Source organism: Gambusia affinis, linkage group LG09 (assembly GCF_019740435.1).
Source record: "Gambusia affinis linkage group LG09, SWU_Gaff_1.0, whole genome shotgun sequence".
Classification (NCBI taxonomy): domain Eukaryota; kingdom Metazoa; phylum Chordata; class Actinopteri; order Cyprinodontiformes; family Poeciliidae; genus Gambusia; species Gambusia affinis.
In genome coordinates, this window is record NC_057876.1 from 23,300,683 (window position 1) to 23,416,319 (window position 115,637).

At 37.8% G+C, this 115,637-nt stretch overlaps 3 protein-coding genes and 1 long non-coding RNA gene across 5 annotated transcripts; all 4 read right to left on the bottom strand.

Moving 5' to 3' along the window:
- Positions 1-4,260: 4,260 nt before the first annotated feature.
- On the bottom strand, positions 4,261-65,022 carry LOC122837355. 2 transcript variants are annotated; one of them, XR_006371761.1, is made up of 5 exons: positions 64,774-65,022; positions 53,824-53,926; positions 49,508-49,602; positions 36,037-36,183; positions 4,261-5,192 (listed from the first exon to the last, which is right to left on the bottom strand). It is a non-coding gene; the product is annotated as an uncharacterized LOC122837355 (long non-coding RNA). The 2 variants fall into 2 exon arrangements; XR_006371762.1 differs by lacking the exon at positions 64,774-65,022 and adding an exon at positions 64,613-64,757.
- On the bottom strand, positions 42,322-44,177 carry sox3 (SRY-box transcription factor 3). Its single transcript, XM_044127662.1, has one exon. The coding sequence runs from the start codon at positions 43,971-43,973 to the stop codon at positions 43,071-43,073; it is 903 nt and encodes a 300-aa protein (XP_043983597.1). The 5' UTR covers positions 43,974-44,177; the 3' UTR covers positions 42,322-43,070.
- A 4,934-nt stretch (positions 65,023-69,956) lies between the features above and the next one.
- On the bottom strand, positions 69,957-77,634 carry p2ry4 (pyrimidinergic receptor P2Y4). Its single transcript, XM_044127353.1, has 2 exons — positions 77,480-77,634; positions 69,957-73,205 (listed from the first exon to the last, which is right to left on the bottom strand). Exon 2 carries the CDS (start codon positions 73,179-73,181, stop codon positions 72,102-72,104), a length of 1,080 nt encoding a protein of 359 aa, XP_043983288.1. The 5' UTR covers positions 73,182-73,205; positions 77,480-77,634; the 3' UTR covers positions 69,957-72,101.
- Positions 77,635-86,330: 8,696 nt separating this feature from the next.
- inppl1b (inositol polyphosphate phosphatase-like 1b) lies at positions 86,331-113,896 on the bottom strand. The gene is made up of 27 exons (XM_044127198.1): positions 112,775-113,896; positions 109,619-109,682; positions 107,963-108,101; positions 107,138-107,258; positions 104,469-104,609; positions 103,722-103,809; positions 103,546-103,623; positions 103,210-103,344; positions 101,958-102,072; positions 101,579-101,679; positions 101,399-101,501; positions 101,115-101,311; positions 99,250-99,367; positions 99,061-99,157; positions 98,831-98,969; positions 97,413-97,512; positions 97,224-97,312; positions 96,321-96,402; positions 95,107-95,193; positions 94,891-95,004; positions 94,723-94,811; positions 94,541-94,628; positions 93,308-93,460; positions 92,809-92,890; positions 89,566-90,343; positions 89,377-89,492; positions 86,331-87,444 (listed from the first exon to the last, which is right to left on the bottom strand). The coding sequence occupies exons 1-27, from the start codon at positions 112,909-112,911 to the stop codon at positions 87,351-87,353; spliced, it is 3,645 nt and encodes a 1,214-aa protein (XP_043983133.1). The 5' UTR covers positions 112,912-113,896; the 3' UTR covers positions 86,331-87,350.
- Positions 113,897-115,637: the final 1,741 nt, after the last annotated feature.

The following is a 115,637-nucleotide window of genomic DNA, read 5'->3' on the forward strand; positions in this document are numbered from 1 at the left end:
AATATTTTTTACATTTTCTTGGCCCATGAGTACTTTTGACTCAATGATTTTGGCCCACATGTCAAAACGTCTGGACACCCCTCACTTAGGTAGATGAAAAGTCTTAATCTGAGAGCAAAGAAATTATTTAGTTTCTGGCAACTTTCATTTGAGTTTCTCCAAAAATGCTTACACCACTACACGCCCTCACACCTATCCACACACGCACATCTCCTGCGTGAAGGGAGGAAGCCCCAGAGCAAGCAGGTTAATATCAGGAGCACTTGACAACAATGGTGTGTTATGAGGTGCTGCAGTGGTAATAAGGTCTTTGTTGGGACTTTAAAGCACAGCCACATCACATCATTACTCATACTGGGCGACCAGTCGCTAGTAGGCATGGCAACCGGGACTTGGCTGAAACCAGAAGCAAGACCAGAATCTCAATGCAGACAGGGGAGCACTCACACAAACACACACAAGAATGTTCTGCTGGGAGGAAAAAGTTCAGAATCAGCCACACTGACCACAGACCAGAACTTTAAACATGGGAGAATTTATTAAGTGAAAATAACATGTATTTTGCAAATAAAACATCAGTTTGAAAGAGTTGCAGTTTAAATTTTACGACATTGGAATATTTTAAATGGTAGCATAAACTCAGACTTTGGCAGTAACAATCTACATTTACTCAATTACTCAATTACATTTGTGTAACATTTTGGAAAAAACATAATTTTGGGAGTTTTTTTTACTGTGCTGTACTTTTGACCTTTACTTGAGTAATTTTCCTATGAGGTATCGCTACTCTTACTTGAGTCAAATTACTGTATTCCCTACCCACTGTGAGGAACTTTTCTGAGTGAAAAACAAGCCTGTTTTAACCAAAAATTTACCAGACACAGACAAACACCAGCTTTTTGTTAAAGTTCACATAAATTATTTTCATTTTGGCCTTTAAAATACCACAAATTTATATTTGGTCCTTCTGATTATGTAACTTTTAAATATGTTTCTCCAAACTCAATATTTACAGAAACAAAACATTCATGCTGAAAACCATGATATAGTCATACATGCTAAATGTATGGCTAGCGCATTTAGCATGTATGGCTAAGTGCATGCTAACCATTTAGCATACACTTAGCTGAATGCACGAGTAACTTGAGTAGCCTTTTTATCAAATACATTTTCACTCTTACTTGGGTAATTTCTTGGATAACTATTGTTTACTTTTACTTGAGTAAAAGTATGTCGAAGTAGTGCTACTTTTACTTGAGTACAGTTTTCGGGTAGCCACTCTACCCGCCTCTGCTTCACTTCAGTTTGGATGAATCAGGCTGAAGGGACGGTCCAGTCGGACAGGAAATGGAATCAGCTATCCCACGCTGAGTGTGTGAATAGATAGATTAGGAGTGGACAGTGCGGAGCGCAGAGCAGAGGTATGCAGCGGTGTGAGCGCTTCCTCCTGCGGGTTGCCGGGAGTGTTGGGTCAGTGCGGAGCGGTCAGCAGCTGCTGCCTGGCCTAGGTCCCACAGTTCCCAGGCTGGGGGGATTGACAGGCCAGTAATAAAATCAGGCGCCCTGGTTGGGCTGTGTGCAGCCCATTGTTCCCCCAGCAAGGCCCACGGCTGCTGTTTACTTTCTCCCATATGCATTATTCAACGGCACAGGAGCTCCCGGAGAAAGGGGCCCTATTCAGGGATCCTCTTGCCCTTGTTTTGTTTTGCTAATTTTCAATTAAAATAAACCATCTCTTGCCAGTGCCATGGCTGAGTGGGGAAACAGAGTGGGACACTGTCCCTGCCATTTGGGCCGTCTGAGAAGATTAGACAGAACGTGCAAGCGGAAATAAAGTGGAATGTATCATTTATTTTGTCAGCGATATGTTTGCTATGGAAGGATTTAAATAGAGACAATGAATAAGGTTGCTGTTAGAGATTACAGCGTGTGCTTTCCCCTTATGTCGTTTTTTTATAACTTGCTGTCTGGTGTGACCTAATTTTCTGTGAAAGACAAACAAAACACAAACATTTTGATTTTCAAACAGTAAACTAGTGGACACGTCTGTGGGTTGAAGCAGGTGATAAATCTCATCGTTGAGGTGGCAACAGGAGGATTCCCATATGGTAAGAGAAAGTCTGAACTGATCACAAAGACAATGACTCTTCAATAATGACTCCCAGAGGTCATTAAATGAAGCCGGCCAGGGCAAGCTGGACTAATCAATAAGTCCAATGATAGCTCTCTCTTTAGCTGGCTTATTATTCTCACAGGAGGGGGCAGAGCCATCGTCGCGGAGAGCGGGGACAGATGCAGGGACAGTGGGGAGTTAAAGATTCACCACACATCTGTCACTTCATCCAGAGCGGCGGCTCAAAGGCGGCCTGCCTGCCTCATGCCAAGCCTACCTGTGGCTTAGGTCTGCCATATGTCTTCTCTGAGCTCTCTGCTGGCCTCAAATCCCCAAAGGTCCCACTAATATTTTGCCTTTACAGCATAAATAGTTTTCTAAATCTCCAACCATGCACTAAAACACAAACACCTGCCACAGTTTTCTGCAAAAGCATTCACAAATTCACTTTTTTTCATAATTTGCAACCGAAAACTTCAGTATTTATTTTGAGGGTTTTATGCAATAGACCGACATAAACTAGTCCAAGATATTGATATGTGGTTTTCTAATTTATTACATAAAAATCTGAACAATGTAAATAATTAATAATTGCTCCAAAGCCAGCTTAGTTTCCTCAGATAGAAGACTTTGACACAATAAACTGCACCTGACTGCTTTGTAAAGTAAACATTGAATCTTTCTTGACTGGATTGAACTGACTGTAAAATTCTGTACAGCTGGTAGAAACGGGACTGTCACTTCCAGATTTTCACATCTACACAATGAAATGTTTGCCTATGTTTTTATTTAAAAAAAGCTAACAATTTGAGTTTGGATTCAGAGCGTTTGTGGAGATTTATTTTCAAGACTTGTCTGTGATTTTTAAATAGATTATGTGGTTAGACTCTACGTTTTGCTGATGCAGATGTTATTCTATAGGATGCTTCCTTTATTTAGTGCCATTCAAGAGAGATACATAATTGAAATGTTAAGTTTGAATGGCAGGCAAGACACAGAATTTCTTAATTTTAATTTGTATGCCAACAAAGGAATTGCATAACACCCTTTTATGTTTATAGATCCCTGTTCCTGTGAAAATCAGACTAATTTGTTTGTGTCATTAAGATATTGGATGCTTATTTTATTGCTGAGTAGGTCACACAGACAATTATTCTTGTGTATTTAATGAAATAGTATATTTTTATGGCCCTGAATACTTGGATAATTGGATGATTTTGATCTTTGGGGCGCAGAGTTTAACCCCCACTGATCAGAATCTCTCTTTGGCATCTTGGATGTATGTTTGGAGTGGTGGTCCTGCATGTAACCCTCCACCTAGTCTCAGTTTTTGCAGACTGTTAACATGTCTTCTAGCTAGGTTTCAATGCCAACAATTATGCTCAGCTTCTCTGTCTCTGCAACAGACACGCATCCCCACATTATGATGATGACTCACAGCGTTTTTGAGGTTAGTGACAAAGTAGAATCAGATCCAAATGGAGACTCCAGACTAAATGAAAACAGGTGAGGCAATATGAGGGCAGGTAATCCGCATGGCAGAAAAGGGATCGGGTGAGGACCTAAGAGAACATTGATGCGTTTCCATTACAAATGTGTGCAAACCTTTGTCTGCGTTCTGCTAAAACACAATTTTGCAGTTGCAGTGTTTTTGGTAAATAAGAAATTATCTTAAAATCACATGTGGATAAGTTGTTCATGCAATAAGTCACAAAACATCATGACAGGAACAGATGAAGACAATGGCATTAGATATATCCATAATTCAGCCATGTGCTCAGCTCATTATCAATCAGCCATCAGAGGAGATGTCAGCGTCTTATTCAGGTGTTGGAACAACAAGCCCTTGTTCTTAGGAGCGGCTATGTATGCAAGCATTTTGGGAAAATTGTAGTTGTCAATTTTACAGAAGAACTAAGGATTCAACGCATTCGAATGACAGACACTATTTTATAAGTTGAGCGATGCTGTGAGATCTCAGGTGGAGCCAGCTGCACATTGTGTGAAAAAAAACACATCCTTCTGATACTTTTTGTCATCTTCTTTGTCGGTTTCGACAGTAGTAACATCCGGCTGTTGATCATGTGACTCCTGTGATGTGACAAAAATGTTTCCATTGCAGTTTTGCGAAACACATTTATTTTTGATACGGTTGAAAAAGCATCTCCTCCGAGTGCAAAAACTTTCTATTGAAAATATTAACTTTTTTCTAAATTGACATATTTCCATTAAGAAAATTTCATATTTATTTGGTTAATGGAAACACAGGACACAAGAAGAGCCACTGAAATAAAGACTAAAGACTAACACTAAAATAAAAATTCAAATCAATACACAACAAACAGAAAACAAGAAAAAAATGCAGGCTTCAAAATAAAAGTCTGCAATAGAAAAAAATATTTTCCTTCCACTTTCCAACTTTGTGCTTCCTTGTGTTGGCCTGGACACAAGATTTCAATCAAATATATTCTTTGAGGTCGCAATGTGATCAAATGTAAAATACTGCAGGGGTATAAGGACGTCAGTAAGCCAGTAACAAATCTTTCTATTTAAAATTCAATTCAGTACATACAAATCTGAAAAGCAGATCCAAGGGTCAGCTCCCTCATACTCACTTCTGTTTCCAATTAAATGTTGATAAATACCCAGTTAACAGCATTCTGTCACAGCCTGCTTTAGATATCGCAGAAGCCACGTTTGGTTGAACTAAACAGTGCATATGGTACATGTACTGTCATATTCAACACCATCAGCTGATGATTTGTTTCAGTCTATAATAAAGAGAAATAATTTCTCTTTGGCTTGCCATCTTAGCCCATTAGTGCCTGGTGAGTGGGGATGTGAATGTGGAGGGCCTCTTGGCATGGCTGGACTCACTATATTCCCCTGCTGGGTGCAGGTGAGCACTCAATGCAGTCCTCAGCACCTGCCCTCTTTGTTCCCCTTGTTGATGGCTTTACGGCGTGAAGGGGATCCGTCTGCCTGGCTCTCGTAAAGGCAGCAGCGCGAGGCCCAGTGAAAGCCATGCTGCTGCCATGGCATTGAGTGGGGGCTGCCTGGGACCCCACCAGTTCACTTCCTATGAAGAATTGAACAAACATTACAAAAAAATGCAGATACACAGATTTACACTTTGACATATGGACAAATGCAGGTTAAAAACCATACATAACAGATAACTGACTTTGAAAAATGTAATGAATGTAGACTTTTAAGATATTTCCCAATAGAAGCAGGTGAGTAGAAGCAGCATTCAGCTTCTATGCACCACAAATGAGGAACAAACTTCCTGATTTGTAAGTTTGTTCCCATTGTAAACCAGACAATTTTCTTTAAATCTAGACTAAAAACCCACCTGTTTAGAGTTACTTTAATACTATAATAAATTAAAAGACAGGAATAAGCTGTGCTACTCGTCAAGCACTAGAGCATTTTAAAAAAGTCAAATGATCTTCAACTTCAGTTTGTGTTTTGTGCAGAGAAAAAAAAGAAGAAAATCATTAAAGTGGCTCTTAAATGAAACCACTATTTTGTATTAATTGAGACAGATGAGACTGATAAATCATTTAAAAACTGTACAGTGAAATTTATCCTTGATTTTATGCATCTGTAGCAGCTACAGATACTGTAAAGTCAGCAGCAGCCCTGCTGAATTTCTGTGTCTAGTAATTATGTTTATTTTATATGATAATCAACTGGACTCAGCAGGGTAGGTGGTTAAATGTTCTGACTGGTCTGTGTTTGAATTGTCAGGATTTATTAACATTTATTAGCTTTACTACTGGAGGAGTACCTAACTGAGAAACAGGCCTACTCATGGAGCCGCCTGCTGCTGCATGTTTCCAAGACTCAATCGATACCAGAAAATGACGATGGATCGGCTCAAATTAGGATCTTTTAAAGACTGATTGTTGAAAAGCGTTTCAGCAGTTAATAAATATTTTTGAGAAGTCTTCCTACTTTTTCTTGTGTTGAGTTATCACAGAAGAATATGTTGAAAAGGTTTCAGTTTTTGGACCTACCTCCTGTTATAACAGGCTAGTGAAGACATGATAATCAGGCTTGGTCCATCGGACTGATCAATCAAAGAACCTTTCAACCATGTAGACAAGACGTCTTTCTTTGGACGTCTTCTCTTATTACCTTTCAACCCCAATCTCAGTACATCGAACAACAACAAACAATTTTATTTATTTTGGAAACTATACCACAACAAACATCAATAACAGAAGAATTCCTTTATATCTTTGGCCAAAACACACACAGCACCATATTTGGCATTCCCCAACATATAAATCTTACGTTCAACGCAGATTTTTTGCACATTTTCCATATCTGGTCTTCAACTTGTGGCCTCAAGCATCTTTAAATTAGGCCTTTCCTTGTTTGACTGCCAGTGTAAGACTACTGTTAAGATGTATACTCCAACCAGAAAGTCTCTGTGCTATCAGAAATTATATCTTTTAAACCCAAAATGATCATGCTGCTTATCCTGGAGACACACAGGACAATCAACCATAAACATGAACACAAACCTAAGATTAATGGTACAGTAACGAATTAGCATGTTTGGACTCAAACAGTCATGTTTGGACTGCGGGAGGAAGCTGGAGTACCAGGTGAGAACCCAAGGATGCACAGAGAGAGAACATGCAAACTCCAATCAGAAAGCGTCCAGAACTGGATTCAAATTGTTTTTTGCTACAACGCAATAAAGCTACCAACTGTGGCAGTCTTCCAAATTAAAATTTGCCCGTAATATTTTTCAGCCAACAGTGTGTAGAAATCAAGTAAATGTTTTTCAAAGCCTAGACCTAACTAGACAAATTAGGTGGATAAAATAAAGCAGTGATAACAGTTTTGAAAGGAAACTCTAATTACTATTTCTTTTGTTGCCTGCTCTTTAAATTTTCTTGCTGGAACATTTGTGTGTGATTACTTTGAGCCCTGAATTACTCAGAATTTTTTCTTTTTTGCAGATGCTCAAAATCCAGTTGAAAAATTCATAAAAACACTTTATGATAACATGTAACCAATTATGATTAGTTCACAGTTTTGCATTAAAGCCTTTACAAATACTGAGCGCCAAATCGGATAAAGTGGGTCAATGCATAGTGGAGGTCAATGATCGCACTGAAATAAGCCTGACATTAATGTTTAATTTATATGATTTTCCAGGATATGAAATCTTACTGATAAGCTAAAGCAAATTAAGTGGCTGAAAGGAGGGTCATGAGCAGCTTGGTATTTAAGATCCAGCCTTTGAGTGGGAGCATCTTAGAAACCAATTACCAGACAAGAAATAGATCATTATTTTTTCTTAGAGGGTTGTGGGGTGTGTGGGGTGGGGGCAAAGGTGGTTGCTAAAAGGAAAGGAGGGCTTTCTAGATTGAGGAGAGAAACCACAATAAAGACATAATCATCTACCCTCAACTTTTCCTATCCAACTTTCAGATTTTAATTTGCCGTCTGTGAAGTGGTACCTAATTTACTTTCGCCTCATCCCTTCAATGCACCATTGTTGCCGGCGCTGAGATTCAGAGCTTCCTCTCTTAGCTCACCTCAGCGTGAAATTGGTTTAATGAAGCTGAAAGGTATGGAGCTCTCACAACACTGTGGATTCCTGTGACACTGCTTGATCCACCCACCCCTCCTCTCCACGCCAGCCCCAGCTTCAACGTGGCTCTCCGCGCACTCGCTCATATTATGCTGCGATTCATAACACAGCCACAAAAGATCCCTATCTCGCGCATTACATCAGAGCATATTTCTGTCCCTCCGAGACTCCAGAAACTCTGGCAAATACTGATACGGAAAAAAACAGTGGCTTATGAGGCGTGTTTCAGGCACTTCTTGCATTCGAAATGAATCTTTCATGTGGAATAGTTTGTGTGTGTGTGTGTGTTAAAGTGAAAGAGAAAGAATAACTGAAATAAGACGCCAACAAATCAGAGAAACCAGAGATATTCGGCAGAATATAATCAGAGAGTAACCTCACCTGTTTTTCCCACCTCTTCCAATCTGACCCTGTGAAAGGTGCTCTCGTGTTACCTGTCATCCTGGGTGTGTCTTCTAATGGGAATGGGAAGGAAGTCCTGTGGGATTATGGTGTGTGTTAGTTACATTAATATGATCCCCTCAACTCATCTCGCTTACTTCTACTCGCCCTCCTTTAGGACAATTGAATGGAAATGCATCCGTAACCGAATATTCCAGCTTCTACCTCTTCTTTCTGAACTGAGACCCAGTTTGGAGCTGATTTCTACCCAAAAAAATGCATAAAGAGGGGGAGGGAGGGGAGGTCACATTCAAGTTTAAAGGGCATGAGGTAGATAGGATTTTAAAAGTGAACGTCAATGTAAGAGAAGGGGAAGGACAGAGCTCTCCAGTTACAAATGTGAGTTTTTCACATTTTGTCATGGTACAATCACAAACAGACTAACACAAAGTAGAACTTAATTATGAAGTGGAAGGAAAAAGATTCATCTCTCAGCCTTTATAAGAGACAAAAAGAAACGGAGATGTTTTGTTTGCAGTCTGATGCAAATCCCATGGAGGAGTAAAAACTAAGTGGAAGAAAGTTACCTGGCCAGAAGAGACAGAACTCTAACTGCATGCATCATTCCCACAGTGAAACATGGTGGTGGCAGCATCATACAGCAGGGAAAGTGGATCAGAATTAGTTGGGGCTAAATTTAGCTCAATTCTGGAAAAAAACCTGTTTCAGGTGACAAAAGACGAAACTATAGAGCAGAGTATTATATCAGAACAACAACCTGAAACAAACAGCCGGGGCTGCAATGTCACGCAAAATTTATTTATATGGTCCAGTCAAAGTTCAGGCCTAAATCTAGTAAAGAATCTGTAGCAAGATCAAACAGCTCATCAACTAATAAGATCCATCATCTAATCACCCATCAACTAATTCATATTTCCCAAAGAAAAATTAGCAAAAATGTCTCTGGATGTGTAAAACTGGTTTGGACAAAAAAAAAGTGAAACTGTAATTTAAGAAAAACATTTTATTGCTTCACAGCAATTGAAAACAAACACAAACCCCACTTATTATTGCTTGGAAAGATATTTGCAAAATACTTTTACTTATTCTTCCACTTTACAATTATCTGCCCCTGTGTGTGGATAAGGTAACAATGAGAAAGCATTCAGGGAGTATGGATACTTAAGGGAGGTGCAGTATTTTCTTGCAGAACAGGTTCAGCAGTTTTTAATTCTGTCCTACAAAAATAAACTACACTGGCTCTGAAATATTTTTAGAGGTTCTAATCATCTCCATGTTATCAAAGAGGAAATGAGTAAAATACCTTCCCAATATGATTGCTCCAGAATTTAGTACAAACATTTTCTTAACATGATAAAAAAGGAATTTCATTTCCTCAGCAGAACAACTGAAACCTGGGAATATATGTCCTCAACTGCAGTTTATGTCATTCATTTTGAGTGCAAATTGCACTGAAAGTAAGTTGGGATGATGAAATGCTCACTTTTAATAAATAACTGAACAGTTCATTTAATTTATTTATTTTTTTAAAAACAATTGAGACTGACTGTTTTACACATATCTAAATCTGCTTACAAACCAATTTTACATCTCATTTAATTGCATAACAATCTTAATATCTGAAATTATGCAAAACAAAGAAATCACCTAAATTGATTGAAAAATGCAGAGCAACACTTTTATAAGCAGCATTACACAAGTAATGTTAACATGTATAAAACATGTGTAACGTATGCTAACATTACACATATGTAACATTACACATGTTTAACATGCGTAATGTTGCATATGTGCATTACACATGTGCATTACATCTCCTTTCCTTACAAAGCGTTGAAAAGAAAGAAAGAGGATGAGCAGATTTAAAGACTTTAAGGAAAGGAGGACAGGGACAGATCTGCCACACAAAGGTCCCTTTACACTGTAATGACACGGCCATTAGGCTGAACTTTGGCCGGCGTATGTCAAAAAGAATGAGCACTTTCGCGTCTGTGGCACTCAGGCCAGCGGCACGCACTGCTCTGCTGTTTGTCTTTCAAATGCCATTGTGGGTGAAGCCTCTAGTGTACGCACAATGTGCCTGTTACAACTTTTCGTTCACCGTGAGATTCTGAAACCCACAAAGGAACGCCAAATTATCATCCTGCGATTTTGTGCAATTTTGAATGAGCAACCGTCATCTAGTCAGAGTTGGCAAATGATTTCTTCTGGACTCGTTCTTGTTTCCTGTGATTTCAGTGCCGGAAAGGCCCATTTAGAAACAACATGAAGGTGGTTATGCATAACAGCAGCCAAGTGAGAGATCTCTGCTCAGCTGTTGTGCTTTTTTTTTCTTTGTTCTGGAGTAAAATATCTGATCTGCAGGGGATTCAGATGAGAAAATGACAGCCACAGGGGTGCTATCTTTTACAGGTAATTACTCAATTATATGTAAACACTGTTGCAGGAGAAACAGTACAGAGGAGTGGGTCACACACACTGCTGAATGATCCACAAGAATCTGGACTCTCAAAGAAAAGAGGCATTTGAAAGTGGAAAAACTAAGATAAATAGAAAATTAAATAATGCACATCCTGTTATTTTTGAAAATGAAAGTACAAATTAATATTATTAAATCAAATCCGATCCCCTAACCTCACTATTTTTTTATGACAAACTGAGCACAGCCTCTTTAACCCACTCACATTAACAGTGACAGTACTGCTGTGCAACCACTAGTGGGCGCTATCAAACTGAAAGGGACCAAAGGATTCCCCTGCAGGCTCCAATCTGAAGGGGGAAAAAGTCTTGTTTGAACAGTGTTGGGAACCAACAGTGATTTTATAGGTTTGTTTAAAGACACAGGTTAAGCCTTTGGACAGCCAGGTAGTTAAACAGATGACTGTAAAGAGGCTGGGTGTTAGGTTACATTGATGCAGGCTAAAAGGATGAGTCTGTAAACATTTAGGCAGGCCTGACAGAGCAGATGAGATATAACACGTGTCCCGAAATACTGAGCTGTCACCCAACTGACTCAGGGAAGAAGAGGAGACAGATTAGAGGTTTTTAACCCCTCTGGTTTGAATTCTTTCTATTTTAGGTTTCTTCCTGCTTCTGCTGCCTCCTACCTGCAGCACGAAACCACACACTTAAACTCACACATAATCTGGGATGAAAGCTACATATGGTGAAGCACGCTCGTGGTCAGCGGCTCTCCCTGTGGTCCTGCTCTGACCACAGTTACACACACACCAAGTAAAACCCTTCTTCCCCACCGGAGCGGCCCCGCAGGTCTTCCAACCATCGCTTGAGACAACCTGCCATGAGGAATTAGAGGGAAGGAAGGAGGTTTCCTGAAGATTTACAGGCTTTAAGTTCCCGATACCGTCACCCTGAAAGAGCGGCAGGCCCTGCGGCTGTTAGTAACAACAGCAGCCGCCTCCAACCGAGATAACAACACAACGCCTCCCAACCGATGGAATACCTTTTAGAGTTTTTCACACCTGATAGTCTGGTAGACGCAATCCGTTTGCAACATTTGTTACAATTTCAGCTGATGCGGTTTGGTTTCACGCTGCACTGTGTCAAACAAACCAAACCCTAAGAAAAACGTGTTCCCTCCATCGCCTGTGGTGGTGCTGCTCCAAGAACCACTGAGGGAAAAAAACTTAAAAACCTCTAAAGAAGACATGAGAGCTTCTTGCCTCGTCATAAAATGTAAACAAAGATGGAGTAGCACCAGACTTTACTGGTTGTAGGAGTTCTTATTTAAGCCTTATATCCCGTTAGCTCTAGGTTCTTGCGTTTGTTTTGGTTGTATTTACCCAGAATGCCCGGAGCTGGAGTTTGGTTCCTGCTTTTGGTGCGGTCTCCAGTCCACTTGCATCCACATATTTACTTGAACTCTACCAGAGTTCACTTCAATCAAAACGAGAACAAGGTTTTTAGGTGGGCCAGAGTTAAAATCAGATTTCGATTGCACATTCACACCTTCCCAAACTAACCAGACTTTCTGGACAAACGGATAAGAACTTAAGCTGGGCTGTTGTGGATATGAAGAGCAAAAATCCAGCTTACAATCAAATGTTTTTTTTCAGTTTGTCATAGCCTTTCAGTTACTTCTATTTTTTCGGTCGACAGTCATTGTGTAACCTAACACGCCACTTAAAGGGGTGACCTTCTCCGACCTAATATACTTGTGTGCTGTAAAATGAATGTTGTCTGTACATTCCTTTCTAAACATTTGTCTGAATGTTCTTTGCATAGATTATGTACACACTGCTTGAAAATGACTTGAATGCTGCTTTGCTTTTGTATTCAGAAATTTCAAGTTTCAAACTGGAGAAAAACAATCGTAGACCAACTGAAGTTACAATTCCAATATGGGAAGTTAAAGACTCTCCTGCAACTTCGGTTCGGTATCCAATGTGCATTAAAACACCAAAATATTCTCTTATAATAAAGCAGCGGCCCACTATGTTCTTTAGCTGTCTGAGTTCATAGTGTGGAGAAATACCTTGCTATTGGCTGGTATCACTAACAGCCAATAGTGATACCAGCTTACAATCAAATGTTGATTTTCAGAAGAGCATCTGGTCACTTTCAACAAGAGCCAGAAAATCCTGTTGTCCTTATGTTAATAATACAAATCCCCTCCACAAATTAACTGTGAAGAGCCACACTTTCGGGTTCAAGGTGTAACCACTCCTGAACCCGGTCTGACCTGATGAATCGAGAACTCTCTCGAACACAACCTGTCTGACAACTTGAAGTAGTAGAGAGTTTCAAGGTTAAAACACAAAGGCCCATTTCATATTTGCCGATAAACATCTTGAAGATCTCTTGAGAAAGACTTTTGGGGAACTATTCTGTGACCTAATTACAAGGTTGGACCCTGCTACATTGAAGTTAACAAAGTATTTCCGAAAGCTACACACCACAGTGAAACATGGTGGTTGTTGTATGATGGTCTGGGGTTAAGTTGCTTCTTTGGTACCTGGATGACTTGTAAGTAGGAAAGGAACCAACAGAGTTAGACCATTAGTTTGTGATGTGGACCTCAAGCGCTCTTGGGTTATTCAACAAGACAACAATCTGAGACACGCCAAGTCGACCTCTGAGTCATTAAAAAAATAAAAATACAAGATTTGAAGAGGCCTATTCAAAGCCAAGATATAAATCTGATGGAAATTTCCAAGATTTGATGTTACAAAATTTCATTCGAAAGCCCTTCACAGTAAATAAAAATAATTATTGCCAGTTTTTGGCAAACACCTGAAAACAGTTGTTGCTGCCGAGAGTAGAAAGGCTATTTATTAGCTTCAGGTGGCAGTTCATGTGGTTGGGATAAATTCATAATTTAAAAAAGGTTTTAGTATTTACTCAAGTAATCTTTGAACATGTAAGTGTGACAAAGAAAAGTCAAAACAGGAAAAATCTGTGAGGGGCCAATACTCAATTTGTTGGTATTGACCATAATATTGTGATACCTGACAGGAGAAGTGAATAGCAGATTATATCTTTACCTGTTAGAAGGTGGAAAATTGGTAGCTAGTTACTAAGCAGTCCTCAAAGTTGATGGAAGGGAAAACTGGTTAAAGATATTTGTTTTAGCCTCTGTGAATGTTTCTATGTAACATAATTCCAAATTGTTCTTGAAAATTTGCCTATTTGTGGATTTTTTTCTAAAATATTTGAAAGAAAATGCAGCTTGGGAAGCTGAAATGCCTAGGAGCAATGGTACTTGACAAGCTACATGACGTTTGCATGATTGGCTGCACCCTCCAGTGCAGAGGTAAGGAACACTAATACAAGCTTGTGCGTTTTCCACAGTGTATTGCAGTATATTTGGGGTTTGAACTATTAAAACAGGCAGTTACAAGCATTTTTATCGGAGTCTTAGGTGTTTGTGGATGTCAACTATTTATGGGCAACTGTGGTCCCTTACCCCCCGCGAATACCAGGAATCCACCGTACCCTATAAAAGTGAAAGAAATTGTAGTGAACTGTTGACAGGGTCACTGGCAGTCTTCTTTGTTTTCTGAAAGCACCAAAAAGGACATCAGACTATCAGAACCGGACCATGGAGAAATCTGCAGAACTAAAAGGGTAATGTTATGTAAAATCCACTTTTTTGAGGTTTGCATCATGTTATAATGTTATTCCCTCATCAAAAACATACTTGGGGGGGCGTGCGCCGGTGACGTAGAGGGTAGCGGTACCGCGCCCTACGTTTGGAGGCCTTCAGTCCTCGACGCGGCCGTCGCGGGTTCGATTCCCGGACTCGATGACATTTGCCGCATGTCTTCCCCCCTCTCCTTCCCCCTTTCCTGTCAGCCTACTGTGGTATAAGGGACACTAGAACCCACAAAAAGGAACCCCTGGTGGGGGAAAAAAAAACATACTTGGAGTGTAGCCATGGTTCTGTCATGCATATTTGAGAAATCTTTTAATCTCCATAGCAATCATTCAGCTGTGCAAAACTCCTGGTTGGACCTTGCTCTGCTTTCTAGGCATTGCTCCTCCTCAGAGTTTCAGTTTCCAAACTTCTTAGCTTCCATCTCACAGATCACCTCACTCCCATGTCTACCCCAGTCAGCTCCTTCAGACTAGCCAGTAACAATTAGAAAACACCAAGTAGAACTGTACTGCTGATGATGATTATATGAGCTACGTCGCAGTCCAACGCTGGTAAAAACATTGTTAAAGGGGAGAAGTGATGTTGTGATGACTTCCTGAAGGTGGACTTTCAGAAAACCAGGAGATTTTAGAGGGACAATTTTAAGACGTTCAATTGCAAAGTCAAATTTCTTCTAAGTCATATTTGCATTTTTTTCGAACAATTGAAGGTCATATTTTTATTTGATTTACTATTACTATGTGCTGGAAAATACATAATATTGCCCTTTTAAGTTTCTTTAATGTCACTTAGAGAAGCACATGGTGCTTTGGGCAATGTTCCAGCACTGCGTTGTTGCAAACTATCTGCATCCTTTCATAACAACTGATCACTTTGACCTCTTTCAGGAGGAAAATTCACCCTATTACAAAACAAAAATGGTTTGAAGAGCAAAACATTGAGCCTGCTGTCTTGGCTTGGCTTTCCTCTGGATATGCTTAACAAATAGGTTTGATCAGTGGTTGCCCATTTAATAGCTTATGGGACTTTTGCAATCTGCTGCTAACATCTCACTTCTAGATACCAAAACACACTTTTAGGGCTGTAAATGCCTAAGAAAGTCAGGTGAAGTTTTGGCAGCAAAAATCAGGCCAACAAACTTTTAGGTCATAATGTCATGTCTAATGTCTCTGCCATGCTTGTTATTGTTTAATAAACAGCTTATGCAAACTTTTAAAACCTGAAAATGTTCCTGATTAAAAATGACAGAGATGCAAAAGCTCACACAGGTATGAGTACTTTTTGGTCAAAATCAATGCATTTACACAATGTTCTATCAGGTAAATTAAAGGGTTAGTGTTTGCAAAACGCAAACAATAACTTACTGCAGTGTGGCACATGGGAAAAAGGAAACAAACAAACATTTCTGCCGAGTACTTAAGTCATAATCTGCAGTGTATAGTATAATGGCTGAATTTTCCGTGTTCTGCATTTTTTTTTGACAGACCTTGTGTGACAACCTTCTGTGGCCACTCCTCATTCCAGTTAGCTTCTCCCCGGATCAGCCAGATAAATAGTAGGCGTCTTAATCTCCCTGTCAGCCTTAGTTTGCTTCCACTTTCTCCCACTGTTTTCCACTTTTTTTTAATATAAAGACTCAAAACAATGAAAGTAGGTGATATGACACAGCCGTGAGTGTTTTTGTGTGACATTTGGACTGCTTTCAGCTGCACTGAGCCTTGATAAAAAGCGTCATGGTCGGCCAAACACATGTACACAACCTGACTCATGCACATGTCATGAAAATAACTACAGGATTAAATTCTCCACTGAATTACATAGCAACTGACAGCTCAAAATTGTCAACACCTAACCTTTGATGGTCTGACTTTATTACTAAATGTTATTTTAAGCATTTAAGAACTAGTTTTTTTTTACATTTGGAGTTTTGATTTAAGAAAAAATAAACATCTGGATGTGAACTAACATCTGCTTCTATGGGACTCATTCACAGCAGAATGAAGCTGCATAAAAAGACCGTTGGATACAAAAAAAGCCAACTGCATCATTTTTACATATCTAGCAGAAGGGCCCCATGTTCAGTAGATGGGCTTACACCCTGAGCAGGTATGTGCTAGGCAATTACAAGACTAGCTCAGAGTGTGCAATTATCAGTCGGTGCTGTAGCATTAAGTGGGGGGGCAGCGGTGAAAACAACTTTAAAGAGAGGTGGCAAGTTTCAGGTGTCAAGATTTACCTCACCTGACTAATTTTTCTTTCTTATAATCTAGCCGAATGTCCTCAGCAATGAGGGCAGACCCATTGCGTGGCCTGGGTTGCAGTGGGTGTGACCGAGCATGGGAGAATGTGTGTAGGTGTGTTTACCGTTTTAAAAATAGGGGCATGCCTGACAGACAACCGACAAATCAAAAGTGTATGTTTATGTTGTCTTTCAAGAGGGACCGTGTGAATGTTGCTCTGATCGTGACTGAGTCTGCACATGTGGTATGAAACCTCGCGACAGCGTCGTCATCAGAGATAGACAGGGCGCAGAACTGATAAGCTCGTCAAAGACTGATTACATATTTCTGAGGAGGTGCAAGTGAGTTCAGTGCTTTTCCGGTGTGAAAAAACACCAATAGGAGATTCACGTTCATCCCAACTTGTATATATGAAAGTGTGTGAGTGTTTGCATATATGCGTGTGTGTACAGCCATGTCTGCAGGGTGAGGTGGAGGCCAAGGCTTTGGCAGCAGGTCTGGCACGTATTTCAGGCCCAAACCTGCATGGAAGAGAGGGGAAAAACTAAAGAGGGAGAAAGCAAATAAGTGTGAGACTATCTGCCTTCATGTGACAAGCTTCACTTATTCCTCACCATCATTATAAGCTCCTCACACTGTTGAAGCAGCTTAACACTGTCTCTGGATTTATTTTACAGTCACTACAGGAGCAAATCAGCAACGAACAAAACAAGTTTTAACTTCATGCAATCAGGACACACAAACTTTAATCTCCAGTTAAATCTTTGCACACCTTAATTTGTTGTTTGTATCTTGCTGGGTGGTCACGGTTTCCACTTGTTACACTTATATTATGTTCTCTCCCTCTTGTTTTGAGTTAAGATTTATATCTTTACATCTCCTCCACCATCTTTTAGGCAGCAAGCATGTGAGGCATACTTGTTTTTGCTTCACCATGTCAGCCAGGCGCATCGTGGCTGATGAATTCATTGTATTTCAGTAGTCACGCATTCCAGGAATGCGTTTAAAGTCTATTTGCGGTGCTCATATAGTTTGTGTCTCCTGCAGCTGTCCACACAGTTTGGATTTTTTATTTTGATTTCAGCTTCCTGAGGTTTGGTTAGTTTGGGAGTCACTTTATTAAACATAATTGGAATAGGAAGTACTTAGATCCTTTATTTAAGCAAAGGAAAGTTGCCTTTCTGCTGCAATTAAGAGAGAGCCAAAAAACTGTTTGTGTGAAATTAAGCAGAAGTCCTCAGTGCATAAAATTATATCCTGTGGCCTTAATATGTCAACATATTGCTCATGCGTTACAATGCTTTTGTAGTTGCACTATTGTTGTTGGGTTTTCACTGTAGCTAAACGATACTCTTACGTTATTCTTTTATTAGTCCCTAAAATCCTAAAAATCTGAAAACCTCTGTCAAAATATTTTGAAACAAATTAATTGCTAATTAATTTGTTTATAAAGTTTAATTTGTAAAGTTTACATACTCTCACCATGACCATAAATATATTAATAGTTCAGCAAATTAGTTCAATAAGTAAAATCTTACAGATTTAACATAAATAAGGTGCTATATTTCAAGTGTCAACAGTGATATTATTGTCTTTAAAGCAGCTACTAATACTTTTGAATGCATGAGCAGGTGTCAGCTGGAAACTGAAATGAGCATCTCAATAAAGCTTATCATTTTAAAATAGAGCTGAGTTAGAGTTGATTTTGATTAGAAGTAAATATTTCATCAACATCAAATATGTTGAACAAATTAAAATTGTGTTGATTTTACATGTTTGGCTAAACTTTAGAAGCTGATGGTTTTACTGGTTCAGTACATTTATGTTTGTGTTTTAGAAATGAAGCGTTTTAAGTCAATTCAGCACTGTTTTTCTGTGTTGGATCAGTATAGGCTGACACTAAACGTCAGATATCGGTATTAGAAGTGAAAAAAGTGGATCGGTGCATCCCTACTACAGATAAAAGCAAGGCCAAATTCAGGATACAAATTAAAATACTCTCTACCATATCTGGTCGACAAATATCCAACCAAAAATGATGCCAAAAGCTTGGTATTAAGTTTTTGATACCAAAAGCTTGATACCAAGAAAAAAGACAACTTTTTTCACAGAAAGTTGTCTCTGCAACTTTCTGTGGATATTTAAGGAAATGTTCCTGACGGTGCATGCATATTATTGGGACTACATGTATATTTCTGACCCTGTGCGTCTTCAGGAAATCTTTAAATAAAATTCAAACAATTTCATCCAATTCATGTTGCTTCATGTGGGATCTTTACAATCTGAACAAAAAGAAGATTTCAAATAATTTACACAGTTTTACATAAGGTAGACAGGTAAAGTATTTCAAGAAACAACATTTAAAAAAGAAGCAAATGCTTAAAGCAACCATTGCTTAAAGATAAATGTGGTGCAGGAAAACACCAGATTAATTAAGGAACCCGAGAAAAGAATAATAAAGACTGAATAAATGTATTCAGACTGACATGCCACCATCCTCACCAGCTGGATTGTGGCTCCTCAATTTGGTTTATTTACAACAACAGCCATTATGAGTTGCTTTTTAAATCTAGCTAAGAATCCACTGAGGATACTGGTAGATAAAAGGATTTCCTTTCTAATATCCAGCTAATGCCTACACCTACACGGAAACACTTCTAAAGAGAGGATGTGTCCCCCGAGGCAGAAAGTAAATCACTGTCCATTGTGACCACGGCATAAAAGTGGCATTACAGAGTGTATCAACTCCATAACCTCAAAGGAAATCTCTATTCAGCGGCTATAAAAGAACGCCTTTGCTCTCTATTGCTGTCGGGCCAGTTATGGAAAGAAAGAATGGATTAAGAGAGAAAACAGACAGAAGAAAAGTGGAGAGCACACAGGTGAAGTCCTATGGCAGTGGAGGTTTGCTCAGCTGTGCCGTATTCTTTTCTGTGCCCCACCCTGCAACCAAAGACTGGGATATCTTTCCATTTCACTCTCCCCCACCCTCTTTCGCTCGCTATGTCTTTCTCCCGCTTTCATATTTGCACAGGTGAGAGGACAGCCGTCCAATGAGTGTGGGTGGGAGACCTGAAAGTCAGGTTTTCCTGGCTGTCTGGTGGACAGAGTTTACCTTCAGACTGGTGCAAAGACGGAGATTTGATCACAGGGGCCCAGCCAGTCTTTTGTCTGAACAGCAAACATACAAACATGAAAAAATAAGTAATTCTGAGTTTATTAGTTGTGAAACACAGTGAAAGATTAGCATATAGCAGGTGAGCTGCATGATGTTAACATAAGATGCTGAAAAAAGAGGCAGGTGGAGTAACACCGACGTTATAATGGGTGGAGAGGTTTTGGCACCAGGGCCAAAAGTTCAGAGCAAGGGAAGGTAACTCAAGCCACCATGTGCCAGAGTCTCACGTGTTCCCATCCCTGTCCTACCAGCTCAGGTTTCTGGCTCGTCCAGGCCTCTTGGGAGATGAGGTCCCTACATGCAAACACCCTCCTACCCCCATCTTGATCGTCAACTTTTTGAGCCCTTTGCCCCGCCTTCCAATACTAAACACACACTATAGGCAAACACATACATAATGCATCAACTCCGTGAGTGAATTCAGCAAACACAGGAGTTAAGGCTTAATCCTGAGAAACTCCACGTTGCCTCACTATCGCAAGCAAACAAGGATTTACATGAGAGGATGAGCCGATTGCGCAAATCAGAGCGGTGCCTTTCTTTTATCACGCTACAGTCTTGAAGGTTTACTCCGGGCCTGTCAAACACAAATAGCCAATGTAATGTAGCCAACGCAGCCAGAGGAACAAGTTGTAAATCATCATAATTATCATTACGCCCTAGTCAAGAGAGTGTTGCTCAGATGCAAGAGGTGGGATTATCTGACATATGTACACCTGAGGGCATTCTCTCCTTTTCTCCCTCCTTCCTCCTCCTCTGCTTGTGAAATTCCACTGAGGGAAATTTATCTGATTCATATTTTCTTCAGTGAAACCTGAATCATTATTGAATAACAGAAAAAATAAATACAGTCAATGGGAGGATACCTGTAGATATATTTTAAGGCAACAACCCAAATGTTTCAAGGAAAGCAGAAAAAAAAAGTTTAAGTGTCTTTTTTTATGATTTATGCATCTTTTTTAGAAGCAGACCATTTTTTTTTACTCTTGGTTGTTTTTCTTTTCAAAATAATTGCTATTTTTATGTCACAAGTTCATGCTTTCCAGCAATCCTCTGAATAAAAAGCATCAAATAAAAGTTACGCAAATGATGCTCCTTTTGTGTTGTTGAATAAACACACCTGTGCTAGCGATGTTTCTGTGAGGGCAATTTGGTTTGACTAACTGTAAATGCTGAACATGCAAAGGCATTATATGTGCATTAAAAAGGTTTTAAAAGACAAAAAAAGGGTCTCAGATGTTTGGGGCTTGCATCAAGTGTCTGGAAGTAATCCAAAAGATTAAGCTAAGGAACATCATTATACTCAGAACAAAGAACAAAACAAAAAAAAGACTTTTTCATCCAGTTTGATGTGTTGCTGTCAGGCTAGACATTTAAATGACCAGTTTACTAAAGACCTTTTCATTCAGTCTGCTACCAAGATATCACTGATTAAACTTCTACCTACCCCAGAGTGGCTTTTTCTGTCATAAGTTTCTACCCTGACATGTTTTGGTTAAAGTGGTAATGATATGAGAACAAAGTCATAATTTTATAAGAATAAAGTTGCAATATTATGATTTTAGACTACATACTCACGTGACTTTATTCTCATAATTTTATATTCCTCCATAATTTCATGGTTGTATTTTTTCTTGTTTTTAATGTGAGATCAGACGACAGCATAAAAAGATAAAACAACTATAAGGCTTTTTACACATCTTCACTAGAGATGTCAATGTCCTAAATGCACGCTCTGTCCCTAGGTTATTATTGGACTGGGGGAAAAAAACAACAAAAGTATTTAAATAAACTACCTAAAAATACATTTGAAAGCAAATCTTTATTGTCTACACAGAATTGGACAGAGAAGTCTCACATGCTCTTCTTTCACATGGAAATGTGTTGAAAAGCTCTCCCATTGATATGTCTTTTATTTTTGTAATAACTATTATCAGACAATAAAAACCCAGTGTTACAAAAGTTAATATTTGCAGTTCCTATGCTTCTTTGCAAGTAAAAATCATCCACCAAGTCTCCTTTTACTCTGCATTTTTTGAGCCTCCCAGGAGCTTTGGATGTGGAGGTGTGAATGCTAAAGAGGTCCAATCTGTATGCCACATAAGAAAAAACAATTCATGCTAATCTGCCGCCACAGACAGGAGTCCAGTTAGGCCAATCAGGAGAAGAATCATCTGGAGTGGAGAGGTCTCACAGAAGCCCAGATCAGGACCCTGATTGCAGTGGGGTGAATTACATCTCGAGAACGATGATGGCTGCCTGGGTCAGCGCTGATGGAGAGATTCTAACTGCACCAGCACAGACAGCTTCAACTCACCTGATGCACTGATGTGCATAAATGCATGACTTTAGATCATAAATGGGGGCATATTCAACAACGCCGGCAAACCTAAAAAAACGTTGTATTAGTCAAAAATCTCAATCCTTGCCTAGGTTACTTGGTCTTCAAAGCCTGCCCTCAAGGCTGACATCTGACCCTTCACACAAGTAAATCAAAACAATTCAGCAAGCTACTTCCTATAAACTCAGCACAGATAAAACGGGAAACTATCTTTGCCCTGCAGCAATGCATGTAAATGTGTCAGGGGAAGGCTGATCTCTGCATGAATGAAGGGAGGCAGAGTGGAGGAGTCTTTACTAAGAGTTATATGTCTATGTGCCACAGAAACAAAAACCTTTACCAAAATTTAACCATGTGATCATCCTTTATTGTTCTTGTTCCCCACTAGCTGTGTTTAGGGCATATAAAAGAAAAACATGAATAAAGTGACATGAAAGAAAATAATAAAATACTCTGATTAGACTTCACATTGTTATTTGAAGGGAATAACACAAGTTATTTTCTCATCATTTGGTGAAAAACGGATCATTTGCACCCTGGTTCAGTGGTACTAATGGAAAAGATGAACTGGGGATGAACTGAGCATCTCCAGCCTTGGTTCTTAGTGAGGATGAACCAAACTTTGGTGATTCTAGAGGTATCAGGATTCTTTATCAAATTAAAAACACTACAGACAACCCTGTGAATCCACTTTATCAGACTGGAATACAACAGTAGAGCGTCTTTAGTCCTACTGTGACACTGACTGCTACAGGAGATCCTTCTAGCCCAGCATCACCAGCATCTACCACTAAGCCTGTCACAATAAGCAAATAATCACATTATAAATCATTGGAATAATTTGTCAAATTAGATAATAAAACGTTTACTACACATTTGGCAAAAATATGACTGTTTAACAAGCAGACCTGCACTCTTTATTAATGAAGATGAAGAAATTGTTTTATGATTTGTCAGTTGGCTTGTAGTTTGTTTTAATGAGATCTGAATAATAATGTAAACAATTATGTAATACTAATGTAATTACTAAGCTGGATTTTCACCAAGTCGTAATCTGTTAAGTCATATTTAATTATGTCAACCTTTCCAGGGACTGCAGGTGAAAATTTTTATTTTTGCTATAACCTGGTACCATGCACCTATTCTTTTAAAAAAGTAAAAAATGTTGTGCATTGTGGCTGTATAAATAAATAAGTATTATAAATCAAGATAAACTTAATAATTTCCATTCTGATGATAACTGTTTAAAGAGATATCATAATGGTTCATAATTGGTTGTGTGTTTTTAATTTTCATTTCACTTACTGTTTCTTGTTGTTGTGTTTTATTTTGGATATTTAAAATATCTTCCACTCAAGTGTTGTGTGTTCATCACAAAATTAAAGTGAATTAACTTAATAATTTTGGTGACAATTTATCATCCAGCAAACTTTGTTACTGTAACAGGCTCTAAAGTTAAAAACTCTTGGATGAAAAAAGTTACAACACAATTGTCCTTTGCGATTAATAATGTATTTTTGAATTTGATTAAACTGTATTGAATCTTGACCCTAAAGAATGTCAAAAGAACATATGAAGTCTGACCGATGTAGAGAGACTGAAGATAAAGCCTTTCATAAAATGGGGGATGAACAGGTGAGTTTGTGGGATAATTTAAAGAGTTAGGTATACACTTATACGCATTTAAGTTAATCAGACTGCCAGTCAAAGCACTGCAGCAGCAAATCATCAGATTAGATCTGCTTCTACTTGCAGTGGAATTAATAGTTAATTCAAGCTTAGTTTCCCTCATTTTAAGGTGACTGCCCTGTTGCCCCAGGTTGTTTATGGGAGCTGAGAGCCTCACAGTGATGTGCGATAGTACACAGGCGAGACTGCTCCCAGCTTCTGGAAAAGACAGGCGAGTACAAGCACACGCATGTGCCCCCTGTTCTGTCATGCTGACACGCTAGAAACATAGACACAAAGCCACATGGATGGTCCAGGTCATGTAACCGTGAAGGGATCTGTGCAAAACAAATGCTGGACATCACTGAGGAGAGATTTACTTGTTTAAAGGGAAAAGTTTGCAATGTTTTTCAGGACACATCACACAATCCTGGCAGTGACACATTTCAGGACAACCCTGACTAACGAGCGACTGGAAACCATGACTACGGTTTCCAAATGGATCCTGTTTTGGTTCTTCAGGGCATGACTCATAACACCTAACCCAACACTTAATAGTTTGAAGGTTTCATTGTCGGTGGTTCTCTTTGTTTTCACAGTACTAGGAACTTAAGAGCTGCTTCCAATAAGAGTGTGTACTGTACACCCAGGGGCTAATGGAGGCAATGGGGGAGGTGAGGGAAGACTTTTAGGGTGCCTAGAGTTTTGGGGGCAGAGTGGGTCTATTTAGCCCCCAGCAGATTGCCCCCTCTCTTCTTCCACCCCCTTCTCTCTCCCCTCCTTCCCTCTCCTCCCCCTAGCTTTGTGTGCCTTGAGCCCACTCCTCCCCCTTTTGTCACCCGGGCATTCCGCTTTGGTTAGCACACACAATGGGCGCTCAGTGCTCACCCTCCTGACACTGCATTCTGCCTGTGCACTAGGGAGTGGGCACGGGAGGGAGAGGAAAAGGGGTCCAGGGGGGAAGGTTAAAGGATGACAGCAACTCACCCCATGTGACCAAAATGCCATCAAGTACCAACCACCGCCCCCTGCTCTATGCCTCTTTCAAAGACCGGCGTCCAACTTCACCCATCCGTACAGATGGGCAGTAAAAGTAGAGCCAGTGGGCCTGTTGGCACGGCGAAAAACAAAAACGTCGACCTCACCAGCCAGACAAATGAACAGGTGTCTCTTATGGCTGACTGGCAATTCATTGGCTCGCTTTTCCTGCCTGAACAGCTACATGTGTGTTCCCTTCTTTTCGCTGCTGCTGGGCACACATCCTAAGAGGAATTTTAAGACCTGGCTTCAGATCATTTTTGTTTGAGAAATAATCCCCCCTACATCGTCAACGGTAAGAGTGGATCTGGCATACTTACAGAGCGAGGCATTGCTGCTTTGTTTACCAGAGATTAGGTACTCTTCCTAGCCTGCAGCAGTTTGCCCTGGCTTTATAATGACTCCTTTTATTTTGACATGTAATGGAATAAGGTATTTTGCAAACAGATGTATGGGCAAAACCTGAAAAAGGGAATCCTCTACATATCTGAAGTGATTGAAAGAGAAATGCCCAAAGCAAATAAGCAGTAATGCTGTGTGCCTGAAGCTGCAGAGCTTGTATGACTTTGCACAGACTTAAAATTTAATTCCAGTATAAGGAAGCAACTAGTTGTGTGTGTCTGTGTTGGTGTGAGTGCGTGAGGGTGTAGGGGTGTGTGTGCGTGTGTGTGCGTGGGCGTGTGCGTGTGTGTGTGTGTGTGTAGGTGTGGGTGTGTGTGTGTGTGTGTGTGTGTGTGTGTGTGTGTGGCAGAAGCTTAGAGGCAGGTGGGGGGTTAGTTTGGGTTTCAAAGACCCTGCTTGTTCGCCCATATTTCACACCACGGTGACATCTTAAAGCCTAGACAGGCCTGGTTGCTTCGCCCTCTCTTTCACTTTCTGAGAAATAAAAGGGGGGAATTGGGACGTGAGGGAGGGGGCACTGAAATATATGCAAATGGTTCCCCAGAGGGGATACGAATTTTATGGGTTTAGAATGTAGTTCAGCCAACCTGAATAATCAAATGTGGGAACAAAAAAACAAGCCCCCATCATCCCACCATCACAGCTCCATATACCTCCAGATTAAACACATACCACCTCCCTGCAACTTTAAGGCCTCATCTCCGTTCCCTCCTGCCAGGCCTTCACATAAGAAGAGCACAGCGCATCCAAACTCTTATTAGGATCTCCTCACGGGGCAAGGCTCAGGGAGGAAAAAATTACAAGGGGTTGGGGGTGAGGACGAAGAGTAAGAAGAAGAGGAGGAGGAAGAGGGGAGTGAGGAAACGAGAAGAGGGGCTAGTGTACCTGATCAGGCAGAACTGCCGGCTTCTGATTACGACACCATTTTCTCAGCGGGCTTCTCAGCCTCATCCTGCTTCTGTGAATATGGAGCGCAGGGCCAGCCAATCCCCACAGCGCTCGCTCTCGTCTAATAGCAGAATTAAGACCGTTTAGAGTGATTTCCTCTGCCTTCATGGCCGCTCCCTGAAAGAGCTGAATCTTTTTTCCCTTTGCGAACATTTACAATGTGGGGGGTCTGGCATGCAACTGGTGAGAGAAAAGTTCTACATGACTGAACATAACATTACAACAGGTGGGGAAATGAAAAGAAACTCTGCAAAACATTTTAACTATATCGACACATCCTTAAAAAACAACTAATTTACGTTTGCTTAATTTTTTTTTGTTTGTTTTCTAGCAGACTTAGTGGATTTTATAACTAGCACCATATAGAGTGCTTTGCAAAATTGTTTGCAACTCTTGAACCTTTCCATATTTTGTCCTGCTAGAATCTCCAACCTCGATGTGACACATAATTGAGAAGAGGAAAGAAAAAGATAGTGTTGCTTTTTTATGTGTAAGGATTAAATGGAATATATAGCAGCAACAATGTTTGCAATGTGGAGAATCAAAAATATTTGCCATCCTTCACTACAAAATGACTCAAGATGCCTCAGATTGGAGAAAATAATTACACACCCAAAACCTTTGATTTGGCTCTGGCTGCATGTTTAGTCGTTGTCCTGCTGGAAGGAGAAGCTCTGCCCCAGTTTCAACTCTTTGAAAACATCTACCAGGTTTTCTTCCTTGATGTTAGCTCCTTTCATCATTTTGATCAATCCTGACCAATAAAGTCAAAATTTAGAAAGCAATAATAAAGTTTTTCATTCAACAGATTCTTCCTGCTGACATGTGGATCTCTGCAGCTACTCCAGAGTTGCCACTTATCTGTGGTTTGCAGTTGTGCCAAACTGTTTCCTGGTTTGGATGATGAACTCAACTGCACTCTTAGAAATCTTCCAATTTTGGAAGATTGTTTGATAACCAAACTCTACTTTCTCTGGGAAAGGAGGTACCTACAAATCAAGGATGCAAATGTGAAGTTCCATTATTTTACATTGGTTTATCATGTAAAATCTCAATACATTAAAGTCTGCATTTAACTGCATTTAATACATTTAATGGGATATGAATATTTTACTAAGTAATGACAATATTGAATATTTTATCAATAGTTATCAACAGAAACTTTTAAATCTCTTGATTCACTCATCAATTTGATTTTCAGATTTTTAAAATAAATATTTGCTCCTCAGCACTTTCAGTTTTGTTTGGCGATGGGTGTAAAACATCCAAGGAAGCAAAGGAGAAACCAAAACCAAACCTAACTGGGAACAGTAAACAAAACACTTTAATAGTGGCAGAACCAGTCTACAACAGTTCCACAGAGGTTGCAGAAACATAAATGGTTTAAAACTAGACGCTTATTTGATTTTGAGGTCCATAAACATTTTCATTGTTTCCCCATTTTGAAGTGTTACTTAAATTTAAGAAAAAAATGTAGCAACTTGTGTTCTGCAAATTTGCAGAAATTGCATTTAATCAATTCTAAGTGAAAAGGTTAAAGGGGAGGTTTCACGTCAAATTTCTTCTGAGCACCCCTCCCCCACACCTTCTCCACTCAGCTCCTCCAGACTAGCTGCAGCAATTAGCAAACACCTGGTGGAACTCCGAGTCTGCTGAGCTTATCATACAAACTACTTCTCAGTGCAACGCCCCTAAGAACGTCTGTAAACGGCATAATGGATGAACATTGTGATGATGTGCTGAAGGAGGAGTATCGGAAGGAGCAGGAGCTTCTTAAAGAGACAAGTGCCAATTTCAAAGTGTTACATTGCAAAGTAAAATTTCTTTTAAGTTAAATTTGGCATGTAAAACATTTTTACAACAACTGAAGCTTACAGTTACTTCATTGTGCGATAAAATTGTACTTATGTGCCTGGGAAATACATAACACCATCCTTTAACATTTAGCAGACAAGAAGCCTTCACAGAACAGAATCAATTTGCTCATTTTACATATATGAGGTCCCTTTAGTAGTCTGAAAGCATGAGGCATTATTATCAGACTGATTCATTATGACACAACCCCAAACAAAGTGTAAATCTCCTTAAATTTGCTCTTACTATGTCAAACGGCATCACGTCAAGACCACCGCTCTGAATATTAAATGGCACCATAATAACAGCCACAGTTTGAACCTGTTGCTTTTGTGTTTCCCATGCTGTCTAATGATCCCCCCCCCTACTTTTCCTTCCAACCTCCAGTAGACAAATCCTTCAGCTTTATTGCCCAGACTCAAGGGCTGCAGGTGCACAGGCCACAAAAGGGAATACAGGGGAGCAGTGGAGGAGGAGGGCCTGGGAGGGGAAAAAGAATGGTCAGTCGGAAGATAAGAGGGAAAGGAACAGAGCCCCCTACCCTGGTTTAACCTCTACCACCATCCATCCTTCCCTCTGACCCCAACAAAGTCCTCTATTTCCCCTGTGACACCTCTGTTTTGCTCTACCAAATTTAAGACGAGAGCAAAGTGTGATTGGTGCTGCCTGGTGCTGCCAGGCCTGCAGGAGAGTGTGTGGCTGGAGACGGGAGAGGCAAGCTGGCCATGTGGCGGGAGCGGCACTTTTCTTCTGAGGCACCAGAGGAGCAGTAATGACTTAGCACTACAGCTGTGCCTACCGAGGCTTACCAAACCTTGCCCTAGAGTGGCCCCACATCCAAATCTGAACATGTTTGTCTTCTGTTCGCTGCTTCTGCTGAGGAAATAAGAAACCATGGGGGGACAAAGTTTTTACAAACTCTGAAACTTTCACAAAAAATAAATAAACTCCTAGTAAATGCTCAAACAGCAGGTATTTCTTTTAGGATCAAATGGGAATGAACATAAATTCCTTCTTTGTGTTTTGTATCTGAACAGTTTACTACGACATACCAAGGAGATTCACAGCAAAGTTATGAGTGTGTGATTTTGTTCACAAACATCACAAAGTGACTATGAAACCATTCAAGAGCTGAGCAGATGCATGGAAAAAAAATCAATATGTGGATGTGTCATAAATTTCTACATCTGAACAGAAACGAAAATGTGGTAATTATTTTGTACCTAAAGAGGAAGGATCAAGAGTCAGCACACAATTTAAGTCATTACAACTAAAAACTACCAATCAGGCCAGAAATCTGGGCGAAGTGATTTGAACTTTCAGAGACACACAAAGACGATAACAAAGTCAGCCTTCTATCACTTAAAGAACATTTTCAGGATTAAATGACTAATATCACTGCAACATCTAGAGAAACTCACTCATGCGTTTATCTTGCTTTAGTTGCATTGATTACTGCAACAGTGTCTTCACAGGTCTGCTTATAAAAATCAATCAGCTGCTTCAAAAATCAATCAGTTGCAGCTGATCCAGGATATTGCTGGATCAGCAATATCCTGATATATTCTCACTAAAACCAGGAAGATAGAGCACATCACCCCAGTTTTGAAGTCTGACTCGCTGTAGCTCATGGAATAAACTTTAAAATACTGTCCTTAGTTTATAAATTACAGAACGGCTTAGCACCAAAACACATTAAAGACCTGTTGTTGCTGTACCAACTTTTAAAACTTTTCAGGTCTTCTGAATTAGTCAAACCTCGGACATCAAAAACTGCAGTCTGTTTTATCAACTTGTCATCGTTTTCCTTTGCTTTGCCACTGCAGTGTAAAGTTTTTGTTTTATTTTCCTTGTTACTGAAAATGTGCTAACCAAATAAAATTGCCCTGCCTTACTTGTAGTTTTTAAATGTTACTGCAGGATTTTTAAAGAACTGTGTAAGTTAATGTGCTGGAGGTTTCTTTCTATTAAACGGGAGTTCTACTTTTTGATGTCACTATATGCATACTCATCATACAAGATATATGAAATAAACAATCCCTCCTCTGACTCATTTCATCATGCGCGTGTACACACTCCAGAGATACTTTCCATTCATTACATTGAGGTTTCAGAGAGAAGTGTATCCAAAGCAAATCAAAACAAGAGAGTGACACATGACAGGGCAATGTGGGACTGAATGTCAAACACAGGAACAGTTTGTTATTTCAGGAAGATAGAATCTGAAAGAGCAATTTAAACTCCTCAACAATCAAAGTTACCCTGACATTCAAGTAAATAATTGTTAGTTAGTGTTGCACTATGTTCATACTATGGACAGTGGTTGGGTTTGGATTCCACCTAATTGTAAACGTGAAAAAAACCAGCAAGAAATAAAATACAAGATAAAAGGGAATACAAAGGTCTATATTCTCTAATAAAATGCCATAATGTCTCTGCACAACCAATCAAAATCAACAAGTGATGTCATTAATAAGAAAATGTTTTGATCATTATGTATTATGAATAGTTAAGCGACATGAGTCTGGGTTCAACAAACCAATCAACATGTGTCTTCCAGCATTAAACTGCTTGTTCACAAATGTGTTTGCTATTTATGCATGATCTTGATTATGTTTGAGTTGATTAAGTATATCTTTAGTGTTGGTAATGTTTTGAAATGTTATATTTTGGTCTCAGAAAGGGTGTTTTCTAGGATGTGTTTTTTATGTTAATTTCAGTTTTCTCATTGTGGTTTTTAATACTTTTGTCTGACTTTTTATTTGTTATTGCTGTTTTTGCTTTTTGAAATATGAAGATACTTTGTACATGCTCCTTTCTATATTAAGTAATGTATAATTTGGTTGCAAATGATTTTGCACCTTTGCCATAGTAGACTATTCTGGGAAGAAAAAGGAGCTGTCTGTTATAATTTATAAACTTCTATAAAGAAAGAATTTTGTATTTTACTCCTGTCAATAATATCTAAAAATGAGACATGCCTTAAAGTTATTTTGGTTTCATAAAAGTCCATAATTTCTCATGCCACATGTTACAAAAGGCAAATAAAAACTGTTTCAATATATATTATAACTTTATTCTTGTGTTATTTCTACTTTATTCTCATAAGAGTTTACTCTCATGATATGACTTTATTATTGTAACATTATGACTTTTTTCTTCTCTAAGTTTATTCTTGTAACATTATTGCTTTATTCTCATAAATTTATTTTGTTTTATTTTTTTCTTAGTGAGACCCTAATACTCCATTGAAGATTTAGGTTAATCTAGTTTATATTTTTTTATTTTAGCAACAAAATCCTTCACACTGGAAGTAATATTTCCACTTTAGTGTGATGCAGTTAGTGTCCTGAGCTGTAAAGAGAATCTGTGAAGTGATTTAAATATTAGGGTGATGGCAAAGAGGCCTTCCAACATCACGAAGGTGGACATCATCACCAGACATAAATTCTCAGAATACCAGTGGAAATTCTTGGTCAGCACTTAAAAAGAAGTGAAGATGTTTCATTGATTACTGAGAAAAGAATAAATATTTTTAAATAGATGTCTATCCAAATAGATTTTTTTTTTATTTGCAAAATTGACACACCTTTGGATTGTTTTATTATCTTTGGAGAGTTGCCTATCTCATTTTTTATCAGAGACAGACATCTATGTTGAACAAAAATAATTTTTAATCTACACCTGCCGGTGGTATGAATCATCATGTGATTAACGTTAGAGCACAAAACGTGCTTGTTTGGACTTCCCACAGCTGCAGCGGTGCTGCTGACCTCTTGGCAGCCTCCCTGACTCAAGTCTATCTTGTCTTTTCAATAGTTTGGGGGAACCGTTGTCCCTTCTGTCCTACAGCTTCCTCAGTTTTTGATGGCAGTTTTCATTGTGCCAATGGAATATAAATAATGTGACCCTTCCGCCCTTAGATAACCTTTGCACAACTACATCCTTCTGATCCTTTGTTTTCTCTTTGCAAACTAAAACGTTAGCAGAAGAATGCAGATGGACAAATGTCAGAAAAGTCCAACTAGCATAATTAAGCTTCTTTTCAGAGCACAGAAAGTGTTTGTTGGGAATTCCCAATTTACTTAATGTTAGATGTGAGCTCAAAAAGACTGAAATGAAGGAACAGAAGGTTATTTAGCATTCTATTTTTGTAAGTTTGAGCAGAGTAGTAAGATTTTGCATCTTTGCGTATTTTAAATATTAATATTAGAATATATACCACTATATCAGAAGAAATCATCTATCATAGTCTTTTTTAATCCTAAAAAATCTTGTGTTTTCTGTACTGTTTCAGAGTCAACCCTTAATTCAACCAGAACTACTGAGCTGTCTTGCTCAGAACTATCTTGCTGACAGTAATATTTAGTGGAGTAGCTTACCGTATTTTTCAGACTATAAGCTGCTACTTATTTCCCACGGTTTGAACCATGCGGCTTATAGCCAGGTCGGCATTTCTGTGGATTTTTCTTCAACCGCCTGCTCTTTAGCAGGAAGTGAATCATTGGAAGTCAAAATTGGAAATTGGAAATCAAAGAAGAAAGTGCTAATTTTTATTTAGAACAAGCATATGCTAGCAGCAGGTACGACAAAGAAATGTTTTCAAACTCATATGATGCAGCTTTTTAAGTGGGTCAAAAACACCGGCACATTGCTATGCCTACATTTTGTTATATAATTTTTGACAGTATTTTTATCTTTCTAAGCTAGTAGGTGCATTTCCCACAGTATTTATTATGTTTTCGCTGTATTTTCAATCCTTGTTCCCTTTTTAGAAAATAAATAGCAATTTTATGATAAAACTTCTTCTGCTCTGATAAAATTAAGTTTGTTTTTGTCCACCTAAATCGGGACAATGGATCCTAAGAAAAAGAAATCTGCCTAAATAATTATTTGCCAAAAGTGATATTTAATTCATTTATTTATTTTTTTGCCTAAATCACTTTTGACAAGAAAAAAAACACTTGGGCCTTTAGCTTAGGACAGTGATGATATTGCATGGTACATCTTTGTGCATCTCAATTTTCCCATCACCTGTTGACTAAAAAAAAATCCCTCTCTTTGCATGAATAGTAGAGCAGAGCGCATCCAATCCAGCTGGTTCTCTGTCATACATACACAAACACGCAAACCTGCCTATGTTACTCGAGCTGCAGAGCTGGGAACACACCCTCCGGGACAGGAATAACAGGCCACTCAAGAGTATGAGGACATCTGAGACACAGTGGCACCATACTAACATGATGACTCTTTAACGTCTCCTTTATCTCCATCCTTAGACTCGTCCGACTCCCCAGCAGCTACTGTTTACACCAAGCACAAGTCAAGAGCGAAAGCAGAAAATAGACTTTCTTAATTCTGAGTGGCTGAAGTCCACTAGAAAGCCAGAGAGGAAGGTCTCTTGTGTGCTGCGAGCCTCATATTGAATAAGGATTGAAATTTACATGACAACTTAGGAAAAATGCTTTTTCATTACTCATTCATCCCTTAAATCAGTTTGCTCCCCCACTCTTTACCTCTGCCTGAGCTATTAAATCACCATCTTGACCCTGCGACCTGGAGCCGCAACCATAAAGAGCCCCCTGTGGGTCAGAGGCCTGATTGTAACATTTGAATATGAAATAAGACTTGGTTGGGCCTGGAAACAGCCCCATGCACTGAGGCACAGACTGACCCCCAAGAGGGAGAGGCCTTCCTCAGCAGCCTCAGGCCCGGAGGCTCCCTCTCTTCTCTCCGAGAAGATTTACTTGGACTTGAGAAGAAGAGCGAGGGAGAGAGAGAGAGGGGCTGAAGTTGGGAGAGGTGGAGGGGATGAGAGGCCGACAGAGAGGAGAAAAAGAGAGGGCAGACATTTGAATAAGACAAGAAGCGAGTAGTGTTTGCATGACAAAGGAGCCCGCCATCTCCCCTGATTGGTGTCACAGTGCGGCACTAAAGCCATGCAGGTCCCCCGGGGTGGGGTGATGTGTGGAGCGCAGGCATGTTTATGCACCCAAGGTGTGACATCGAGGAGGGATGGGGGGCGTCGTCAAGTTTCGGGCATAAGAAGTTTGTGCGCATATCCTTGTAAAGGAGGAGAAGGTTTAAAGAATTGTGAACTCTTCCAACTTTGATTTATTGTGAAGAAGTTATGCTATACTGTCATCGTATTGGGATATTTTGTTTAAGTATGAGGTAGATTGCAATAATTCTTACTCTATGTCTTAGGAATTAACCATTTCATCACACAATTTCATTGCTCTAAATTGCAGGAGAGTCTTTGTACCTGGAAATAGGTTTTGCTCTTTTGCATGCATTCAAAAACTTCATTTGGGATCGTTAACTGTTTGATAGAACTGTTTTTACATAACACAAAAGGTTGTCAAACTTCCCGTTGAAAGGTCCAAATCAGGTTTCTGGGTAAGATTAAAGGTTTAGAAAACATTAATGAGCAAATCTCTCATCACCCTTTAAAGCTCACAAAGCAAAAGAAATAAGACTTTACGCATACAGTCAATTCATTGTGACGATAACCATCTCTTTTATTGTTACACAAAAGCTTAATGAGGGCTAATTTTACAGGAATCGAAGCCAGCCAATTGAAAGTCTAATACAGGGAACAATACTCCAATAAAAACTTAATGACAAAACTGTTTAATTGATGATTTTAGCACAATAATAATCATCACCTGAATTTCTATTATATTTTGTATCCTAAGCATTGTCGTCTCTTCCCAACCAACACAGTATCGACTACATGCTTTTTAAAAAAAGACATGGCAGAAATTCTCTAAAAGATGCTCTGACCCACAAAAAATATCCACATAAGTTAAGTATCACAACTGAGAGAGATTTTCACTAGAAGTTTCTGCAGGGCATTTAATGTAATAATTTCTAGACAGAATAATGAGTGTTGCGTTTTGTTTCCTGTTACCATGTCAAGCAAATTAGTTTTTAGTTGATTAAAACTATTCCCTGAGGATGTGTGTGTGGCCAGAGGAAAAGCATAAGAGAAGATCCAACAGGTCTTCTAAGAAATCACAGACTTTCCTAAAGAACTATAGATGTCAGAATCAAACATGACACATTAGGTGTTAAAAAGTATCAACTCAATTAATGTGGTTTTTGTCTCACAAGAATAAGAAAGACAATAACATTGAAACAACTGAGGCACAAATTACTTTTGTACAGAGTAAACCGAGTGTAAAAATGCCCTCTCTGCCCTCAGTGAGATGCAGTTAATGCATAAAAGTTCAATAGGTATTTCTATGGTATCAATTTAATCTTTTTGTAAAGCATGTTTTTGTTGTTTTGCATTGGTTAAAAATGCCACATGTTACAAAAGGCAAATAAAAACTGTTTCGATGCCAGCTTTAGATTTTAACTATTAAATTAATGATGCATGGTCCTTAATAGTGAGGTTGTGTTCTACATAACTAGTTGAATAATTTTTATTTTTATTTTTATTTTGAAGGGGAAGAAGCTCTTGGAAAATCCTTCTCAATAAACAGCATCAGTTTTTTCCAGATGTGCTCAGACTCTCCCGCTTTGGTTTTAAGGCTAATTTTGAACAATCTGTTTTTGTTTAATTTCTGGTTATAAACATTTTGTTTGCCAAAATCATTGATTTGAAGAGATAGTGGTACTTTTTTTCTCTTAGTTTTTCTTGGATAAATCAAAGATATCAAACCTGAGGATTCTTGGCGACCTTGCAAATAAAAAATGCACTAGGTGTGGATCTAATTTAAAGAAAATGCTATTCTCCTTTGTCCTAAACAGAGAACTTATCAATTCATTTTAATTTGCATTAATGCAATGCTGTAATAACTAATGATGAGTCTTGTTGCAATAGCAGCGTTTGGGATCAGGATCAAAATCTGAACTTTGAGAATCAATGCTTAGTCACTCTTTCAATCTTTTTACCATCATTGAAGAAAGTGACGTTAGAATCGTTCTAATCTGTTGCCATTTCCATGGTTTTCCATTATAAATTAAGTGATTTTGACTTTAAAAATCTTAGCTGAAGTTATAAGAAATGATACAGGCATAGAAGGATTACAACTATCCATTACTAACACTATCTTACTTGGGCCTCCTTATCTTTGACAGTTCAATTTGTCTTCTAACTTGTTCTCTACCTGTTTTGTTTTCAATCTGAATGTTAGGTGTGAAGTTCAGCACCATCACTGTCTCCTCCTGCTGTGCAGTCAGTGTCGTAAGCTACTGCAGGTGGATGACTGGCTCCAAGACGTCCTCTCCCTCCATCTTCCTCTTCCTTCGTAAACCTTGGAAGGGAAAAGCACAAAAACAGGGATGACTGGGGATCACAGGAACAGGCAAATCCAGGGGATATGAGGTGGATTTCACAGCTCAATAAGTTTGGACAATTTATTTACAATCCTCTTTATTGCAGATCCCCTGGGAGTAGCTGTGTGTGTGTGTGTGTGTGTGAAAAAACAATTTTTCTCTCTGAGATTTTCCAACATGGAATAGTAGAGACGGGATGCAAAGTCAGTGTATCAATAAAAATATGAGGTCACAATATGGAAGAAGATGAAGGAACTGTGAATGAGAATTAGTGAGGGTTTATAACACACACACACACTGAACCCCCAGTGTACTAAGCCTCCACAGGCTCATCTGGAAACCGCCGCTGGCCCTTGGGGACACACCTCCAAGAGAGATGGCCCGACTAACTCTCCATGGCAACTAATCAATAAGTGACAGAGTCAGTCACGACTGACCCGTAGCCGAGCGTCTTCCACCTCCCCCCACGTTCCCAGGGATACGATCCCCAAAAACCACACACACACACCCACACACTCAGGCAAAAGTTCAAAAAAGTGCCCCAAACTTGGCCAAAAACATTAATCTTCTCTCAGATTCAAACACAGACTCAAACTGTTTTTTTCTCAAGTCACAAAGCGTATTTTCATCAAATTGCCATCAGATGTGGGTTTGTGTTGCAGAATGAACAGTGAGATGTGATCAGAGGGTCTCTGATGGACTACAGTCACCACATGGCCATTGTTTATCTGTCAATCCGTGTTCCCTTTCACTGTCCTCAGCGTACACTAATCAATATCTGTGGCCTAGATGAGAGGCCTAATCTTCTAAGTCTTTGCCCCCCTCAGCTCTGCATTGTCTAGCAGAGGTCCCATACACTCCACATAATGCCTGAAGAACAGCACATACACCAGCTCACATACACTTGGCCCAATTTTTACAGGAGACCCTGGAAGGGTAAAAAAAAATCTATATCTTAGCAAATTTCAAACAGCTCTCCATGCTCCAGTGTTCATAGACAAACATGTGGTGCAGAAAAAGACCATCTGCAGCAGATAGATGTTTCACACTAGAGTGAGTCAATAGGTTTCACATCAAAACCGAATGTTTCCATCTATTTGCCATCACGACTTACTCGCAAAGAAGTTGCTTAATCCTGCTGCGAACTACCAGTGTGTGCCCTTTTGTGGTTTTCTGCAACCACATTTACAAGCAAAAACAAGTTCAAGAAAAGCTTGATGATCTCTAACCGAAGAAAATGTCAGAGGAACCAGAGAAAGAAAGAAAAAATAAATCAGATTCGTCCCGTTTCAAGTCGTTCGTGCGATTTGTATTTGCTCTATTTGGGACAAAAGCCACGTTAATCCTGACTCATATTTGACAAGTCTCATATTCACACACACCTGCTGTGGCAAAGTAAACACACCGTCAGAGTCAAACACCTTAATGGATGACCTTTGCATTAAAAGCTGAGCCGGGATAAACCAGAAGGCCGGCACCGCTGACACGGTATGAAACAGAGACGTGGGCGTGATTGATGAGGAGAAGCCACATCATAGCTAAGTTGTGTACAGTATGTTCAATCTGTACATGGGTCGAACAATAAAATAGCCATCAGACTCCTCCATTAAACCAAATGTTACATCTTAAAAAAAATATTCTTTCATATTTCCCTGAAAGCGTTTAGTTTGTGCCATTGTTCGAGGGTTATTTTGAAGTTTCGATGAAATTGAAAATGTGGTCTCATAATTTTTCTAACCAGAGTGTAACATTTGATAGAAATCTGAAATAACTTCCAAAAGGTTTCATAACCATTAAACTTGACATTTTGTTATGCTACAACCGTGAACTTTAACCTGATTTATTTTGGATTTTATGAGCAACACAAATTATAACTTTAAAAGTTTTTCCCAAAAGAAATCTAAAAAGTGTGGAATATAAACGCATGCAACACTTTTTAGAATATGCTTTCCAATAAATCTCATTTGGTACTTTTAGTACTTGATACTGTGAAAGGACAACCTCTAAGCAGAAATTAAACATAGTTTTCATTAGGGCTATATTTTTGTATTGAAAATGTTTTCTAATAGTCTGATGTAATATTTTAATTTTAAATGTCATGTTTCCATTACCTGTAAGAGAAAAATCATCATAATATATTGAATGGTTATATAAATATCAGTACATAATCAGTTTATTAATTGCAAAAGGAAATTAAATGTTGCTGTAATGTATATAACACACGTCTACATTGCAACGAATCTGAAGGTTTTGACTGAAGACACTTTGTTGTTGTGTGGCTGTTACGTAGAGTAACGATATGAGACAGGAAAAAAACTGACTCAAATTATCTCTTTTAAAAAAAATACAGACATAAATGTTCTGAATTACAAGTTTATTTGATAATTCTGCACCAGTAGAGCAAACTTAAATACACCAACAGCTTCACAAGCTTGGTCAAATGTGTAAAAACTACTCAAATTTAGTTTGTTCAGTCAGTGCAGTTGTAAAAATAAACCGTAACAAACCTTTCAAATGTTAAAAAACTTCAATTAGGAATATAAAATACGTACAGCATGACATAGATCTGCCCTTATAGATTGTGTGTTGTAACTGATACTTGATGTGGATTTTTTTTATATTGGCACCAATATAGATATTAATATCAGATCTCTACTTCGTCATGATGGAAATACACATCAAAACATCTGGAAAAATATTTTTATTTTAGTAGTTGTTTAATACTTTAGCAAGTTATTTTACTAATAAACTGTTTTCAATCTAAGAAATTAAAAACTCTACTTCCGTTTATTAGATTTATCAAACATTATCCTTGAGAAACAGTTTTGTATTATATTAAAGCTCATCAAATATAAGTCCTACATGTTTGTGCCTTTCTGTTTGAGCCTTCAGTAGCTGTCCTCCTTGATCTTTGCCTGCTCAAGCCTGCTGGCTTCAGAGGGAATTGTGTGGCTCAGCCTGAAACCACCACTCCACATTGCTCCAGGTCAGCCTGCAGCTCTTCAGATGGTTTTTCTTGCTTTTGTTCAATCAGTTCCAACCAAAACGTTAAGGTCTAACTCAAGAGTTTGAATGTTTTGGTGACTTTTAAACTTTTTAGCATTTCAAAGTTTGAAAAAAATAACAAGTTTAAGAAATATTTTTGAGATTTTTGTGTCCCACATTCTTGCTTTCATTGTCAGTGTGGAAAAGTGAATCAATTGTTAACTAGAGCACTGAGTGTGAAGAGCCTGTTGCTTTATTTCAACAAATTATTTAAAAAAATCATTTAATTTTATTTGTCTTTCTGCACATGTTAACTTTAGTTTAGTCTTCAGCGCCTGCAAGGCTTTTATACAACTATTTCACTTTCTACAAAGACAAGAACAAGTAGCTTACAGCTGGGCGGATGCGTTTTCTTGAACAGCGGCATGCTTGTCTTTGAAGCATTTCCCACTCAGCATTCTTTGTGGTTGTGTCAGTGACTCTGATCCATCCACAGTTATCATTAATGAGACATTAACATCACGCAACAAGCCTCATTGGTGCCTACATAGGTTCAGGCAAGGACATGAATCTCAGATGTACTTCGAGCTACAAAGACTCTCAGATGTGATTTTTCTAGTGTCTCTACTGAGTGCTGCCAGTGAATGAAGAGCGATGGAGAGGACGGTGCAGTGAAGAGGGATGGCTCTCTGTGGGTCAGCCCAAAAGCCCTGACCCCAGGAGGATTTGATGCCATTTTCCCACGCAGGGAGTCGACCTGAGAGGAGCTCGTTAACAACATCTGCCCCATTTCAGGGAGATTAACCCCCGTCCCCAACCCCCCGCACCTCAACGGCCTCGTCCACTCACACACCACTCTGCTGTCAATCCAAGAACCTCAAACAGGTTATGGACAGGCCCTCCCATATTCAAGGATACCAGGCAAAAAAAAGACCAGCCCACTGCCTTCTGAATCTATCACAGGAATCCTGGTCCGCAGTGAGGCGTTCACCCATTACACCCAGACCATGCCAATTTCTCATTTGCGCATCAGGGGAGTTGCTAGATCGCAGACTGCGATTAAATCGAAGGTTTGAGGGTGGAAGGCGTGCTCCGCCTACAGAGTTGCCCAGCCGGTCGGTGCAGGTGAATTAGTGATGTCACAAACGTCGTCCTGTCAGCCAGATCTGTGTAATGAGTTTTTCCACTCATCACACTGACGTAAACAGGGACACTTGGCACACACTTCTTGTGCTTTTACCACTTTTTCCCCCCCCCCTGTGTACTCGCACAAGATGTGCAACTGGCGGGACATGTTCTGACATAATTTGAGGAGAGAGTGTGAAAAACAGGGCTGACTGATCAACGTGGCCCATGGTGAGAGCCCTCCTTGTGACAGGTAGACGCATAGTGGTGAAATCCGCTGGGAATCTCCTGAATCCGTGTACTACAGGGCTATAATTAGGTTAGTTTTTGGAGAGGGGGTTAAACAAACAGGGGCTGTGAGGTCATAGGCAGATGGAAGTGGGATATGCCTGCACTTGCTGAGTGGGCACAGAGCTCCACAGGACAGGGGAGAGAGGCCCTCTGGGCACTCAGCATGTGGGGGGATGAGGGATGGGGTGCTTTTAAGCCGAATTCAGAATATTCAAACACAATCCATACATATTCACACTTTACCCCTAAACATCGTCTTTAACTCCTAATCTAGTGTTGGAGGGAAACAAACAGGATTTCTCTGCACATTTCAAACAGAAACTTCAACTTTTTATCCTACATTTATCCCCAATATCTCAGTGTAGAGTGGATAGTTTGATAACTGACCACTAACCTTTGCTCTGTCCACACACTTCTGAGGAGCAGCGGCAGAAAAGCTGCTTAATTTCAACAACAAAAAAAGGGAGTTTGAGAGTGCGATTAGGTGACGGGTGGCTGCTGGCACGCTAGAGTGACTTAAACCCTGTCAGTGAATGCAGGGAGGTCTGGATAATCTTTCCCTCCACAAAGGTACGTGGGGTCTAATCCGGGCTGCTGCACTGAGCTATATGGATCCAGTTCTGCAGGGAGTGTGGGAAGGCCGGCAGGGCCATGCTGTTTCGGCCCTCTTTGTGATGGCAGATTATTTATCCTTAGGTACACTCCAACAGCAGGCTGGCCCATTCTTCCATGCACCTGTGTATAATAGTAACACAGCAGCAAAGAGTGTGGCTATAGTTATAGATGCTGTGCAAGCTTAGTGCACTCTGATAATTAAACTAAATTAAGCATAGATTACAGGATGTTACAGCCATACCTAGTTTTATGGGGTCTTTCTCTTATTCACATGTTAAACTTAAAATTAATAATTCTGTATGATAATTAACTTTTTAATCAAAATATTTTATGCTGTACAAATACCTAAAAGGTGTCTTCATTGTAGTGTAGCTGAGATAAAATGCAGAAACAGAACTTTTCAAAACTATTTCTACTTCAATGCTTTATATTTTAAGACTGAAGAGACTTGTTTTTATTTTTTATATCTGAAATGATTATATATGTATTTCTCTCAAAATGTTAAAATAAATTACTAATAGCTCCAGAGAGTCTACCTATGTAGAGTGCACAAAAAGAGCACTGTAAAGGTCAGCTGCATTTTGATTGCAAAACGGCTACATTTGAGGAGCAGCGAAGTTAAAAGCAGGAAAATCAAATTTTAATAAAGCTGAAGCATCTGAAGCTTGTAAATGAAGTATTGTGAATAAATAACTTTTTTCAGTTTTTAGAAGTAGAAAAAGAAAACAACAATAAAGAGTTAAATTAGTATTTTCCTTAAAAAATGTTATAAAACTTTCTCATTTTGGAAAACCAAATTATTTGTTCCAGTTTTAATGTTGAAATTGTAAAATCTTTACAGATGTTTAAAAACAAATTGTGTGAGATTACCTTAAAGTTGTTAAATAAAACACTGGTTTAGTTTATGTACACTTTAAAAGATATAATATTTAAAGAATATTTAAATACAGAGGTATATATATATATATATATATATATATATATATATATATATATATATATATATATATATATATATATATATATATATAAATATTTATATTATATAGTCAGTTAATTCAACTCTTCTTATTTTGCACACAAAACACTGAGTCACAAAATTACGTTTCGTAAAAATTTATTCAGCTTTTAAGAATAGAGGATGGTCTTAAAATATGTAGAAACGTCAGTTTAAATAAACCTTTTTTTCGTTCAGGATAAATGGGTAAACATGACACTGTCAAAAAAAACCATCACAGAACAAAACAAATTTACAAAAAACAAAAATAAAATAAAAAGTTCTTGAATAGTTTCACGGGTTGCACAAGCTAGAGAAGGAAAAACAGAAATCTTGCTATAAATAAAACTTGCGTTTGCGACCGGCACAGTCTTAACATTTCATTTAAACCTAGTTCATGTAGGGAAGGAAATAAAAATAAAAACAGAAAGGGACTACAAAGGTTGTGAACACAGTGGAGACGACTGACATTCTACAAATTAAGTGTAAACATTTATGAACAGACTGTCCATCCAGCTTTTTTTTTCTGAAATATGCCAGCCCCTACACGAGGCCACATGCCTTTTCAAAGAGAGAAAATATGGCATTTATTTAAAATATAGAAGTCCAATTCTTCTACACAGGTTGATTGCGTCTACTTGTGATGAAAAGCCTCGGCGGAGCTGGGCTCAGCGTTCAGTTTGGGTCCATTTAAAGTTCATCAAACGGACGAGTCAGGATTTTCAGATAAAACTGTTCTTGAACGATTCTGCTGAACGTTCTTTCTGCAGCAACCAAAAAAAGTTCAAGTATCCGAAGTACATTTTTTTATAGTCTTTCTTTATTATTATTATTATTATTACTATTTATTATTCAGATGTGGGTGAGAGGTAGCGTCCCGTTGACGCCAGTCCCTGCGGTCTGATAGTGTGGATGGACGCTGTGTAACCGGCTGCTCTGCAGGGAGGAATGCTCCGCGCTGTCCCCGCCGGGGGGCAGGTACATGCTGATCATGTCCCTCAGGTCCCCCAAGCACGCCCGCTGAGAGTGGGACGTGATGGCCGGCGGCGGCGAGCTCGGCTCCGTCTTACACACGGACGCCATGGAGCTCAGCCCCATGGCGCTGGTGGTCTGTTGCGTGTACGCCGGGGACATGCTGTAGGTGGACGCCGCGTTCATGTAGGTCTGCGCAGAGGACATCATCGGGTACTGAAGGCCGGCCATCTCGTACCGGTGCATCTGCTGGATCTGCGGGCTGTTCATGCTGTGATGTTGAGGGTAGGCCAGCTGGTCCTGCATCAGGGAGTACGCGCTGTTTGTCCAGCCGTTCATGTGCGCGTAACCGTCCATCCGCTGGCCCACCGACACCGAGTTGTTAACGGCGTTGGATCCCGGCGCCAGCAGTCCCCCGGGCAGAGAATACTTGTCTTTCTTGAGCAAGGTCTTGGTCTTCCTGCGGGGCCGGTATTTATAATCCGGGTGCTCCTTCATGTGCATCGCCCGTAGACGCTTGGCCTCGTCAATGAACGGCCTTTTTTCGGCGTCGGTCAGAAGTTTCCAGTCAGCACCGAGCCGCTTGCTAATTTCAGAGTTGTGCATTTTGGGGTTTTCTTGAGCCATCTTCCTCCGCTGGCCCCTGGACCAGACCATAAAGGCGTTCATCGGCCGCTTCACCCGCTCCTGGTCGCTGGCGCTGTTGTTCTTTGCGCCCGGCGCCGAGCCCGAGTTGGACTGCGGGAGAGGGGTCTTGATCTCGGTTTCCATCATGTTATACATTAAGGCGAATTTTAACGATCACTCACACGCACATGGGAAAAAATGAATTAAAAGTTCACAAACCCTCGCCAAAAAAAGTCAAAGAGAACGCCAAAAAGTTCTGCCTCAAGCGACGAATGTGTGTGCAGGTGCGTCTCTGGTTTGTGTCCGCTCAGAGCAGCTCCGTTCCTCTCCGCTCTCAAACACAAGTCTGTAAACTTGTTCGCCAAGCTCGTGTGTTAATAGGCCCATGAGGCCGGACCATGTGATGTGGCTTGACAGACTGACAATGAAAGGCAGCGGACCAATCAGCGCACAGCTCCAACCGGAGAGCGCATCCGTCCGTTTCGGGTTGGAGGAGGAGGGAAGGAGGAGAAGATTTAAAACTGGAGCGCACTTCAGCAACAAGAGCGCAGAAATTTCAGCATTTAGAAGCTGAGGATGGAGAATACTGAGGGGATTTGCTTGCGTATTCATTTTGATTTATTCTAGAGAAAATAGTTATGTGGAATTTTTTATTTAGGCCGGCTTTAGTAGTTCTACTATTATTAACTAGACTTTTTATTTCTGAAGATTAGTGTCATGAAAAAAATATAAATATAGTTTGGAATTGAAAAATTTGTTGAAGGTTTAAATTAATAATAAAATGATACAGAACGAGAAAATGATATTAAGTCTACAAACTGAATATAAATGAAAATTTTAAAATGTTTAATCCAACTTAAAATTACTTTCTGAAATTCAATCAGACCAATTATTTATTTATTTCAACGATATTTTCAGTAGATTCATCAATGTATTTATTTTTGTTTTAGACTCATTTAAACCGACTCGATTAATTTACTCATTCATTTTAGACACCATATTTGGATAATCTGGAATTTTTAGAATGAGCCTTTCAACGTTTTAGAACAGAGTTGTGCTATTTTTTTTATTTTATTTTTTTTTGTTATGGTTTTTGTTTATTTTGCAATGGATCAATTTTCTGTCAACATATTCAAGCTTTGTAAAGATAAAATTATCCAACTTTTTCTATCTTGATTTTTATACAGTTCCACTAGTTCAATAGATAATCCTTTCATGAAATATAGATTGAATGAATGTTAAATCGTATTAGAATGGTTGTGCTGCGTTCAGGGACCTTTTATTTGGAACTTTAATACATGAACGACCTCTTGTGGATGAGAAGGGCTCTTTCTTTTTTGGTCCCACGAGGAAAAGTTCAGTTGAGCACTTTTAAACCCTGTCAGCTGCTGTTTGCAGTCTTGTTTTCCCACACAACAATCAGCGTGGAGAGCCCTCCCTTTGCTTTTTCATTTGCATGTGTCGCCTTTACAAACGACCCTCAGCCACTGAAACCAAACCCAAGTGCGTATCATTTCACACATGCTAATGAACCCGACGCGAATCGACCATCGAGAATGAACTATTAACACCTGAGTATCTGCGGGAGCTCTTCTGTATGTTGCGTTTTAGGGCGAAATCGCCTCCTGGGGAGTTTTACAAGACAAAAATGCAGCTACTGTTGGGCCCTAAGCGGCCCGGTAGCACAAACCCACATAAGGCAAATTAAACGCACGTTTTCTTTTATTAGTTATTTTTTAAATTGTGATAAAAAAGAATAAAACCAAGCCACCTTCCTGATTCAAACTGAAATTGATTTATTTTTCTTTAACAAACAGAAACACGCAAAAGTTAATTTTCTGTCCTGCCAAAATTTTGAAGTTAAATCTCGTTGAACAATTTTGCAAAATCTACTGATAGCTGAAATCAGACAAACCTAAATCAGAATCATGCACGAATGGTTTTGCAAAAAAAGGGGGGAAATATTCTGTTGCCATTTTGTGGGGATATATCCCACTTTATTCGTCTTGAGCCATAGTCGTTGTAAATCCGCTCAAAAAGAGACATCACCGCACGGATTCCATTTTCCCGTTCAATGGGGCGTGACAAACAGCGCGGGAGCAATAAAACTAACGCCCAATTAGTAGTCATCTAATTCTCAGGGACCGGTTATTTGTTTATCTGCGCAAATCTCAATACTGATCCGCTTGTAATCTCCTTATGGAAATTGACCGGTAGCAGAGAGAGAAAGAGAGAGAGGGAGAGAAACCCAGTCAGGAGTAACCCGGAGTTTGATAATGAGGCCCTCTGTGCAGCTAATTTCCTAATTAAGGAACGGAGGGACCACCAGCACAGTCTGCTCCGATTCAGTCTCAACAAGCCCTGGCAGCCCTGAGGGGTCTCTCAGGTCGCTCTGCTGCTCAGTGTTGGGAAATATGTGGAAGTCTTGACTTCATCCTCACTCCTGATTAAAACTTGCATTTCCTCTTTTTTTCAAATTCAAAATCGAGCGCACAAAGCGTAAGATCGACGCTTTAGTCTAAAGTAAATGAGTCACAACTAAATATGTTTTTTAAGGTTAGTATGTTACTAAATACATGTTTAAGTACATATTTATTATCATTTATCAGTTATTTTTGACTTGTGTGCAACTTGACAACAAAGTTATTCATTATTTTAGACTTTTTATTCCCTTAAAAATACATTAAATATCTGTAATAGTTTGTTTTTGTTTATTTAGCGGTTTATGTTGCATGAATTTGGTCCGTTTTACAAGAAAAGAACCCCGCACACACTCTAAATATTAGCCAATTTCTCAAATCGACAATAATCACACTTTTCTACATTTTTTGTGTCTGGAATCAGTAACTTTTTTGTGTTTTGTTTTCAGCTCGGTGACCGGCGGACGGAGCCCCTTTGAGAAACAGTAATTAACAAAGAATGGCTTTTCAATTACAGTCACAATGGAGACTGTCTCATTAAGATTTGCATGATTTTTTTTTTGTGGTAGGGGTGGTGGGGTGGGGTGGGGGGGGGGGGGGTGGGCCGGGAATGCAAATGAAGATGCAATTTACGCACGGTCTGCTGTTCCCTTTGTGCAGCGTGAATGGCTGCGTCCTCCCAGTTCAGCTCAGGTAAAAATAATATTCACGGGTCATTTAAAGGAATAAAAGTGTTGGTCTTATCGCCTCTTTGTCGCACAAAGCTGCGCTGGTAGTCCTAATGATAATTGGACTAATCTGACCAGTAAGAGCTGCAGTTGGTCATATAAAAATGATGCACTTTAATGTTCATGATGTTTAATGCTATAATCTGTAACGCAGAATCACTGAACATTTTAACTCTGCTCCCTGCCCCGTGTAATGTCACCTCTATGAGTTTTGATTCCTGCAGCAGGTAGAATACCCGGATGTTGTTCTAGGAAATGAAGACGGAGTAAATTTTTGTATTTTATTTCATCAAAGCTTTAAAAGTCAAAGCATTTATCTACCAAAACCGTTTATGTCTTTAATTAGAGGATAATAATTATTCCATAAAGCTTTCATTTTTAATGTCTTAATCAAATGTGCTCCTTTTTGTATCATGTCATCCAGTTAAATATTAATGAATACAAAATATGGCTTCATTATATCTGGCCAAATATTTTTAAGATCTTCTAGGGAAATGGGTCCAAACATTGGGGTTGAGACCCCTTTGGGAGCCGTGAAGCGCCAGGTGAGGGGTATTCAGAACTTTATTTTAAATGTCACATCTGAAATCTGAGATTTAAAAAAAAAAAAATTATAATGGTTTGGGAGACTGCTTTTGTTCTAAAACTCTGGTCTGATCAGCTTTTTGTAGATTTTGTATGTCAAACACTGAAAGAAAAGTTACCTGTCAGGTTCACCCTGGATGAGTTTTCTATTGCTTGATCGTCTGTGCCAGTGGAGAATAGGCATTCCCTTGTGTTGTGTTGTGCTGAGTGCAAGCAGTGTAAGAAAATATACCAGTGCACTGTGGCTTTTTAATGATGCTGAAGAAAAAAGGCGTCTGATTCACAGCTATTGACTTTGTGCTAAATTAAAGATATATTTTCTTATTTTTAAGGGATCTTCTATGATCAACTTTAGTTCAAAATCTAAAATACTTAAACTAGTAGACCAGATGAAACCTAAACTGAATTATTTGTTTTTTACAAATTGAGATAAAAATTGTTTTAACATACATTTTGCATGCATAAATATTAAACTGGATTAGATTTTCTGAAATGCTGAAATTTGTAAACAGTGCTGCTATCTTTGCCGGGTCCCTCTTGAAAAATTGATTTTACATCTCAGTGAGGTTTTTTATCTGGTTAAATAAATGTTATTATTACAAAACATAATAACTATAATATTATCAATGCTTCAAAATGAATTGATACCACCTTAGATTGAAGTAAGTCTGTAAATCTGCAATGTTTAGACTAGTCAAAACGGAAATGAGTTCAATTCAGAGAGATAGTTTATTAAAGACACAGAGTTGTGGTCCAATAAAGAGATTTTATATATATAAACAAATATATATTCATATGTATAAATAAATACATATTAGATATGTAGAAAATTAGGGCACTTTCCAGTGTTTCATTATCTATGCAAGTGCTTAATAAATGAGTTTATTATAATGTTTAATTACAAGATAATAATAAATCAGAATACAATCAAAATAAAATTTACTTTAGTGACTTAATTCAAAAAAATAAAACATGTATTCTATACATTAATTATTCACAGTTACTTTTTCACCAATCACTTGTATTTCAAGCATTTATTTCTTTTATGGTGATTAAGTTATAGAAATTGTTCTTTTTGGCAATCAAGATATCAGACCAATAAAAAGGACATTTAATGACAAAATGTTGACCTACTGAAAAGTGTATCCAGTTAATGTAGAGTACAACCATTCCATACTTGGTTGTGGCTCCTTTTGCATGAATTAGTGCATTGATAGTTTACATCTGTCAGTGGTGGATATTACAGTTCTGATATTTGATCAAACTCTTTACTGGACATGCTTCACAATCCTCTGAAGCAAAAATGTCAAACTCCCTTCCTCAACAACCTTTAGATGTGTTCCTGCACTAATGCACCAAGGTACCTGAATCTGATGGCTTTACCTCCTCAGGGTCCAGCTGACAACCTCATTATTTTGACTCTGGTATGTTGAAGCAGAAAAGTTGCAAGACACTCGCTCTCATGGTCTGGAGTTTGAAACTTGTGCTCTAAATTCTGCGGTTATCTCTGCTGCTTAAGCACTTTATTTTAATCATTTTTTCCAACTCAACTTTTCTTCAATATGCTTTGACACATGAACGGCCAGTTTCTTTAAATATTACTATTTATAGCTTATTATCTATGTGTAGAGTTTCAATGACTTTCTGCTGGTCAACTGTCCTATCAGCATTATTGTCTATGCATAAGCCATAACAATAAATTCCTGTATATGAAAATATATGTTTTTATATTGGTCTCTTTTAATATTCAAATATTTGTTGTAAAAAATAGTTATAAATATATTATTCTGCATCTTATAATCTAAATAATAAAAGCTTGAATTATTTAAATAAAGGAACCTTTTGATGATGAAATCCTTACCTATGGATCAGAATCTGTACATTTTATGAAAAATATTTTTTCAATGTCTAACATGAAAAGCAAACTTATAAAGTTGATTAAAATGCATAAATTCACCTAATGCCTGGGAAAAGCAGGTCATTGTCTCCAACTGTTGGTCCATCTGAAGTACTGGCGGTTCAGTCATCAACAGAAGGAGCTATCACTCCAACCTTCAAACATAAAAGCAAAACACACTCTTAGAAGACAGATGCATTGATTTTTTTTAGATTAAGTGTAGTGTGCACATCTGCCTGGAGGACTAATGGAGCACACTGCATTCCTCCCTCAGCAGTAAAAGATTCATTTGTGCTTCGTTTGCGGCGCTGGCCCACAAGTGTCATCCCCCGCACTCAAACGCTCACCTTGTACCGCTATGAGGAATGCGAGCGTCTTACTTATCGACCTCTTCCCGTCTGAAACAACACACAAGAAAGCTGCTTTAAACTCCAGCTTCTTTTATTTTCCCTCCCTCAGCAGCCAAGCATGTCCTTCCTCATTATGTTCCTGTGTGTGAGGCCAAGGCCGCTGACACAGACCCAGTGTAATCTCTTTAACCCGCCACTGTCGCGAGCAGACAAGGCGTGACCACCCAGCGTCGTGCTCCATCTCACTCAGCCGAGAGGGGAACAGTTTTCTCACCTCATCACCTTTGGCTCATAGCTGCTTATCATTTTAGGGATGCACATTTCAAACACAGTCGATCACACACACACAGACCTGGGGTTAATCGCTGCGACAAGGCCACTTTAGATAATCATGTGCAGCTGGGTGAAAATCCATTCTTACTGACCCTCCAGTTCCCATAATTGCCAAAAAGCATTTTTTACCCCCCTGTGGTTATTGGCTAATGAAGCCAAATGAAATCATATCACAAGAGAGGAAATCAGTGGAGACATTTTTTGTCATAAAGATACAATGATTACTGACTCTTTGCTTTGCAGATTAGGGGAAACATATTCAAACATTTGGTATATGACGCGTTAAATGAAAACTAAAACATTAAATTACAGTAAATTATAAGACCCCGTCCATTAGAAGCTAATTTTAATTCACCTTAAATTAAGCAGAAAATTTCAGAAAATGTGTTTTTGCCTCAGAGCTGCTGGGTTAAGACACTTTTGAGCACCACATGACTTCCTTATTTGTCCCTCTGGTCAGAACTTGATGCTGTAATCTGGGCACTTTGTTTCCAAGATTTTTACAACAAGCTGCATTTTGTCAGAAAAAAAATTAGATTTAAAATATTCTGCTGTTTGTTATGTTTTAAACAAAAGGAAACAGATATTAAATTTTATTTTGTGGTCTATTTGATACATTTTAGGACTTTGTGGTTCTGTATTTATTATAGTTCCTCAAATAAAAAGCATGTTAATTGTATGTCTTAAATGACACACAGTAGAAATCCACTTGAAGACAGCTGACCCATATTTCACGTTTGTATTAAAATAGATACAAATACACACATTCTCCATAAACACTTTCATATTTATATGTTTTTTTATGACTCAGCTAAATGCGAATAAAAAAAAAAAGCCATCTGCAATACATTTTAGATTTTTTGCTTCCTTTAAGGTGAGTGTAGCCATCTTGGACTTTGACTTTGCACTAGAAGATGGGAGGAATGTGTATGATTTGATACATCAGGCTTTTAAAGAAAGTATCAAAAATGTTTTAGAGGTCTCAGAAATGTTTATCAAAAATTATATGTATGGAGTTGTGGGATTAAATCATGGAAGTCAACGCTACAATTTGCAGATGCTTCTTTATTCTGAGCATCAAAGTTCTGATACAATTTTTATATTATAATTACTTCATTTATTAAATAAATGACACTTGGAATGATAGTTTAATGTTAAAACATATTAGATTTGATTGCACTTTAAGCAAACAATTCAAGCAATTTATGAGTATGTTTGGGTTGTTTGAATGGACTCTTACATTCTTGAGTAAGGTTGACGAGAAAAGAATATAAAGTTAAAACATTGAGATTATTACTTAAAGTTTTGAAGAAGTTATTCATCAGAGAAGAAATGCAATTTTTAATTACAATATGTTGAAAATAATTTTGTTTTTAAATTCAAAATAAAACATATAACAAACTATATAATAGACAGGATTTTAACAAGATCAAACTCTTTTGATCACGTGTTGATTTATTTAAATTCAGCTTTAAGGTCCAGGAAATGTTTCGCAGCTTAGATACAAGCTGAAGAAATTATTAAATTGCTTTGAATTATGACAATTTTAACAGGTTTTCTTTATTTTCTACACAGCTAGTAAATTTGTCAACCTGTTTTGTGTTAGTTCAAGTTTCTCCTTTGAGTTGCGGGGAGCCGCAAAGATTGCTTACATGTTTGGCCAGCCCTGGTCTGGTGCCTGAAAAGTGAATGGCATTATCAACACCTCTCTTTGATGATCACTTTAGGTACAGTTATTCCCCCGGCCAGTTAATTACAGCGCTCATTATTCCCTCATGTATCGGCCGAATCGTTGCCATGTTCGGTGTTTTTACTAAAACAAAGGAAACTTTCTCAGTTTTTTGTTTTGGGGAAAGTGCTGAATTGTCATGTTTTGCTTTGCACCATGCCCGAGCAAGCGGCCCTCTTTTGTTTTAGCCATAATTGAGATCCCACTAATCTAGCTTCTTCTTCCCTTTTTTTTTTTAAATGAAACACTCCCTTTGTCAGGGTTTCATTAGTTTAAGATAATATTGTTAGAATCCACAATTAATTTGCAGTGTAACTGTAATTAATTAAATACACCCAATTTTGTAATATGATTAATGCCGCCAAGTTTGTTATCTGTATTCTCCTACAGAATGAAAATGTAACAGCACCACAGCTGCTGAGCATTAATGGCAAAGGCTGGGAGCTTTTGGGAAGCAAAATTATAGGAGGTAATTTATTAAACCCATAAATAAGAAACAAACAAGCATAAATTGATATATAAATCATGAATAACATAATGTGTAATCTAGTTCTGATTTGGGACAAAATGACTAATCTCTGCTGCATGCCAACCATTTGATGAAGTAGATAGTGGTCATAAATTCAGTCACAGTCAAGGTCTCATTAAAACCGGCTTAATTTAATTAAGAGTTAGCCATCGCCCTCTAAATATATTAATTACCTTGAGCATGACGAGATAAGTGTGGCGATTACTGCGCGTTTCATTAAATCAAGTCTTCTGGGAGGAGAGCAAACTAAGGTGGGAAGCTGGCTGTGTTGACAAGATAATGGATGGGCTGGACTGAGATGAATTTGGTCACCTTGCTTCTGGTTGAGCGCAAAGAGGTGAGGCAGAGGACAACACTGCATAAAAAATGATTTCATTCCCCAACTTATTATTATTATTATTATTATTATTATTATTATTATTATTATTATTATTATTATTATTATTATTATTAGTGGTGGTAGTTGATTGTTTTTTAATATTTTATCTGAAAATTAAATAAAAATCATATAAAACTCATCATGCTTTGCAAAGTAAGAGGAGAAAATTAAAAACAATTTTCCTGGAGAGAATGTTAAGAAAAAAGTCAGAATTTTCTTTGTATGCTAAGTCTTATTTTAATAACTTGGTTTGTTCTTATAATTATACTAAATTAAATAATTTTTTTCCCCTTCCTGTCAGAACACTTAAAACATAAGAAAAAAACAGAATTGGAAATCTCTAACAAAACATTTGTTCCTCTATTCTGTGCAGCCCTAAAACAGTCCGTTGTGTCAGATCCCTCTTACATCAAAATTTATTTCTCACCAACACCTAGGAACTAGATTGCCGTGCCGCCTGTTTGCGCTCGCACAAAGACGCCTCCGACAAATACGGAGCAGAAGTGTGCCGAGGGGTGCAGAAGCAACGGCTCATTGCCCCACAGACTGATATGTCAATGAAACATACAAGACGCTGCTGGTTGCAATAGGGAGATTTCCAGCCTCTGCTCCTCTCCTGGCTGACAGCAGGACAAAGAGCCTAAGCTACTATTATCTGGAAGCAAGCCTCTCATTCCTGCTTTCATCCTTTTCTTTAAGAGTACAAACATAGATATGGAGCTCTGCTTAAAGTCACTGATGCATCCAGCCTGGATGAGCCTTAAGCAGTGGAGTCAGGTTGGATATTGTTGAAATGTCAGAAAGCGAAGGGGCTTCCTTTAGGTTTAGTTGCACAGTTTCTGATCATAATAACATCAGGTCAAACAGGCCAAGCATGAAAAATACATTATTTCCACATGTGAAGAAATGCAACAACTTCACAAATTCAGTACATGAACTCAGAGAACACAAAGCTCCCCAACGCCGCCGTCTTCCTGAACGCCCCCTCCCTCTTCTCTCCTCTCCTTCCCACTAACCTCCTCCCACTCTGACCAGAAAAAAATCCAGGAAACTCACCGAGCTCTCACTGGTCCCAAGGCTGCTGCTGCTGCTTCTGTCTTTCAGTTCCTCTGCTGGTCCCACCTTCAATAGCCGGCTGTCAGCAGGCCCAGAAGCAAGACTATGGACAGAAAGATGGCAAGCTCAGAGTCGAGCCTCGGCCTTTCAAACGGTACAACCGAGGCGCAGAGAAGAAATATGAAACGTTGCGAGTGTTGGGCAGTCACTTCTTTGGGCCGTGCACACTGCAGCTGAGCTCTCCCTGCTCTGGGACCCATCTCTTTCAGCCAAGATTGCTTCATACAAAAGTTGACAATGCACCACTGAAAGCCATTGTTGATATTCAACATTTTTTAAATAGCTGAGCAGAATAGACAACATGGCAGGCTGCAAAACTTGGCAAGGAAACTGACCTGGAGCTGCCCGTTTGAAAGGGTTGCCTTGCTGGGTGAGAGAAGAGAGGGCTATTGTATAAAAAAAAAAAAAAAAACGAGATAGGAAGAACTGGTGTGAAAGAGTCGGAAAAAACAAAACATCTCCCATCCCTGAAGAGTGGAGCATTATGCTTTATGTGCAGCAGGAAGAAGACAATCACTTTTCACAGTCACAAGCATATATGCATTACCAAGAGGGAGCAGAACAATGAAATCAATGCAATCCAGTCAATTTTAAAGCAGGATATTACGTTTCTGGCTCTTCATAAATACATCTCAGCATGTAAGAGGTAAATCTTAGTGCCGGCACAACAGAGCCAGAAGTTCCAACATTTTTATTTTTTCACCCAGCTTTGCTCTGGCTTGGCTAAGATTCAGTGGAATGTCCTGCAGAGAGTCGTCTATCTCTCTAACATTGCATGGATGGGAATGATGCTGCCTGACGCAGGCGATGGTGTTCTGTTTCCATCATTGTTGAGCTGACAGCGCCGCAGATTGATATGGACATTTAAGGCGCCTTTAACTGCACATATGTCAGAGCATCACAGTCCCGCTCGTGCCTGGGGAGATATTAATACATCTGATGTAGGTGTGAATGGGTGTGTGTGCGGGTGTGTGTGTGTGTGTGTGTGTGTGGGCCTGAGGCAGGTCCCAGTGTTATGTTCTATCCACCCTTGTGTCTTGTAGTGAGAGCAGGATGGGAGGAACAGAGTGTGAGTGATTAATGTGTGAACAAACACATTGATCGCCTTTAACTGCACTGCAAAAACACAAAATCTTACCACATATTATTGTAGTTTCTAGTGCAAGTATCTTAGTACATTTGAAATTTTTTTAATAATAATGAAAAACTTACACTGGAAAATCAGTAAATTTTTAACAAGACATTTTTCCTTTGTTACAAGTGAAATAATCTGCCAATGTATTGGGTTCTTTTTGCAATTATTTACTTAAAACATCTCCCTACAGCTTGTTGAAAAGCTACTTATAAGTTAGTTTTGTCTTTTTTTCAGTGTTCTAAGATATTTGATTGTGAATATCTTCGAAAAGGTGACAGCATTTGCCACTCTCTGAAAATATATTCCAAAGGATTAAGATCATTGGATTCTCGAAAAAGCAGCTCAAAACTCCTGTTTTCAAATTTGCTTTTACTTAATTTCAGTTTATTTGATTTCTTCTTACATGTTTTATTTCATGTTTTATTATAAAGCACTCTATCTTCTTTTACTTACATCTAAAAAAAAATCTAAAATTACGTAAATCCCACAGTGATTCATAATGGGAACATTGTGCTCTTGTGCCGTTAGTTTTTCTCGTTGAAAGTAATTTTGTAATGAATGTTAAATGTTTAATTCTTGAAGTCTGGTCACTTTATAACTAAACTTTGAATTCAAACTTCCACACAACTTTATACTTAATGGTATTATATTTACTTAGTGATGTTTTCTAACAAACCTCTGAGTTTTTTACAGAACAGCTGCATTTATACTAAAATTAATCTACACACAAGTTGATTCTGTTAAGTAATTAAATCACTTCTTCAGTACTTTGATTCAGGTGTGTTGGACTTGTAAGACATCAAAACGATGCAGAACGCTGCCAAGTGAGAACCGGAGTTTGACACAAGCTCCAGTTCTCACTTGGATTCATTTCACCAACTCTATGGTTGGTGCAATGGTTTCAGAGTAAAGGAAACCCAGTGCAAAAGTTCTGATTTTTATTTCTGAAAATGGTTGTTATGAGTCAAAATTTGTTTATGAAGATCTGTAGATTCAATCATTCACAAAAAATTAAATTTTAATATTAAAATCATGTCAAAACCTGACTGTAAGACCTGTAAGAGTGATACAAAAAATGTGTTTACATTAATAAAACTTCGAGGTTTGTGGTTACAAATTGACAAATTCAAAATAATTGTTTTGTTCTTCTTTAGAAAAACTATCAGATACCTGTTCCCTCAAGAACTTTGTGGTCTGTGTACAAGTATAAAAAAGGATTACCTTTTGGAAAATGACAAATAGAAAATCAAATGCTTTTCATGATCATTTTGGATTCATATATTTATTAATAACATTGCTCATTCTCCCTACAGTACAGCAAAAGTATTTTTTCCCTATTCGAGTCAGGCAATAATCTTAACATTTTGAGAGTTTCAAAGAAAAACAAAATCACTAACAAGGAGAGCAGGCATGACATCAGAACTCAAATCTGGGCCGAGAAATAATGCCTAATGGTTAATATGCAGAACATCTGCATAACTTCTTTGTTTCTACTTGCAACTGGAACAAAGAGAGAGAAAAAAACATTCTAAGCTTTTCTCCTCTTGCATAAAACCCTGCAGTGTGTTTTTGCATGCATGAGTGTGTGTGAAGAGAGAGAAACTGGACCTCTCTGGCCCTTTGACAGGGGCAGGCTTGGAGTTGGAGCTGTGTAATTACACAGATCAGGGTGAAATCACAGCTCTGAGAGCGGAGGCAGGGCTAATCTTACAGGTGAGTCAGACGCAGCAAGGCAGAGGTACAGGGGAAACCTGTGGCGTCTGTACTGGAAGTCCACGTCAGCGCCTCCCATCACACACTATTAGCTGCCATCAAAGCTCTAATTTTACTCTAGCATTACACCCCTCTCTCTGCGTCCCCCTCCCTCCCCTGCTGGTCTGGATGGTGCAGCCTGGTGGGAAAACGACATTCAATCCGCTGTCCTCCCCATTCAGGCCAAATTGGCAAATGACAGCTCTCCGCCTCTCAGATTGCCGGAAAAGAAAAGGCGCCTTTACCGGCGCTCACCCTGAGCCTCGGAGGGGCCGTCAGGGTGGGCAGGGATTAGAGGAAGGGGCGAGCGGCGAGGAAGAGCGGGGTACCAGGGAGGCCGAGGAGTGGACCGAGGTGGGTTAACAGCTTCCCTTGTCCTCCTCGCTAGTGACAATGTGGGACAGAGAACGGAGAAAAGAAAGAGAAGAATGCCTACTCAGCAGATCAAAGAAACTTCCCGGTGACCGACAAGAAAAGTTGACCTGAATTCACTAACCGCCCAATTTTTAGCAAACCGGACACAGAAACCAGCGCTTGACCTCATGCGGGTCAACAGCGACAAGCAGACAGAGGTAAATCCTACAGAGGCGTTCAGACACTGGTGTGGATAAACCCGTTCTTCTTGGTTTATTCTACCTCAGGGGTGTCCAAACTACATAGGCCAAAATAGTCCAGTCAGAACTAATCACAAGCCAAGAAAATAAAAACATAAAATCAAGCAAATAAAGTAGTGGGATTTGTTGGTTTTTTGGGGAGGTTGTAGGTAAGGGATGTTATTTATTGTACATCCAAACTTAAAATTTAACCACAAAGACCTACTGGTTGAGCATAGCCATATTGTCTTTCTATCGTCACAAGGATTTTGCAGTAATTTCCTCCACAATATTGAATTTCAATATCTAAAAGATATATATATTTAGGCTGTATTAACGTTAGCTTCATTCTATGAATGAATTATGCTTTTTACTGAATGTATAATCAGAAGTGTTGTGTGCCACCAAACACCCTATAGAGTTGGTAAGTGTTTGAGAGTTAGCTGCTGATTTTACAGGTTTGCTGTATTAAAAAAAGACATCTAGTTTCCAAATTCTTTTGGGCTTGCCTGAACAAATTCAATCTACGTTACAAAAACAGGATTTGGGTCACTTTATTTCAAAATACTTCCCATATTTAGTCAAAAATGATAAATTAACAGTTGACTTTGGTGCAGTTATGTCAGCTTTTCAGTAAAAGACTCTGAAGGGACATGATTCTACTTAATCGTAAAAATATGACTGCTTTGTGTTGTGTGTAACATTTTCCAGTTGGTAAGTGGAATAATAATTCCACTTAATTTTGCCCTGATTAAAAATAAATTGAATTTAGATCCAAATTTGCATTATTCTTGAACTTCAGCTGGTGGCCACAAGGGCCCCCGCGCCGCACTTTGGACACCCATGTTCTAGATGTAATCAAGTAACAAGCAGTGCCATCTTTAAAAAAGAAAAAATAATCACATACAGCTGTAAAACTCGTACACAGACAAACAACAAGGGGCTTTCAGCAATATTTCAGCATGACTCAGAGGAAAAACACTAACTGGCTGCCCTGCTGAATGGTACTCTTACTGCTAATTAAGTGCTAATGGCAGTTCCCCCTGCAGAGAATACTAATTAATGCTCCATTCTTCTGCAGGCTGAGCGCGCACTCCACCGCGGCCTAATGAGGCGAGGCAGGTACGTCTTCTCCCAGGCCGGGCTAATAAGCACAACACAGTGGGCTCTCACTAGAGAGGGCCATACCAGGGGGGCCGCTTCCTGTTCCCTACTCTTAAGGGACCCCCCTAAAACATTTCACAATGAGCCATGGAAGTAATGAAAGGAAAGTAAGAAAATGGGCCAGCTTATGTCTGTCTGGTTTCAAAGTTTTACTCTGTACTTGGGTAGCTACGTTAACATGAAGCAAATTAATCTGAATATCAAGAGAAAATTGTGTTAAACTACTTATGTATTCCTCTAACAGGCATTTAGTAAAGATGTTTCCTTTATACACGACATAGAAATGCATATGGGTTGGAATATTGTGATTATTTTATGTATATCCAGCAAAAACTTTTCGAAAAACACAGTTTCAAGTATGTTTTTCAGAAACTGCTGATGCCAAGAAGAAAACAACTTCTTTTTTATATAGTTTCCCAACCTGCTGAGAGTTTGTGCCTCTTGCAGAATAAACACATTTCCTGTTTGGATGCAGAAAGCCCAGGGAATCAGATTCAAAGTGCTGAAGAATGAATGGATGTGCGAGTATGCGGGGGCTGCGTGCATGAGCGTAAACACAGATTGAGGGTGGTGTTGGAATTACCTGAGTGAGATAATGGTGGAGCATTAGATTAACTTTCAGCCCCTAAATGCAACACATTTAGGGCAATCTTGTCCCCCAAAAACATGTCAATGTCTGAAAGGCCTCCCCTCTCGCTATCAGGAGCCTCTGGTCCCCCACGCTGATGCAGCTGGCAAGGCGCTACCGTCGACTGTCAAAACGCAGCGCCAGATCTAGTTATAAAATAATTGAATTTTCATATCAGAGGGGACCAGAGTCCCAGCAGACAATAGGACTGCTGAGTCCTCTCTGATATTGGCTCGGGCCCTTTGCCATGCGCATGAAATCAGTATGTTAATGTTCCGGGGTTTTCTTTTTTTAAGAGCACTTGTGCTCTCGCAATGTACTACCGATGCGGTTTCAAAAAAAGGAAAAAAAAAAATACAAAATTGCAACTATTGATAAGTAGGCAGCCAGCAACCACCTCAACCCCTCCTCCCATCCAACAGGCCCCCTCTTACTCCCCCCATGTACTCACTGAGGCTCTAGACGTTCTCGCACCCCTATCCTCCCCCATTATTAAAATTGTAATTTATTTTTCTAAATCAGAATGACAGCTTGCTTTCTTTTCTCTGCAGCAGCCACTGAATCACCGAGCTTTAATTACTTTCGTAACTTCGCTGACCCTGTGAGCGCGCTACTCCGCCGGAGAAAATGGGACCGCCAACAAAGGCCCCTCCACAGCCTCAGCCGCCTTTGCCTCATTCAGAATGCGAAAATTTATCAAACTGTGGATTTTTTTAAAAAGATTTTTGTTAACATTTCACCTCCTATCTGTCTCGCAAAACATGCCGCCTCAGAGAAACAGCTCTGCAGTCCTAGTTTTTGTGACCCACCTCTTTGAGAAACTCACCGGATAACTAAACAACCTAATTCCAACTCTTCTCTCCCTCTGTCGAGAGTGTGCTTGTGTTGACTCAACAGGGTCTCTGGGGGTCGAAACAGCCGGAGGTCACGCTATTATCAGTGACCTCTTCACATCCAGGCCGTGGCCTCAGCAGCACTGCGACAGGCAGCACGCGGTCCGGAGGCCATAAAGCGTAGATCGGCGGTAAATCTGATCACTGCTGAGATATTTGGCCCCCAGACATCAGGGTCAGGCTGTTTTCAGGGCTGTTGAAAACAAAGCTGCTTTCCAACCACAGTACCTAATAGCCAGCAGAGGAGAAGCTGCAGTTTGAAAGCAGCAGACCTCTGAGATGTTTGATGTTTAAATTGAACAAAAAAAAGGTCAAAGATGATTCAGCCTCCGCCTCCCTTCTTTGCTTTGTTGACGCAAAGTTCAGGCATGTTCCATGTTTGTCAAGCGATCCCCGTTTACTTCACAGGGCTCCGTTCCTAACTTATTAAAGTAGCTAATATGTTGTAATCCCTGCTATCGCTCTCACCTTCTCACTGGCACATCTCTGTTTTGGGCCGTGCCTCTGTGTGAACCGGAGCCGTGCAGGCACGGTTGGTCTTTTGCTGACTGCCTGATAATTGAATGAGCGATTATCCCTCCCATTAATAGACAATGATACAGAAAGCGCTGCCATATGTAGGGAATATTAATGAGTGGCTGCAGCGGCCTAGATAAGGGAAGCTCCATGCAGTCGCAGTAATAGGGGTTAAGACAATTTGCCCCACCACCACCAGCACCCCCACACCCATCGTCACACACATCCAGCGCCCATGCCTTCCTCATCGCTAATCCTCCAACCTTTCACCAACTAGGCAAGCTGTGACCAATAAACACTCCGCACACACATAAACTGGAGTTCTGCTTGGTGTTAACCTCACTGCTACCAAGGCTGACCCGTTATTGTCCGAGAAGGCGAGCTAAGAAAATGGTATTCTGATCAGACATGGGAAAGACAATTCACTTGGGTTGGTGGGCAAATTTAAACTAATGTTCCACACAAGAACGTGTCTTAAAATATCCTCTATACATCCGGCTGAAACTAGATATTTTTATACACTGTATAAAGAAAACTTGGGTCTCTTATTCTCCCTTTTTGACTTTAAGTTAGACTAAACTCTTCCTGTTTCAGATCAGTTAGAAGTACAATAATTAGATCTGAGAATGATTCTGAAGTAGAGCTGCCTTTTTAATTGCATTTGTGGTTTCCATTTGCAATTTTGGCCCATTTCTCATGACAGAACCGGTGTAACTGAGTCAAGTTTGAAAGTTGTCTTGCTCACACACTTTTTTAACTCTGACCCCAAATTTTCTGTGGGACTGAGATCAGAGCTTTACAATGGACACTCTGAAACAGACTGTTTTTATCCTCAAGACACTCTGCAATTAATTTGGGTGCATGCTTAGGTCCATTGTCCATCAGGAAGACCATCTGTGCCAATATTTTAACTTCTTGACAGAAGTGTTTAAAGGTGACCTATTATACAAAATTACCATTTTGCACTTTTTTTTAACTTCCATTTGTTTCTCCACTGCTTCTAAAAACAGCCCAAGCATTTACAAACTATCAAGCCGTTTTCTGGCCATAAGTGAACGTTTTTTGGTATCTGGAAAATGAGCTGTTTCAAATGTAATGTCGCATATCAGCAAGCATTGACTGTCTCACCTAGTAACTCAAGGGAAGTTGCAGCACATGCTGTTATGTTGTCGATGTCCAGAAACCACTTCCTGCATTCTTGTTGGTTGTGCATGAGGCTCCACTCCTGCTTTTCAAAGACTTACGGTTGTATAGTAGCATTTCTGTTTGCAGCCATTTTCACATGAAAGCATAAACGTATAAACTATAAAGTTGGGGAATGTGGCCAGCAGGATTTAAAGTGACAAGAGGCCCTAAAACAGCTCACAATAGGCAGAACTAATCAGACTGAAATCTTATTATATAAGAATAATTTTGTGCAAAAAATATGAATGATTTTGTGTATTTGAAATGGCTTAATTTGAGTAAAAGAGCTAAAAATATGAATATTTTCAAAAAGTGCTGTCATATCCTTTATTTTGATTGTGTATGCTGAGTGTGTATTCAAATAAAGATTGTATAATTTATATAGTGATATTGGGTAAGTTGCATTTATCATGATGTCACAATGTTTTTCTTTAATGCCTAATGAAGAGCTGAAAGCTTTTACATTATTCACAGTCTATGAAAGCCCCTAGTTGATCAAACATTTAAATATCTGAATTATTCAGAAAACTGGTTTGTCGTTGGTGCAGACAGAGCATCTGCATGACAGCATGAGAATAGAAATATTTTTATTGAGTGATGACTGTAACATTTTGAGTGGCACAATTCTGCAGTAGCTGCTCCTGTAAGTTAAAAGTTTATGTCACAGATTTCTTATTTCATTTCTACAGTGTGACTTAGCTGGACATCTCATCATATATGTTGCAGGACCAAAGTTGTAGAAAAAGTAGGAATGGTGCATTGCCCCTTAAAAATCAAACAAATTCAAAAAACAATATATTTTAAGCTTTAAATGTCATTTGCACAATCATAAGAAAGGATTCCCAACTATCGGGGCGAGAAGTTGCAGGCCTTCACAATGGATCTAAGAGTCTGCAGACAGATACCCATGCTAACAGTGTTGGCTGTTATTTCATTGTGTTTTACTCTGTCTTGCTTTTCTATGTGATAGTTACTCAGATTGAAGGCACTTTATCGTCATGGTTTTTGTATGGGATCCAAATGCAAACAAGAGTTAGGGAAGATCCCGCTAAGTTGTGATATTTAAATGACTAAATAAAAGAAAGACTTACTGAACAATAGAGAATAACTGGTAACAAGAGGATGATGCATAACTGAGGGGAGAAACAAGTGGATCTGCAGTTTTTTGCTGAGGCAGTGATTACTGGATGCAGAACAGGTAAGACTAATAAACAACAAGTTGCAGCTGTGAAAAAGAAAGAGAACTATGGGAAACTACTGAACTGAATGACTGATGAAGACAAAATTAAATCAACAATCAACAGAAACTGACCATATATAAGCCTGAATAGAAACATAACCATAATTGCCACAAAACATTATGAAAAAATGTAAAACTAAGTAAATACACTGTACAAGAGGAAACAGACTGACAAAATAAAATAGGACTATGACTAAAAAAGTACAATAAAGACTGAAAAAATCCAAAATTCTAAAAGCAAATTCTTAAAACTAATGAAATGTACATGTTTCTTTGTCCATACATGTTTCACAGGGACAGGGCTGGCTTAATAAGTGAACAATACAACTGCTCTGAGCATCCTGTCTACAGGATGTAGACTTGAATAAAAGACATGTTGACAAATGTGCCAATTGTATACATACAAAGACGCAAATTAAGAGATCATTGCAAAATGTAATTATTTCATTTAATCTAATCCAGACAAAAAGAATTTATTTTTACTTATGTTTGTTTTAAGATCTTACACCCAGGAGCAATTCAAAATTCTGTTTATTTTTAAAAAATAAAAAGTAAAAAAACAGGACTTTTATATTCACACTTATGTAACTGTAAGCCATAATCATCAAACTATAATAAATAAATGTATACCGGTAATCTAATATTCCAATTTACTAGATTGAATCCATTTAGAGTTTTAATCTACATAAGTCTGCAGGGGTCCTTAAATAATCTCAAAGCTGTTTAATGTTTCTAGCAAGCCCTATCCTCAACAATGTCTTAAACTTTTTGCTTTCACTCAACTTTTTAAATATTCTTTCTTACAGCATTCTGTGAAAAGTCTGCTTCTCTTGCAATTGCCCTTTATGGGTGGTACAGATGGAAGGTTTTGCTTTCTGCTGGACAGTTAATCACCTTCGCTATGCTCATGTCGGCTATAAAGTATAATTTCTGTATTAAAATATTTTATTACAATCTACATGTTCTTCCAAATTTCTACGTAATTGAATTTTAGTATTTCACGTGCTGTAACAAAATCACTAGAATTTGCTCTACATACCTTCACATACCTTCACATTTTACCTTTTCAATTTGAGATGCACCAGTAAATAAAATTATCTTTTGACGCTACTTAGCCTTTGGGTTGCACTGCACACCAGGAGATACATACAATAACAAATATTTAACTTCTTTGCAGAAAAATACTTTTGGTGCTTGTCCAAATCAAGCTAGTCATTAGCTTTAGCCATCAAAAACAACTTATCTGGATTTAGGCTAAGTGAAGATGACAATTTTAGAGAGGGTATGTTATATTTTAGCTTAACTTCTGCTTTTAAAAAATGTCAAAACTATCCCTTTGGCTGGCTATTTCACTTTCCACCATCAGAGGTTTTCCCTTATGCTAATGATGCTAACGGCGGAAGTGGCTGGTGTTTAGCATTTGCGTTATGGGAACTTTTGTAGAAAGCAAATTGAGCCATTCAGAGATTTTCTGTGAAAATATATATTCCTGCTGCATTTTATTTTATTTATTAAAATATTTAAAACCTCCTGTCTTATCTTCATCTTGCTGTCAGCTCAAGTAAAGATGCAGCAGCAGCTAGAGATTAAGGAGCAACAACAAAGGCCCAACCTTAGCCTCACCTCCTTGGACTTTTCATCCTGAGGGTGCTGAAAGGTGAAACTGTTGGGGGCAGCCTTCTCTATAATTCAGCCTTCCAATCAATATCCAACATCTATCAGCATTAGGAGGCAATATTTCCCCTCTTTTCCTTGCAATAATCGTGCTTAAGGCTGTGAAGTACCTTATCATAGGTCTGGCGGCAAAAGAAAGGCCGGTTTCCCTGGCGACCGTGAAAGCCATTGGTTTCCTTTTCAGCGGAATAATGAACTTCTCTCCTCCGTGTGTCACTCTTCCACCCCACTCTCAGCCTCTTCGATTAAATTCAAGTCCACGTGTCCTTGAGATCCCTCGTGTCTGGGTTATAATTTGACAAACAACATTAAAACATGGGGGAGCGGGGAGGTGTTCAAGGCTCAACAAAACCATCGCTTTAGCCGAGGTACAGTCAATACAGGGCTCAGTGTTTCTTGTTAATTCAATAATTCTCTTTTCGTAAAAGGACGGGAAATATTTTCTCATGTTAATTTTGAAATGATTCATTTTTAACGTATTTCAAGGGAAACATTAATTATATTCAAGCACTTGCACCAATAGCTCAATATATTAGTTTTAAAAAAATAAACATAAAATTCTTGAAATATGATAATTTTCGAATTTAACTCTTCAAGTCTGTCATCAGAAAATATATATACCTCGAACGCTTTGCGTCTTTGCTGTAAGGAGATAATTGAAATCTTGTTTAGAGCAGCTTATGTCAAACTATAGGACTAACTACATAATGCTGGGTTGGAGATGAATAGAGGTGTAAAGGTTATTTTTTCCCCTCTATATCTGAATCTGAATGAGAGTAATAAAAACATGTTTTCTCCTGTCTTGAATCCGGTCTTTGATTGCTACAGTGTCCTTGAGCGCACAGGCATCCTCTGTAGCGAGGACATCAAGTGCTTCATTCAGCGGTGTTGACCGTGTGATGGTCGATTAAAGAGAAGAAAAGAGACCAGAAAGTAGACTTAAGGAAAACTTGGAGAACCAAGAGGCGCAGAGATGCGAATAAAACCACCAAATAATGAGGTCAAAAATAATAATAAGAAACGGTCAAACAGAGAATTCAGCGAGGGTTGAAAGAATTTTATGTGTTAGTGATTTTTTCTTATTATTTTATGATAGAAAAATTAATTTCCACTCTGCATTAACTAATCCTAGTTGTTTATGAATGACATTCAACTTTTAGTCATTTTAAAATTGGTAAATAATTTTAGAAATGAATTGGTACAGTGAGTTAAACGTCCACTATTTACTGTTCACTTTTATTTAATAAGCGCCCTGACGCATAGTACATATTAATGATTTTGGTATTTAAAATTGTTTAGATTTATTCTCCTTTTACGCAATGACGCGCTAATTATCAAAATCATCACATACCATAGTTTTGAGCTAAATGTCGTCATCATCCTGTTTTTCTGATGATTGAATATTTGAAATTATTTAAATCAATAACAGAGTGTACTTTAAAAAAAATACAGACAAATGTAAGACATGGAGATTGAAAAATGACTGCTTGGGGGACAGCGGACTTCGTGTGTTGACCACACTTTTCGTTCAGATAGTCATGCATTTTATTTAAACATGTTACGATCAAGAGTTTATGTGAAGAAAACAAGGTATTGCATTTCTAAAAATATATGAGCAAATCTAGTGAAAAATGGTTTTATTTGTATTTTTATATTATAGATTCAAAATAGATTCGATTTAAATCTGGATAAAATCTCCAGAGAGAAAAACAATTCCTAAAGGTAAGCTAAAATGTGAATTTTAAAATAAAGCATCATTGTGAATGTCCGTTTGATAGTTGTGCTTTTCAGTTGCGCGACTGAATTAAACCAGGAGGAGGCGCTGATGAGCCTTTCATACGAGGCTTACCAGCCTCGTAAAATATGTTCAGGTTTCAGCTGTTTCGTTTGTAAATATAATTTTTTTTTTTCATTTGATAAACAGTGGGGATAAATTATAAACCTGAAATAACTAGAATAGTATTTATAACAATGTAAAACTAATGACTTGCCCCAATCAAGATTCAGATTGGATTCATAGAAATGACACAAAACTGTGTAAAAACATGAGATGATACTAGTTAATGGTTGTTGCCACACAACAGATACATCTTAATTTAATCTGACATAGCATTTTGCTTAATAATTTAATCGGGCCAGAACAACAGATTTATTTCTCATATAATCATCATGCGCAACTACATTTTCTTCCTCCGTAAGGTATTTTACATGTACACAGATGGAAACTTGAGAATATCCCTGCAGTCATCGGGCAAGAAGTGTATGAAGAGTATAGAGTTCCTATCTGAGATTCATGTTTTCAGATTGTGAAATACCTGCAGAAAAACAGCACAACTACAAGATTAGGCCACACATGTTGGATTCCAACAAAACAAAAACAAGGGGCTATAGCACAAGTGCCACCTTTTTTTAAAAAAAGAGATAAATCTCCACTTGTACCTTCACTTTTACATTATTAGGCAGCTCTCCCATTCTCACATGTTTTCTTATCTTGATTTTATTTATTGTTTAATATATAGTGGATAAAGGAAGTGGACACACGTCTGTGGATAGATCAACACCAAAGGTTTCCCACCTCCAATTTGTAACAAATTTCTTAAAGTATTTAACTGATGTATAGACAAATGCAAATATCTCAGAGAGGAAACATAAAACATATAAGCAAAAAATACATAAATAAATAAATACACTGCATTAACCTGGTTTGTATACAAATAATTTGTTTATGCAACTTTTGATAGTAGTTGTATTGTATACAATCATCCTAAAAGATTATGGAAGATTGTGGCATTGCCTGTAAAATCATTTCTTATGCCACAATTCCCAAAAAATGTGTTTTGGACAATAATCACACTTATTTAAAAAATAAAATAAAATAAAAAAAAATGCTGGCTCAACAATGAAGGAAGCGTTGAACAAGGGAGGGAAACAGGGCATTACAGAGGAGTAAATAGAAGGAGTTCAAAGTGAAGAGATGGCAAAGAGGAGTACCGGAAGAGTCTGGAGAGCGAACTACAGAGGAACATTATCAGGGATGTGTGGTAGGGGATGAAGGAGATCACAGGCCTCAAGCACAGGAAGGATTGAACAGATGAAAGTCTGGACAGAGCCAATGGATGGAGCTCATTCTTCAATAGTTCTGAAACAAGTTTAGCATCCTCTTCTCCTGCCCCCAGCCAAACAGATATTCAATAGCTTTCCTGTCACACCTCAGTTTTATCTTATACCTCAGTCATGGACTCTTCTGCTTCTATGTTTGGCTTCAACCAAATCAGGAGCTGCTGCTGCTCCCTTGCCTCCCCATCCTTCTTATCTGTCTCAGGAAACAGCTGGATAGGCTGAACTGGAACAAAGGTTGCGGGTCCAGATGGTGTCAGCCCCAGAGTCCCAAAGCCCTGTGCAGAGCAGCTATTGGATTCTGCAACACCTCTTCAACCATAGCATGATCCAAGAAAGGGTTCGGATGTTGCAGGAGACATCCTGTCTGGTTCCGAGTCCAAAGAAAACTCATCCATTAGTCATTAACAACTACAGACTTGTTGACCTGACGTCCCACATCACGAAGGTCTGATGAGACTCCTTTTGGCCCATCTGAGTAAGCAAACAAGCACAAAACTACTGCAGTTTGCTTTTTGCAGAGTTTGAGTTGCTAAGCAGAAAGCACTATGAAGCCACACTCTTTGATTTTTCCAGTGCATTTACTTTGTCAGAAACTCCAACAGACACATGTGGAAGCCTTAACAATCGTCAGGATCAATTAATACTTGACAAACAGACCAGATTGTGAGACTGAAGAATCAGGCGGTCAGCAGCCTAGGAGCACCACAGGAAACTGTCCTCCCATTTCTTTTCTCTCTGCACAATTCTGATTTACATTTCTAAACAAAGTCCTGTCATCTACAAAAAAACCTCAAATGACTCTGTAGTCATCAGGTGAATCAGAGACGGACAAGAAGATGATCTCAGAGAACTGGTGGACCGCTTTGTGGCATGAGGAAACAATCACTTCATCTTGAATGTGAACAAAACAAGACTATTTTGTATATTTAAAAAGAAACAGGGTTAGATCAAACCTTATTTCCTTCGTGGAAGGAGAAGTGGAGGTGGTGGAGGAATGTAAATACCTCGATGTTCACCTGGACAACAGACTGGACTGCAAACTCAAAATGAAGTCATCGACAGGAAAAGAGAGAGCAGACTGTACTCTTGAGGAAACTTAGGCCCTTCTGTGTTTGCAGTAAGATGCAGCCTATATTTTATAAATCTGTTGTTAAGTGTCATCTCTTCTAACATCCTTATCTAGACTAAGCTTCAGCCTTTCCAGCTTTATTTTTGGACTAAGCATTAAGAAATGACATAAAAGTGAGAAGATAAAAGAACATTAATTGCCTTTTATAATAAATTTTGTTATAAAAAAGTTCTGTGCTTTTTATTTACATTTCCTCTTTAAAATGTTTCAGGTTTAAAGTTATACAAATGTTAACTCTGTCTGCATAGTTTCTGGTTGATTAAAAGTCAAACATGAACTATCATCCTTGGTCGTACACAATCAGCTCTCATATTCCAAACAAAATTTGTGTTGTGTCTACTTCTGTTGAACTGTTTCAGTTTCACTTTCTCTTAAAAAGTCGCTTTGCAAACCTGACAAAGACACAACATTTTGATTTTAGCTGCATTTTTCTCTAGCATGACATTCGCTTTCAGATTTATTCAGTTTATGACTGTCAGGTTGTGAAGCTTTACAAGTTACATTAAACTGTAATTACTACATTAATAGTGTCTACAGTTCATGTCATAGAAATACAGTGGGGCAGACAGCTTTATCTGTCTGCAAATGGAGTATTTGTAGCAGTGAGTTACCAAAGTCATAAAAGCTGCTTTAGTGAAACTATCCCATAGTTAAAAGACCTTGACATTCCTTTCATCATTCCCAGAGGTAAAGAAAGGGAAGGAAAGCCAACTCTCCTCCCTGCCGAGGTGTGGGAGATTTCTGAAAGCCAAAGTTCTTAACTTTTCTCTCAAAGTAAAGGGGGGAAAGTCGGCTGTGATTGTAGAAGGACAAAAACAGCTGTGTTGGAATCCGGCACAGGAGTTGTTGCAGCTGTTGTTTCCGAGCAACATGCAAACACTGCTTATAGACTGGGGAGGATTGTGTCACTGGCGTTTCATCTGTTAGACAGCATCCAGATTTCATTCCTGGTTTTACTAACACATAAACAGCATTTTAAAAAGACATATACCATAAGACAGGGTTGCAGAGACAGTAAAACTCTGTTTAATAAAAACTTTTAACTTGGTCAGGCAGCATTTTCTTAAACGTTACTCTGGACATTATTATAAATATTGTTAATTCACAGAAATGGAACTGTGCACTGATAGCATCAAACATGTTAACATACTCTAATGCTGAAATTAATATTTTAAATTCAAATAGAAGTCAAGTCTTTTATATAACAGTCAGCCTTGCAACAAATCTGAAGAAGTGTCTTCAGTCAGAGGCTTTTTAAGATTTGTTGCAAAACTGGCCGCTACTGGAGATTCTTCCAGTCCAAAGCATCAACGTCCACGACAACTTGTTGAAGATTCTTGGATGATATGAGTTGCAACAACTTTTAAATTCACTTTGGTATAAATAAAATATTTGTGAATTGAATTGGAAAAATGACAGAAATGAACACTCTTACACTAAACATTTATTATTCCCAAAGCCTTTAGTCATAAACATTTAACAGAGCATTCAATTCAACATGTAAATATTTTTTACATGTTTTTAGATAGCATCTAAGTTCATGTTAGTAATTTCAGTTTCAGTTTATTGCATCTTGCTGTACATGTAGTCGACGATGATGTGTGGACGGCATTTCTAGTATCACTCCTCATAACAACATAAAAATCCATTAATTAAAAAAATATATTTACGCATAAACCAACAGCAAGAGGTAATCCTGAATGCTTATTAATCTCACTTTTACTTCTATACAATGAGAAGATTATATTTCATTGTATATTTTTTAACCTGGACGTGATTGTTTCGTCTTCCTCAAATATTTTCACCAATCATTTTAGTTTGATCATTTAGTTAGTTGCTTTTAGTTTGATAAATTACTTTTCCATCCTGAAAACTCATTTATCAAACTATCCTTCCATGATTAGATGTATCTCTTCTCCAGTACATTAAATGAAATTACTGAATTCTTTCAAAAGCCATTAGTTTTTTAGCTTTACATTCAAAGACTTACAGAAATAAGTAAACTCTACCTATTGTCAAATTCCAGAATAAATATTACACAGATATATTTATATTTATGTTTTTGCCATGACTTACTGGTTATACTCTGTGTTCCAATTGTTCACTCCTTTAATACAGTTGAGCTCAAAATTATTTGGATTTTAAAATAATTTTTGATTATTTATTTAAAGTTTGATTCTGATATGGAATTACACAGACATTACTCAACAAGACAATGTAAAAAAAGTGCCAATTTTGAAAACGAAAAGTATCTGCTTTTATTTGCATTTCAATAAAAAATGCAAAGTCAAAAATAATTTACACACGCCCTTAAAAGAAACAGAAAAATCTTTTGGGGTTACTGCAATCAAACATTTCTTGCTATTCAGTTTAGATTTTTTGGCATGTTTCTTCTGGTTGTTTGATTGTTTATCTTTGGCGATGACCCCCCACCTCTCGCCCAATGCAACGACTGCTAGAGACAAGCACCAGCCCAAATCTTTGTCTGACTTTGGCTGGTGCACTCTAACCACTATTGCTCTAGAACTAAATCTAAGGTGGGTATGAATAATTATGAGCCTAATTGCATTTCGTGCATAACATCGAGCACTGACGGTTTTCCTTCTCTCACTAAACAAAAACAGATGAATTTGTAAGCTGCCATTAACTCGTTTTGCTGGCAAGTACTGTGCATAGCATTACCATGACAACCAGTCATCTGTATACAGTACAACACTCAACGGGACAATGTTATTCACTTACACAAATGAACTACACTTTCAGAGTTTCACCACTGATTTCGCCAACTGGAAGAAAGATGTGAGCAGGATTTGAACACCAGATCTTCAAGCAAAGTTTCAAGTCTTAGTAAAGTCAGGAAACTAATTGTTGTGTAACCAATGTGTTCCTCAAATCTGTGTTTCTATATCTAAATACTGCTGTGGTGGCAAATCGTACACAGAAAAAAGGAACCATGTCTTTGATTTTAAAAAAATGACCCTTGAACTTCATTTTGTTCATAGACGTATCACTACAGTAAGAACTGAAAAAGTCTTTAAACATATTAAAAATATTTTCACATAAATCAGTAAATAAAAACATACTTATAGAAAGTATGTTTGACAAAATAGTTATTGTACAATCTTTCAGGAGAAAAGTTTTACAGCAAGTAGAAATACATTACACATAGTTATTACTTTGTATTCTTCACTATCTCTCAGCCTCTTCACTGGCTTTAGGAGCTGAGCCCTTACACACCAGACCCAAACTGCTGTTCGGTAAACTTGGATTGTATTTCAAGTTTCTTCCTCTTTTAAGAATGAACATCAGTTTGGAGCGGTAGTGATCTCCGGCCAGGAAGTACAGGATCGGATCGATGCAGCTGTTGATGCTTGCCAGCGGCCTGGTGATTTTGTAGGTGAAGTTCACGATGTTGAGGAACTCACAGTTGAGATTCAGCACACGGGATGTGTAGTAGAGTGTCCGTGTGATGTGAAATGGGACAAAGCTGACTGCGAACACCACCAATACCACAATAATGAGCTTGATGGACTTCTGCCGCGACCTGGAGGTCTGCTGGCTGGAAGATAATCCTCGCCTGGGCTGACACAGGGTCCGTGCCATTAGATAGTAACACACCAAAATGACTATGAAGGGGATGCCAAACAGCAGCACCATGACTACAGAACAATAGTCAACATACTGTTCAAAGGCTCCCTGACTGGTTGTGTCATGGCACAACGTGTCATTGTCCCTCCTTGAGGTGGTGACGAATATGAGGTTGGGCACCAGGCACACCGTCACGACACACCACACTGAGCCACACACCAGGTGAGCGTGACGGGACTTTACCTTAGTTAGCACTTTGATAGGGTGGCAAATGCCAAGATACCGATGCACACTGATGCAGGTGAGGAAGAGGATGCTGCAGTAGAGATTGGCGTAGAAGAGGAAGCGGACTATTTTGCAGGCAGCCACGCCGAAGGGCCAGTCACTGCGGTTGGCGTAGTAGTAGATGAGAGTGGGCAGCGAGAGCACATACAAAAAGTCAGACAGGGCAAGGTGGAACATGTACACGGTACTCGGGTTCCACGGGCGCATCTTTATGAACATCCACAATGCCATGGCGTTGAGAATGAACCCAACAACAAAAACCAGGCCGTAGGACACAGGAAGGAGGATATATTTAAACTCCTCATTAAAGCGGCAGCTGGCATTAAAGACTGATGTGAAAACCTCTGACTGGTTGTGTGAACTAGAGTTCCTGATGACCAGCTCCATGTTAGGCATGTTAAAGACAGTAGTTGACAAAACCTAAAAAGAAAAGAAAGCATAGAGATATCAGGGTTTTTGTTGCAAGCACATGTCAAAACAAACATCCATCCTCTTCAGCTGCTTTTTTATGCAGGGTCAATGGGTTGCCGGTGCCTAACTTCAGCTGTCATTGGGCCAAAGGAGAGGGACACTCTGGGTAGGGCAACACAAAGACATACAGAGTGAATGAATACTCACATGTGCAAATCCAAGGGCAGCTTAGAGTACTCACTTAACCCCATATTTTTAGACTGTGGGAGGAAGTCAGAGAGAAACCCTGCATGCATGTAGAGAACATGCAAAAACCTCGGAAGGCTTTAAAGCTTTATAATCTTTCATGACCTCCACTTACGTTAAGGAATGACAATTAAAAAACCTAAATCACTAATCTTTCCACATCTAGAACCAAAATCCTAGACAGCAACAGACAGGACTTTATTGCTGCCCATGCTTGTTCTGAAAATAGATGCAGCACAAACAAATTAATTTCCATATATCTTTAAACATGTCTTAATGTGATGAACCCGAAAGTCTAATTGCATTCAGTAATGGAAAAAGTTATCCACTACAGAAGCCAAGAGGTTTGTCCGCTTATACTTATTCCCAATAATTTTCTTGAGATAACAAGTTAATTTCCTGATGGTTTCTTGAGATACAAATTAACCTCATGAAAAAGTTTGTTTTCTCAAGATCACGGAAAATCTAACTTAGTTTGATTCCATTCTTCAAATGCCTATTTTCTCTATATTAACTTGTTTTCTCGAAATAACATCGGCAAAGACGATATGCAAAAACCATCCACTCTCAGCTTTCAGAATCCACAGCAACCTGGGCTTTTATCAAATAGTAAACACTTCTTAAACCCAAATTAGCCACTTTTTGTCAGGAGTCAGCAGTAACTGGCAACGAGTATTTCACAATTCTAAGAATTACATGTTTTAATTCAGTTTTACTAGTGGCGTTTCCAACATGAAGTGCATTTTTGAGGTCAGACAACAGCATTTCAATCTGATTTGACTGCAGTTTGCAAGGCCACTGTAAGTCCTTTGCTTTGTTTTTATTTTTGTGTAGTTTTGAGATTGACGTGGTGGTGTGCTTTGGAGCAGGATTGCCTTTTAGAGAGTGGAATTAATGATTTTATCAATCACAGCAAGTCATCCAGGACCTGAAGCAACAAAACAGCCCCAGATATGCTTACCTGTAGATATAATGTTCTTTTTCCTGACACAATATGCTAGTTTTGCACCAGAGCTAGTGGAAAGCCTACCAGCAAAAAAGTTTCAATTTTGTCTTGTCCACCCACAGAATATTTTCTTGCAACTCTTGAGGACCACAAAGATACTTTTTGGCAAATGTGAGACAGGCCAATTGTGTTCTTTTTGAGCAACAGCAGATTTCCCCTTTGAATTTTCACATGAGTGCCAGAAGAAAAACAAATATAAAAAGTAATTTTTTCCCTGTATATTACAATCATACTAGTGTTGATCTAAAACTACAGTGATGTGATACTATCAAAGGCTTTAAAACTTAGTGAGTTTCTTGTCGACAAACAGTCACACAATAGGAAAGCTGTCACATAACATGGAAATTTAATTTGTTATTGAAGGATGATCCTATAAGACCAAACACTAGAATAGTTCATCTCAACTACTTTTCATATTTTTCTCTGATCAGTTACCACAAAATACTTTCTGACTTTGATTTGCAAAATACATTCAGAGTCTGATAGTTTAAACATTTGTGGTTTTCATACTAAAGAACTCCAGATGTTTGTTTTCTAGTTATCTCCATTAAACAAGTCTGCCCACTCTTACCTGCAGATCAAGAAAAACACCAAATGATTTTAAAAAAATGTGAAAATGAGTAGGGAAAAGTTTACTTTATTACTTTTTAAAGTTAAATTTATCTCAAAACTTTAAGGTTTGTGTCTCAAATTACCTTAAAGTAATGTTTTGATTTGATTTGAAGGAGAAAGCAACACTCACACTTTTCTCTTGATCAGATCTTCTTTATCTGTATCAAGAGAAAGAATATATTCTTACAACTGCCTAGGAGTTATAAAAGTATAACTCATGCCAAAGGCCTAACATCACATGGATGATACTCTTCTTCAGTAAAGGTAAATAAACAAAAACAAAACCAGGTTGCTCTTGTTTTTCTTTTTGCTTCTGGCAGCAGTTTGTCATTGGTATGTTGTTCACCTCATACCTTCATTTCTCAAGAGTAAGACCAACCTCTTCCTGGACGTTTCATGAAAATACTTTTCTCCAAGATGTGACATTTCTCTTTCTCATCAAATGCCCAGTTAAATCATAAATCCAGAACTATGTGCCAAAATTATCCATGTTTTACTTAAATTTACAAGACACTGTAAATTGGACACATTGAAGATCATACCAGTGTGCGCTTACTGTGCGCTGTAATAAATTACATGATAATAAAGGTTCATATTCTGTAAGGTACTGTTTTGTAAACAAAATTTACAACATAACCCACATTTCAGTCTGAATTTGTTCATTTAATGGGCAATAAATCCCACATTTAGAAAAAAATTAATTTTTTTGTTTGTTTGTTTTTTGTTTTTTTTAAGAAATCGCTGTTGCCACATTTACTGCCACTCCTAAGACGTCCAATGAAGATATGCTTTACTTACTCACTTTAGCAGGTTTTAATTAATCTACAACTTTCTGTTATAAATTACCTTCCATCTGCCTTCTTCAAAACAGAAAAAGACAAATTATATGCCATTCAACTAAAGAAGATATGCCTTGAATCCTTGCAAAGTCATGTCAATGGCTGCAAAAAAGCTACTCATTTTGCTGATCTACAGTCAGTAAAAACAACTGGAGGGTTGCACAAAAGAACTCTAAAATTTTTTTCCACCACTCACTGTGAGGGAAAGGTTGAGGAAGGAAACAAACAAAAACATCATTATTAGAGGAGAGATTATGCTCTAGCCGAACCAGGATTTTATTTGAAGTTGTTTTTCTTTACAGAGGTGCTATTAAATGTTGCAGGCGCTGTGATCACGTGTGCAATGTTCCACCATTTCACTGCTAAGCACAACATTCCAGTGTTTTTATGCCACCACACTACACATTCTTGTAACATATTCTAAGCAGAGCACAATCAAAACTACCAGTTTTAACGTTTAAAATTCTTGTTCTAGATGCAACTAGTTCTAGAACTTGTTCATAATGTAATTGAGGAATTGGTTTTTATGAACAATTACTCCTTCTGGCTTTCTGCAACAATGTTTACTGCTACCTTTTCACTTCGGGACTGTTGTTATTGTGCCAATACAGTGTTATTGTTTTCTTTACAACTGGGAGTAAGTGTTAGCATCTCAAAAGCTCATATGACACCTGAACCAGAGTTCAGGTATCATATAAAATCATTATATGAGGTATCATGGACACCAACCTCTCCGTTGGAACTATAGTTCAGGTATCATATGAGTTCACTCATCATATGAGTACAAAACCCTTTTGAGGAGGGTTTTGTACTCCTCAAAACCCAGAGGAGTACAAAAGGAGGCTTCATTGCTGCAGAGCACCAAGTTTCTCTGTCTGGTTTTCTATCCAACCCTGAAGCGAGACTTAAGGAGGGATGGCAAAAGCAAATGATGCAGATTAGCAATGCTTGCTAACAAGAGATGGTGCCATCCAGGACATGTTATTGTGAAATATTGTCCTTCTGTGTCCTGGATATTGAGCTGTTTGCATGTCATTAGAGTGTCATATGGCAACAGGGTCTTCAGTCAGAAGCTTCTTCAGATTCGTTGCAAGTCTGACCACTACAGGAGATCTTTCTTGCCCACCTCATCTCTACAACTACTCCATTTAGATACTTGGACAATGTGACTTATGAAAACATTTAAAGTGTTTTTAAATTAAACATTGTTATTATCACATTACATTAAGTTCTGCAAGTTGATCTCAGTATAAAAGAAGTACAAATAATTATCAGATCCTTTCATTAAATAATGTTTGTAAACAAACATGGACTACATATTTAGCTTTTTTTTAAACTAACTTTCTCTTTATTTCACTAACCTGTTCCGCTCTGTTGAGAGCTTCCACATGAAAGACGGAAAGGAATAAAGAAAAAAGACCGACATTGTTCGCTTTTATTATCCTCTATTACAGTTTTTATAGATTGCTCATAATTTTGTTCTCTTTCTATCCGAACTAAGCATCTGGTTTTCCGTATTTTGTGCTGTTCAGTCACGCCTTTGAAAACAAAGCTGCGTGAACACGACTGCCTGCACTCACCTAAGCAGAATCCTACCAGCCTTGCTGTCAGGAACTCTGATCCTCGGAAGTTGTTTATTTCCTGTCTTCACTTGTTTCTGATGCAAAAAATGCGCTTCGTTGGTGCCTCTCCGTTGGTGTCCAGAAGCGACTGTTCAGGCTTACGCTTGTTGCAATTTGTGGTAGGAAGCGGGGGGGTTGGAGCCCATGGCTGCGCAGCCAGAAACGTCAGTCAACACTGAGAGGAGTAAGCATGGGGGAGGAAATGGAAGCTGGGGAGTGAACAAATCATAAAAAGAAAAGAAAATGAAAATGAAAAGAAATTGGCCGTAGGGTGTCATCTTTTGTTTTAGAGCTTAAATAATCCCGTTTATGAAAGTAAAATACACGCCATGTCAATTAGAGTAAGGGAGAAAATGGAGTTACGGTTGACGTGAAACATCTTGAGTTAAAGCTATAAATCTGTAGATCAGTGGTGCCCAAAGGTTGGGGTCAGGACCCTAAAGTGGGTCGTGGGATTCTGGGTATGAGGTCATAAAAAGCTCTCCAGATATGACTGCAAATGACAACCAAGCAATTTAAGATGAGGTTCAACATTCATTTACCAGGAACCTTTAGATGGAGTGGAGGGAGAATGATAAATATGCTGAATTTTGTGAATTTTAAATGCTTAGCACAACCATAACCTCCATGTTTATTATGGCCAAGAACTTCAATAGTTACATCAAATCACAGGGCATGTCTCCAAAACATAAAGGGCTACACATTTATAAACTGGAATGTGACCTTTCAAAGTTACTTTGGGGAATAGTCATACTCTCTTATACCATCTTCATCTTCGAGAAAATCTATAAACGCTGTTTCCAAGTCTAATTATTATGGAAGCCCATTTCCAACACTGATGAAAAAAGTGTATTATCTATCTCATAATAATGAGATAATTTGTCTATTTTTATCCTCTGTCTTTTGACATGGGATTTTGCCAAAACTTGCTGGATTTCGAGGCTTGTAAATCCATTTCTGAAGTATTGCCCGATGTTAGCAACATCCATTTCTTTCTATGAATTTGTCTCATCCACCTCTTTAGAATGCCAGCGAGCCAATTCAAGCCAACTAATAGAAGATATTATCTCATAATCGTGAGACACAAGTTTGTTTTGTTTTTTTCATCAGAGTCACAAAATGGACTTTCAAAGGTTACAAACACTGCCACGTCTTTTAATTTTTTCAAGTAGTGTTAATAAATCTCTTCTTCCAAAACAGGATAAACTTTCATTTTTTTAATGCCACTGTAAAGAACATTAACCAACTGATTTTAAAATGGCAGATAAAAGTTATGGTGTTAAGTTGTTTGCAAGGATGCTGCCAACAAAAAGTGTGATAAGTTCAATAAACTCTTTTCCTCAAATAAGTTCTGCAAAATCAGAATACAGAGTTCAGTAATCCGATTACCTAAACATTTATAGTAAGAAGCATTTTAACTGACTTGAAAATATGTCGTACTTGTTATGACTGGATAATTAAACAGGTTCTAAATATCAGTTAGAACCTTGTTTGTCCTCCTCAGCAAGTTATGACCTGTTATGACAGCGCTGCTCTGGCTTGATTTGTCCTGGTTTTGATAAACCAGGACAAACTAGTCGTGTGTGAATCTAAAAAACAATTTTTTTTTATTTTTTTTTCTCTGCAGCCTTATAAGAAAGGAGGTCTACTGAGTGCAGTAGCATTTTGACCAGTTTTATATATTTCTGGATCAGTTTGGGAAAAACAAAACTGAATTTCAATTTGAATATCTAACAGAAAACCCATTTTATTTCTCTTTTTTCCAGTTAGGATGATACAACATTCTTGCATTCCCACAATTTTGTCTTTCACAATCCATTCTGTCAAGTCCTAAATCATCCTAGTTTTCAAAAGGACTACACATTTGCCTAAATGTACTTTTTGCAAAGCACAACCACATTTTGATCAGGAAAAATAACTCACACAATTGTTTAGGGCATAAATGTTCAAATGTTTAATCATCTGGGGATCTTACCAGTCACAAGTCTGCTGCCAGATGCTACAGCCTAAATCTACAAATAACAGATGTTTATTACAACAGACGATAACAATATTTTGATGTTAAAATAAAATAATGCCAACTGAACTCTGGGAGTATTTTCTGAAAACCAGCACAGGGAAAGTTTTGTTAAAGTTGCAGCAACTACACATGACTTTGATGTTCAGAAAGTATTAAAATAATCTTATGACTTATAAATAAATATAATTTATCTGACAATGACGTCTGAATTTTCCAAGGAATTAAAATTAAAAAGAAAGTGAAGAATTTTTTATTTTTTTTTAAAATCATTTTAATATTTATTAAAAGAATAAATTTGGGTAATTTAACAGCATACAAAACAATCTGGGAGAAATGTTAAAAGATCAACAAAGTAAGCAGTAAACATTACAACATCTGAAACCATTCATGTATACACACTGTACAAAATTACTAATTACTTTTTTAAACTATCTGACATTAAATCAATTAATCAAAACCTGAGTTTTGAAGAAACATACTTGTGTCCATACTTTATGCAACACCTGAAAAACATAATTATTATTGAATTATTCCTTGTGTGATGGAAGAATAAAAAAATCAAACAAGATATCAGAAAGAGAATTATTGGCCTCTAAAGATCTTTCTAATCAATTATGTGCAAGTATAAATACTGTAGGAATGTCCATCCATTACACTGTTCACCCAACAGATGGGCTTATGGAAATACTCTCAACATTTTTGGTCCAAGTAATGAAGTTTAAAAGGCAATTCTAAATCCCCAGGAAATGCTTGTAAACGTATAACTTAGAGGCCAGTGGGGAAAAAAATTGTCTGATAATTATTTCTCATTAATCTGAGTGAAATGTTTGAAGAAAATCACTGAACGATGCTGAGAGAGAATAAAACAATTTCCAGGAAGTTTACACAAAGAAATACACAAAATTAGAACCAAGCTGACATCCATCAGTTGGGTCCAGTTTCTGGCTCGAGTGGAAGCTTTGTTTCACATCAGACAAACCCTCTGATGTTAAACAATCCGGTATAGATGGGCACTTGATTACGAACAGATTTCTAGATAATGATAGAGTTACGCAACGTTGCACAACCAATGAGGTAAAGGGAATCCAAAGTTGTCCAGTTCTCTTGTTTTGTCCAGTGCAGATGCCTTTCTTATAAGCTCTAAAGCACAACAACCGTTTGGGATGTCAAAAACATTCATCCTCTTTACAGAATAACTTGTTACTTTGAGGCAGATTTTTCATTTTGGCTAAACTGGGAGTACATTGTGTCCACATGATAAAATCCAGCTGGTTAGCTGAAGTTAGGTGAAAACCAAAACTTTCCTGGAAAAAGTTGTGAAATACTAAAAAAAGAAAATATCTCACTTATGTACAATAAAGTTTAGCTCTTAAGAGATCCAAACCAACAAAATTGCTGTAAGCACTTAAACAAAGCCCCACTGACAGATATTGTTAAAGTTAACATATTTTTTTCCATTTCATACTCAGCACATTTTACTGCTAATTTTAAAACTTTCACAACTCTTGTGCTTTGTCTTGTGGTTCTTCTTCTTTCAATGAACTAGTGGAAAAATGAATTCATCATTGGCATAAATTGCTATAAGTTGAAACAATTTGCAATAAAAACTTGCTTAAGTAGATGCTACAGAAATGCTAACCCCCAAAAAGCAGCCAGAGCTGAATGTGAATAAACATTTACTTTCCGTAGTTGTGGCACTTTGACCTGTATCTGCGTTATTTACTGGATCTTAGTTTTTTTTTTATTGAAGATTCACACAACAAGGCGTGAGATGATAAAGTCTAGTCATAAAGAAATAAAATCCAGCTGGATGTGCACTGCAGCTGAAGTCAATGAACTCAGATTAAATCTGAAGGTTTACTTAATAAGTTACTAAAGCCTCAAATGTCAGTGACCTACATGCAATGAACCTAAAAGGTTTTATATAGCATTGGAATAACCTATGCTGAGGAGAGCAGAAAATACTGTATCTCCTTTTTATTATTATTATTATTATTATTATTATTATTATTATTATTATTATGAATTTATTTAAATTGTTTTATACTGATGTTATTTACAGTTATTTACAGTAGTATTACATGTGATAAACATGTTATATTGTTAAAATCTTTGGCTACACATTAACAATAAGGCAATAAATCAGAAATCACATCCATAGTAATGATTATATTGTAATGACAATTGACAGATTTCTAACTTTCATAAAGAAGATACAAAATATGAACCATAGTCTGATTAAAGCCGATTCATTTTAATAATGTTGTTATTCTGTTAGTACTATATGGCTGTAAATGGTTAAGTCCTGTCTAAAGAAAAAAATATATAAATCCTACTTTATATTCTTTTCGAGGAGGATTTTAGAAAAACCTGTTTTTGATCGAGTGAGTCAACTAAAGGGTTTTAGTCTCGTTTGAGACCAACCACAGTACAGAAACAGTAGTGCTAAAGCTAGTCTGTTTGGTTCTGTTTGAACCAAACAGAACCAAAGGAAGATAATTGCATGATTACAGATAATTGCATGATTACAGATAATTGCATGATTACAATTCTTTAGCTGTTAATTAAATGCTGTGTTCCCCAAGGCTCCATACACGGTCCCATTTCTTTTCATCTGAACACCTTGTCTCATCAAGAGATACGTGTCCGTAGTTATACAGATGATTCACAGTTTTATATTACTGTGTCCTGATGCCACAAGACCCTTAGATCCCATTTTCAATGGCATCTTCGACATCAGCAGGTGGTTAGTGGAAGACTTTCTGTACCTCAGCCTGAACAAAGCAAATTCACAAGTTATTAGTCAGAGTTGGTTCTGACACCACCTCCATCTGGGGTTGTGAAGGACCTTGGTGTTTCCTTAAATTTAAAATCACACAGAAATGAAACAAAGTATCATTCTTTTGACCTAAAACATTCCAGGAGAATGACAGTTTCTCTCTCAAGCCAGAGACCTTGATCCACATGTTCATCATTAAAGCCACTTTTCCACTATTGTCTCTTTCTAACCGATCATTTCTGTTTCAGTTTTAGCTAAATTACGTGTGTCTCCTTCGGTAATGTGTTCCTGACCAGGTGGGCGTGGAAATGGCCAGGAACAGTGTTGGAAGTGATCTGTTGTTAGTTATTCTGTGCTTGTACCCTTGAGCAGCCAGTTTATCTGAAATTTCTCTGTATATTTGTTCATTGCATTGCATTCACTGCAACTAATACAAGCCTTAATTGTAAAATGTCCCCACTCCAAATGAAAGTGTTGATGCTGTATTTTTTATCGCTAGATGCAAATCCTGCAATCTTTGCTGTGATTTATTGATACACCATTGTTTCACATACTGCATCTTTTACACGCATTTACTAACATTTTAAGACTGACCAACACACAGCATTCAGCCGTGAAGAGGAAGGTTTTCAAAACAATTTGTAAACAATCCAAAAAGTGTGGTCATTTATATTCAGCAGCCTTCATTCCCAACACTCTAAATAAAGTCCAGTGTAAAGTCTGATCGTACAGGAAGACTTTTTTGGAAAGGCTTGGGAGGAGCAGACGTGCCAAAAGACACTGAGTTTGAAGAACACGTTTATTCCCTAACATGCTTGTATCTGGAACATAGGTATGTGATGACATTTACTTTGTGTTGACCAGAACCCTGTAAAAGAGATGCTGTCTAGCGATCGAGGGGATTTCACTATGATTGGGCCAAGATTTCCTCACGATTCGGTTGTGCTGCAGTTTGTAATAAAACTTTGCTATCCAACCAAAGTCTCATTCCTGAAGCAACACCACATCTGGAGGACTCTGACAGAAGAAACCACACCAGTGCAACCAACTTCCTTCATAAATTACTTCTTAATTAGATAGAGTCCTGTTGTGTTTAATTTAATATCAGTATATGCAGTTATAGGTTCATCAAAAGATTTGCAGAATACAGAATGAACACTACACTCATATTTTCATTAGTAAAAAGAAAAGAAGAAAAGTTAGGATTGTGGAGACTCAAATTGTTTGTCACTCTAGCATTAACACAAGGAGTAAAACAGCACTTTAATGCAAACTCTGACAATGGATTTCGAATCTTTTTGTTTGGAGTTGATGCATGTGAAAACAGCCTTTTTCTTTATGTACAGTTCACAAGTCGATACAGAGGTTGTAACACCCATCAGGAGAAATAAAAAGAATAAATCACTCAAGTGGAAGGTAACCTCAAGAGAAACATTGAAGAAATAAATGAAAACTGCTCTGTGGCATTGATTCTTTCACCTCTATAATAGAAGCACCAATGCTTCCCTGCAAACACTGTTCTGCTCAGAGACGAAGTGCGAACTTGTGAACTTTTATGCACATGAACTGCGTTGGCTTATGTTAATTTAATGATTTGCAGTTATATAGCAGCTTTAACCTTGGCGTCTCTGCAAAGCCCTTCACAGGGTTTCTTATTCAACTGCTTCATACACACACTTCCCTGCATTGTTAAAGAAGCCATGCCAGGGGTTGGCCTGACTTCAGGAGCAACGTGGGTGACTCAGAAACTGTCAGCATTTTGAAGGGACAGGTTATCAGTGCTACGACCACAAAGACTTCTGGTTTGTATAGATTCAGTAGTTTTAATTCCTTCATTTCCATCAAAACTCAGCTAACAAGTGTAGTGTACTCAAAGGAGAGTAGCACTTGAACATTTTTATCCAAGTAAAAGTAAAAAGTAGCTGTCTAAGAAATTACTCAAATAAGAGTAAAAAAGTATTTGGTAAAAAAAAAAAAAAAAAAAAATTATTTGAGTCCTGAGTAACTTATCAAGTAAATTAGCAATCATTTGATATTTAATCATCATCATATAGATAAAAGTATAAAGATATGTGGAAGTTTTTTCATTTTAAGAACAAAATGTCAAATCAGGCAAAATAAGTTTTCCAAATCAGTTTCTTTCAATAAAAAAACTTATGAAACTGTAACAGAAACTGCAGGTGTGTGTCTGTGTCTGGTGGATTTTTGGTTAAAACATGTTTATTTTTCATTCAGTGGGTAGAAAATCCAGAAATTTTACTCAAGTAAGAGTAGCGATACTTCATAATAAAATTACTCAAGTAAAAGTTAAAAGTAAAGCGTAGTGAAAATACTAAAAGCAATTTTTTTCAATAAAGTTACTCAAGCAAATGTAATTGAGTAACTAGTTACTAGCCAACTCTGGCCAAACTGCTGTTATGGTCAAACAATATGGCAGCTGTTTCTCATGGTAAACTGGATGAAGATCAAAAACATTTTATCAAAAGCTTTTATTGTAAAATAATATTAAATGAAAGTGAAGAGTCAGTATTTACAGAGTTGACCCTTCACCTTCTCAACTTCTGCTACTCATTCTGGTATAAAAGAAATCTATAAAAGCACTGGGCCAAATGTTGACCTCTAGTGACCCACTACTGGCTTCAAAGCACTTGAGGTTGATCAGTTTATATGTTTCTGCTTCTGCTTTCACCAAATTCTGTTTGAATTCTTGAGAAAGTGCTTTTAGATGATGACTTGATACTCTTCATATAAAGTGCAATCCAAGCGAGTGTAATGATTGTATCAGGATGCTTCAGTATCATCACCGTTTCTTCTCTCCAACATGATCAAGAACAATCAGAATCAGGATTATCACATCCATTCTCATTGCTCCTGCAGAAATTCTGTTTGGTCTTGATGTTTTTCTTGGAGCTCTTGCAGCTTGTGTGCAATCTTTCTCACAAAGCTGTCACCCAAAAGCCTTCGCCCCTCATTGTGCATACAGATACGCTCACAGTCACCTTCTGCCAGTGTCGTCCTGGAGTTTGTTTGTAAAGTTTGGACATGAAGAAGCCATATTCGCTGCAAGTGAATTGAAGCTATTTCAGGTAACCATTGCTAACACAAGAAGAAAATGAATCATGAATCATTTCACCTTGACTCTTTCACAGCTTCACCTTTTCTTCTTATGGTATATAACTGCTTTGAAATGAAGTTACTTTATGAAATTTCAACAAAAAATAATGCAAAACTGGATGGAAATAAATCATGCAACATTACAGAAGCTTATAAAAACAATGCAACAGCAAGTGCAGGCTAAAAGTGGTCCAATGAAATATTAGTGTATACCAATGTAGTTTATGTTGTTGTATAAGTAAACATTTCCAATTTCAGATAATTAATGAATGATAAATTCAAACTGAAACCTGAACAGAACCTGGCTATAAAAAGTTAAACCATGCTGTTCTTTCATACTTTTTCTATCTTTTATAAACTATAATAGTACATACTTATCAAGAAAAATCCAAATGAACTCAGTTGAAGGATTTAAGTCTTTTCAAGAGTTTCTTCATTTGATTCTAACTTGGCCAAAACTTGACAACACTTCCACAGATGATGCACTGTTAGCTGTTCAGTGACTTAGCGGTCACTGACACATACCTGCAGTCAGCTGAGTTGTTTGGTGCTGCCTTAATAAGTAACTACCTCCACTGAACGCTGCACACACAAAACACAGCCAGACTCAGACAATATTCAGGAGTTATTTTTAGGAACTGGATTTTCCCTGCTGCAGTCTGTTATTACATAGAAGTGAGTTGAGATGGAAAACATAAGGTGATGTTGTGGACATGGATATTGTAATGTCTGATTGTACAGGAGGACGTTTTTGGAAAGACTTTGGAGGAGCAGATGTGCCAAAAGACACCGAGTTTGAAAAAGAAGTTTAATCTATGGACTCCAGTAGACGATCCACTGCCAACACCTAAACATGCCTGTATCTGGAACACAGGTATGTGATGACATCTACTTTGTGTTCACCAGAACCCTATAAAAGATTTCCTCATGATTTGGTTATGCTGCAGTTTGTAATAAAACTTTGCTGTCCAATCAAAGTCATGCATGCAGAGTCTCATTGCTGAAGCATCACCACACCGACATTTTGAGGACTCTGATAAAAGACACCACCATAGCATTGTAGGAATCTTACAGATGGAAAAAAAAACTGCAGTTTTCATCCATTTTGAGCCATTTTATCTAAACCTCAGTCTAAATCTCCTAATTGGCTGCTAAATATTGACATATTTAGTCAATCTCGCATGTGGCTTAGCACTAAATCACCAAGTTAGCATAATCAAACAACGTATGAGCAGGATAATGCAGGACATTAGCAGAGCACTGAAATGGAAACTAGAGGCCATAAATGGGAGATATCTCTTCCTTGCTGTTGCTTGAAAGCATGAGATGACACATTATTGCTTGGTGGCATTCAAGTGTTGCTTTATCAACTTTATAAACATGCGCAGTAGATGCAGCTACTGATTACGTGACTTGATAGCAACATTAGGACAGACTAAACAAAGAAGAGATGGGATGGTTTCTAGAGAGGTTTCCAGGCAGGCTTCCTGTAGATATGGTTGGAGTTTATGCTCTTTTGATTTATTATAACACTGATCACTGTGGCTCAATAGTAGCAATGTAAAAAAAAAAGTACATAGTGGAAAACAGATGGTAAATCTGGACTTCAAATGAGCTGTGGAAAAAAAGAGAGTTATGTTTTTATACCAATTCACAGAGGCTTTAATGTCATTATAATTTCTTCCACTTCCTGGTCAGTTATCTAAGCTCCAGATGAACAACATATAATGTGCAATAAGTACTTTATGCATTACGTTTCCTTCTCTGTTTTGGCACAAATAACATTGTGTTACAGTTTTAATAGAGCAGATTAAAAGACGACTGGTGTCCAGCAAATATGACGCTTCAGATCAGAGAGAGATCTGTTCAGTTCTGAAAGTTTTTCCAGTTCAGGACTTTGTAGCATTAGCTTTCTGTCAGTTCCAGTTCCTGGGAAGGTTTTCCAGGATCCTGCGCCGGTGTGAGGGGTTTGTTACACCTGCTGCACACAGATCCTCCTCTGTGATCCCACTGCACGAGAAAAATAGGAGTCAAGAAAATAAGAAAAGTAAACTTGAACTTACATCCTAACTGTAACTTTGAAGTTTCTTTAATCTACAAAGGAGAACAATTTACCTAAGAAAGTGTTGCACACCTAAAACAAAATGTACCAAAAGCCAAAAATGTCTTCTTGGCTGTTTTATTTTCTTGTTCCTTGGCCCTGAAACAAACCGTCTTCTCTCTGATCTGTCATGTGAACTAAACTTTATCTGAAGGCTCTGAGAGACTGTTGCGTCTGAATTATAAAAAAAAAGTCTTCCCCTCAAAAACCTTTAGGACAAAAGGATGATAGACAAAAACAATACTAAAAATACCAGTCATTTAAGAATAGAAATGTCACAAAACGGCAAAAAATAAGATGATGCAACTTAATAATTTTAAGAAAAATCATTGCAGAAACCCAGTCAAAATTTAAATTACTGCAAATGTATTAAAAGAAAAAACAAGTTTTAATGTGTAAAAAAATTGTACATCTGTTTTATTATGCTTCTTTAACAAACTTTCATCTGCTTTAATGACTGTTTTACAGCCAGCCTTTATAACCATTACAGTCTTTAGTTTGTTGTGTCTTCACACTCAGTACAAAACTTCCTCTGTGATCGTTTCCTTCCTTGGTGGAGAAACACTGAGATTAAACGATGGAGAACAAGGAGGTTGTAGGCAAATTGTCTACAATGATTGCGAGACATTTCTCAGACAGACACAGTAAAACCTTCCCAAGTAAAAGCAATATCCATCCATCAATCACTTGGGAACTGCTTAATGTGTCAGAGGAATATTTGCAATGTTATCACCATGTGAAATTATGGATAATTTAACAGAAATACAAAAAAAAAAAAACAATAAAATGTTGAATCAGCATCAGAAAAATTTAGGATCACAATTTCTTGTCTTCCTGGTATTTGCTGTAATAATATAGTAAAAATAGTCACAACAACATTTTGACTTACAGTTGCTATAATAATGAGATAATTAATCATTTCTAATTTACATTATGCAATTCCAATAGTAAATAACATTTGTTGAATAATCTGATCGTGACCCTGCTTATAAAAACATTATTATGTTGCAGTGACATTATGTAAATCTAGTTAGAGAGGACAAGAAGGGCTGAACAATATGGCTGAAAAACGTATTTGGTATCAGTAGACAACAATAACTATTTTTTTGTTTTAAATATGTGAAACTTGTGACATGACCTCTCCTCTTATATCCACAGTTTTCACTTCACATTGTTGTTTTTTATTTTCAAGTAGTTATGGGACATGGTGTCAAAACTTTAAACTGCTGCACAAGCTACTCAAAAGGTTGTTGCTAGGTAACCAAAGAATGAGTGAGTTGCTAGGTAACCAATGAGTGAGCTTGCATAGCCAACCATGATAGGTTGAGCAGCTAAAGCATTTTCTCTGCCTACATCCCCCAGAATGCTGTGCGGTTCTGCACAGTTAGTATTCTACATATCGAATACTGAAAATTACGCAGAGAAAATTTCAATATTCAATGTTGAAATCTGGTCGAGTTTCTAGTGCAAATAGCACATTTAAAATTAGACAAAACTAACTCACAAGTAACTTTTAAGCTAAATACAGCAACTTGTTTTCAGAAAACAATTCTTTAAGATTAATAAAAAATAACTAGTTTCACTGTAAGATTACTTTACTTACAATAGTCTTAAATACCAGTTTAAGATACGAGTTAAATAATCTGTTGGTGGAACTAGTTCTCCTGTATGAATATTAAGCAATTATTCACTTAAAACAAGCTGAAAATTTACTTATAAGTTAGTATCAGACGCATTATCTATCGTTATTGATTTATTGTCCAGCCCTAGCTAAATGTAACTAATTCCTACTCAAATGGGAGAATGGAGCTCAAGACGTGAAAAGGTCCAGAATTATTTACCTGAAATAATCCAGATCATCCCAACCACTGAGGCTAAGTCCCAGGGTGTATTTCTGAAGACCTAAAGTACTGAGAAGCTCCTGCACAGTTTCTGGTGCACCTTTCAGGACAGACACCTGATTAAGTAGAAAAACTTTAGTTAACAAGAAATCAATAAACATGCCATCACTAAACGTCTGTGTTTTTTACCTCTTTATCCCAGACGCAGCCTCTGTCTCCATGCGTGGATGGGCCGTTTCCATAACTCGCCCTCTGCCTGACTACAGACGGGCCTCTCTCCTTTGAAGGGAAGAAGTCGACCTCGCTGAGGGACTTGGCAATCTGCAAAGCGGTGAGGGAGTTGTCGCCTGTTGGGGGTTGCTTCTCAACGATCCAGGAAACAGAGTGCTGACAATGTGTCAAAGAAGTGGGGGTGTAAGGCTGAAGGGATGGGGACTTTGGGTGCATGGGGTTTCTCCTCCCTGGAACAAGCTGGCGTTTATCTCTTATGGCATTTTTATGTATGATTTCAGAGTGGTTGATGTACATGTTGCTTTCAGGCTGCATGGAGTCATGAACATTTAGTTTTCCTTGGTATTTTTCTCTGATTTGCGACGTCTGTTCCTGGAATTGAGGGACGGCATTTCTTGAGGAAGGAGACACTGGCGACTGGCTTTGGGCTGGAAAGAGCTGATAGGACGAGTTGGTTTGGGACGGATGAAGATCTTTGGTTAGGTTGCACTGGGACAAGATGGCCGGGATTTCAATTTCTGTAAAGTCTGATCTGTGACAGGGTCTCCTGTCGAAGCCCTGCCGCCCTGACACTTTTGGGAGCTGCAGGGCCTCGTTTCCAGACCAGATGACCTGGGGGTCCCTTCGCTGAGGAAGGGCCTCCTCCACCCTGTGTGGAACTGATACACCTTCAAAGATGAAGTAGGCAGGGTTGGTGTAGCTGCTCACTGTAGGCTTCACAGGCACGCCCGACGGCCTACAACAAATACAAACGTTTATCACATGAACAGCAGGTTTCACTGCTACTATTAAGAACGACTTGAATCTGTGTTAAAGTACTCAAAAAATGCAAGTTTGCATTAATTTCTGTATGCAGTTGGAGTAAATCCATATTTTGGACAGGAAAGTTCTAAAAAACATTAGACACATTTGGACATTTTTCAGGACGCGAACCAAACATTTACATCCTTGTTTCACTGCAAAAACACAAAACCTTAAGAAGTACTTTTGGTCTAGTTTATAGTGCAAGTATCTTTGTACAGTTGAAATAAGACAAAACTAACTTCTAAGTAACTTTTCAGCAAGATATGGATGTGAGTTTTTGATATTTGACCTCTATTTGAACTAGAAACAAGACAAAAATACTTGGGAAGATTTTGTATTTTCTCAATATCTCTAATTGTACTGTCAAATCAGAGACTCACCACTAGTTTATAGTGCAAAAATCTTTGCACACTTGAAATAAGACAAAATGAACTTATGAGTAATTTTTTGGTGTGTGAGCCTTTTTTCAGCAGCTCTTTCTGGTGATGGTGAAAGCAACAGTCTACTGCTAAGCATCTTGGATTTATCAAGTAGTTTTTTTTTGGAACTAGTTTCTTGTTGGTTTACCTAATCAAACAACAGGAACAGAACAACCGCTTTCTAAAGAAGAAAAATGTTTCTTTTGAAACTAACCTGCTGTGTTAAAAACACACATTAAGCAACTGGAACCTAAACACTTTGGGTCTTTTTAATTAAACAAAGGCAATTTCAGTCCTGGAGATTTTGCTTTCCAAGATTTACATACATGTTACGTTCCTCCCAAACACAAAGGAACTGAATAAAACAACAATAAAAAGTTCCATGTACTAAAATATTAAATTGCTAAACATTTGTATGCGATTCTAGACATTTTTAGCTGCACAGTAATAAACCAAGTGCTGTTTCTAGTGGTAGCAGAATTAAATAATCAGACAAAAGTTTGTCCGATTTATTTTCAGACCAAACGTGGAGAAATTAGCAGTGATGTAACGCTACTAAACACGACTGCTAAAAAGAGAAGCTGTATAATCACATTGAGTGTTGCCTCCCTAGAAAGGTCTTAAAACAAAGAAGTGTTAGTAAAACATGGTTTCATTTACAATAAAGCAGAAACTTATCTGAAAATGACAAAAATCAACTTTACCACGTTCCTGTTTCAAGTCAGAGAAACAGGAAACACAGTTACTCTTAGAAACATAGCTTATTACAATACCTATCTGTCTTTTGCACCAGAGCAGCATTTATACTAAAGAAGTTTGTATATGAAAAACCAAGACAATAAGTTTGTTTTTTACTGTTCTTCCTGTCCTTAATGGTTTTGGACATGTCTTTATCTCAGCTGAAGAACCAGAGTAAATACAAACTACAGTTTTCAAATCATGAAAATCATAAAAGAACTTACATTAACCACATTTTTTGGGACATATTTTAATTTGTCTAGGCAGACCCATGCCTGATTACTGCCAGATTTGTAGTTTGCAAGACATTGCCTAAATACAACCTTCATGCTGACATGAAGTAGGCTGAAAGACGCCATAAAATAAGGAATAGATGGCAAAAATAGCTTCCAAGGTGAAAATTCCTGCTGTGCTTTTGCTAAAATATTCTCTGGATTGACAAGAATAAAGTGGAACCTAAGAGGAGAATAATCCAAATTACACAGAGGTGGCCTAGTTAAAGTACAGACTTAAATCTTACTGAGTCGCCCTTCTCCAGGTCCCTCCAATCTCTCCTGCGTTGTTTAATTAAAACACATTTTGCAACAAAGAGTGAACAAGTTGTTCAATTTTAAAGGGGAATTACATTCTCACATGTGATCAGGTTAGTTTATAAAGTGTTTTAGATCAGAAGCATTTCACTGTGATAAAAATAAAACAAATTTTAAAAAAGAAACAGAATAATCTGCAATGGACACATTTGTTTTCACAGTGCAATTATATGCAAGGCAGCCATATTGGAATTTGAGGACAAGATTGGTACAAAGCCTCCAAATTTGCATTTTCATTTTTTAAACTTTAGAAATGGGAAATCTGAAATTCTGAGTAAAAACAGAATTAACTTATTCAACCACTCATAAAGTGCCAATGTAACAATATTTTAATTTTAATTTCTCTGTCCTTTCTTTTAAGATATAAGTAACACTGTACAACAAAAGTTTTGGGTAAACTATATGTAATGTGACCTGCTTTGTTATCACAAATGCAGATTTCTCCTCTTCTTTTATTACTTACCTGTAACTAAAGCTGCTTTCAACATTCGGGGAACATGATGCCAGCCCGTTTCAAAAAGGTTGAACTCTTAAATTATACTAAATGCAATTTGTTTCACTGCTACCATTAATTTGAACATTTAGCACGTGAGTATTTAAGCCTTACTGTTCATTTACAGCATTGCATTTAAACAATGAGACATCCATACCTAGTTACTGTGATCCGTGCTGCTGCATGAGACACGTGTCCCCTTCCAGGACCTTTATCGTCTTTTTCAAAACAGAACAAGTCTGAAAAAGCAAAGTTAACAGAAATGAAAAGCTAATTCTGCAATCATCAAAACTTCTTCTAAGTCTGTGTGTTCCTTGCATGCAAAAGGCTGCTGCTAGTTTGCAGTCAAACAGCAAAGTTGTGTTTGTGTTTGTTGTGCCTGACCTTGTGGCCTAATACCCAAATGTCCTGTTTCAGTTTCTCAGGATGCATCTGGTCAGGGTCAGTCAGTCAGGAGCCAAAAGAGGAAGCAGTCGATAGATACCAGCAAGTGTGTAAAGCCAAGCCAGGAGATCATTGAGAAACCAAATAGAGGAAGCAATGTGAGGCTCACAGAAGAGTCGAAGAACGCAGTGACAGTGGAGATGAAGGTTTAGCGGAAACTGATGGTGCAACCACGGCAAAGATTCAAAATAGAAGAGTGTCAGCTGACCCACCATAAATCTTCTTGCGCGTGCCTCGCCTGTCCTTGGGCACGTGAACTCTGACCCGTCCTCGTATGGAGCCCATCTCCTCACCACGATGTGTCAAAAACGTCTCAAATTTCTGCGACGAGCCCACCACTGGCCGCAGAGCAACGCAACATTCACCTACAGAAATCATTTTAGTCAAAAACTAGCCAAAAGTGGCTTTTTTTCCTGATGTGGACAAAAGTGTTGGTAACCTCACATCTCATGCAAACAAAGCTTAATTTCTCCTGAAATGTTATTCAGTTACACACATTCATCAAATGCATACCTGTTGTAAAACAATGCATATCTATCTATGCAATATTTCAGTAATCTCCAAACTATATAAACTGAATATGTGTTTACCTGATTAAACACAAAGTGTAGTTTTTAAATGGTTATTTAATTTTTTTGACAACAAAAAGCTGCAAATTGATTTTTCTTCATGAGGCCAGACTGTTTTGCGTAGCTTATTTAATCATTTAAAAATCTTTTTTGTGTATTTATTTGAAGAAAGCTGGCAGGATCAAATAAGTTTATACTTCTGCAAACATCCTTTTTAAACAAATAGTTATCTAAATACATATTATGGTATTTGAATTGTGTTTGAAATAAATAAACTAATCTATTTAACCAAGTTATCTTTGTCTAATTGATTAACATGTTAGATGATCTGTAACGTTTCAGCCTGAGAAAATAGAAAAACAAAAGAAATCAATAATGGGAAAATATACTTTTTATGGGTATGAACAGAGCTCTAAAAACACCAGCCTTCAATCCTGAAACAACTTCAGCATTTTGCAGCTTCAGCTGTTGATAAATACAGAAATCTCAATGAGAAATGTTTTTGGTAAATGTTCTCTTTTGGATGTTTAACTGTGATGTAATTGACTTTGCAGTTCATATTTTGAAGAATGTGTTGATCTCTCCAGCTGCTTTTCCTTTCTAAGAAAATTTTGAACCAACATTTGACATTGCCTTTTTAAATTAAGTTCAAGCGTGAGCATTGTGTATCTCCATTAATTATGCAGATTTACTTGTGTAGAGGCCAGTTTATCTCAAAGCTGTAGGCCTTATTTATCAAATTAAAGCGTAATACTCTGAACTTATTGCTGTGATGAGAGTAAAGTGCAAAAATGACTTATTGCTGGGGTTTCTTTGGATACGATGTGTGTGATAGCACAGATTAGCTTTTTTTACCAGAATGTGCTTCAGACTTACCGTAAGATTCATATCCATCACATGACTTCACAGACAGCAGCAAGTGCTGATCCTGGAGATACTCCAGATCAGACACAACTGGAATGAGCTTTAGCAGTTGTAAACAAAAATAACGTTAGGGAAAAAAAACAATAAATGCTTTTTTTTTAACCATTTTTCAATTGGTTGTAGCCGCTGCTGACCTTCGGGAGCTGTTTGCAGGTCCAGCCCAGTTTGAGAAACCCAGGAACATCACAGCTTTGTAAATTATTCTCACTGGACCGTTGTGTCTCTGCAGGTAAATTCAGGAGTTAATTTCTAAAACTGAGTTGCATTTTGGTTTACAGTCTCATTTTGACATCATTCTGCACCTTCAAGGCACGAGGAATGAAACTCGATGAAGAACTTGGACTTGCTTGCAGTCTTTACAATGGTGTCAATTTCTTCCAGCTCAATCCAGGCTCTCTCCACACTGGAGTTTGAATCTGTTTAATAGAAAAAACACACACACACACACACACACACAAGACAACGGTTAGAGCATATTCCAGCTATTTATGATTAAAGGTTTACAGTTACAGAGGCACCTGATTTGCTGAACTGAGACGTCACTCCCACTTGGAAAGTGGCAAAAACAGGTGAATGATCACTTGTGAAGATGTCATCAGTGCAACCTGGTAACAACAAAAGGCTTTTTTAGCATTATTATTATTATTATTACAAAACCACCATATAGACATTGTGGCTGACAGCATGATAAAGTACATCAGCTGTCAGTGTGACAGAGCCTTGCAAGACCATTAATATCCCTTAAATGTTTCATACTTCATACTACAATCAAAGACTTCCAGTTCAAAGAATGAGGTGTGTTCTCAAATTTGCCTCCCTTCATTCATCGGAAAAGCCAGGGCAACCAATGACTTTCAGAATTTAAATATTCAATTAGTGGATGGAGTCCACCTGTCTCTCATTTGATCCAGCTGTAAATCCAATCCAGCTGTTCTGTGAAGATTGCAGAGGTTTATTAGACAACGTTATTGAGCAAACAACATCATGAAGATGTTGTTTGGTGGCCTGTTTCCACCAAACACATGAAACAGGCCAGAATTTATCAATACAATACAAAAACACCAAATATTACCAAGTATTTTTGTCTAGATTTTAGTGCAAATATTGTAAAATGCTTCAAATAAGGCAAAACTAACTTACGAGTGATGTTTAAGCAAGATATAAGAGCTTGTTTTAAGTCAATAATTCCTTAATCTTGAATCAAATTATAATTATTAATTAAAAACACACACCTATATCTTTCTCAAAAGTTACTTGCAAGTTCATAGCTGCACTAGAAACTAAACACAAAGTACTATTTTGCATTTTTGCAGTAAAGATTTGAAAATGTGTGTATAGATGTTTTGTTTTTTTCCCATCTGATAGAGCTCGAGTTACTTTGAAGGGTATGAATACTTTTGCAAGTCACCATATTTCAAAACCCAAATTTTTTTACTTAAAGAAAAATTGGCCAACTGTACAGAAACACAAGTTAAGAGTAAATTTGAGGAAATGACTCTGCATTTGTGGATCACAACCCAGGTTGAACATCATTCATGCTGCTCATGTTACTTTCATTTTTACGATTTAAAAGAAATACCTGGAAGCATCTACTATGCCTTTTAATTGCTTCATAAAAACTTATCGACATTTAACCATTTGTAAACGTTTTGCAGCTCATATTCATGTTTTACCCATTTGAACGTTTTTCCCAAAGTTTATTTTTCCAAGAAATTCCCCACCATATCCTCACCATATGCCGTGCAGATGATGTGCGTTTCTGGGTAGGACTTCCACAGAATGCGGTCGCACCATGATGGAACATTAACTCGCACCTGGAGACAAAGAATGCAGAGTTTCAAAAACACCAACATGGGCTTCTCTGTCTTGAATGCCACAAGTTTTTCAGCTTTAACGCCTTTACTGGCAAACGACGCAGAGGAGTACTTGGATGCATGTCTATTGCATTGTCTATTTGTGCACACACACATCCGCCCACATCCACATACACACTCTCATATATGTATATATATAGACATATATATACATGTATGAGACAGTGTGTGTCCACTGAAGGATTCCCTCGTTCCATTCACAAAAGGCATTCCTCTTTTAGACAGAAAGTTAACTCTTAACTGGCTATTTTTAGCGATACGAGCAGCTGCTGTCCCAGTCACTTATCCCCACAAATTCCTGAAATAGGATTAAGTTACAAATAAATTATCTTAACAAGTATATACTTGGAACGGAGTAGTGGTCAGGGGATCAAGAATCAGTTCTTTCAGGCTCCTGGTGTTTTGGCTTTCTAGTGAGCTTTTGAAGCTTATCAGCTGCTGGGACATCTTACTTTGGCTTATCCTGTTCTCAGATCACAGTTTCCTAATAAGTTTCAATCTGTGGATTTTGGAACTAAATTCTACACATTAAGCCGTCTTTCTTGCTCTCAGTACCAGACTGTATATTATTCATCTAAGTTCTTAAATAAAATAGATCAGTATTATTCATAACTTTACTTTTGTAGAATAGTTCTTCTAATAGTTCTCCAAAACATTTTTTCATCTGTTCTAGCAATTGTTACAAATACCTTTATGCCTATTTATCTGTTTTATCCATCAAATTTTGTGATGTGCTTTTTATTTGACTGGGAAAAACTCACTCCTGATGTCTTGTACTTCTGCCAAAGATAGCAGTCTCTGGAGCCTCTCTCATACCGGTAGGTGGGTGGAAATGCAATCTTCTCTTCCTCTTAATCACGAAAAACAAAAACAAAGAAGGAAAAGTCAAATATTTTACATTTATACCCAAGTAAAGAGGAAATTTTGAATCTGTTTTGCTTGGAACTCACTGAAATTGAAAAATGCTTTCCTTTTCTGTCTTTCTCGAGTCAGCTGGTCTGCAAACATGAGCTCCTCGAATTCCCTTTTGGAAACATGTTTCAGGATGTCCTGCAGATGATACGGACCATGAAAATGCAGGATATTCCCTGTGTACTAATGTTATAATCTGTAAGTGATTTCTAAGAATTACTCTTTAGCTTAATCTCAGTGTGTCCACAATGTTGCACATTTTGTCCTTTATCCCACAGTATTTAAAGGATTCATATTAAGACGTCTGTTCTTTACACTCAGTATATACACAGTCTGTGATAATTTATTCAGATGACACAATTTATTATGTTTCAGCTCAATTTCTTTACTCTGTAAAATAGATGTTGTACAGTGTGCCACACTTTCTTTGTTTTAGATAAAAGATAATCAAAGGTTATTATATTTTAAATGGAAAAAAGTTTGTTTTCAAAAAAATCAGGTCAAACTGAAACAGTCTGTCAAGTATTTAAATATCATTATCAAAGAGAATTTGTGTTTAAACTCATAATGAAAGTCTTTTTTCCAAACTGAAACTTAAACTTTGGTTCCCTTTTCAGAAGAAATTCACACTCTACACGAGAAAACATTTCAGCTGAACATGACAATGGAAATAAATATGAAGGGCTTTTATTGGTTTTACAAGTCGGTCATGATTAACAAAATGAGGCCTTTTAGTCAAAATGACAATTAAAAAAGCTGAGAAAGGCACTGTTGAAAAAATAAACTTGGGTAAAATGAAAGCAGTAAACTATAGAGAAATCCTGGAGGACAATTTCTTTCTTACTGTGGCTTCTTAGGATATTTATTTTCCAACAAGACGATAAACCAAAACACTTAGCTAAAGTTACAGAGAAATAGGTACTTATTTTATGTTACATATTTTTACTTAATCAATAATTATTTTTGAAACAATCAATTTTCACTTTGATATTAAAGAAATTTTTTTATTTCTCAAAATGGAGTCAAAAATCCAAATTTTGGAGATAATGATTGATTGGTAAAGATATAAAACTGTTAAAACATCTGAGTGGAATGGATACATTTTATATTCACTGTGTGTTTACAGACATCAGATGTTTTTTCTGTAAAAAGATGTAAGTTTAGATATTTCACCTGGGTTATTTACAAGTGTAAATTATGCAACATTTCCTCTCCAAGATATTTTACGATACATCTTTTCTCCAGTCGGGACAAAAAAGGCCGAAAATGTTCCCTTGAACATTTTTTAAAAAGGATCCGAAACTACTGGTTAGGATTCCTTTTAATGAACTGGGGGATTTTTTTTTTTTTTTCTAAATTTTTTTGTCTGTTTTATGGTTTCTTTATGGTTTCTATATGTGTTTGTTTTCTTTTGTACTAGAGAATATCAATATTTGTTGTAATAAGTCAGTCTGACCTCTACATCCAGGTCAAGCCTGTAGTTGAGGTCTCCACACCAGAAGAGATGAGTGAAACGAAGGCTGATATCAAAGGCAGAGAGATGTTTGTCACCCAGGGAAAGCAGTCTGAGGATGTCCACAAAGCTCTGATTCCTCCTGGTTGTTATAATATAGAAAAATACATAAATAAACAACACAAACAACATCAAGTGAACTAAACTTTCTCCAAAACATCTGATTTCTGAACCTTAGCACTTTGTCACTTCCAGAGGTCAGGTGGCAGTTCACAAACCCAAAAGATGTCCCGTTGAAGAGGAAGGAAACTCCAACTCCTCCCTTGTTTCCTGAATCAACAAAAATAATCAAACCTCAATTTAATGGTTTTTATTTTTTCATGTTTGATTTGTGTGATGGAGAGAAAATGCACAAAGTCTACCCAGAGTGTTTCCAAGACCAGTTTTAACACTGGCTGTGTTCACATGGCTGACTCGACTCTCATGCTCCGGATTTACAAACACAGCCAGCCTCATATTCCAGAGGGACTGCACTGCCACCTAGAGGACAAGAGGTTGCATTACAACACATTTTTCTACAAGTATAAAAACACGCACTATGTTTATCTGTTTTCTAAGGCTCTGTGTTTTTATGCATGCTGTGATCTTATCTTCAATGTGAGAAATGTTTTTCATAAATATTTTTTATACATGAAAATGTATGAAAAATATTTCAACCTGATAAACCCAACATGGGTTTTTGATCACTGTGGGCCATGTATTTGACAAGAGATTAACATATACTGTGAAAAGATACATAACATTTTGTTTTGATGAAGGCTTATCCTGTTTTTGATCAGCTAAAATTATTATAATTATTCCTATTTCTTAAATGCCACAAGAATGAGAGAAACTATTTCTCAATTTTTATTTTATTTTATTTTTTTAACGTGCCTTTTTATTAAAAATTTCCCATACATATCCTTAATATTCTTTCCCAAGCTTTTGACAATATTTGGCTATTTGCCTATTTTCTGTTTATTGCTCTGCATAATTCACAAATTTTTTTTTTGGAGTTTTGGTCCATTTCTCATCACAGTTGGCGTAGTTGAGTCAGTGTTTTAGGCTGCCTTTGTCTCACAGTGTCTTTTGACAATTATTTTAAGATATTCACTTTTACTGGCTGACCTTAAGCCCTTTTGTAACTAATTTGACAATGGGCTTAGGGTCCTTGTCTATTGTGAAAATCCTGTGATGTCATCTATATGCATAAGCTGTCTGTTCTGCATTTATATTTTTATTCATACCATACTTTTTATTTTGTGAAACCTGTCTTCTGTTTATTCCTGTGTACTTTATTTTCTCTAGCTGCCTCAGTATCTGATCAACTAAAGTCTTATCTTGTGAAGTGCACTAGTGCCTGCTGCATCAAAACGACAACAAAATGTTGTAAATACATGTTTCGATGGTGTTCTAAATGTGTTTTTTTCTTCTCATCTCATGCCAGTAAGACCAAGCGCTTCAATTTTAGTTTCATCATACCGCAGGATATTTACAGACTGTAATCTGGCTTTTTATGTTACTTTTAGCATATTGTCTTCTTCCTCTCTGTGTGACTTTTCAGCCCATTTTAGCACAGGACCTTTCTATGGACAATGACAATTTCTTACAAGTTTTGGATAGCATCTTCACAAAATGTTTTGTTTTTATCTTAGAGTTGCAAAGCACTTTCATGTCTGGGACACAAAACCCACGTCCACCTTGAACAGTATAAAGACATTCTCATGGTGTTTGTGCTCGCAGTTGTTTACAGATAAATCTGAAATCTTGAAGAGCCTTAAAATACACCTAGATTTATGATTGCATTTAAATGGGGGGTATTTACAGACACATAGTGTCATTTTATAGCACAACTGAGTTACTATGTTACCTTCAGTTATGAAAATGCTTTACATATTAAATATGATTACAAATAAATTTGACTTTGTAATTTAATGCCCTGAAATTGGACCTTTGTCTCTGTAAAAACTAATTTTCTGTCTGAAACTCCTTCTTCAGGAAGTGATCACATGAGGGAATAACATTAATTAATTTACATTGAGTATGTAAACGTTTTCATTTTAAAAGCTTTATTCTCTCATCAATTTATTAACTAACTTACCAAAAACAGAAAATGTTGGGTTTAAAGTAATGTCAGAGAGTAAGAAAAAACAAACATGTTCTAACATTAGATGCAAATACATAGTTTTAACTGTATTCACTTGATTTTTGTTATACAAATTCATAAACCAGATGTGGAGATAATTACTAGTTTGAAGTCGATTTGAGTGTAGCTGCGAAGAGTTGCTTTGATTTGCTCTGTCCACTCTCTCTCCCCCTGAGGGTTTTCCTGAGTCCCTAAGGCGTAGATGTCGTGAGGAAGCAAAGCGGTCGACTCATCAGGAGTGTGTCCCAAACCACAACAGGTCACCCACGACTGCAAGGTCCGAGGAGGAGGGGAACCACCTGCAGACACAGAAACAGGAAGTTTGGTTCTTATTGAGTTTTCTCGCAGAAGCCAGTGAAAATCAGTGTCAGCACACAAGTGATTACCCATATTCCACGTGCCAACAAACACAGAGACCATATCAGGTTCATCCAGCTGAGAGTGGCTGGACTTCATCAGCAGGAGGAGCTGGCAGAACGAGTCGCATTTCTGACAGAGATGAAACGAAAACATGTAAGGGAAGCAGCTAATTTAATTGAAAGGTTAATCTTATCATCCTGCCTTACTCGTGCACTCTCAAATGTCATCTCCCGGGGTGTGCTGTGGTAGCTGTCAACAACCATTCGGATCTTGGCTGGGTGATTTTGGAACTTAACAATCTGAAGAACTGATATTTGGGGAAATATTACATTTTCTGTAGAGTAAAAGGCTGGTACAAATGTAGAGGAATCTAACAAACATATGTTTATAATTGTTTTTGATTTAACTTAGAAATTTAAAAGTGAAAAATCCTCCCTACATGAAGGTGCTCAGTAAAATCTGAGCATGTGTACGCTCCTTTAAGCACCATTAAACCATCTAATGCTAAAAATGACACTTATGCAAAGATAATGGCATGACAGGTAAAAGAAATGTTACAAGCTCTAAAAAGAATCATTTTCTTACTTCTGTTATGCGAGACTTTCTCGATACCAAATGAGCTTGACTTCCTGTCAAACAGCAGGACTCCTGCGTCCACATCCACAGAGACAATTTGTCTGCCATACCTCACCATCTTCACCTGGAAACAAAACATCAGTCATCTTTCATTGTTCTTAATTTGTGTGATCTTAAAAATTATTAAATTTAATTAGTGATCAATCATATTTTTATGGAAAACATCCTTAATCATAACAATTCGGGGAAATTTGGCCTACTTTTTACAACAGCTTTTTACAGTCTCATTTAGGCACAAGTCGTTTATTCTCTGAACAAAGAATTTCCATCAGATTGAGGTCCGGACTTTGACTGGGTCATTTCCTCACTTTCATTATGCTCTTTTTAAGACATCAAGCATACAAGTGAACCCAGAAATTTAACATACTGTATTGTAAAATGAAAAACCTTCTTTCTCCACTATCTGGCATTAAATTGGATAAACTTTTCCAACTTTACATATTTCAAGATTACCAAAAATATTTCTACTTTAAGAGAGATAAACATTTCTTTGTAGAATTTTCTGCTAACTTCCTGACATTTCTACACAGACGTGGCTTTTTCCTCTCCTTTTAAGCAACATTTGCCCACTCACTTTTCAAAATTATTCAGAAATTACTGAGGCGTGCAGAAACCGAGATGAACCTCTTGGGTTTTTGATGGAAAGCAATGCAATTCACGACGGTTATGGATAGCAAGCATACGCGAATAGACAAAATCAGCAAATACTTGAGAATCCCTCTAAAAACCCTTCAGCTACCTATTTTAATAGTTAATACATAACTAAAATATTTATTAAAACGCACAATAGAACCGCTTTAGCACTACCTCAGAAGCTAGCATCCGCACTCTTCTTTGGCTCCGGGATACAGCCAATCAGCGCCAAGGAAAATTAATGGCGCTCCTGGATTGGCTGCTATACGAACATCAGCCAATAGCGTGTAAGGTAGTTTTGCACCTAGTTGCTTCAGCTTCCAAAAACTAAATTCCCTTTAAAATATTTTAGTTTTACAGAATTTAGAGTCGCGTTGCAGAGAAAAATTTGCGAACAGTTGAACTTGCTGGTGGTTTATTACTGAGTGCACTTTCTTGAAAGAACTTTGCTGCTGTTTTCCATCTGAAATCTTAACCGATTGGTACGTTTTTGTTGATTTTGCTTTACCATTCATGTACAAAATTATGGCTAAACGTAACAAGAGGATTCTTTTTAAGACAGATTCACCTGAAAGGAGTGCACAGACAGCTGCCTGGTGTTCTTTGCAGGTGTTACAATGGTGGGTGCTGGATCAGGAGGCAGTGGGCTGGGCTGCACTGCCAGGTTGTGGTTTGTCACAGCATCTTGTAATGCTTGCAAAACCTAGATGTGGAAAAATAAAGCACTGTTACACTTACATCACAAGCAAGGAATGTTTATTCCTCTTTTGTCTAGCTGCATAATCAAATTGGAACTTCATACCATTACTACAGATGAACTATATTGCTTTACTCCAAATAGCAATTTGCAAGCACAATGTATTGATTTCAACATTTTTTTAGTTTATTAACTCTGTGAACACACCTTTTTCTCCAACGAAGAAAGGAGGCTGATCAAAGCTGAGATTTTACACAATAAGCTATCAATCTCCTTCTCCGGACCCTCGTTCCCAAAACACAACATAAAAGTCATGATGAGTGTATGAATCCTCAAACTACAGTCATACATTTCCAAGTATAGTTCATGGTTTATTTTAGTACCTGTGCCTTGCTAGGAGTTAAAGAGCAGCTGGGATGGTCGAAGACTTTAGCCAAGGTTTCTAGACTTGAAAGAGTGAGATCTATCTCACTGTAAAAGCAATAAAAGCTGTCACTTAATCTTATTGTCATCATTCAACATATAAAATTACATCAAAACTGTAAGGAAAATTAGCCAATATACAGTCAAAGTTTGAATATCTCTTGACTTTTTACAGATTTTGTCATCTTATACTCAAACATGCTTAATATAATTGGCATTTTATGTGACATACCAACAGAAAGCAGAACATAATTGTGAAGTCTAAGGAAAAATACATGGATTTACTTTATTTTTTTTACAAACCATGGCTCTTCACCTAAAACGATTTGGAGGAGTGTTAATCAGACAATCTGCTAAATGGCCAGTAGTAACTGGAAAGGAAATGCAGATAGTCAAAGTCAAAGACCAGACCTAATTCGATTTACAAAATCTTCAGTCTGCAAAGCTTTTGTAGACAAATCCCAGAACGCTTCCAGCTGAATTTGAATTAAAAGTTGGTTTTAATAGGTGCTGACTATGGGAGATGAGTACAAATGTATATGTTTTTTCTTACATTAAAACTATTGAAAACCAAGTAATATTTTCCTTCCACTTCACACTATCGAATAAAATCCATATAAAATTAATTGAGACTTGTTTTTGTTACATAACAAAAACAAAAATATTTAAAACTGCATCCACTGTTTGTTGTTAAGAGGGATGCTAACCTGTTGAGGCCTTGGCAGGCTGCAGCCAAAGTGCGCTTGAGGTGATATAAAGTTGTTGCCCCTTTATGCACATTCTCGATGTCCAGGGGCAAATCACTGAAGAGGTAGTCATTGAGCAGGCCAATCACTTCACCTGCAATACTGTGAAAAACATAAAATAAAACACAGCTAACAGAATTGACCCCATTGTTTTGGTCCCCTGACTTTTACTGCTGCTGGAGTGGAAGTTAGATGTTGCCTCAGAATAGAAAAAAAACACTTTCTGAAACTTGTGGGTAGTTGAGCAGAACAGCGCCGTTTATTATTAGGACCTGAACAGTCATTTGGAACAGACCACTAAAGCTGCTATGCTTGATCGCCAGCAGGTGCATGCATCTATAAAAACGGATAAATGGAAAACAGAATGTTGTCTATAATGTGACTCAAGTAAAACTTTTAATGATTTGGTGAGACGGAAGTGAAACCGCTGTTAAGTTCTAGGGTTTATTGTACTCATTTGAAGCTTACAAATGATTGTTTATAAAATAATTACTTAGTGGGAATCTGTCATGTGGTTTTGTGCACTTCATTTTAGGTTTTAACAAAACCAGGACATTTATATGACTGAAATTAGATGTTTATATAACCATTTTTTTCACTATCTGACATTAAATCAGACTAAACGTTTGCTGTGTTAGTTAGTTTAATTTTAATAAAATTAAAATAAATTTTTTCCGGTTGTTTATCTTTGTTAGACTTTCTCAAAGTTAGAACATTACTATACCGTTAAACAATGTGGGAACACCAAAAGCTAATATTGCAGCTTTGTAAACTGCCACAATATTAGCTGCGGTTTACAAATGGGTTAATTCACAACGTTTGAGTTAATCTGCGGCACAACTTTAGATCTAAACCTCAAAACACATTGCTTTGCTGCCTGATCTCATGGAAAAATAAAAAGTTTTTTAAAAACAATGTCAGGATAAGAATAGATCTGGTTCTTTTTTGGATACAAAGTGCCACTTTCATCTGTTTAGACAATCAGATGCATGTATAAAGCCCAGGTGTTATACTGTTCGGGGAGGAGATGAGTTCTTTGTCCCACATATGAATGTGTTTTGATACAAAATACATGAATCTCTGTAAAGAACTGGTAATGACACTGACTGAAACTTTTAAGAGTTCTGTAAAGACATGGACTGAAAAGACAATCACTAATACGGAAGCTGTTTCTCCTAAAGCAACACAAAAAACCAAGAGTTCAGTTTGCAAATGCACACAGGACAGACCATCACGCCAACTGTGAAGTATGGGGTGGCAGCATCATGGTGTGGAGGTGTTTTACTGCAACAAAGTCAGTGTTTTGGAGTATTTATCAGAAAGTCCTAAAAACAAACGTGTGAGAAAGGCAGGCCTCAAATCTGACTAAGTTACAGTGGTTCAGTCAGGAGAAATGGGCCACAATCCCAGCAAATTAAAAGGAAACCCAAAAGATTTTACTGAAATCAAGTGGGGAAAAAACTTAGTAAGGCTACATATCTTTTTAAACAGTAAATGCTTATATATCATCACACTTTTTATTTAAATTAATTATTGAGTAAAAATTTTATCAGTAAAAAAAAAATCTAGGATTATATTTGTTCTGTTTTACTTGAACAAGATTTTACATTACTCCCATTGTCACACATTCTAAACTATGAGTAGATCATCAAAAACTGACGCATGGCTGTGAGGTTTGTGAGAGTTGTTTTTCCGCTCTTTAACTGACCACTCTGTGGTCTAGTTGGCTGTAAATGTAATCCAATCCATGCAGAAACGTTAATAGGATGGGGTTTGTGGTTGTGCTCTCAGCTAAAGACAGATCCAATACAAACCATGTGGGGAAGCCATGAGTGTCAACTTAGAAAAGTATGTCACCATGACCTGTGACCTATTTTATGTATCACCTATTTTGGGACTTTTTTTGGTATATTCTATAACCTTCTGAAGAAAAATCAGCTTTTTTGGGGTCAAAGTCTGGTCCTACTTTGTGCCAATCCCCAATGGGGCGACATGTCACTCAAGAGCCCATGTCCTTTTGTTTAACGTATTTAGCAAGGAACATATGAGACTTACCCAGAACAGATTTTCTAATACTGTGTTCATCATTAGTAGTGAATCTGGCAGTCTTTTGGTGTTTAAGCCATTTTTCCTTGACATCATTAGCTGAGGTTAATCACGCCCTGGTGTATGTACCATACTCAATTGGTTTTATCTATTAGTTAAAAGTATTTTCAGACAGAAATATTAGTGGTCACCAAATATGAACTGATTAATCAGAAGAAATTAAATCCTACAAGTTGATTTTAAAAGGAAAAGTCCAGGAAATGCAAGATCGTAGAAGGAATTTAAGGAGTGCAGTATTGTTGTTTTTGCAGCAGAAAACTCCTGGGTTCAAATCTCCACTTGGGTTCTTTTCTATTTTGTCCTTGTGCATGAATGAATTCTCACAGTGTACCCCAGCTTCCTCTCAGCCCAAAAGTATAACCTTTAGCTTAACAGTAGGAAAAATACTTCTAAATGCACATTTTTGTCCAAAAAGTTGCTCAAGTAAATGTAATTAGTTACTACACAACTAATAGTAACTAGTTAGCTGTTAGTTTTAATGTGGTTAAGAATACAAACTTCCTCTTAGGTCAGAAATGATTTACTTAGATGTGTTCATCTCAAGCAGCTTCTCCAGGAACAAGGCATGAGGGGCTGGTTTTGTTGGTGTTCCCAGGAGTGACGCTGTGTTGACCGGGGCTTGGATGGGAGACGGCTTCTCATCGTCTGTGTATAAATATGGAAGAAAAATTAAACTGATTATTATTATAAGAATTTGTAATTGTTGAAAAAAAAATGAAATAATTCTGAATAAAAATACAGAGGCAACAACCAAAAGTATGTTTGCATATGTTTCACTTTTTCACATCCGTCCATCTGAAATTGAAACATTCAGTTTCAAAATGTGAGGACTTTTTGTGACAGACCAACACAAAGTGACACATTACTGGGAAGTGGAAGAATAATTATGCAACGTTTTATTAGAAATAAAATCGAAACAGTGGCATTAATTTGAATTCAGCCATCTTTATACTCATACCACTCAATAAGATCCAGTCCACTGCAAAAAGACATATAAATCATATCAAGTATTTTTGGTCTAGTTTTTAGTACAAATAACATACTTATCACAAGATTTTTCTCCAATGTTACAAGTGAAATGATTTATCGGTGGAAATACCAATTTTCATCAATATTAAGGAATTATTTATTCAAATGAAGCTCCTATATCTTGCTGAAAAGTTACTTAAAGTTTTGTCTTATTTCAAGTGAAATATGATAGTGGCAAGAGAAACTATACCAAAAATATTTGGTAGGATTTGTGTTTTTACAGTGTTTTTAGTAAGTGGAGTACAAGTAGTACAATGTCTGTCCATTTAAAAACAGTTTAAGTTCAAGATGTTTTTAAATGATGCCAACTTGTGACCCACCTGAGCTCTCGTCCCCTGTGTCTGTGTCATGAGGAACAGCGTAGAGAAGAGGGATGACTAAGCCTTTGTGGGGTTGCTGGTATCCCAACACCAAGTCCTCCAGTGTCCGAAAACAGTTCACCTGCACGCCTTGGGTTGTCTGCATACAAACACAACAGATTTATTGCATGTGAAAACTGGAAACTGCACAGAAGCTTTCATTAAGTTTACAGTAAATAGCAGCAAAACTTACTGTAAAAAGCAGCTTTAGATAAGTCACTTTCATTTATTTTAAAAAGATAAATGGCACCAAAGCAACTAATTAATACAGATATTTATAAGCATAATGACTTTATTAAAAACAGATCCATTTTTACAGATGCTTGACAGTCTCTTTTTTAACAAAGCAGAAGTATCTATTTGTATGACAGGATACACACAAAGATCATAAGGGGTGATAAGTGGTGACATCATCAGGTGCTAATTGAGCATGTTAAAAAAAATTTAAAAGTAAATCCCTATCCCTGAGAAACTGTTTTCTTTTTATTCACACATGAAAGTGTTCTCATGCCAACCAAGCTTCCCTTTGATCAAACTTGATACTTTAAAGGAGACAGAACATAGGATTACATTCTCACACAGCTACTATTCACATGGCCCAGCTTAGCATGGTACATTAGACCACAACTGCAGAGTGAACAGCTCCTTCCTGTGCCTTCTTTTTATATTTTTTTTCACTTTCATTTTGTGGTGAGAGAAACCAGTTTTTTGGCTTTGACTGCTTGATCGTTCTGCCAAAAACCCTTTAAATAGTATTTCTTTTAAGCCACAAATATCTCTTGAAAAGTCATTTAAAAGAAATGAATAGCATACGAGGCAGCGTCCCCAAAAATATCTCCTCTGCCTTCTTGGAAAAACAAAAAAGGGCGAGCATGCGACTTGTGAGTTAGTGGAGCAAATCCAGTCTGGGGGAAAACACATACTGGAGGTTTGTACTGATGGCAGTGGAAAAAACAACTGAAATAGCAACAGAGCTAAATGTCCTCATTGGAAAGCAGAGGAGTTTTCCGAGTTGAAGCCTTAAAAGCTACTGCCAGATAATTAGCATTAAACTGCTCTTTTAAAAACTGTGAAAGAAAAAAATTATACATGTATACATGCTCACTTTATGTGCTGCTGTTGCATGCATTAAATTTCAATAAGCTAGTCCACACCTTCACAAAAGCACATCTCTGTCTCAAACAGCTTCACATCCTTTAGATTCAATGCAAACTCCTCTGTAGATGTGTGCAACAAATAAACAAACAAACAAACAAACAAACACATCGGTTGGTCAGTGAATTAGTGAGTGGGTAGGATTCTCCGAGACAGGACAACAATTTCTCCTCTGTGCTGCTGAGCTCATTCTGCAAGCCTGAAGCCACATGGCAGGGATGCCATTCAAACAACAAAGTGGCTGCAGAGTCTGCAGAGAGGAGAAACACAAACACGCTTCTGTTCCCGGTGCAACGTGGAATAACAAACCATTGTTTGATGTTTTCTAACGCCATCTGACCAGAGGGGTTTCTGACTAGCTGTTTAAATTGTGTTAAGGCTTCATGCATCTTTTGTAGTTTTCTTATTTACTAGTGTTGGTTTGTGAAAGCTCTATTTTTAGCAAGGCAGTGATATTTTTACCTGAACTGCCAGAAGACCATCCGGGTCAGGAAGAATACGATACGTGTGGACATGACGTTGAAACCTGATTGGAAGACAAAAATCAGTGACAGCAACAAAAAGCAAACACTCAAAGGAAAAATGAGACTGGCATTTATTAGGCGGTAGTGTGACCTTCTCAGATTTTATTGTTATTCAACCACAAACCTCAACTTTATGTGACTAACTAAAACAAAGTAACACTTGATTGTCACTTGGAAGAACATCTTTTCTATCATGACCTTAAAAACAATCCAGTGCAACCAGTAAGGAGAGCATTAGTCAACAGCATTTATCTTCAAAAAGATGTTGAAGAACAAGGAACACAGAAGGTCAGGGAGGAAGTTATGAAGAAGTTTAAACAAACTTTATGTCCTTTAAACATATGTATAAAAACTAAACTTTTTTGTCTAGATGCCTCTTATGGCTTTCAGATTAAATATTGTTCACCAAAAAATGTTCTCAGCCAAAAGCAGCAATGCTTCAATATATTTTTACTCAATTAAAAGTAAAAAGTAGTTGTGTAAGGAAATACTCAAATGATAAAAAGTAAATTTGTTTATTTAAAGATCCACACCAAACATTACAATAAAAATCTTTTACAAACATTATAAAAAAAGACATAATGGTATTCCTTAAGACACAAACAAATTAAAAATGCTAATTATCTAGTTCAATGGCAAAACCAGTCCCTTCCTAAATGTTAGAAAGAGACTGAGCAACCATTTAATCATAACAACTGATATAATGTTTTGGAAATGACTGAAATGACCAGTTATTATGAATCAAAAGCAGCTTGAAGCAGGTGGATTTTTAACCTTGATTTAAAGGATGTTGCTGTTTTGGCAGTTTTGCAGTTTTCTGAAAAGTTTGTTCCAGATTAGTGGAGCACGGAAAACTGTAAAAGAAAATCCTGAATTAGCTTGAGCTACTTCCTCTCTCCCCCAAATAAAATGGAGGTGAAGTAACTCACATCTGTAAATGTGATAAGATGTTAGAGACATAACCAAAAACAACTGAAACTGGAATTGCTTCAAACATGGTTTTTAAAAAAAGCAGTGACTCAGGAGGGCTGATTACAATTAAACAGTCACCTTTTCACATTTTTATCTGTTTTAAAAAACGTTTAATTTATAATTTTTCATCTGCTTCATAATTAAGAAAAATTTTGTGTCACTTAAAATTGAGACTACATTGAACTTTTGTTTGTAACTTGACTGAATGCAAGAAAGATCTAGGAGTACTGATCTGTACGGTGTTATGAAAAACAGATTTTTTTTTTTCTGGTATGTTGCAGATACTCAAAAAATATTTTAAAAAATCAGCTTTGAACTGATGCTTTTATTTTCCACAGGAAAAAAAAAACATCATTTAGCCATATGTGAAAATATATTCGTCTCCTTAACCTACCTCCTAGTTGTCCAAAGTTTGGTGGAAAGAAAGGTCAGTGAGTATTTGTGATAACTGGGAATGAGTTTTTCATGTCATTGTGGAGGGATTTTGACCAAGACTTTCTGCTGAATTGTGTCAAATTAGTCATAATGGAGTTTTTATATCATAAATAGTTTGTTAAAGGTGAGACCACAGCATCTAAATCAGATTTAAATCCAAGCATTGATGAGGCTAATCTGTGGGTATATTTGTGTGATTTCTATGTGTCCTGCTGCAAAACTCAAATGCGCATCAACTTTAAGTCACGAACTGCAAAGCAAGATTTATAGAAATTCATCCAGGTTCTGAAACAGCAAAACAGCCCAGACCATCACTCTACCACCGCCGCGTTTGACCATCAGCGTGATGTTCTTTGACTAAAATGCTGTTTTTGTGTAAAGACGTATGTGAACACACTTTTTATCCCAAATGCCTTGGGAATAAGAAAAATCTTTAAGATTTTTATTTTAACATTGGAATTCTCCAATAGAGAAATTATTATTATTGTTAAATCCAGAACTCTGACTAAGGAAACGGTTTTAAATGTTACTCTGTTTTGTTTTTTTATCTTGTGGATGATTCTTTGATGTGCTCTTGGAGTAATTTAAAGACTCACATCTGTCCTCTGTTTTCTCCACTTGTTGAAAAATGTCTCATTGGCTTAGAAAAGGCTTAGTTCCTCTATCCAGATGATTCGTGTCAGTGATGTCGTTTTTCTTCTGTATTGACTTTATTTAGCACTTGAGGTGTTGAGGTGTAGATATTTCCTACTTCATCAGCCGGGTTCTGTTTGAGTGATTTGTTGGTTAGCAGAAATTAACTATGGGTGAGGTTTGTGAAATTAAAGTTAACTTTACAAAAACAATGATTGAAATGAATCATGATTCAGGGTACAGATTGCTATGCAAGTTTTAGTCAAAATAAATGAAATCACCATTTGAAATCTGGATTTTTGTATTTACGCAAGTTACTCTGACATCAGATTGTTCTGACCATCTCATCTGAAAGATTTAAGCATGAAAAAAGGGGACAAATGCTAACATTTTCTAACAAAGGTGTTATGCGATTCTGCAGGACAGTGACTTGTAATATTTCAACATGAAAACAGTGGAAGATGTCACGTTTAGCAGTCAGAACATAAGAGTAAAGTTTGACAAATGTAAATTATAGCTGCAATTGTGGAGGACATTAGAAGAGAGGATGATATACCAAGAAAAGAATGAAAGGAAAGAGGCTGTGCTGGAAGCAGCCAGGCTCAGCTCTCAGGAATGTTTCTGGCTTCAGCCCGATGAGCAGGCAGCGTAGTGTGGTTGCCGGAGCTCCAGCCCACTCCAAGGGGCCCAAGAATTGGAAAGGGGGGTTAAATAGGGGAAACAAGTAGTCATACGTTTGGGTTTGATTTGCTGAAGCTAATGGGTCTGGACAGAACCTTCTGCCTAGATGACGTCTTTAGAGCCAGGTGGCAAATGATAATGCAAGCTTATCTACATAAATGTAGACTAAAACCTACATTTAATGAGGTTTTTAGCCACATTAAATGTACAAATAGACATATTTCCACATAAACTACATTGAGTAAAGTTTTATTTCTTACAAGATTAGACAATTCGATATGACTTTCGATAGACTAGACTTTCTTTATGAGTTTATTACATCAGTTTCAAACAGACTGTGTGTAGGACCCGGTAAGTGTGTGTTTATACTCACAGTAGGCACAATGCATAGGCTCCTGGCACTGACTCACTGTCTCTCACAAGGTAGCTGCCATCCCTCCCCGCCCGCGCCAGCAAGTCCTCCGCTTTCACACGGCTGATGTCACGATGGTACCATGATGCTGAAGCCATGGCAATCGATGAGCAGAGAAATGCTCAGGAGAATAATCCACATGAGGTTATGAACGCCGCAGAGGTTGCATTTCCAGCTGCTTTAGGCTTGCAGAGATTTCATCGCACCAGAGGTCTCTCTTGCAAGTCAGCAGCATCAGAAAACTGCTGTGGTCTGCTTGAGTATTTAAAACCTCCCCATGATTCTAGCACTTCCTGGGTCCTTCCTGGTTGCTTCTGGGTTTCCCATCCTGTTGGTCTGAAGGAAGCAGATGTGAAAACATTAAATCTCCAGGTTATTCCACTCCAACACGCTCTCCACTTCTCAGCGAAAGCTGCAGTCCTCCATCCTGGTAGTATCCTTCTCTATGGAGCCCCAGTTTCTGATTTAAGTTGTGAGCTGCTCCACCCAGGTGTGTGTATGCGTCATGTGTTGATCCAACAAACACAGACCATCACAGTTGAGCAAGGAAGAGAAGAAGTCTGAATGGAGCAGCCACTCCTGAAGCGATGACGTTGCCTCGAGCTAAACCACAAACACAAGCCCTCCTTCTTATCCCAAAACAAAAGCCCTGCATGCAAACAATTCAAAAAGAAGAACCAAGAATGGCAAAACAAACAAATTAAGCTGCACACACGCTACCCACACACATATGCACCAGGTGGAACTCAGTCAGCATTAAAACCAGACAGAAACCAGACTAATTCAAATGACTTCCCAGCTCTGCTGCCATATAAGGAAAAGAAACTCCCTCACTATACGTTCAGCTGATGGCTGCAGTCTTCTCTGCTTCCCCCCCCCCCACAAGTCCTGGTTCCATTAAGAATGAGTCTGGAAGGATGTGGGCTGGTGCAGGGGTCTGACTTACAGAGTTAATGTGTGTGAGCTGCTACGAGGATAGTCCTTTCCGAAGTGGTGTGGTCTTCTTCAGACTGCTGTCAGAGCAGAGGGTGGGAGCAGAGACACAGAGGACAACCCTGTTACAGCGCAGGACAGACAGAGGAAGTGACTCGACATTCCAGATGGCAGGCAGAGCCAGGAGCATTCTTGTGAGGGGCTCAGCTACACCATCAGCGCGTGAAACAGCAAACTACTTCCTTCTTCTGTCTCCTGTCTGTTTTCTGCCCCTTCCTGACTCTTTACTATTGTTTCCAGTGGAAAACACTGCTTTCCTCAGACAAGTCCTCTCACATCTGGTCAATCCTTAACTTATAAACGTCTTTATCCTCTGACAATACAGCATCTTTCTTCAAATTCAACCTCTTTCTTTGTGTTGCCCTCCCTTTCTTTCTGCTGTTGCTCAGTCTGTTCCTCTCAGCAAACACCCTCTCCATATGGTTATGATCATCCCTTGCTTTCTTATTTTTGCCCTCTTTTTGCATTGCCCATTATTCACTCCTCCTACGTCCCTCCCACTCCATTAGCAGGAGCAGAAAACCGTGTTGGAAGCTATTTGAACCCACATTTGCTGCTCTGTCTTGCACTACTCAGCAGAAATTTACCGACCACCAACCACAGACTCCATAAAACAAACAGAAACAAGTCCATCCCAATCTGACGCATATTCTTACCCCTCATTTTAAGATCAGTTGTTTCAGAGAGATGATTTTGGTGGGAATTAGCTTTTTACACAACATTTAGGCATGACTAAAAATGCCAGACAAAAAGGCATCATAAAACCTTTATCCACAATAATTTATAGAATAAATTAACCAAAAATAGTTTGTAGGCGGTGCTTTTCTCCAGCAGTCATTAGCTTACTGGGTCAAGTCAAGTTTATTTGTGTAGAACATTTCCCCAACAAAACAGTTCAAAATGTTTTACATTATAAAAATAGCATGCTCTGTAAAATAAACGTCTCCAATTTGCAGTAAAATGCCTACAGCTGCCATTGCCAGAAGTTTATTGTATAGACACAGAAAAACACAGTAAAATATTACTGTATTTAAAGAGTAAAATCTGTATAAAAACGGATTTTAAATTAGTTTTTTCACATTGTAATCACCAATTGTAAAATAAACATTACTTTTTTCCAAATGCCATAATCAAAATCATCTTTACATCAAATAGATAAATGTTCTAGTTATTATTAACCAAATGTAACTCTAAACAAATGGGTTTTAGCCTTGATTTGCAGGAACCCAGTGTTTCAGCTGTTTTGCAGTTTTTTGGAGGTTTGTTCCAGATTTGTGCTTTAAAGAAGCTGAATGTTGCTTCTCTGTGTTTGGTTCTGGTTCCAGAGATGCAAAATATACCAGCACCAGAGGACCTCTCTGAAAAGTTTAAATACAAACAGATCTTTAATGTATTTTGTTAGTAAGTTATTCTCTGATTTCTGAACAAACAAAATTATTTTAACATTCATTCCCTGAGCCAGTAATACGACTTTAGTGACAGAGTGATGTGTCCCAGTCGCTAGTCCAGAAGAGGGAAGCACTGAGACGGCAGGACAAATCACCATATACACACATTTACACCTAAGAACAATTAATGTTTGACCATTTTGCATCTCAAATCAGTATCGCGCTGCAAAACCACAAAATCTTATCAAGTAATTTTGGTTTAGTTTCTAGTGCAAGTATCTTAGTATTACTTACTCCAGAGGTTATCAATAGGGTTGAGGTCAGAGGAGGATGGTGACCACACCATGAGTTTCTCCCCTTTTATGCCCATGGCAGCCAATGATTCCTTGTAGCATGAGATGGTCATGAAGATGATTTTGCTACTGAACGTCTGGCTTTTCTTT

What these genes read in the sequence shown, in the direction of transcription:
- sox3 (XM_044127662.1), bottom strand. Translation starts at nt 43,973, where the DNA reads ATGTATAACATGATGGAAACCGAGATCAAGACCCCTCTCCCGCAGTCC.
- p2ry4 (XM_044127353.1), bottom strand. Translation starts at nt 73,181, where the DNA reads ATGCCTAACATGGAGCTGGTCATCAGGAACTCTAGTTCACACAACCAG.
- inppl1b (XM_044127198.1), bottom strand. Translation starts at nt 112,911, where the DNA reads ATGGCTTCAGCATCATGGTACCATCGTGACATCAGCCGTGTGAAAGCG. An exon ending in CACAGGGGACGAGAGCTCAG is followed by an intron (nt 107,259 to 107,962) that starts GTGGGTCACAAG and finishes ATTTATACACAG; the next exon opens with ACGATGAGAAGCCGTCTCCC. An exon ending in GAAAGCATTTTTCAATTTCA is followed by an intron (nt 97,313 to 97,412) that starts GTGAGTTCCAAG and finishes TTCGTGATTAAG; the next exon opens with AGGAAGAGAAGATTGCATTT.